Source organism: Musca domestica, unplaced genomic scaffold, assembly GCF_030504385.1.
Source record: "Musca domestica strain aabys unplaced genomic scaffold, Musca_domestica.polishedcontigs.V.1.1 19, whole genome shotgun sequence".
NCBI classification, from domain to species: Eukaryota; Metazoa; Arthropoda; class Insecta; order Diptera; family Muscidae; genus Musca; species Musca domestica.
In genome coordinates, this window is record NW_026712245.1 from 3,118,676 (window position 1) to 3,262,854 (window position 144,179).

Sequence of the window (144,179 nt, forward strand, 5' to 3'; positions counted from 1 at the left end):
ATGGTCCCATAGAAGAGCTCAAGGTCTTCTATGGTCACATAGAAGAGCTCAAGGTCTTCTATGGTCCCATAGAAGAGCTCAAGATCTTCTATGGCCCATAGAAGAGCTCAAGGTCTTCTATGGCCCATAGAAGAGCTCAAGGTCTTCTATGGCCCATAGAAGAGCTCAAGGCCTTCTATGGTCCCATAGAAGAGCTCAAGGTCTTCTATGGCCCATAGAAGAGCTCAAGGTCTTCTATGGCCCATAGAAGAGCTCAAGGTCTTCTATGGCCCATAGAAGAGCTCAAGGTCTTCTATGGCCCATAGAAGAGCTCAAGGTCTTCTATGGCCCATAGAAGAGCTCAAGGCCTTCTATGGTCCCATAGAAGAGCTCAAGGTCTTCTATGGTCCCATAGAAGAGCTCAAGGTCTTCTATGGTCCCATAGAAGAGCTCAAGGTCTTCTATGGTCCCATAGAAGAGCTCAAGGTCTTCTATGGTCCCATAGAAGAGCTCAAGGTCTTCCATGGTCCCATAGAAGATCTCAAGGTCTTCTATGGTCCCATAGAAGAGCTCAAGATCTGTTATGGGCCCATAGAATAGCTCAAGGTCTTCTATGGCCCCATAGAAGATCTCAAGGTCTTCTATGGTCCCATAGAAGAGCTCAAGGTCTTCTATGGTCCCATAGAAGAGCTCAAGGTCTTCTATGGCCCATAGAAGAGCTCAGGGTCTTCTATGGCCCATAGAAGAGCTCAAGGTCTTCTATGGCCCATAGAAGAGCTCAAGGCCTTCTATGGTCCCATAGAAGAGCTCAAGATCTTCTATGGTCCCATAGAAGAGCTCGAGGTCTTCTATGGTCCCATAGAAGAGCGCGAGGTCTTCCATGGTCCCATAGAAGAGCTCGAGGTCTTCCATGGTCCCATAGAAGATCTCAAGGTCTTCTATGGTCCCATAGAAGAGCTCAGGGTCTTCTATGGCCCATAGAAGAGCTCAGGGTCTTCTATGGCCCATAGAAGAGCTCAAGGCCTTCTATGGTCCCATAGAAGAGCTCAAGGCCTTCTATGGTCCCATAGAAGAGCTCAAGGTCTTCTATGGTCCCATAGAAGAGCTCAAGGTCTTCTATGGTCCCATAGAAGAGCTCAAGGTCTTCTATGGTCCCATAGAAGAGCTCAAGGTCTTCTATGATCCCATAGAAGGGCTCAAGGTATTCTATGGTCGCATAGAAGAGCTCAAGGTCTTCTATGGTCCCATAGAAGAGCTCAAGGTCTTCTATGGTCCCATAGAAGAGCTCAAGGTCTTCTATGGTCCCATAGAAGAGCTCAAGGTCTTCTATGGTCCCATAGAAGAGCTCAAGGTCTTCTATGGTCCCATAGAAGAGCTCAAGGTCTTCTATGGTCCCATAGAAGAGCTCAAGGTCTTCCATGGTCCCATAGAAGATCTCAAGGTCTTCTATGGTCCCATAGAAGAGCTCAAGATCTGTTATGGGCCCATAGAATAGCTCAAGGTCTTCTATGGCCCCATAGAAGATCTCAAGGTCTTCTATGGTCCCATAGAAGAGCTCAAGGTCTTCTATGGTCCCATAGAAGAGCTCAAGGTCTTCTATGGTCCCATAGAAGAGCTCAAGGTCTTCTATGGTCCCATAGAAGAGCTCAAGGTCTTCTATGGTCCCATAGAAGAGCTCAAGGTCTTCTATGGCCCATAGAAGAGCTCAGGGTCTTCTATGGCCCATAGAAGAGCTCAAGGTCTTCTATGGCCCATAGAAGAGCTCAAGGCCTTCTATGGTCCCATAGAAGAGCTCAAGGTCTTCTATGGTCCCATAGAAGAGCTCGAGGTCTTCCATGGTCCCATAGAAGAGCTCGAGGTCTTCCATGGTCCCATAGAAGATCTCAAGGTCTTCTATGGTCCCATAGAAGAGCTCAAGATCTGTTATGGGCCCATAGAATAGCTCAAGGTCTTCTATGGTCCCATAGAAGAGCTCAAGGTCTTCTATGGTCCCATAGAAGAGCTCAAGGTCTTCTATGGTCCCATAGAAGAGCTCTAGGTCTTCATCTATCATTTGGTTCCTAATACTAATCTCCTACCACTTTTACTGAACTCCCTGGCACTTTTGCCTTCACCTTTCCCATTTCACACTTTTTCCCCGTTGCCAATCCAAATATTTGACTTAAGGTTCGTTTGTATTTTTTTCGGAATAAAGGAAATACTGCCTAGACTTGTGTACGTGTTTATCGAAATTTCCCCCATACCCAAAAAAAACAGACGTTTAAAAAATAACCCATTTCCATTTTCCAGTTGTTTCACAAAAAACATTTTTTGTTTTTTGATATCCAAACGAAATACAAATACAACAACAAAACAAATCCATTGAAGAAAACATTTACAAAGGGCAAGGATTCCTGGGTTTTGTTGGTTTCCTAGTAAAACCCATTAGCATTGCGACCACAGGGTGCTCGCTCAGTCTGTGTGCACACGCATGCGCTAAGGTGGCGGTTCATAGCTGATAACGAACGGCAGACGCGGCTCAAACAGAAGTAGCAATTCCAAATAGCCGTCTATTACCTACTGGGGTTTACTCGTTCGGGTGAGAGTGTGCGTGTGTGTTGTTTGTTTATTTGTTTTTGTTATTTTTTCGTCATATATGATTTTGTTTCGAGAGACGGACAGACGGACTGACATCCAGCCAGCCAGTAACTCGTATATGCTCGCAGTACTCTTGGTGAACATAAAAAAAATAATCTACGTAGAGTTCGTCCCCTGGAATGTATGTAGGTATGTCTGTCTGTCTGTATGTCAGTGAGTTCGTCCGTTCGTTCGTCTGTTTGTCTGTCATTATGTTTTAAGCCAAAGGCTGGAGCTAAACATTTTTTCTCGGTTGACAGCAATACCAGTTGACTACACGACGATTTGGTAGCTTTTGTTTCGATGGGCAGAACGAATGAACGACCGACTGAAAAATAATCTATGACCATAGACCACATCGGAGAGTCGAACTCATTTCAGCAATTCATCGCCGTAAATATGCTACACGAGACGGGAGCACAGTGGTTATAAAGATTGTAACAAGACGGAATAAAATTTTTACAAAAACTGCTAGGCTATGGAGTCTAGAAGACCTCTAAGACCTCTTAGTCTTCTATGAAGCATGGTAGACCTATAGGTCTTCTATGGAGCATGAAAGACCCTAGGTATCCTAAGGAGAATAGAAGACCTCAAGGTCTTCTATGTAGAATAAAAGACCTCTTGGTCTTCTAAGGAGAACAAAAGACCTCGAGGTCTTCTAAACTCCATAGATGACCTCCAGGTCTTCCATGCAGTCTAGAAGACTTCTAGCTCTTCTATGGAGACCATGAGACCTCTAGGTCTTCTATGGAGACCACGAGACCTCTAGGTCTTCTATGGAGACTAGAAGACCTCTAGGTCTTCTATAATCTTGAAGACCAATAGGTCTTCTATAGTCTTAAAAACATCTAGGTCTTCTATGGAGTCTAGAAGACCTCTAAATCTTCTATAGATAATAGAAAACCTCTTGGTCTTCTATGGAGTCTAGAAGACCTCTAGGTCTTCTGTGGAGTCTCGAAGACCTCTATGTCTTCTGTGGAGTCTCAAAGACTTATAGGTTTTCTGAGGAGTCTCGAAGACCTCTTGGTCTTCTATGGAGTCCAGATGACCTCTAGGTCTTCTATGGAATACATAAGTCCTCTAGATCATATGTGGAGTCTCGAGGACGTCTTGGTCTTCTGTGGAGTCTCGAAGACCTCTAGGTTTTCCTCTTGGTCTTTTATGGAGTCCAGATGACCTCAAGGTTTTCTATGAAGTCTAGAAGACCTCTGGGTCTTCTTTGGACTCAAGAAGACCTCTACGCCTCTAGGTCTTTTATGGAGTCCATGAGACCTCCAGGTCTTATATGGAGACTAGAAGACCTCTAGGTCTTCCATTATCTTGCAGACCAATAGGTATTCTATAGTCTTGAAACCTCTAGGTCTTCTATGGAATTTAGAAGATCTCTAAGTCTTCTATGGAGAATAGAAGACCTCTTGGTCTTCTATGGAATACAGAAGTCCTCTAGGTCTTCTGTGGAGTCTCGAAGGCCTCTACGTCTTCTATGGCATACAGAAGTCCTCTAGGTCTTCTGTGGAGTCTCGAAGACCTCTAGGTCTTCTATGGAGTCCAGATGACCTCAAGGTTTTCTATGAAGTCTAGAAGACCTCTGGGTCTTCTATGAAGTCTAGAAGACCTATGGGTCTTCTATGAAGGCTAGAAGACCTAAAGGTTCTATGCAGTCAAGAAGACCTCTAGGTCTTCTATAAAGTCTAGAAGACCTCTAGATCTTCTATGGAGTCTAGAAGACCATTAAGTCTTCTATGGAATCTAGAAGACCTCTAAGTCTTCTATGGAGTTTAGATGACCTCTACGTCTTCTTTGGAGTAAAGGAAACCTCTAGGTCTTCTATTGAATATAGAAGACCTCTAGGTCTTATAGTTATGTGAAGTTCAGAAGACCGCAAGGACCTCTAGATCTTCTATGGAGTGTAAAAGACCTCTAGGTCTTCTATGGAGCATGGAAAAGAAGACCTCATGGTGTTATATAGATAACGGAAGACCCAAAGTCTTCAATGGAGTGTCCACCCCTGAGCCACTGTTCTCGACCACAGAAACACATCAGCAGCTCGACTTCAATACCCTCGCATTTATGTATGGGCCAAGCCAGCAAGCATCAGACTCTTGAGACAACACAAACCAGTTCGGCCGTTCGTTCATTTAGTCGACTAGCAGTAATAGCTTACGGGCAACAAAACAGGTATAACGAACAGACACACTCACATCACTCGGCTACCAACAAAAACATAAATTGTTGTTAGTAGAGAAACCTTATTGGAGGCTACAGACGACACATGGAACGAACGAACTGCCAACTAAAGCAGATATGACAAGATCTTTTGGCCCAAAAGAGACAGAGAGCGGGAATGGGAGAGCAAACAAAAATTGGTAACTCACAGGGAGAGAGAGAGAGGTTTTGTGGTTTATCTGAAAGATAAAAGAGCGGTGTTTACCCAGAGTATAAGCCAGCCATTATTGTTCGGCATGAGAGGCTCATTGCCCCCCAACGGAGATACTTTTCGGTTAGTCTTAAATAGTTGATCGTAGGTAACGCACCTGTAAATTTAAACGGAATATTACAGCAACGTCGGTAGTTAGTTGTTGGATCTCCTCAGGCAATTTATGTACGCTACTCATATTGTTATTGGTGTTGTTGTTTTTGTGATATTATCAATACCTTTGCTACACACATGTCAAGCCATGGTGTTGGTAAATGGAAGAAGAAAAAAATAAAAAAAATTTAACCAGGTGTATGTGTGTGTAAACGCACCAACACACATACACTCCTCGCAACGACGATAAAAGTGGATAAGATTAATGAAATCTGAAAACGAGAAGAAGAAGAAGAAAGAGGAGGAGAAGGAAGAAAAAAAGATTATATTAACAGAAAAATGTGATGAAGAAGAAGATTGAGTTTCAAAAAAAAAATTAAATAAGTTATAACAATAAGCCAAATGAAGCAAGAAGAAGAAAAAATAAGTATGTGAAGTGAATGAGAATTAGAAAGAATAGCTAGTGAAAAATAAATCTTAAAATCTTTGAAGAATCTGAGAATAAATATCTCATACAAAAAATTGAAAAAAAAGTGTTGAAACAACCCACAAAATTGGAGGGGAGTAAAGAAAGTACAAAAAACAAAATATTTATTTCAAATGTGAATTGGATTTAAACGAAAACGAGATCGTTCCAGCACTTGGCCTCCATCGTTGAAAACCCACCGTTTCTGATTTTTTTAAGAAAAAATAAAAAGAGAATTCCCCCCATACCAATGATCTCGGAAAATTGTTATCTCCAATAACGAAGACATCTTCTAAGCAACAACGGCCAGGAGAGGAATACACAAAACAAACGAAGAGAGAAAAGAAGGAAAAAAATTAACTAAAAAAAGTACGTATCTCTTTTTATCTGTGTATGTAGTGGTGTGAATCTATGAGATCTTCTATTGTATCGCTGCGAGACAGTGTTACCAAATTTTATTTTTAACGTGATTTTTCACCTGGAAATCGGTGGATAAGGAAAAAAGGAATGAAAGTCTATTATTTTTCCCCATTAAAGAAATAAGAAATCGGGCGAAAATAGTGGATAAAAATACTGCCCAATAGGGCTTTGAAAAAATTAAAAAAAAGCTCTCAACAGAATAAAGAAAATTGCTGTTGATTACCTTTGAAAGTTTTGCTACAATGCAGAGGAAAGATTTGAAAAATAAATTTGTCTACGAAATATAGAAAATATTTTAATTACATTCCAAAAGATATTGATTGATTTTGTCACATTGACGATTTTTCAGCAACAATTTCAAAACTTTTTTTCAAGAGAGAAAATTTAATATATATATATAACCTCTAATCGAAAACAAAATTTGCTTTTTGTCTTAAAATATCTCGCATATGCTCTCAGTTAATGCCAATAACAATTTTCATAAAATATTTAAAAATCTGTTTAATTCCGCTAAGAGCTCCCGAAGAGTCTTTTAGTTTTTCGTTTAGCCAATATGCTTAGATTTCTTAAAATATACCAAAAATCCAAGATCATATTTTAAATTCAGTACCTATATTGGAGTTTGTCTGAAAATAGATGTTATGTCCATTAAAATTTCAAAATCTGAAACTATTGTCACTTGTACTTGCCTAAACAAAATAGAGCAACTATATAGAAAATGATCTGCACGAAGGGTGTTATATTATAAGTTGAGAATCCAATTTGTATTTAAAAATTACTTAAATTAAGCTCCGAACACTATTCAATATTACGGATTTTTTCAAGACCGAAATTCAGTAAGATTTTGAAAACTATTATTGTTGTACCATTGGCAAGTTTGTTAAAAAGTATTTAGAATGAAATAGAAAAACCAAAAAAAAAAGTCAAAAAACAGCAAAGTCGGCCATGCCGAGCTTTTAAAATCCTCCACTATTTTGAAGGAACTTGAAAAAATTAAAAAAAAACAAGTAAAAAAGCGGTAAGTTCGACCGGCCCGAAAAAAAATTATATGGGGGCTATACGAAGACGTGGACCTGCACAGCCAATTTTCTGTTATAGGCTGTAGTATCCATTACGAACTTCAAATACCAAATTTGAAACAATTCCGGTGAATAAAATAAATCAAAATACCGAATATTATGAGGTTATTATATTTGGGGGCTATACGAAGACGTAAACCTGCACAGACAATTTTCTGTCATAGGCTGTAATATCCATTACGAGCTTCAAAAATGAAATTTGAAACAATTCTGGTGAATAATGTACTTAAATCATCAAACTACCGATTGTAGGGAATTATTGTTATATGGGGGCTATGCAAAGACCTGTAACGACACTTTTTTTCGTACATTGTAGTACCCATTACGAACTTCAACTACGAAAATTGAAATGATTCCGGTAAAAAATATCGCTAAAATCATTAAGATACAGAATATTGGGAGGTACCGCTATGTGGGGGCTATATGAAAACGTGGGCCCACATGCCTCATTTACGAACTTAACCTGCCTGCTGGTAAACTATGCAAAATGTTAGCCTTCTATCTCAATTCGTTCGAAAGATAGCGTGATTACAACAGACGGACAGACGGACTGAATATACACGTATATACTTTGTAGGGTCTATTATAAATATTTCGAGGAGTTACAAACGGGATGACAAAGTTAATATACCCACATAGAATGGTAAAGAGTATAAAAAAATACACTCCTAATGAAACTGAAATTCAACATAAAATTGGGACCTATTAAAGCTGAAATGGGGCAAATCGGTTAAAAAGGTTTAGGAATTGAAAAAATAAAATAAGAAATAGACTATCATCTTTCTCTGTACCTGTTATCTTCCTATATTCTCTAAAATAAATGTTTCTTCCTAAAATAATTAATTTTAAAACAAACAGATACTAAATATGGTGGGAAATTGGAATATCACTTTGTTGCGGAAGTTAACCAAACAAGATAACTCTGTCTTTAAAATAAAACTAGTTAAGGTGTATCAGTCGATTTTTCCGACAGATGTTCGCTTATTTAAATATATTTTGACTTGCGTTGGGGAGGTTCCGACGGTGTGGGTCAATATTGCCCATTTTCATCACTTTATATGAAATATATGATAATATGTGGAAAATAAATTCCATATTCACATCAGATCAGATAGTTAAGAAAAATATTTCTGGAAAATTAATGCAAACGATCAACACTATCTATATGTGTTTTTCAAAATTGAATAACATTTTGAAAAACTTACATAGATTTGCTTGTTTTTTTTTTACTTTGGCAAACATTTTTTTTCGACAGACACTTAAAAATTACTATTTGTGTCTAGTCTTTAAATAAGTGGCAGCAAAATTCTAATTTAAAAGTGCCAAAAAGGCCAGTTCATATGACTTTTAATAAAAGGTTTGAACTAAAGTTGCCTATTTTACATTTTTCTATAATTTACTCTGTCAAATCTAGCTGAATAGAAAGTAAGTTCCATCTCCGATGTATGTGTGATTTATGAAAACACATTTGGGTTACCGTATTTATTCTACCATGCAAAAGCTTCCTCGTAAAAGAAAAAAATGCCTCATAAAAATTCTTCTGCTCTTCCTGTTTAAATTTTAATTTTTGTATGGAAGGAAGCAAAGTTTAAAGTAACGTTTTTTTAATAAAGTTCGGTAATCTCATTTGCCAAACTGCCGCACAATCATGTCTTTTAGAAAGTGTTTATTATAATTTTGCCCTTTAAAAAAACACAAAAAAAAATCTTTGCAAGCAAAGCAATTATAACAATATTGTGTTAAGTGGCCAAAAAGTGGCAGTTATCCATTTTATTTACTCACTTTTTCTGTTAAAATATGCATTTTTGTATCAAAAATATAGACAAAGTTAAGTCCGTTAAAAATATAAGCAAAATATGTAATCAGTGCCTGTTTTAATATTTTTGTGGCTGATAAATTAAATATTAAGCAAATGCGGTAATCCTTCAAAAGTCTTAGTGGTTGTTAAATACAATTTACGTGATATGTTTTGAAACAGGAACTTGTAAGAAATTAAATTAAAGATTGACAGCTTAATCCAAAATGCTGTCCAATTATCTGTTTTCTAATAGTTTTCGAAGTAATTTAAATAACAATTTTATAATTTCGGATTTCAATTAAATATCGGAAATTTATCCTTACATATTTTATCTTCCTACGACGGATGATAACATTTTGAGATTATTTCCATCATTGCATTTCACATTTTTTTCGTTGGCCAGTTTTTACTACGCAGCATTATAAAATAATCGATTCACCATTAACTACATACAAAACCGCTTCCTGATTATACCCTCAGCCATATGGACACAGAGCGATACGGCCAAAACGTGGCTCATCGAAGTAACGGTTTAAGACCCTAGATGTCTTTGAACCAAATCCGTTTCAGGATATTTGGAGTTGATTTAGCGATATCCGTCTGTCTGTCTGCGCCCGATAACTCTTGAAAGGAGAATCCGATTTGGTCCAAACTAAGTACATCGTAAACTTAGATCGAGTTCGGAGATGTGTAATATCGGTCTACACCTTCTGGTGCCCACAAAAGATCAAGATTTTTAAAAAAATACAGGGTGATATGAAAAAATCTGAAAAAGCGGTGAACTGTCAAATTTGGTTTCCTCCGATGAAAAAATATTCGTTGTCCGGCAGTTTGTAAAAAATATTCGTTGTCCAGCAGTTTGTAAACGAACAAAATGATCGTGTTTACTTGCCAAAGAGGTCAGCTGAAAATGTGCACCTTCGGGTGGCCACCAGAACTCAAGCGCCAGCCATGGTGGTGGTGTGGGCCGCCACAACAGCCGATGGTCGCTCTCCGCTCGTATTAATCGACCGTGGCATCAGAATAAATGCCGAATATTATTGTGAAAATATTCTAGAGGGTGTATTATAGCCTTGGGCACGCAAACATTTTGGCCGCAGACATTGGACATTCCAACAGCACTCAGCACCCGCCACCCAAGAATGGCCGCCACTTTTCTGCACAGAAAGAGAAAGGATAATTCGATTTTACTCCAACTTTGCAAATCCTAATATTTGCATCAGTGCTAGGTCAGGTGCGAAAATGGACAATATCGGCCCACTCTATCAAGTAAATCCCCCACAAAGAGTCCAAAATTTTGAATAATCATAATTCTTATAAAATGTGATGTAAGATTCCGATCGTCTTCAAATTGCACTCATCACAATATTTATTTATAGGTACCTTCTGGTACCTCCCCCACAAAGGATCAAAATTTTATATATCCATGAAGCTCATAAGACCCGAAATGAAGGTCCGATTCCATACATGTTGTGTCACATCAATAATTCTATCAACACAAGATCTGTTATAAAGATGGGATCTATCGGGCCATTCCTTCTGGTACCTCCCCCACAAAGGGTGAAAGTTTTGAATACCCAAAACGATCCGAAATCCAAAAATCCGAAATAAGCATTCTATTTCCTCCATATTTCACACATACCATTATTTGCCGGACAAGCAATTTAACATTTTGAATTGTTAAAATACTCGATACTTGTTTTTTGGTCGGAAAAGCCCAAACCATGAAAACTCAATATTGAACAATTTTGTTTTGTTTTCCATTCACCTTTCGGAGAGAATTGTGTTAAAGAGCGAATATGTTGTAAATGTGCGTTCAAAGAGCGAGCAAATGTGTGTGTGTGTATGCTATTACAATACATGTAACTGGGAAAGAAAACAAGAAAAACGCTCATAATGATAATAATCATAATAATGATGATGGCTGGTTGCTTGGTTGGAAAGTCAAGTCAGCCTGCCTGCCAGGCAGCCACTCATCTAGCCCATACAGCTTTAAGTTATAACGATCGTTCGCTAGCTGCTTTGGATGGTTGGCTTGGCTTGGCTTGGCTGGTTGTCTACAATTTTTATATTGTGGCGTGTGGGAAGACATTGGGACTACTTGAGGAGCGTTTTGGTAGCTGCACTGGCTTCAGCTCCTATTTCAAAACAAAATGTAGAAAAACACATTTTAACTGCCGTAAATACTAACAACCGAACGATTGTGGGTCTATGGATTTGTCTGTCCGTTCGCCGCATTCAATTGACTGTTCAGTGTAACTGAATGAGCACCGATGGTGGTGGTGATGGTGGTGTATGTGAATGTGAGTAAATGTGGCCAAGTGTGTGTGTGTGTTGTTTTTTGGCCAGGCCTAGTGGCTGGCTGCTGTTACTGAATGCATGCAATGACGATGACGACGAAAGTACCTTTTTTCTATAACCAACAAATCAGTCTGAGGTTGAGGTAGATCTTCTGATCATCATCGTAGCTCGCTGCTGTTTGTGAGGAAAGGTTTGAGCTCAAAGGTTCGTTGTTCTCTCTGTTGGCTGTGTGCCGTCGTTCGCGGCGGCATACCATGGCTGGAGAAAAAATGTTAATAACACGTTTGTTCAATTTGGCAGAAGATTGTTGAGGGCACACAAAAAAGTGAGGAAGAAAGGAGAAAAAAATCATTTTGGTTAGGCGGTTGGGTCTGATGATCAGTCGGTCTGTCGTTCAGTCGTTTGGATGGTTGTTTCGTCGTTTTGTCAACACATTGGGCAATGCGACAATGTTGTTCAAACGTTTAGGTTTGTCTATTGCATGCAATGTTTGAACATCGACTTTGCTCTCCACACCAATACATCGAAACAAATGCTGATAATCTGAAGTTCGTATTTTTTTTAAGTTTGAATCTTAGGCCTTATGTTGTTGTTGGCTTTCTAAGATTTTGTCAGGGTGTTGGTGGGTAGTTTTTCTTCTTCTTTCTATGAAGCTGAAAATGAACTGCAGACATCTGAACTAGGAAAAGAACACCATCCCAACTAAGAATGCCTTGCATCTTGAAAATTCCTCAACGCGTGTAAATAAAAATGAACAGGTTTTTGATACTCTTTGGTTGATGGTGTTGTTGTTGTTTTTGTCACAAAGTCTGTGTTTTTTATCATCATTTTAGAGAGACGACTGGAGGCCAGGCGAAAGATAAAAATTGAAATAAAAACAAATCATTAATGTGGAATACAGATTCAATGTGAAAAGTAAATATAAATAAAAAATCATTAATGAAATAGGAAAATATTGACCGGCCAAATGGGGTGGAAATTTTTTTCAAAAGTGTGAATTTTTCAGAACACCAAATGGTGCAAACACCTGAAGAATTATAATTTTTTGTGTAGATATAAAATAGTCAGAAGAAGTATAAATAAAATATATTCCCCGGGTCAAAGTCTCACAATGGCGTTTAAATTGTGTGCGAGAGCTTGAAATATAATATTTTCTGTATGAATGGTTTGAGAATTATTTTAAAAGAGGGTATTCGTTTGAGTAAGAACCTGCACAAAAAATTGTCAAAAGGAGGCCTTGGAAAAATACTCTTAAAGGCTAATTCCTTTTGACCCAGGGGGGCCTGAAGAGAAGACAATATTTTTATACCCTCCACCTTGGAAAGGAGGATATATTAACTTTGTCATTCCGTTTGTAACATGTCTAAATATTCGTCGTAGACCCCATAATGTATATATATTCATAATCATCATAAAATTATAAGTCGATTAAAAAATGTCCGTCTGTCTGTCTGTTGAAATCACGATACAGCCCACATTATTTGACGTAGAGCGTCAAAATTTAGCAGAATAATTTGTATTGTATCTAGGATGGTTGGTATTGAAAATGACATATATTGGTCCACGTTTTGGTATAGCCCCATATAACGGTATCTCCCGATATTCGGTAGTTTGATGGTTTTTGTCACATTTTTTTACGGATTTGTCTGAAAATTGGTATTTGTAGGTCATAACGGGTCCCAGTGAGTGTGGCAAAACATTGCATGTATAGGTCCACGTTTTGGTATAGCCCCCATATAGCGGTACCTCCCGATATTCGGTATTTTAATGGTTTTTGCCACATTTCTTCTAATGTTTCCTTTACCATATGGTGGAGAATATTAAAAGTTTGGCCCGGCCAAACTTAATGTTTTTTTTACTTGTTTCATAAAATATTTGTTGTTGTCATCTGATAATGTTTAAAAGGTGAAATGGATGATAACCTTTGCATAAAACATGTTAAAAAGTATCAATTGGTTTTGCCGACAGATGTATATTCTCTGCCAATGTTCGATATTTTAAATATATTTTTACTTCTGTTATGATTATTCAATTTGTTTACCCTCTTCTGGAGTAGGCTCCGAATGAATGAGTCAATATATAGTATATAAATATGACATAAATATTGCGCGTGTCAGGTCTGGACTTCCTTCACTTTATATGAGATATGGATATTTTTTGTTGAAATATGCAGAAGGATAACAGATATAATTGACCGAAGTATTCCATTTTCATACTTCATCTGATATAGATAAAAATATTGGTATGGACAAAATTGTTACAAAAAACCTAAAATTTATATCAAATTTTATTCAAAATCATAAATTCCGATAAATTCCATATTCATCTCATGTGTCTGGCTGAGAGAAATACTTAGATATAGCAAGTTGTAAAGAATCACTGACTTATTTTGCAGACTATGACAGATAAAAGTATTGGAAATTGTGAACCTTTGTATAGGTTCGCAGATACACAGGGTAAGATGAAAAAACTGGCCCAACTTCAGACTGCTGTCATTTCTAAGCCACTTGTCCGACAGCTGCTAAAATTATTCCAGTGACAGCTCATTATATTGTTTACAAGCGTACAAAAGCGTTGCGGTGAGAATTTTCCAGAAAAAAAGTTATTCGTGATGGATTTCAAGCGTGATAGTGTGATTTCTTTATATTCTGGACGGAAGAAAACAGCAACATCAGCAGAAGTGGTTCGAAAAGTAAAGAAGCGACTTGATCGAAACCCGCGTCGCAGTGGCCGACAAATGGCTCGTGAGCTGAACATATCGCCATATTACATTCGACAAATATTGAAAAATGAGCTCGGCCATTGAAATTTCAAAAAGTGCAAGAACTTACACCGCAACAGAAAGAAAATAGACTCAAAAGAGCTAAAGAGTTGTTTCGCTTGGCCGAAAGTGGTGAACTGCCGAATTTGGTTTTATCTGATGAGAAAACATTCGTTGTCCAGCAGTTTGTAAACAATCGAAATGATCGTGTTTACTTGCCAAAGAGGTCAACTGAAAATGTGCAATGGCCACCAGAACTCAAGCGCCGGCCATGGTGCTGGTGTGGGCCGCCGTAACAGCCGATGGTCGCTCTCCGCTCGCATAAATCGACCGTAACATCACAATAAATGCCGAATATTATCGCGAAAATATTCGGGAGGGTGAATTAAAGCCTTGGGCACGCAAACATTTTGACCGCAGATCTTGAACATTCCAATGGGACTCAGCACCATCGCACTCACCACGCGCGACCCAAGAATGGTGACAAAATTAGATTTCGCGCTCCATTTCCCGCGTACAATGGGCACCAAAATCTCCGGATACCAATTCCTTGGACTATTGTGTCTGGAGTGTTTTGGAAAACAAGGTTGGCACTAAAAATGCCAAAGTGTCGATCACCTCAAGCAAGCGCTTCGCCGGGAATTGGCCAAAATACAGCAGAGTAACATTCGGGCTGCTTATGACGGTTTCATTGGCCGTTTGGAGGTCATAATTCGTGCCAAACGTGACCAAACGTGAAATTATTCTAAAATTTGTTGCTATTTCCGACATGTTTTGCTTTCATTCAATAAAATTTAAAAAAAAGGTAAAAATTATGGTGTTTGACTTTGTTGCAGTGTTTTTTTATCTCACCCTGTGTATGCTTATTTCCAGTTTTGTGGAATTAATTGGTAACCTAGCGGACATCGCTAGATCGACTCCAAATGTGCTGAAACAGATTTGGTCCAAAGACACCTAGGGTCAAAAACCGTTATTTCGATGAGACGCGTCTTGGTTGATATTATTTCTCTTCGAAATTCCAGATAGCACTATTGCTACAAATGGTATCAAAAATCGTGAAATTTTAGAAAAAGATTTAAATATTTTTTTTTATAGTACGCTTTTAAAATAATTAATAAAATTATTTATACAATAAAGCCCTTGCGGGAAATCCTTCTTTTTGCTGAAAAAAATACACACAAAAGTTTCAACTTAATTTCTTTTGATAACAAAAAACAAGGATAGACAGAAATACAATTTGGACGAATCTTGGTTTTTGGTGATTTATGATTTTTTTCAAAATTTAATTATCATTTATTGGGGAGGCGTCGGAAGAGATGCTGCTGTATTCAAAGCCGGTACTTAACCTAAATTATAGAGAAAATATTTCGATAAAATCGAGTTACCCCTTTCTAGACAGATAACCGGCAGTCGGGACTAGATCGATTTCAAATGCCATAGAACACATCCATACATATCCGGTATCCATGATTATTGTTTGGAGGTGCCTCATTTGTCACCGAAATAATTATGTATTTTCTCTTTATAGTCCGAAAGCTCAGACCAGAAAAGTTAATGGTCAGGTTCCCTGTATTTTGTTAAAACTGGGTATACTAGTATGATTTTGCAGGTGTATGGTCTCAAACCAACAATTTTTGAGTTCAGTAACTTACCCCAACAGGGTCCCAGATTTTTATATAATGTACCTTTTCAGGCAATTTCTTCACTCACACCAACATACCTACATACACACACACAAATGTACTTAGGTACACACGTATGCACCAATGTATGTAAATTATTTAAGCCATCACTGTGTCACAATTATGCGTATCTACGATATGTATTTATGTGCACATTAAGCTGCTGTTTTATTTCGTTTCGTTTTTGTTCAGCAGCATAAATACATGTGAGTGTGTGTGTATGTGTGCATGTCGTCGTCGTCCACAGCTATTCTCAACGTTGGCGGCTTATAGAGCAGCCGGGCGGGCATATACAACACAACAACAGAAAACAGAAACACATAGCTCAGTGCACACGTTTACCATACAACTGTAGCTGCCACTGTCATTGCCACCGAACACAGTGTGGTGCCGTAACCAGTAAACAGTACAACAACAGCGACAACAAAAGAAGAAAAAACGATAACAGCAGCATCACATCTAGAGACCATCTAAGCCCAGCTCAATGAAAGGAGAACAACAACAACAACAACAAAACAAGTATCTCAACCACAATGCTCTAAGCCAAAAAAAGAAACAGATGAAGACGAAGAAAAAAAAACGAAACGATCTAACGAGTTTTAATGGCTCTCAAGACCCAGTCGCACACACACACAACCACGACTAACGACGAGACGACAAAAATTAATGGAATCAGAAATAAACCTTTCGAAAATGAAAAGATGCTGAAGAGATCACAGGGGTTTCGCTCTCCCTCATTCTCTCTTAACTCTTTTTTTTCGTATGGCCCGAAGATACTTTCATCTGCTGTAGAGTATTTTTTATCTGGAGAGTGTCCATCGTCGTTGTTGTTGTCCACTTTTGGTATCTCTGTTGTCCGAGCCTAATTAAATCCGGTTTTTGGGTTAAATAAATACAAAGCAGAAGAAGAAAAAAAAAAGTAACTCAAACCCCCCAAAGCAACAGGCAAAGCACCAGTCCCAAACATATGAGCCCCAACTAAAAGGCGACTCTACGTCACCAATGAAACCTCTGTGCCACCTCCTACCGCCCCACCCCCAAAACATCATACCGACAAAAAATTTATATACAAAACTTTAAAGAAATGAAATGTGAAAAAAATGCTTGGCTCAGCATAAAACCAACCATCCAGAAGAGTATGGATGAATGCCTTTTGCAGGTCTCCTGCCTTATCAGATTCTCGTCTCTTCTCATTTCATTTGGAAGAAATGTTTATCTTTCAGTGTCCAGTTGTTTTTTTTTTTTTTTTCTCCTTTTGTTTTCCTTAAATGTTTTGGTAGTTTCTGGGATAGTATTGCGGTACTATAAGGGGATGGTGGGTATGGAGTGTTTGGTCCTTCGATTGGTTACATTTAGAAATATTTTTAAAATATCTAAAGAACAAAATTGTCTTTATGCGGCAGAATTTGTTTCTACAGAAGAAGCATTTGAAGGTTTTATTTCTATGGAAATAACCTTTCGAAAGTCGGCTATTAAAGGCTTTCCATAATAGTTCTTTTCTCTATAGATGACTTCACAACATCTAACTTTTCAGAACAATTTCTTTATATTCCCATTTACTCAAAGAGTGACACTTCTCCGTTGGTCTGTCTGTCTGGCTGGTGCTCTATATAACTCTCGAAGTGAGTATCCGATTTGGTCCAAACTTGATACATCGTAATATTGTTGTCAAACTTAGATCGAGTTCGGAGAAATAATTTAAGTCATAAAAGGAGAAAAGATCATTCGATTTTGTTCAAACTTTGGAAATCCCAATATTTTTGACAGTGCTAGTTCAGGCGGGAAAAGTGAAAAATGGACCCTCCCACAAGGGGTCAAAATGCGAAATAAGAAATTTCACACACCGGTCCACTAGTTCCAGTAGCTTCCCCACAAGGTCGTATGGTCGCAGAAGACCTTTGGAGTATCTGATATCAGATAAAGATTTTCTTGAAGGTCCTTTTTTAAGTACTTCAAATGCCTTCTTACATAAAAGTCCTCCCATAGTATGACTGTTTGAAAACCTTATAAAAAAGCCGTCAGCCTCTTTTATCTACCGAATTCATTTTGAAATCCCTTTCCCTATAGAAGGCCTTTCGAAGAATTTTTCCTCCTCAGACTAGTCAACTTATCTTATAGACGACGTTTGAAATGTCTCCTTTTTTTCTATACTCGTAGAAGTCCTGTTAAAGCATTGTCTCTAAAGCAAACCATTTGAAGGACTTTTTCCTTAAAAACGACTACAATGTCCTTTGCTAGATTTTTAATCGGATTTTAAAGAAAATGGAGGGGAGGACTAGAAGGTTAGTCTCTCTAAAAGTATAGCAGGTTTGAAGGCAAACCATTTGAAGGCCTTTTTCCTTAGCAAAAGTTTAGGCTGTATCTTTTAATAGAAGACTTTTCAGACGTATTCTATGCATAAAATAACTTTAGAAGCTCTTCTCCCTATAGAAGACTTTTCGAAGACCTGCTCGCCAAAGAAGACTTTAATGGTTTTCCTTATATAAAATACGAACTTGACTGTCTTCTGTCTACTTACCCTCTTTCGAACTTCTTCTACCTAGATAGCAAAGACAATGTCTATAAATTTTAGGGGCTTCTCTCTATATAGGATGTCTTAAATGTTGTATAGAATGTCTTCTACTCATATAAAAAAATCAGAAAGTATTCTCCTTCTCCTATACTTTTAAGTCTTCTCTTTGTGAGAAACAGGTCTTCTTCTTTTTATTATTTTTTTTATTTATTTATTTATTCATTTTTTTTATGTAAAAAGTATATTTTCTAGAAGATCTTCTCACTATGGAAGTACTTAAAACCCTTTTCTTTGGAGAAGGCCCTAAAAAAGCGTTCTCCACAATAGTATGGAGGGTATATTAAGTTTGTCATTATGTTTGTAACACCTCTAAATATACATTTTACACTCTAAAAACTATATACATTCTTGATCAGCATAAAATTCTATGTCGATTTAGCGATGTCCGTCCGTCTATCTGAGTGTCGGTCTCAGATAGACTTTGATGATTTTTCGGTATTTTGATGATTTTAGCGACATTATTCACCGGAATTGTTTCAAATTTCGTAATTGAAGTTCCTAATAGGTACTACAGTCTATAACAGGTCTATGCAGGTCCAGGTCTTCGTATAGCCTCCATATAACGGTACCTCCCAATATTCATTACTTTAATGTAATTGGGAGGAGGTTCACCGGAATCGTTTCAAATGTCGTATTTAAGGTAATGTGTACTACAGCCGATGACAAAAAAAAAAATATATATTTATACAGAACCACGTCTTCGTATAGCCTCCATATAACGGTTTTCCTATGAGCGGTATTTTTCAAGGGATTTTTTTGGAAAATTTTCAAGTTTCTTTCAAAATGGTGGAAGGTATTAAAAGTTCAGCCTGGCAGAACTTAGCTGCTTTTTTATTTGTTTTTTTTTTTAGTATAAAAGAGACCTTTTCCCTAAAGAACACAGAAAACCTTTTGTAGAACTTTTTTTTAAGACCTTCTGCTCATTGAAGTCCATTTGAAGGCAATTTGATTATACCCTCTACCAAAATATGGAGGGTATATTAAATTTGACATTCCGTTTGCAACACCTTGAAATATTCATCGGGGACCCCAAAAAGTATATATATTCCGGAGCAGAAAAAATTATGCCTCGATTTAGCTATGTCCGTCGGTCTGTCTGTTTAAATCAAATTTGGCACAGAGCTTTTATCATATGTCGGCTGATTGGTATTTAAAATTGACTATATTCATCAACATTTAGGAATAACGCCCATATAACGGTACTTCCCGATTTTCAGTATTTTTAAGTTTTCTGGCACAATTTCCAACCAAATTAGCTGAAACTTGGAAATTGAGGTTCTTGAAAGGTCTGTTCTCTCATTGCGAAAGGTGTTCGATGAAGGCAATTTTATTGTAATTTGTTAACGTTTAATGTATTCTCCAGCCGATTTCAGATACATTTATATAAAACGTTTTTTTACAAAAGTGATGGAGAATATTGAAAGTTTGGCCCGGCCGAACTTATTTTTTTACTTGTTATTCTTTTTTTCGGAATTAATTTTTTTTCGGTATTAATCAAATTGACAAAGTCCTCTATGTATCTAGTGTTTGGAAAGAGCCTCTAAAAATGGTATCCCCATTTTTGTATTTTTAGTTTGTGGCTGATAGAAAATCTTTAGTTTTTACAATTATTGATACATAAACTTAATACCAAAATTTTAGGAATTTTGAGAACCTCTGATTTGGCCATAATTTTTTATGTTCATGTGATGGAGGGTCAAAATTAACCTCTCTTATTTAAAACTTGTTTAAAAATACTTTCCGAGAAGAAGAATATTTCACATGTTACCCATGGGTCCCTTCACAAAAAGAACCCTGCAGAATGTTTAATGCCAATGTGGCAGTATAATCATAAGTTCAAGTAAATCCGGACTACCATTTATTGAGGAAAAGAAGTAATGATTTTGCTAGGTTAAATCAAAACATCAAGCTCTTTCGTCGTAGAATACGTTCCATACTTTTAACGGTTTTTTTTTTTTTTTTTTTTTTTGTTTTCAACATTTTTTCGAAATGTAGAGCATTTTCATACCGCCTTGACATGGTCACCATAGATTCTGAAAATTTCCTTACTTTCCACACATTTCGATCTTTATCGCCGTGGACGTTAATATGCTGGTTGGTGGTTCTTCGCTTAAGATTGTATTTCGCATCATCAGCATCGCCAGCAACAACATCATTGCATTTGTCGCTATCCAGCCCCTCATCATATGTTGCCAGTCATGTTGGTGGTTAAGAAACCAAAGAAAGAAAAAAACGTTAACATATCAGCAGCCTAACATGTGAAGAGAGCATACCACTTTGCCATACTCCAAACTCCGTCCACATCTTTCCCAAAAAAAGAACCAACAACATACAAATACACCTTGAGGGAATTCTTTTCTTGACTTTCCAGTTTCTAGTGGCCATATCCACGGTGCGGTTAATGTGTGTTTGAGTACTTATATGTATGTGTGTCTGTATTTTTTGTCATTATAATGGCCAATAATTATGAAGGAAGCAAAGAGAAAAAAATAACATGAGACCCGATTTGTAATTAGTGAAATTATGTTGCCATTTTGCTGCCGCTGCTGCCACAGCCGCCATCGCCATTACCTGCCAAACGTTTATTGACTTTTTAAAGTCAAATCTACACCAAAACCTTTTTTATGCTTCCGTTAAAGAATTTATGGAATTTTTTTCTTTAGCTGATGCCTTGGTAGGTTCCTTTTTTCTTGGTTTTTTAGTGGTGGCCAGAATTGCGACAGGTTGATAAATTGAATATAGCTTGGCTGCTGCTGATCGACAACGTTGTGAAAAATGATCATTAATATTCAAATTGTTGTTGGTGTTGTTGGCTGTCTGTTTTTTTTTTTCAAGTTTGGCCAAAAAAGTATCGACTGACAAATATTTTAATGGAAAATATTCTTGAAACTTCGGAAATGACACATACATAGCCATAAGTGTGAGGACAGAGCTAAGAATCGGATTTTTCTTACCAAAGCTATAGAAGACTAGAAGAACTAGGTAAGGCTATTAGCATAGGAGTCTCCAAAGAAGGCCAGGCATTTTTTTATTTTTATTTTTTATTTATTTATTTATTTTTTTTTTTTTTTTTTGATTTTTGGAGAGGTCTTTTAGCGAAAATTGTTCAAAGAACTTAATTTCCTTAAAAACTACTACTATGTCCTTTGCTAGATGTTTGATCGGATTTAAAAAAAATGGAGGGGAGGGCTAGTATTTTTTTTTGTCATAGGAAGCCAGAAGGTTAGTCTCTTTAAAAGTCTAGCAGCTTTCCTCGCGGCTATCCTGATGAAGTAGTTTTTTTTAAGACCTATAACCATTTACCAAAACCTGAACTAAAAATCGCATTTTTTTCACAACGGCTACTGTGTATAACTAGCTTTACGGCTGACTTCAAATTGCAGCTTCCGAAAACCAACACTCACACACCAACATACCCGTGCACACATGTATGTGACAACGCCCTGTCACAGCGTTGCTGCAACAAAACACAACCATGAGCATAACACACCTTTTGTGTTTCTTCAAACCGACCAAAAGTGATTGACACCCGGCGACTTTGTAATTCGAATAATGACTGCCAACTGGCCTTACCTAGAAATAATAAAAAACAGCAGCAGCAGCCTTGTTCCCCGGTGTCGGTTGACTACCATCGTAAGAGGATTACCGTTGACGACAATCGAATTCAATTTAAGAAATAAGATTCCAGCGTTCAGCACAAGGTACAACGAATTTAAAAATGACATGAAATTTGTTTTTATTTCCCAAAATCGGCTTAAAATTTAGTGAACAGAAATGGAAAGGAATGTGCTTGAATAAAAATATATAAAATTTGAACTTAAATTTGATGGCCAAATTTTGGGGGACATTTAACACAGGCTGAAGGGAAATATAAAGGATTTCATTCAATGGACCTCACGAAGAGGTCTTCTCTCCATAGAAGACCTCGAGAAGAGGTCTTGTCTTCATAGAAGACCTCGAGAAGAGGTCTTGTCTTCATAGAAGACCTCAAGAAGAGGTATTCTCTCCATAGAAGGCATCAAAAAAAGGTCTTCTATCTATAAAAGACCTCACGAACAGGTCTTCTCTCTATAAAAGGCCTCAAAAAAAGGTCTTCTCTCCAAAGAAGACCTCAGGAAGAGGTTTTCTCTCCATAAAAGACCTCAAGAAGAGGTCTTCTCTCCACAGAAGACCTAAAGAAGAGGTCTTCTCTCTACAGAAGGCCTCAAGAAGAGGTCTTCTCTCCATATAAGATCTCAAGAAGAGGTCTTCTCTCCAAAGAAGACCTCACGAAGAGGTCCTCTCTCCATAGAAGATCTCAAGAAGTGGTCTTCTCTCCATAGAAGACCTCAAGAAGTGGTCTTCTCTTCATAGAAGACCTCAAGAAGCGGTCTTATCTCCATAGAAGACCTCAAGAAAGGTCTTCTCTCCATAGAAGACCACAAGAAAGGTCTTCTCTCCATAGAAGACCTCAAGAAGAGGTCTTCTCTCTATAGAAGAACTCAAGAGGTCTTCTGTCTCTATAGAAGACCTCAAGAGGTCTTCTGTCTCTATAGAAGACCTCAAGAGGTCTTCTGTCTCTATAGAAGACCTCAATATTGTCTTCTGTCTCTATAGAAGACCTCAATATTGTCTTCTGTCTCTATAGAAGACCTCAGTATTGTATTCTGTCTCTATAGAGGACCTGAAGAGGTCTTATGTCTCTATAGAAGACCTCAAGAGGTCTTCTGTCTCTGTAGAAGACCTCAAGAGGTCTTCTGTCTCTATAGAAAACCTCATTGGGACTTCTGTCGCTATAGAAGACCTCAAGAGGTCTTCTGTCTCTATAGAAGACCTCAAGAGGTCTTCTGTCTCTATAGAAGACCTCAAGAGGTCTTCTGTCTCTATAGAAGACCTCAGGAGGTCTTCTGTCTCTATAGAAGACCTCAAGAGGTCTTCTGTCTCTATAGAAGACCTCAAGAGATCTTCTGTCTCTGTCTCCATAGAAGATCTCAAATGGTATTCTGTCTCTATAGAAGACCTCAAGAGGTATTCTGTCTCTAAACAAGACTTCTAGATATTTTCTGTCTATATAGAAGACCTCAAGAGGTCTTCTCTCTCTATAGAAGACCTCAATAGGTCTTCTGTCTCTATAGAAGACCTCAATAGGTCTTCTGTCTCTATAGAAGACCTCAAGAGGTCTTCTGTCTCTAAACAAGACTTCAAGAAATTTTCTGTCTATATAGAAGACCTCAAGAGGTCTTCTCTCTCTATAGAAGACCTCAAGAGGTCTTTTGTCTCTATAGAAGACCTCAAGAGGTCTTCTGTCTTTATAGAAGACCTCAAGAGGTCTTCTGCCCCTATAGAAGAACTCAAGAGGTCTTCTGTCTCTATAGAAGGCCTCAAGAGGTCTTCTGTCTATAGAAGACCTTTTGGGGTCTTCTATAGGAAACCCTTGTGGTCTTCTATAGGAGGACTTTTTGGTCTTCTATAAGAATATCTTGTAGTCTTTCATAAGAAGAATTTCTGGTCTTTTGTAAGAAGACCCTCTGGTCTTTTATGAAGAGATCTTGTGGTCCTTTTATAAGAAAGCCTTGTGGTCTTTATAAGAAGAACTTGCGTGAAAAGCAATTTCTTTCTCCTGAAAGGAGACCTTGTTATCTTCTATAGAAGATCTCAAGAAGTCTTTTTTTATATAGAAGACCTCTGTCCTTTTTATAGTAGTTTTCTATGAGGTCTTCTAATTATGGAATAGCTCAATAGGTTTTCTTACTATAGAATACCTCTATAGGTCTTCTTTTCACAGCAGACTTTAAGAGGATTTATTTTCATAAAATACCTTAAGATCTCCCTTTCAATAAAAATTCTCAAGAGGTTTTTCTTCTAAAGAAGAGGGTTTCTTTCTATAGAATCGTTCCAAGAGCTCTTTTTTCTATGGAAGACTTCGAAAGACATTTTATAGGTCTTTTTGCTCGTTTAGGTTGGGGAGTATGGTCGCCTGCCTTCTCGGAAGTTTGGTGAGAGTTTCGTATGTTAAGATGAACATCCTTTATTTTCCCTGGCGATTGTTTGTGCAGGATAAGAAAACCTGCTTGGCAACCCTCTTTCCACAACATGATCTTCAGCTATCATTAGATTTTCTTAATTGCACGATAATTACAAGGCAATATCATAGCATACTAGCCACAAGTAAAACAACGACAACAAAAACAAACCACACAGAAAGCAAGAACCACAAGAAAACATGTTGCAGAACCCTTTACTTATGGCTCAAAAAGAAAAAACACTTAGTTATATATATTAAAGAAGTAATATGTATGTGTGTGTAAGTATGGGTGGATTTAAGTATTTTTTGTAATATTACAACATGTTACCTGAACTGAAACTGCCTGAAAATCGTTAATTTGATTTTTTCCATTAGCGCTCTTATCTTCCAAAAACAGTCAGTTTTTTTCTCCTGCACTTCAGCTAACGTGTTGTGGTTTTCTTGGATGTTGGCCATAACCATTTTCATTCGTTAGTAATTGTTGTTGTTGCATGGCCATACATCTCCTTGGTGTTCCTTGTACGTTCGTGTTTGACCATAGAAATCTAGAAAGAAACCAAAAAAAAAGAGCACAAGGAAATAGTTGTAGTCTTATCTGCGGTACCATCAACATTTAGTTGTCTTAGACCTGCATTAATTTTGAGTTTTTTTCTTTTTTGGTTTTGATTTTTTTTTTTTTTTTTTGTAACCAAGCATTTTATTTTAATCCAGATTGTAGTGATGTTGTTGTTGGCCATATTGCATATGTACGCAGCGGCAGCAGCATAAACACTTAAATCTAGCTGAGATAGTGTGGTTGGCAGTCATACAGGTAGACCTGCAGGGACTTGGTGGTGGCGCCTGCGCAATACATTGTACGAAGGGGTTTTCATTTATAGATTATGAATTTTACTCTTATGATTGAAATACCCTGAAAATGTAATCTTAGGAATACCCCTATCCACCCTAAACAAATATGTCTTCAAGAGGAAACGACAGGTGTCTTATAGATTTAGAAGATCTGGAAAAGTGCATTTTTTGCTAAATTTCTCTTAAGAATGGTTTGTGTGGATTATTTTTCACGGTCCTAATTAAAAACAAAAATCTCGAAAGAAGTTTCCCTACAGAGGGGTCGACGCAATCTAAATAAGGCGCCCACTACATAAAGAGAAAGTCGCTTAAAGTTTTTTTATGTTAATAACACCTTCACAAGTTTACCATTGGCAGAGACTCTATGAAGAAAAACAAGTTAAAAAGTAGTAACTTCGGCCGGCCGAACTTCTAATACGCCCCACCATTTGAAACGAATTTCAAAATTTTCAAAAAATAAAATCCTTAAAAAATTCTCTTAATATTTTAAAAATACCGAATATAGCCGTTATATTGGAGTCTACACGACGTGGACCTACATAGGCATTATTTGTCATATTCAAATTCGCAACTTGAAATAAACAGTGAATAATGTAGCTAAAATCATCAAAACATCGTATAAAGGGAGGTACCGTTATATCGGAGCCTTGCCAGCATAGACCTGTACCAGCATAGACAATTTTCTGTCACAGGTTGTAGCATTCATTACGAACTTCAAATAGGACATCTAAAACAATTTAGATGGATATTGAACCTAAAATCGTCAAAATACCGAATATAGGGAGGTACTGATATATGGGGCCTATACGAAGACCTGGACCTGCATAGACAATTTTTTGTCACAGACTGTAGTTCTCATTACGAACTTTAAATACGTAATTTGAAACAATTCCGTTGAATAATGACGCTGAAATCTTCAAAATACCGAATATTGGGAGGTACCGTTATATCGGAGCCTTGCGAAGACCTGTACCAGCATAGACAATTTTCTGTCACAGGTTGTAGCATTCATTACGAACTTCAAATACGACATCTAAAACAATTTAGATGGATATTGAACCTAAAATCGTCAAAATACCGAATATAGGGAGGTACTAATAAATGGAGCATATACGAAGACCTGGACCTGCATAGACAATTTTCTGTCACAGACTGTAGTTCCCATAACGAACTCTAAATACGTAATTTGAAACAATACCGGTGAATAATGACGCTAAAATCATCATAATACCGAATACTGGGAGGTATCGTTATATGGGGGATATACGAAGATGTGGACCTGCGCAGACAATTTTCTGTCACAGACTGTAGTGATACCGAATATCGGGCGGTACCATTATTAGGGGGCGTGGACCTACATGGCCCATTTACGAACTTAACCTGCCTACTGAAAAATAACATGTGTGCAAAATTTTAGACTTCTACCTCAATTCGTTCAAAAGATAGCGTGATTACAACAGATGGACAGACAGACGTACAGACAAACAGACAGACGGACACCGCTAAATCGACATAGAATTTTATGCTGATCAAGTCTGGGTCTGTGGGGTCTGACATGATATACCCTCCATAGTATGGGGGAGGGTATAAAAAACGGTTTTTATCGGTACGAGAGGATTTGGTGGAGGATCTCAAAGAGGATATTTTATTCAATGAAACCCTGCTCTTTTAATTAGTTTCTTAAATTTGCTGCCTAAGTTAGATGTACTCTTAACGAAAGGTGGAGGAGCAGAGGGATGATACCGATTTCATTACTCATAACCATATTCTAAAAAATATTTATATATCATCTGTGAAGACAGGACACAGAGGGGAAAGCAGGAGAGGTTATTTAAAAAAGTAGCCCTTTACGATATTTTTGTGGCAATAAGACTTTTTAGGTTTCATTTTAGACAGAACAACTCTTAGAAGTCTTATGTGGACTGAGGTCTCCAGAGACTGAGGTATTTTATAGAAGGAAGATCATATAGAGATCTATTATAGATAAAATATCTCATACAGGATTATTTTTAGACAGAAGAAATCTGAATGGGGTCATAGAGCCGGAAAGCTACTTAGAAGTCTTCTATGGACTGAAGTTTTCTTAGGGGTATAGACGGAAATCCTACAAAATGTCTTTCATAGACCAGGAGACTTGCTCAGACGTTTCCTAGAGGTAGAGGTCCTACCAGAGAATTTCCAAGAAAATAGGGTTTACTATTAAGATTAATTATTCATTTAATTTCCCTTAGAGGTAGAGAAGAACTCTTCAATAGACGGAAAGACACTTTGAAGTCTTCAATGGGCAGTAGTTCTCTAAGTGGTATAGACGGAAAACCTTCAAAAAGTGTTTTATAGAGCAGAGGGGTTTTAAATAATTGTATAATCTCAAAAGATAATTCTATAATCGGAAGACTTGCTTAGACCTTGCCCAAAGGTAGAGGTCCTAATAAAGAAATTACTATACATGGAATTGCCTTTAGAGGTGGAAAAGAACCCCCAACGGCCTTTAATGGACGGAAAGGCACTTTGAAGTCTTCGGTCGACCAAAGTTATATTTGTGGTATAGACGGAAAAACTTCAAAATGTGTTTCATAGACCAGAGGGGTTTCAAACATATTCTATAATGAGAAGACTTGCTCAGAGGTTTTCTAAAGGTAGAGCTCCCCTTACAGGTTTTTTTTTGCAGAAGAACCGTAAAGGGTCCTCTGTAGCCGGAAAACCATTTAGAAGTCCTTTAGGGAAAGAAGTTTTCTTAGAGATGTGGACGGAAAACCTTTACAATGTCTTGCATAGACCAGAGGGGTTTAGGACATATTCTATAATCAGAAGACTTGCTCAGACGTCTTCTAGAGATAGAAGACCTCATATATGAATTTCAAAAATTCGAAAAAAGAGATGTTCCATAAATAGAAGAGCTTTCAGAGGTCCTCAATATACAGGCCAAATCTTCTATTGACAAAGGACCTCAAAGAGTATTCCTATTGACAAAAGACTTCTCAGAGTGCTTCCTTAGGCGCCATAGATGTTTTCTATAGATAGAAGACGACTCAGTGTTCGTTCAAAAGCAGGAGAATGTCCAGAGGTCTCCTGCAATATTAGAACCCTTTAGGGGCCTTCTGAATGCAGTGAACTTTTAAAAAATTGTAATATATTGAAGACCTGTAAAAGCTCTTTAATTATGAAATTTCCTAACAAGGAATTTCATCCGTAAAATGAGGACGGATTCCATCGAAAAGTCATTTCTAAGTCATTCTAGTTAACCTTTTAATACCCTCAGCAAAATGGCTACAGATCCTCATCGAAAAATCGATTTTAGCCCTAGGTCTCTTTGTACAATATTTGGAATGGACAGAGTTCTAAGTCTATTCAGCAACTACCAATTAGAAGATGCGCTACATGGCATTCACTTCCGCGTAGATAAGGGGACGAGGACTATCTTACAGCTCTTCTGCTGTATTGGTCACAACACCCGGTTGAGAATGTAACTCCAAATCGAGCCGAAGCTTTATCCGCGAATTGCATATAAAACATACTGCACCCAAACCGGGGCCTCTCCTTAGTCAGGCTAGATCAACATATCTAGAGACTCCTGACAATCACGGCACCAGAATAGTCGGCATTATCGCGGTCAGACTTCGCGGTCGAAATTACTACAAGCTTTTGCCGAGGACTAGTGCAACTCAACTTTGGACAAGTGCGACTCAAGCGCTACACTGATAGGGCAGTCACCTCCAATGATCTGACGCTGATGCACGGCCAATTAGGTTTGAAAGTGCCCCCGACTTTGGCTTCTCTTCAGTTGTCGAATAAATCTCGAAAGGAGTTTCCGGTTTCGTACAAACTTGGTACAATGTAATATTCGTATTAAACATAGATCAAATTTGGGGATGGGCAATATCGGTCCACTCCTTCCCCAAAAAAAAAAAAAAAAAACTCGATTTTTTTAAGAAAAACATTTACCTCAAAGAAAGAAAGAATTTATAATTATTACCAAGACAGGAGCTGATACAGATTGGATAGAACGGACCACTTCCAATAAGGGCGAGCAAGGTGCCACCTCTAAATCCTATTCTACCTTCCAATGCCCTCTAAGGTATTTTTATAATTTTTCTATAGATGTCATATTTCGAAAACTTCTGAAAAAGCAGTCCTTCTATAAAAGATCTTCGAGGTGATATTTTATTTTCCAACAAGAAACCTTACGATCTCTGAAGATCGTCTATAAATCACCTGAAAAAACATCTGTAAGATTATCTTCTTAAATTACATTTATCTATAGAATATCTCTGGAAGGCATTCTATCTTAACGAGACCTCGAAAAGGTTTTATGCCTTAAAAAAATTGAAACACTCTCCTATCTGTAAGGCTATTTTCTCTACTGAAGACCGCCAAAAAATACCTTCCATCTAAAAAATATCTCTCCTATCTGCTAGAAACTCTCCAAACTCTTCGTTTTCTAAAATTAAATTTTCCATCACCGTTTCTGTGAGTATTTGCAAAAGAGAACTTCAATCCATGTTATTCTTCTCTTCTTTCAATATTTGAACCGGACTCAGAGGCTTATAAGGAGTACATATACATATACGCATATGAATGTATGTATGTTTGTCCATATTCACAGAATAACAAACAACGGACCGCGCTAATGAAACCTTCCAAAAGGAGTAAAACAAAAACAAACAAACAACAACAACAAATATTCAAAGAAAAATAAATAAATGAAGCTATGGAGGTACAAGTATTTCTTAGATACAAACAGCCAAGCCAAAGTGTAGGTCCAACAAAAACACGAAACAAAAATAAACCGCCAAGTGTATCGAACAAGCTTAGGAACTAAGCAGACACGGTGGCTCAAAGTGGAAAGCCTATTATTATTTTTATTTATATTTACCGAAACTGATTTTGGACACATCGGTGAAAATAACCTGATCTGTGACCTCTATATATTACCTTTGAATTACAAAGTTTTTTTTTTTTTTTTGGTATTCGATTTTTTATGAATAACTTGATATTTTGGAACTTCTTCCTCCTTTAGCAAGATTCAAAGAGTGAAACTTAGAAGGCCTGGTTAACAGAAATATTTCAAATTAATACTTCATTCTGAAAAAAGAAAAAAATAACTCGTTTCCGCCAAAAACTTAGGAGCAATCAATTGCAGGAAATCATCTGCAAGATCTCAGGATTCACAAGTCCTTCCAATTCCATCGAATAGGAAAAAAATAATAATAATTTTTTTTTTAAAAATCTACGCTTTTTTGGACTTTGAAAAAATAATTTAAAAAATCCATCATTTCATGGACCTTAAAAAATAGTTTTTTAAAAAATCCACGTTTTTGTTGGACTTTAAAAAAATAATATAAAAAATCCACCCCTTTATGGAATTAAAAAAAAAATTAAAAAATCCACGATTCTGTTGGACCTTAACAAAATTATTTAAGAAAATCCAACCTTTTTTTGGACCTTAAAAACATTTTTTTAAAAAAAACCAGGTTTCTGTTGGACCTTAACAAAATAATTTAAAAAAAAATCAACCTTTTTTGGACCTTAAAAAACATTTTTTAAAAAATCCACGTTTCAGCTGGATCTTCAAAAAATATTTTTTTAAAAAATCCACGATTCTGTGGACCTTAAAAAATATTTTTTAAAAACCCATTTTGTGTTGTATGTTAAAAAATATTTTTAAAAAATCCGCGTTTCTGTTAGTCCTTAAAAAATTATTTTTAAAAAATCCACGTTTCTGTTGGTCCTTAAAAAAATATTTTTTTAAAAAATCCACTTTTCTGTGGACCTTAAAAATTATTTTTTAAAAAATCCACGTTTCTGTTGGAGTTTGAAAAAATATTTTTTAAAAAATCCACGTTTCTGTTGGAGTTTGAAAAAATATTTTTTAAAAAATCCACGTTTCTGTTGGAGTTTGAAAAAATATTTTTTTAAAAAATCCACGTTTCTGTTGGAGTTTGAAAAAATATTTTTTAAAAAATCCACGTTTCTGTTGGAGTTTGAAAAAATATTTTTTAAAAAATTCACGTTTCTGTTGGAGTTTGAAAAAATATTTTTTAAAAAATCCACGTTTCTGTTGGAGTTTGAAAAAATATTTCTTTAAAAAATCCACGTTTCTGTTGGAGTTTGAAAAAATATTTTTTAAAAAATCCACGTTTCTGTTGGAGTTTGAAAAAATATTTTTTAAAAAATCCATGTTTCTGTTGGAGTTTGAAAAAATATTTTTTAAAAAATCCACGTTTCTGTTGGAGTTTGAAAAAATATTTTTTTAAAAAATCCACGTTTCTGTTGGAGTTTGAAAAAATATTTTTTAAAAAATCCACGTTTCTGTTGGAGTTTGAAAAAATATTTTTTAAAAAATCCACGTTTCTGTTGGAGTTTGAAAAAATATTTTTTAAAAAATCCACGTTTCTGTTGGAGTTTGAAAAAATATTTTTTAAAAAATCCACGTTTCTGTTGGAGTTTGAAAAAATATTTTTTAAAAAATCCACGTTTCTGTTGGAGTTTGAAAAAATATTTTTTAAAAAATCCACGTTTCTGTTGGAGTTTGAAAAAATATTTTTTAAAAAATCCACGTTTCTGTTGGAGTTTGAAAAAATATTTTTTAAAAAATCCACGTTTCGGTTACAACTAAAAAAAATATTTGTTAAAAAAATCCACGTTTCTGCTACAACTAAAAAAAATATTTTTTAAAAAATCCACGTTTCTGTTGAACCATGAAAAAATATTTTTTAAAAAATCCACGTTTCTGTTGAACCATGAAAAAATATTTTTTAAAAAATCAACGTTTCAGTTGGACTATGAAAAAATATTTTTTAAAAAAAATCCACGCTTCTGTTAGACCATGAAAAAATATTTTTTTAAAAAATCCACGTTTCTGTTGAACCTTAAAAAGATAATTTAAATAAAATCCATGTTTCTGTTGGACCTTGAAAAAATATTTTTTTAAAAAAATCCAAGGATCTTTTGGACCTCACTTTGTTAGAGCTTTAAAAAAATAATTTTGAAAAAATCTTCGCTTCGCTTGGGACTTGAAAAAATAATTGTTAAAAAATCCATGCTTCTGCTAGACCTTGAAAAACTAATTTTTAGAAAATCAATGTTTCTGTTGGACTATGAAAAAAAAATTTTAAAAAAATCCACGTTCCTGTTTGACCTTGGAAAAATAATATTTAACAATTCAACAACAATATATTTGAAAATGTGCTGGTTTTGTACACAATTGAGGGTCTTCAATACGTTTGTTTTATATATATTTAAATTTACATTCCTTTGGGCCACTGTAAAAAATCCTAAAACCCATTGAAATAAACCAATGAAAAAAGTCAAAGCCAAGAAAAAATAGTCAAACCAAACTGACACACAACCACCGACCATCATCATTTGGTACCGTAATGATGATCATTATTTATTTAAGCCGTTCACGGTGTACAGAGATGCGCATGCGCAACGAAACAGTCATTGTTGTTGTTGCAGCTGATTTTTTTTTTTTTTTGTTTCTTCTGAGGGCAATGTGATTGTTGTTTGTGGCTTTCGTTCCAATGGCGGCTATTGTGGCCCTGATGTTGGGGCGTTTGTTATTTTTGCTGGCTGAGACGGCTGCTGCTGCTGATGCGATGCCCCAGCTTCCGAAGATGACGATGCTCACTCACAATTTTTGTGTGGAACATCATTAATATGGACGTGTTGTTGGGACTCCTTTTCATGTGTTGTTGCCTTTGGTTCGATTTCGTTCGTTCATAAAAAGTGGCGAATGTACAACATCTTTTTAGTGCCTCGTCTTCATCTTCTCCTCCTTCTTCATCTTTTGACTTTTTGATGAATAATGAGCAGACATTTTTAGTTGGATACTTGGCCGTACAACTGACTGGCAGATGAATTTAGACATTGACTTGGTCTATGGCCAAAGTAACAGCAGAAGGCCCAACTGATGATGATGATGGCGGCCAAGTCGATCACTAACTGTGAGACCCAGAGAGTAGCCCTTTTTCCCTCATTTTGCTGCTGTCAATTGTTGCTATTGTACTTCGGCGTTTTTTGTTGTGTTTTGTAATTCTGTCCCCTCATACGGTAATGTAGCGTTTTTTGTTCATTTCAATATCTCCTCTAATGATGTAAAGCATTAATGGTACCCCTCTCTCAACGTTTCCCTTTACATCTCTCCTTCAGTAGAGAGAAAAAAAGAAGTCAACAATAAATAAAATACGCATAGACCACAATTGTTTAGCCCAGGGGGAAACTACAAGTATCTCCTCCCTGGCAGTTGTGTGGCGATGGCTTGGGAAACAAATATCTCTGGCCTTAATCCCATATACCGTGATGTCGATCTTTGATTGTTGTTGTTGCTGGTTTTTTCCTCTTGGCCATTATATTTGTTGTTTTTGTCATTCTTATTATGGCTTTCTGTTTTTTTTTTTTTTTGCTTTGAAGAAGAAAGGCATAAAAAACAACATTGCCCCCCCTGATGATGGCCCTCTGGGTGTGGACTTTAAGTGGTAATGATGTGACAAAATTACCTGAGAAATTTTTGTTTCAAAAGGAATTGATCACAATTGATGTTAACAGTTGTGGGCAAATGTGGAGCACATAATAGAAAGTTAAACAGAGAAATGTGGGAATGATTTTGGAAACGTATGAGAGTGACTTAAGGCTATTTTTTGACAAGAATTTACGACTTTTAACTTCTTATAATCTATTCGTTTGTAATACTCCCTGAAAAAATAATTTTTAAAAAATCCACGTTTCTGTTGGGCCATGAAAAAATAATTTTTAAAAAATCCACGTTTCTGTTGGGCCATGAAAAAATAATTTTTAAAAAATCCACGTTTCTGTTGGGCCATGAAAAAGTAATTTTTAAAAAATCCACGTTCCTGTTGAACCTTGGAAAATTTTTTTTTTTAAATCCACGTTTTTTTTGGGCCATGAAAAAATAATTTTTAAAAGTCCAAGTTTCTGTTGGGCCATGAAAACGAAAATTAAAAATCCACGTTTCTGTTGGGCCATGAAAAAACAAATTTTAAAAAATCTACGTTTCTGTTGGGCCATGAAAAAATAATTTAAAAAAAAATCCACGTTTCTGTTGGGCCATGAAAAAATAATTTTTTAAAAATCTACGTTTCTGTTGGGCCATGAAAAAATAATTTTTAAAAAATCCACGTTTCTGTTGGGCCATGAAAAAATAATTTTTAAAAAATCCACGTTTCTGTTGGGCCATGAAAAAATAATTTTTAAAAAATCCACGTTTCTGTTGGGCCATGAAAAAATAATTTTTAAAAAATCCACGTTTCTGTTGGGCCATGAAAAAATAATTTTTAAAAATTCCACGTTTCTGTTGGGCCATGAAAAAGTAATTTTTAAAAAATCCTCGTTTCTGTTGGGCCATGAAAAAGTAATTTTTAAAAAATCCTCGTTTCTGTTGGGCCATGAAAAAATAATTTTTAAAAAATCCACGTTACTGTTGGGCCATGAAAAAATAATTTTTAAAAAATCCACGTTTCTGTTGGGCCATGAAAAAGTAATTTTTAAAAAATCCACGTTTCTGTTGGGCCATGAAAAAATAATTTTTAAAAAATCCACGTTTCTGTTGGGCCATGAAAAAGTAATTTTTTAAAAATCCACTTTTCTGTTGGGCCATGAAAAATGCATTTTTAAAAAATCCACATCTCTGTTGGGCCATGAAAAATGAATTTTTAAAAAATCCACATTTCTGTTGGGACATGAAAAATTATTTTTTAAAAAATCCACGTTTCTGTTGCGCCATGAAAAAATAATTTTTAAAAAATCCACGTTTCTGTTGGGCCATGAAAAAATAATTTTTAAAAATATCCACGTTTCTGTTGGGCCATAAAAAAATAATTTTTAAAAAATCCACGTTTCTGTTGGACCATGAAAACATAATTTCTAAAAAACCCACATTCCTGTTGGTCGTTTGAAAAATATTCTTTAAAAAATTCACGTTTCTGTTCGACATTGAAAAAATATTTTTTACATTAGCCTTTAAAAAAATATTCTTTAAAAAATCGGCATTTGATGGTTGGGTCTTTAAATAAAATATGTTCCTCCGTTCTGTAAATTCTCCAATTTCTTAAATTTTTATCATTTTTGTACGTGCCTCTTTTGTTACCATAGCCTCTCAGATCCAAGTAAACAAACAAAAAACAGAATTTACTGCTTCCAAATTTCAACTACCAATATTTAACCATAGAACAATAAAAATAAACTTTTTCCTTTGAATTCCATTTGTCTGGGCAACGGCAAGCAAACATTTATTTAAGCCAACCCCTACCCCTACACCTCCTCCACCATCACCACCTCCTAGTCGGCTGTTCATATCGCTTATGTTTATGGCACTTTTTATCTACTTTTTACCTTTATTACCTTCTATTTCCACAATAGTCCCAATATTTACCAACATTCTGCTGATAACTGTATCGCCGCGTACTACCAATAATAATAATATTACTATTATTTTGTTCTGTTCTCTTGGAAGAGCCGAAGAACAGCCAGCTACACAGCACACGTCGGAGGAGTCAGGTTGGTTGGGTTGCTGCCGTTGCCTAGAACCACTACTGTTTACCAACGAACAGAACAGCAGTTCTGGAAAACAGGGGGCCACCAACAATGCCAGCTCAGCATTTAGCTTCATCATCATCACCATCCACATCATCATCAGCAGCACTGTTGCCATCAACACCACCAGGTCTTGTTGACACATTACTTGCCCATACGTGTAGCTGTGTGAGTTTTTCTCCTCCAATGTATTGTTTGGAGCTAGAACTATTGTTTGTTTGTCGTTATCAGACATTGAGTCGCTTGGGCCATAAACTAGTAACAAAATGGTACCTTATCTCATCGTTCGAGTTACACACAGCACAGCTCGATATCATTGCAAAGAATAATTTCTGTTTTCATGATCGCACATACAGCACGAAAAAGAACAACAATAACAAACAATCCGTTTAATTATTGCACAGAACCACAAAGCAAATGTTTCTTATTCTCTTCTTCTTCGAAAGTACCTTTTGGCCTTTTCCGGTCTTCTATGAGAAGGCCTCTACTGGTCTTCTATGAGAAGGCCTCTACTGGTCTTCTATGAGAAGGCCTCTACTGATCTTCAATGAGAAGGCCTCTACTGATCTTCAATGAGAAGGCCTCTACTGGTCTTCAATGAGAAGGCTTCTACTGGTCTTCTATGAGAAGGCCTCTACTGGTCTTCTATGAGAAGGCCTCTACTGGTCTACTACGAGAAGACCTCTACTGGTCTACTACGAGAAGACCTCTACTGGCCTTCTATGAAAAGACCTCTATTGGTCTTCTATGAAAAGACCTCTATTGGTCTTCTATGAGAAGAACTCTTTTGGTCTTCTATAAAAGAACTCTATTGGTCTTCTATGCGAAGACCTCTATTGGAATTCTAAAAGAAGGCCTATTGGTCTCCTATAAGAAGACTTATTGGTCTCCTATAAGAAGACCTATTGGTCTCCCATAAGAAGACCTATTGGTCTACTAAAAGAAGACCTATTGGTCTCCTATAGGAAGACCTATTGGTCTACTAAAAGAAGACCTATTGGTCTCTATAAGAAGACCTATTGGTCTCCTTATAGAGACCAATTGGTCTCCTATAGGAAGACTATAAGAAGACCTATTGGTCTCCTATAAGAAGACCTATTGGTCTCCTATGAGAAGACCTATTGGTCTCCTATAAGAAGACCTATTGGTCTCCTATAAGAAGACCTATTGGTCTCCTATAAGAAGACCTATTGGTCTCCTATAAGAAGACCTATTGGTCTCCTATAAGAAGACCTATTGGTCTCCTATAAGAAGACCTATTGGTCTCCTATAAGAAGACCTATTGGTCTTCTTTGAGAAGACCTTCGGATATTCTATGAAAAGAAGATCTCCTGGTGCTCTATGAGAAGAAGACCTTCTGGTCTTCTATGGGAAGAAGACCTTCTGGTCTTCTATGGGAAGAAGACCTTCTGGTCTTCTATGGGAAGAAGACCTTCTGGTCTTCTATGGGAAGAAGACCTTCTGGTCTTCTATGGGAAGAAGACCTTCTGGTCTTCTATGGGAAGAAGACCTTCTGGTCTTCTATGGGAAGAAGACCTTCTGGTCTTCTATGGGAAGAAGACCTTCTGGTCTTCTATGGGAAGAAGACCTTCTGGTCTTCTATGGGAAGAAGACCTTCTGGTTTTCCGTTAGAAGAAGACCTTCTGGTCTTCCGTGAGAAGAAGACCTTCTGGTCTTCCGTGAGAAGAAGACCTTCAGCTTTTCTATGAGAAGAAGACCTTCAGCTTTTCTATGAGAAGAAGACCTTCAGCTCTTCTATGAGAAGAAGACCTTCAGCTCTTCCGTGAGAAGAAGACCTTCTGGTCTTCCGTGAGAAGAAGACCTTCTGGTCTTCCGTGAGAAGAAGACCTTCTGGTCTTCCGTGAGAAGAAGACCTTCTGGTCTTCCGTGAGAAGAAGACCTTCTGGTCTTCTGTGAGAAGAAGACCTTCTGGTCTTCTATGAGAAGAAGACCTTCTGGTCTTCTATGAGAAGAAGACCTTCTGGTCTTCTATGAGAAGAAGACCTTCTGGTCTTCTATGAGAAGAAGACCTTCTGGTCTTCTATGAGAAGAAGACCTTCTGGTCTTCTATGAGAAGAAGACCTTCTGGTCTTCTATGAGAAGAAGACCTTCTGGTCTTCTATGAGAAGAAGACCTTCTGGTCTTCTATGAGAAGAAGACCTTCTGGTCTTCTATGAGAAGAAGACCTTCTGGTCTTCTATGAGAAGAAGACCTTCTGGTCTTCTATGAGAAGAAGACCTTCTGGTCTTCTATGAGAAGAAGACCTTCTGGTCTTCTATGAGAAGAAGACCTTCTGGTCTTCTATGAGAAGAAGACCTTCTGGTCTTCTATGAGAAGAAGACCTTCTGGTCTTCTATGAGAAGAAGACCTTCTGGTCTTCTATGAGAAGAAGACCTTCTGGTCTTCTATGAGAAGAAGACCTTCTGGTCTTCTATGAGAAGAAGACCTTCTGGTCTTCTATGAGAAGAAGACCTTCTGGTCTTCTATGAGAAGAAGACCTTCTGGTCTTCTATGAGAAGAAGACCTTCTGGTCTTCTATGAGAAGAAGACCTTCTGGTCTTCTATGAGAAGAAGACCTTCTGGTCTTCTATGAGAAGAAGACCTTCTGGTCTTCTATGAGAAGAAGACCTTCTGGTCTTCTATGAGAAGAAGACCTTCTGGTCTTCTATGAGAAGACCTTCTGCTCTTCTATGAGAAGACCTTCTGCTCTTCTATGAGGAGACCTTCTGCTCTTCTATGAGAAGACCTTCTGCTCTTCTATAAGAAGACCGTCTAATCTTCTATGGAAACACCTTTCGGCCTATGTTCTTCCCTGATAAGGCCTTCTGGTCTTCTCCGAAAAGACCTTCTTGTCTTCTATGAGAAGACCTTCTCGTCTTCTTCTGATTTTTTTTTCTTGAAGTTTGGTCTTTGCCAATTACAGATTTTATAGGCCGGTGGCATTTATGATCTCGACTGTTTGGAAATTATGCTTTATAAGATTCCTTATTAGCAGCATAACTAAATAGAAACCTTATTCCTCTCAAAGTTACTTAAATAAATATTGGATCATATTTCCTAAGATAATTTTGGAAATTTGCTCAACAGTCTAGACTAAATCTTGTCCCCACCCCCAAAACTTAAAACCCACAATGTCAACCTGCCTTTTTTGCTCTAGAAAACTACATAGCTGAACTATTTCTGAGATAAAAAAACTATGAATATTCGCAATAACTTTGTTATTATGAAATAATGACAACAACAAGAACAACAAAGACATTAACAACATTATTTATCTACCAACAACACATGACACCAATACCAACAACCTCATAAAGACCCGGTGACATTTAGGCCATATGACTGGCAAAGTTAGATAAAATGAAATACTCACTTTATTCTATTTTTACCATGGGGATATTAAATCCCAAATATATCATGTTCGCAGTTTATCTTAATACCCCTGGCAAGCTAGTCATTTGCTTCTGTTCTTTCTGTTTGGAGGAGAAAATTGCTAACAAAATATTTTTTATTGCTTCTATTTACAGATCCACAGGCTAGAGACGGCGGCAGCAGTTTCAGAGTTGGATAATCAGCCAACCACCCACCCACCAAGGTTGTCAGCAATGTGACACAAAATTATGTCAAGAATAGAAGACAAATTTCCTCTCAACAATTCGACAATATACTCAAAATACTATCAAGCAATTACTGAATCACGGAACTCCCCGGATCTCTAAAGAAAATAACCTCAAATAAAACAACAAAGAAGTTCCTGTGCCCACATAACAACATGTCCAACACGAATCCCTCCAATTCGGCCTTTGTGCCGGTTCTGCCCTCACATCGTAACCCCTTGAGGGCCCCTGGATCCCTCTATGGCAGCATGATGGATGGCGATCCCAGTAAAGATCCCAAACGTGGATCAAATTTTGAAATTATGGCCATGATGGCCGATAAACGTAAGGAGTTAGCTTTAAGAGAGGCTGCTGTGGCGGCGGCCATGCTGATGCCACGCCCAGGGCAGGGGCCACCACCGGGGGTACCGGGCTCTGTGATGTATCCTCCACCATATCTGGCTGGTCCAGGACCATCTCCAACGGGAGCGGGTAGTTTTACATTTCCCTCGGGCGCGGCTGCCCTTTTTCCACCCGGTCTACCACCCTCCATGCATGCGGGACTGGATCGACGTCTGCTAAGGGCCCCTGGTAGGGCTTCACGGCCCAAAAAACAATTCATTTGTAAATTTTGTAATCGTCAATTTACCAAGTCCTATAATCTGCTGATACACGAACGCACCCACACCGATGAGCGACCCTATTCGTGTGATATTTGCGGCAAGGCTTTCCGGAGACAGGATCACTTGAGGGATCATAGGTGAGTTTCCTAATTTCCCTTAAAATTATTTTTTTATTAAATATTACCTCCCTCTCCCCCTCCCCTTTCAGATACATACACTCCAAGGAGAAACCCTTCAAATGCACCGAATGCGGCAAGGGCTTCTGCCAGTCCCGTACCCTGGCCGTACACAAGATACTGCACATGGAAGAATCACCACACAAGTGCCCCGTGTGTAGCCGCAGCTTTAATCAACGTTCCAATCTGAAGACCCATTTGCTAACCCACACCGACCACAAGCCCTATGAATGTAATTCCTGTGGCAAAGTGTTCCGGCGCAACTGTGATTTGCGTCGCCATACCCTGACCCATGCTGTGGGTGATGTGCCGGGAGAATATGTCGATGTCGTGGAAGAAGAAGATGACAATGGCCGTAATTTAAGTGGAGACGAAGAAGATTCTCTGCTGGAGGTGGACTCACCACGTAACTCCCCCATCCAACGCCATGGTTCTCCAACTCATGATTTGGATCAGGAACACGATGACGAAGATGAACTGGAGGGTGATCAACGTATCTCCATGGCGGAACGTCTGTCCCTGAAGCGTAAGGCCCAATTTGATCGTGAGGCCTTGGAGGATGATTCCGAAGATGAATTGGGCGAGGAGAATGAAGATGAAGACGAGGAAATCGCTGAAAAGGATCCCAAGGCCAATGTCAAACAGGAAATCATGGAAAAGGCCCAACGTAAGCCGGAAGACACTGTCGATGGCCACACTCAATATCAGGGTGTTACCCACTGCCATCATGAGGGTGGCACCCAATACACCATGCGACCCAGTCATGAGCTGCAACGTAATGGCGAAGAACCGGGTGGTCTCAGTAATCCCCATGGCCTTAATCCACCACCTGATTATCTAATGGCCAGCACTTCGGCAGGTATTTCCAGTTATATGGCCGGCCCAGGGCTGCCAGGACATGAGGGTAATGACCCATATATGCCATTACTGCATGTGCGACGAGATCTCCATAGCACTAAGCCAAACATGATGGCTGGACCCACCGATTTGAAAGTGCAAATACAACCCAATGGCATACCACCGGGAGTTCTGATGGACAATAACGGCAAAAATCAAGGACCGCCACCAACACAGCAACAGCCACCACAAACCCAAGTCCCACCGTCGTCAGCCCAACCACCCAGCGCCCCTCTACATTCGCCCCACGAGGCAGTGCCATCATTTTTGGGTTCCATACCCATACGCAAACGGGCCCTGGGTATGGAGTTTGAACACATGCATGCCCATGCCGCCTTAGGGCAAAGACCACCACCGCCCCCACCATTTGCCACGGCGGGTAATATGTATGCTCTCAACATGTCACGACCCCATTTGCATGCCCTGCAAAGTGCAGCTTTAAAACTAACCACCAACAATATACCGCCCACCCATTTGGGACCACCACCGCCCGGTTTGACGGCAAACAAACCCGGTCCCTATTTGCCCACCAATTATCACATACAACAAGTTGTCTCCGGGCCCGAAAAAGCCATGGGACCCAGTTTAGCAGAACCCTATATGCAACATGTCAATCGTAGCCACCTGTCCATGGAGAATAATTCTCCCACGCCAAGCAGTAATAATTCCTCCTCTTCAGCAGTAGCATCAACATCCTCGGTGTCCGTGAATACTTCCTCGTCCTCGATATCCTCCCCAGCGGCAGCAGCAGCAGCCACCGCATCACCATCCACGTCGTCGGCACACCGAAGTCACCACCACCAGTCAACATCGGCGGGTCCCTCAAACCAATCAGCCCCACCGCCGCCGCCACCACCAGCTCCTGTGGTGAAACGTTCAACTGGTTTCAGCATTGAAGACATAATGAGACGATAAACAACAAAACATCACTACTTATATTTTATGATTTATTTTGAAATATTTTTTTAGAATAAGCGGAAGTAGAAATCAATGGAGAAGTTATAGTTAAGAAAAGTTAGGTTAGGTTTGCTGGTAAGGAATAAAAATAAGGTTTAGATTTTAACAGTTGAACTCCTATAAACAGCAGAGTCGAGGCAATTACATTGAGGGAAAATCATTGGGAAATTAAAACAACATTGAAATCAGAAACTTAAAATTATTTCAAAATAGGCTTCGGAACTCAAAAAATATTTATCATAGGATCAGAAATTATTTCAGGGGACCAAGATATTCAAATACTATCTGTTTATCCATTCTTTGCTAGATATATTTCGATGTGATGATCGGTACAGTTACATTATTCTGGAATGAATTAGTTCAAAGGACATATTCTGTGAGAGGATCAACTGGAACTATGGTCAGCTTTCTGTTCCCTTTATTCATCAAGTTCCTTTGGTTCACCTAGTTTTTTGGCCTCATTCCATCCTGCTTGGCCATAAATATTTCTCTTTGCGACATAAACTTTTCTTAGTGCTCAACGGGCAACCCGGGTTTCAATTCGAACCTCCCGACATTAGTAGCTAAAATCGCCATATACTGCCGGAAATTACAGTCAATTATTTCACAGACCTTAGCAAAGGCAATTACCATTGTGAATCGTTATCTAAATCTAGATGGCACCTCACACGAACGTCTAGATGTGATTTAATTATAGATAGGAGAAATTCATTCCCATCTTTAACAAAATGGACCATTATTTCCAATAGGTATATAGTGTGTCCTTGGAGTTCCGAATTTAATACTTTTCAGGAATTGAAGTCTTTATAAAATCCTATTCCACCCCTTTTAATCATCCATACAGGAAAAAATTATATTGCGGACGATAGCAAAGACACTCCTAATAAGTGTTTTTTAATTCAAGAATAGATGGCGCCCAACGTTACTAGTATAAAAAACATTTCTCAACAAGTCTTTGATTTGGTTCCGTTCTATAATTTTCGCATTTATGTTCCATAACGATACATTTTTATATCAAGATTCCGGTTATCTATGAACCATAGCGGAGGCACTTACCACTGTAAATCCTCAGTTGTGATTTTTCTTAATTATTTCCTAGGAAGATTTCCGTCTCATCTCTAAAGATATTTTCCTTTTGATTTGAGTTTCGTTATTAATTCTTCAGGAGCTTAAGCGTGTATGAACCATATTTTTCCTATTTATTATAATCCGTGCGGCGGAAAATTGCAACACAGGTAACAACAAAGACACTCACTTCCTTAAGTCTTGATTAATTCTATAATAGATGGCGCCCAACGTTGCTTGTACCAAAATTGACACAAAACTATTAATTTTAACTTTTCGTTTCGATATGATTTGCATAATGATACATTTTAGTTTCAAGACTCCTGCTATCTATAGATCATAATAAAAACACTGTAAATCCTCACTGAAATATAGATGGCAACTCAGTTACCTTTACAAAAATTTACCTTTATTTCCTTTTAGATATTTTCCTTTTGATTTGAGTTTCGATATTAATTGTTGTCAAGATTTGAAATCTATATCAAGCTCTGTTTCCCACTTCAAAATCGTCCGTGCAGCAAAAAATTGCAACGCAGATGACAGCAAAGACACTCACTTCTTTTAAGTCTGGATTAGTTCGACAGTAGATGGCGCCCAACGTTGCTACTACAAAAATGAGAATATTCGTTAAAAAATCTTTCAATTTACTTTTGTCTACTTGCTCTCTATTCTAAGTATAGTTCCAATTTTTACTTCAGGACCCTTCCTATTAAAAAAACTTTAGCAAAGTCGCATACCACTAGCCTCCCTTGAACTCGTCCCTAGATGGCATCGTACATATTTCCTAGGAAAATTTGCATCAATAACTAAATTTAGCTTTTCCTACTTTTAGATAATTCCCTTGTCTTGATTTCCTATATTAATTCTCCTCCAAAGCTGGAACATATAGGTTTAAACCTTCAGGAATCCCTATTTCCTGTCATTATTATCGTCCATACGAAAGGAAATTGAAAGCAGGGCCACTCATCTTTTGTACCTCTTGTTACTGTTACTCAGAATGTTCCTCTTTTGGCTTTTTTGTTCTGGTTCTAGAAGGATCTATGAAATAGACATGGAGTACTGGTTAATTAAGAATTTCCATGAAAGCTAATTCCGCTGTAAATCCTTCAGCACAAAAAAAAAATTGACATCTATATGTGAAATTTGCTTTATTTGCAATTGAGAAAGTAGCCAAGGCATTCTTCTATAAAACGGATTGGGTTTTTTGCGTTCGAAGTGTTTTTTATTTTGGAGAAGGATCGATGTTCCTATCCCGAACTTGATTGTTGGGGACATATTTCTTATAATTGCCGTCGGGCCAAATTCCCCTATATGTGACTTGGGACAAAGTGTAAAGTGTCTATAGATGGCACTCCACATGGCTGCTTTCAAAAATGTCCATATGCCCCTATAAGTCCATGATTTGACAATTTTGAAGTATTTTTTTTTTTCAAAACTATTTTGTCCATACCAAAAATAGTCTTCCATTTTTATCCTCAATGCAAAAACCAGCAGAATTTGGATACTACGCAACGCCACCTTCATGCGAATGCAGCAACGCAAACGTTAGCAAAGACCTTCACCAACCCCATAATATTCGTCCATCTCAATAGATGGCAACCCATTCGGGTAATATTCCTAAAAAGGAGCTGATTATCACTACAGCCTAACTTTTTAAGGTCAGAAATCTTTTTCAACAAAAATATTTTGAGGATAAATTGTGATACCCTATAAAATAAAAAAAAAATACCATCAGAGCATGTATAATATAAAAATCCACCATCATGTTGTCGCACAAGCATTAGCAAAGATCTACAGTTCAATCGATGTCCCTGAAAAAGTTGAGCACCATATTTCACTTAAAATGTGACCTAACTTCAACTGTAGAAAACCTATAAAATTCTTAATCAATACGTCCGTGGAAAATTTTGAGAAACCTCAAAACCAGCAGAATATGGGTAAAACGAAACGCCATCCTGTAGTGAAGTTTGCAACACAAGCGTTAGCAAAGACACTCATTAATGTGGTCCCCACCTCTATAGATGGTACCACAATCAACTTGGTAATCCAATTGGAAGATATCCCTAAGAAAGTTGAGCATGATATTTCAATAAAAAGGTGACCTAACTTCAACTGTAGAAAACCTATAAAATTCTTAATCAATACATCCGTGGGAAATTTTAAACCTAAATGACAATACCAGCAGAATATGGGTAAAACGAAACGCCATCCTGTAGTGAAGTTTGCAAGACAAGCGTTAGCAAAGACACTCATTAGAGTTATGTCTCCCCACCTTAATAGATGGTAACATAATAAACTTGGTATTCCAAAGAAAATTGCCTCAGATTGTCTCTGAAAAATAAATTAATTTTTCATTTGGCTAACCATTAAATAAATACAGAATATTTCAAAGCAATAAATATCTCACACTCCTTAACATTAACGATCCTAAATTTAATTTACTGAAGCTCCATAAGGAAACAATATGGCATGTAGATGGAGGTATTTTAAAGAATTTTGTGCAACTGGTTATCAAATACATACATTTGTGATGTAGGCTCCATCTACATGTCATACTACAATATAACAATTATATTATCTGCTATTATAAGAAGTTTTTACACATTTCAAGCTTTTTCCCGGCGAGATTTCAAAAAACCGACTGATGGTAAATATAATCAATTCCTGATTAACTTTGATATCATAGTTCTTAATGATTTTATTCCATCATGTAATTGTGCGACTGCCAACCAATTAAAATGTTGTTCAATAAAAACAAAATAATATTCCAAAACATTCCCCAATTTCCATCCATAGCTTAAGATATTTGTAGTTTTAAGTAAAAAAAAATAGAAGAAGCAAAAACTAATTCTTCCACCATTACTGCCTTATTTCCTGCTCTTCCATGGTACAATTAAAATTGTAGCTCCCTAATTAATTGTATATTATTTTATTTGATTTCCTGTGTTTTAATTGAAGAAAAACGCAATCCTGTTAAGTTTACTTGCCTGAACACTTAGTGTTCAACCACACCCTCTTTCCTTTGGCAAATTCTTGTTCAAAATTTATTTTGAAACAAAAAAAAAAGAGTTTTTATTTTTAAGAATTAAATTAATTTTATCTACAATTTAGTTTATAATTAAAGTATTACTTTAAACATATAGTTTTTAAGTTACAAAATAAATTGCTTAATTTCCATTTCAATATATTGACAAAAGTAAAGAAGAATTTTAAATATTATGTTTTAGAGTTTATTTTAAGTTAAACTATCCATATTGAGTCTAGTTTGGATTTAATTTTGTAGTAAATAGTTGTAGGTGTAGTAGTAGTAGTAATTCGGTCTTAAACACATATTCATAATGAGCGTAACTATTACGAGTTGATTTATCAATCCTATAAAGTCTTCCTCTGTTTCAACAAATTTTATCTATTAAATAAAGTATACAAAATAAATATATTATTTGCAAAAACCAAATGATTTTCATTTAATAAAATTGACGGGTGTTCGATTTTTTATATGTTCGGCGGGGTGATTTTTTATAAAATCAAATTCAGAGTTTGGGCTGCAATAAAAATGGATATTTTAAGAATGTACAGTAATTTTTTTCCATATATATATCTTTTTCATTACATGTATTTTCCACGAAATCCTGAATTTCATTATTAGGTATTCTTAGGATCAGAAACCTTCATTATGCCCTATATCCTCTCTTAACTTTGCTCCATTCAGGAGAAAATTGCAATCCAGGCTATAGCAAAGACACACAATTCTATTAAGTGTTTACTTATAGGTGGCGCCCAACGTTGCTAGACAAAAATTGTCAATATTCTTCCGCAAATCCATGGGTTGAATTGCCGTTCTATTTTTTTTTTTTTTTTTTGTATTTGTGTTACATGAAGATTTAGGTTTGGACCAAAACTCTCGCACTATATTAAAACAAAAAAAAAACAAAAGCACTTTCCTCATTTAAATCTAGATGATAACCCACACAATCGTCTCAATATTTTTTTGTTATTTTCCAGGAAGATTTGTGTCCCAACCTCAACAGATATTTACCTTTTGTCTTCACTTTCGATATTAACTGTTTTCAGTAGCCAAAGTTTGGATCAAGCCCCAATATCCCCCTCTATACACTCGGCAAAAGACTTCAACGCTAATGATAGCAAAGACATCCACTTCTTGCTTGTTTCTTCTTTCGGAAATAGATGGCGCCATGTGACAAATATTCTTCACCAAATCTATTATATGGAATTTTACACTCGATATGTTTGACATTTATGTCCCATGTAAAAAAGCAGTAAGTTCGACCGGGCCGAACTTTGAATAGCCTCCACTATTTGGTGCGAATTTGGTAATTTTCAAAAAGATAACATCCACTAAAACTTCTGTTAAAATCTTAAAAATACTGAATATAGCCGTTATACTGGGGTCTATACGATGAAGTGGACCTGCATAGGCAAGTTTTGTTATAAGTCATTACGAAAATTAAAAAAAAAAATCCGAATATAGGGGGCGTACTGATATACAGGATGAGATGAAAAAACTGCAACCAACTTCAGACTGCTGTCATTTCTAAGCCACTCGTCCGACAGTTGTTAAAAATATTCCAGTGACAGCTCATTATATTGTTTGCAAGCGCACCAAAGCATTTTTGGTGAGAATTTTCTAGAAAAAAAGTTATTCGTGATGGAATTCAAGCGTGATAGTGTGATTTCTTTATATTTGGCTGGGAAAGCACAAGAGGCTATCGTAAGAGCACTCCAGCATTGAAATGTGAATAAATCTTTTGTGTCTCGTACCATCGCTCGTTACCGTGATACTGGTAGCATAGCCCGACGTCAAAGAAGTGGACGGAAGAAAACAGCAACATCAGCAGATATGGTTCAAAAAGTAAAGAAGCGATTTGATCGAAACGCGCGTCGCAGTGGCCGAAAAATGCCTCTGAGCATCAGCAAATATTGAAAAATGAGCTCGGGGTAATGCCATTGCAATTCCAAAAAGTGCAAGAACCTACACCGCAACAGAAAGAAAAAAGACCCAAAAGAGCTATAGAGTTACTTCGCTTGGCCGAAAGTGGTGAACTGCCGAATTTGGTTTTCTCCGATGAGAAAACATTCGTTGTACTTGCCAAAGAGGTCAGCTGAAAATGTGCACCTTCGGTTGGCCACCAGAACTCAAGCGCCGGCCATGGTAATGGTGTGGGCCACCATACCAGTCGATGGTCGCTCTCCGCTCGTATTAATCGACCGTGACATCAGAATAAATGCCAAATATTATCGCGAAAACATTCTGGAGGGTGTATTAAAGCCTTGGCACGCAAACATTTTGGCCGCAAACCTTGGACATTCCAACAGGACTTAGCACCATCGCATTCCGCACGCCCCACCCAAGAATGGTTACAAAATGAGGATCCTCGCTTCATTTCCAGCGCACAATGGCCATCAAAATCTCCGGGTACCAATCCGTTCGACTATTGTGTCTGGAGTATTTTGGAAAGCAAGGTTGGCACTAAAAAATACCAAAGTGTCGATCACCTCAAGCAAGCGCTTCACCTGGATTGGACCAAAATACCACAGAACAACATTCGGGCAGCGTTTGACGGTTTTATTGGCCGTCTGAAGGCCATAATTCATTCCGAAGGTGACCAATTCGAACAAATCTAAACTTATTCTAATATTTGATGCTATTTCCGACATTTTTTGTTTTCTTTCAATAAAATTAAAACAAATAATTAAAAATTATAGCGTTTGACTTTGTTGCAGTTTTTTTATCCCACCCTGTATGGGGCCTATACGAAGACTTGGACCCTATACAGGTCCAATTTTTAGTCATAGATTGCAGTTCACATTACGATCTCTAGGTACGAAATTTGAAACAACTCAGGTGAATAATGTCCGTAAAATCGCCAAAATATCGAATATCGGGGGGTACCGTTGTATGTGGGCTATATAGACAATTTACTTTCAGATGGTAAAGTACTCATTAAGAACTCCTTGTGTAGATTTTAAGACAATTCCGTTGGAAAATGTGGCTAAAATCACTAAAATAACGAATATAGGAAGGTAACGTTGTATAGGGGCTATACCAAAACGTGGACCTACATGGCTCATTTTCAATGCCAAGTCCTGCAGGCATAACCTACATTTGAGTAAACTGTTAACAAATTTACTACAATTCGTTCGGAAGCTAGAGTGATTTCCACAGACGGACAGACGGACGGACATCGTAATGACATATATATAGTTTGTGGGGTCTAAAATGTATATCTCGAGGTGTTATAATCGGAATGACAAACTTAATATATCCTCCATACTATACGGAGGGTATAAAAAACACAATCTGTATGTGAGATTTGTTTTCTGTTGATAACAAGGACGAATTTAATTTTTTTTAGATTTTTAAGCAAATGAATATGGATCGAATATTGCAAAAATAGCTGCTTAAAAATAGTAAAGGTCTAAAAACATTTTGCTTGAGTTCAAATAAAATATTTCACGCCCCTTCCGGTCAATTACACACATGACAATATCGAAACATTGATTGATATCAGTCTTGAATTCCATCAAATATTACAAATAACCAGTAACATTTCCATTATAGGCGTCTTTATCAATAAAAAAGTACATACTTCTCAATAATTTTATTAGTCATGGATTGCGGACATGTGGGATTTTTTTTTGATTATTGTCAACTCCTTGGAATCATTTATAGCTAATGTTTTTTTTTTTTTTTTGCCATAGCACGTCCACAATGTGGTTGCACGTACATTGACTTCATCAACGACATTTTTCGTTTTATTTCACTGGAATAGTAGTTGGAATGTTTTCACTAGATTGGTCCGGCCCGTTTGGCCATAACTCGAAGTGAGAAACAATTTAAGCGCTGTTTTTTTTCTTAATCGCTAACCTCCAAACGGACTTGCACGTCTAACCACACAACAAATTAACCCACAGCCAGATGACTATCATCCCAGACCACTCCTCCAGTCAGCCAGCAAGCCAGGTTATGAGCACTTCACTCCACTGCGTTCACATATTGCTCGCTGGCAAATGCGTGCAATGCATATTTAATGAGATTAATTTTTGAGATGCCCTTCTCCCCCTTTCTCAGGGAATTGGATTTATGTCTCCGCTTTAAAATTTAAATAACAGAAAATAAAAACTCGGCGTAATTTTGAATTTGTAGGAAAAAAAAACAAAAGAAAAAATTCACAACTTAAAAATGAAGTCATAAAATATGATTAATATCGGCAGTGGGAGAATTGCTTTTTTTATTCAATAGGAAATATTTATTGTTTTTATTATAAAATATATAATTTTTGTATTCATAACATGCAATTATACATGGCAGACAATGTGTGATCATCAGAAGAGCTAGGTACTGGAATCCGCGGGTTTTATGAGGATTTGAATGAACTGTTTGGTGTAATTGTAAATAAAGGTGCTGTAGTGTAGAACTCGGCAAGGTTTGCAAAAAAAAATCGGCTGAATACTCTCAGTTTTTGACCGAATTTTGCAAAAAATTTGAAATCTAAGGATGTCTGTCTATAAGAGGACGGCATTTTTTCAACAACGATTCCCACTCGCAATCGTTCCGAAGAATTTATCATTTGTATACCCTACACCATAGTATGGAGGGTATATTAAGTTTGTCATTCCGTTTGTAACACCTCGAAATACACATTTTAGACCCCAGTAAGTATATATATTTTTGATCAGCATAAAATTTTATGTTGATTTAGCGATGTCCGTCCGTCTGTGGAAATCACTCTAGCTTCCGAATGAATTGAAGTAGATTGATAAAATTTTGTTCAAATGTATGATATGTCTGCAGGACTTTTGGAATTGAAAATGTAGGCCATGTAGGTCCACGTTTTGGCATAGCCCCCATATAATGGTACCTCCCGATATTCGGTATTTTGTGATTTTAGCGAATTTATTCAACGGAATTGTTTCAAATTTGGTATTTGAAGTTCGAAATAGATACTACAGCCTAAGGCAGAAAATTGTCTGTGCAGGTCCACGTCTTCGTATAGCCCCCATATAACGGTACCTTCCGATATTCGGTATTTTGATGATTTTAGCGAATTTATTCAACGGAATTGTTTCAAATTTGGTATTTAAAGTTCGTAATGGATACTACAGCCTATGACAGAAAATTGTCTGTGCAGGTCCACCCCTTCGTAAAGCTCCCATATAACGGTACCTCCCGATATTCGGTATTTTAATGATTTTAGGGACATTTTTTACCAGAATTGTTTAAAATTTGATATTTGAACATCGTAATGGATACTACAGCCTACAACAGAAAATTGTCTGTTCAGGTCCACGTCTTCGTATAGCCCCCATATAACGGTACCTTTCAATATTCGGTATTTTGATTTTATCGACATTATAACCAATTTTTTTTAATATTGTAATGGCTTATGACAAATGTTACCTACGCAGGTTTATATGGTCGTATAAACCCTAATATAATAGCTACATTCGGTATTTTTAAGATTTTAACAGAATTTTTGACGGATTTGATTGTTTTTGACAATTGCCAAATTCGTTCCAAATGGTGGAGGCTATTCAAAGTTCGACCCGGCAGAACTTACAGCTTTTTTACTTGTTTACTTTCTAACAAACCATTTTTCCAACAACTTTTTCCACCCGCACTCGTTCCGAAGAATTGTTCATTTTTACTTTCTAACAACCCGAAATACCAATATGGCCGATTGTAAAACGTTTTAAAATCAAACACTTTGTCAAACATGATATTAAATATCAATTAAAAATTGAAATAAAATCAGGTGAAGCCTTTCTAAATACCTTAAGTCGAGCGGTACTGACACAAAAGCGAAAATCGATATCGATTTTTGTAAATATGGGTCGATTTCGAGATGACGTACATAATGGAAAATTCCAGTAAGAAATTAAAAAATCCAATTGAATAAATTGAATAAGCGAAGACACAAACCAGTCATTTTGAATTGTAGTTCAAAGGGTCATAAACAGATCTGAAAAAATGGTTTTAACTCCAAATTATTCAATTTGAAGAAAAATATACTGGAGGGTATTTATGAATATAAATTATTGACCCTTCCGTGCTCGAAAGAAAAAATCAAAGGGTTTGTGTGTGCACCACAATAATTCTGCCGGATGAGGTGGATAACCGTTTGAAAGCTCATGAAAAGTACTTCCTGCCCAAATGGTAAAGTCGGCGACTTTTATGGTAATTCTATGTGTAAGGATAACTCCCTAACTATTATGCCAGGATATGTCTGCCAGGACAATATTAGAATCAGCGGTAAACTAATTAAGAATGCTGCCTAGCCAAATATTAGAAAGTTTTAAAATTGATCTCAGAGTCAAAAATACGCTAATTCTTGTTGGAATTTTATTGTTAAGGCTGATACTAATATTGTCCTAGCAGAATGCTCTGGCCGGCACAGTGGGGATCTAAGTTATCCGAATACAATATAATTCCATTCGAAAACATGGTCAAAATAATCGGAAACATCAGCAACATCAGCAGAAATGGTTCGAAAAGTAAAGAAGCGACTTGATCAAAACCCGTGTCGCATTGGTCATTTAAATTCCAAAAATTGCAGAAACTTACACCGCAAGAGTTGCTTCGCTTGGCCGAAAGTGGTGTATTAATGCAGTGGGCATGCAAACATTTTGGCCGCAGACCTAGGATATTCCAACAGGACACAGCACCATCGTACTCAGCACGCGAAGGCCATAATTCGTGTCAAAGGTGACCACTTCGAACAAATCTAAACTTATTCTAAAATTTGATGCTATTTCCGAAAAAAATTTCTTTCATTTAATTAAATTTAAAAAAATGAAAAATTATGACGTTTGACCTTGGTTGCAGTTTTTTTATTTCACCCTGTAGTTCCAAGTTTTGGTATAACACCTCATATAACTGCACGGACAGATTTTAGGTTTTTTGTCTACTTTAGTCACAGTCTAACCCAAATTTGTGTAAATATGTACCCATTATTTAAGCAAAATCCTTGCATAGAACTGTCAATGTAGGTCTACGTTTAATACAGTCCCCATATAATTTTACCTCCAAATATTCGGAATTTTGATGATTATTGTCACACTTTCCACCGGAAATATTTCAAATTGAAAATTTGATGTTCATAATGTGTACTACATCCTATGACAGAAAATTGTTCAAACAGGTATACGTCTTCGTCTAGCCCCCATATATGTTTATCCCCTATATTCGGTATTTTGATGATTTTAGCGATATTATCCTTTGGAACTGTTTTAATTTTCATATTTTAAGTTCGTAATGAGTGCTACAGCCTAAATTGCCAAAATACCCTAGGTGACCTATAACGGTCCCATATAACGATACCTCCTTATATTCGACGTTATTAACCGGAATAATTTAAGTTTCGTATTATAATATCATTATGACCTATGACAAAACTTGCATATACAGGTCTACATCTACCTTTAGGCTCCAATATAACGGTAACTCCCTATATTCGGTATTTTTATGATTTTCCAGTTCCTTCCAAATGGAGAAGGAATTCAAATTTCGACGGAGTTAATTATTTTTCATTTTTTTGATGAGTTACAAATACGGCCAAAACGTGCCCCATCGAAATAACGGTTTTAGGCCCTAGGTCTCTTTGCGAAATCCGTTTCAGCACATTCCTAGTGGATCTTGTGATGTCCGTCTATCCATCTCTCTGTCATATTTATTTAAGTCCGATACGAAAATGACAATATTGAGCCATTCCTTCAGAACCTACTCTATAGAGGGTCAACAATTTGAATAATCATAACATAAGTCAAAATATTTATAAATAATCGAACATTGACTGAGGGTATACATCTGTCGACGTAACCGATTGTTACTTTTTAAGTTCTTTTGTATTAATTCTATGTCATTTGTAAACCCTCCACCATTCATAATATAGAGGGTATATTAAGTTCTTCATTCCGTTGGTAACTCATCGAAAATATAATAATAATAGACCCAACAAAATACATATATTCTTGATCAGCCTAAAATGTATTTAGCCCAGATGTTCGGTATTTTGATGATTTTAGTCACATTTTCCAACAGCATTGTCTGAAATTCTACACAAGAAGTTCTCTGTGAGTATTTTACCCTCTGAAAGAGAATTGTCTATATAGGTCCACGATACCGTATATCCCTTATATAACGATTCCTTCCGATATTCGGTATATTGATAATTGTAGCCAAATTTTCCAATGGAATTATCTAAAAATCCACACAAGGAGTTCCCTGTGAGTACTTTAGCCCCTGGAAAAGAATTGTCTACTTTTTTTGTATAGCACCCATATAACGCTATCCCGGTATTTCCAAGGTTTTCTCTACATTATTCACCGGAATTGCGTCAAATATCGTATTCGTAATGGGTACTACAACCTACAACCCTTTGCAGGTTAACGTCTTAGTATAGCCCACCATACAACGGCATCTCCCTTAATTCGGTATATTGATGATATTAGCGACATTATTTACCGGAATAGTTTCGAATTTCGTATTTGAAGTTTGGAATCGGTACTACCGCCTATGACAAAAAATTAGTTATGAAGGACCACGTCTTCGGAGGCTAATGATTTCATTTGATTTTTTATGGATCTTTTTTTTAAATTTTTTAACTCCCTTCAAAATAGTGAAGGGTATTAGGCCGAACTTAAAATATTTTTACATGTATTGTATTCTTTTTAATCATATTTAAATATTAACTGATTTAATTTTGTAAAATTGCCAACCAATCTAAAAACAAAATGAACAAATCCAGCCAAAAGAATGCCAACCAAACACAGCTCAGCTTAACTTAACCTCAAACTGTCAAACATAACACAAACTGTCAAAAAAGCCAAGTTAAAAAGAAAATGGGGAACAAAACAAAGTGGAGAAAAAACGGTTAAACATATTTCGTATCAAGTTAAGCACATGCCTGCGGATGGTGGGAATACACATACGCACAATGGGACCAACACAGGCACACACTCTCACTAAAAGCTCTCTCTTTTGGGGAGAACATGAGAGTTTAAATGCTAGGTGGTTGGTTGTTTGGTTGGCTAACTGACTGCTATGTCGCTTAGCTTTTCTCAGAAATCAAACGACGGTGAGCTTGAGCGGTTGGCCATTTCGGATTGTGAACGTGCCTTATCGGAATTTGTGTGTTTTTTTTGTTAATACCGTGTCGGGTCTCTTCTTAACTTAACTTGTTGAATACCAATACCCTCACATTGACGGCGATTTACACCGACAGACGTTACTTTATACGTCTTCTTCTTGGTCGGCCAAATGGTGCTACGTTAAAAAGATCAACGATTTGTAAGTGTGAGCGTTAAGCGAGCGAGTGTGTGTGTGTCTGTGTGTATAAAATAATAATGCAATGGTGACAAGTAATCAAGCTGACCGCGCCTAAGTTTATGGAAAAATGCTTAAAAATCATAGAAAAGTAGAATTTTCGGAAAAAAATTTATGAAAAATTGAAAATCTATGGAAAAATGTCAATGAAAATTATGAAAATCTCTGAAGAATTTGAAGTTTTAAAAGAAAAATCAACGATTTTTTGTGTTAAAGAATTTTTAAATCATGTGCCTGTGTAGTGGTGAATAAAGTGTTAAATGTTGTTTTTATTACCAACAACACAATACAACAAAAAATTAATTGTGGTAACTAAAAAACCAATAATTGTTGATAACAGAAAAAAAGAAAAAAGAAAGATATAAAGAAAGAAAACAACAACAAAAACAAAAGCAACAAGTTTATGTTTTTTTTATAACAAAAAATTAATGGTTGTAATTTTACGATAAATACTGGTTTACACAACTTGGCCCAGAAGTGGCCTAAAGTTCACAAAGAAAATACAAACAAGAAAAAAAGATGTAAGTTCGGCTGGGGCGACCTTTTGAATACCCTCCACTATTTGAAACGAATTTGGCAATTTCCAAGAAAATAAAATCCGTTAAAAATGCTGCTAAAATCTTAAAAATACCGTATGTAGCCGTTTTATTAGGGTCTATACGACGACTTGAACCTGCATACGCAACAATTGTCATAAACCCTTACAATATTCAAATGCGAAACTTGAAAAAAAAATCAATGATTAATGTCGCTAAAATCATCAAAATACCGAATATCGGGAGGTACCTTTATATGGGGGCTTTACGAAGACGTGGACCTACACCGAAAATTTTCTGTCATGGGCGGCAGTATCCATTACAAACTTCAATTGCGGAATTTGAAGCAATTCCGGTAAATAATGTCGCTAAAACCATCAAAATACCGAATATCGGGGGCTACCGTTATGTGGGGGCTATACGAAGACGTGGACCTACACTGACAATTTTTTGTCATAGGCGGCAGTATCCAACTTCAAGTGCGGAATTTGAAACAATTCCGGTAAATAATTTCGCTAAATTCAACAAAATACCGAATATCGGGGGGTACCGTTATGTGGGGCTATACGAAGACGTGGACCTGCACAGACAATTTTCTGTTATAGGCTGTAGTATCCATTACGAACTTCACATATCAAATTTGAAACAATTCCGGTAAATAATGTAGCTAAAATCATCAAAATACCGAATATCGGGAGATATCGCTATATCGGGGCTATATGAAGACGTGGAGATACATCGACAATTTTCTGTCATAGGCGGCAGTATCTATTACGAACTTTAAGTGCGGAATTTGAAACAATTCCGGTGAATAAATTCGCTAAAATCATCAGAATACCGAATATCGGGGGCTACCGTTATGTGGGGGCTATACGAAGACGTGGACCTACATGGCTCATTTTCTGTCTTAGGCTGTAGTATCCATTACGAATTTCATATATCAAATTTGAAACAATTCCGGTAAATAATGTCGCTAAAATCATCAAAATATCGAATATCGGGGGGTACCGTTATATGGGGGCTATACGAAGACGTGGACCTATATGGGTCATTTTCTTTCTTAAGCTGTAGCATCCATTACGAACTTCAAATATCAAATTTGAAACAATTCCGATAAATAATGTCGCTAAAATCATCAAAATACCAAATATCGGGATGTACCATTATATGGGGGCTATATGAGGACGTGGATCTACATGGCTCATTTTCTGCCATAGGCGGCAGTATCCATTACGAACTTCAAATACCAAATTTGAAATAATTCCGGTGAATAATCTCGCTAAAATCATGAAAATACCGAATATCGGGAAGTACCGTCATATCGGGGCTATACGAAGACGTGGACCTGCACCGACAATTTTTTGTCATAGGCTGTAGTATCCATTACGAACTTCAAATACCAAATTTGAAATAGTTCTGGTAAATAATGTCGCTATAATCATCAAAATACCGAATATCGGGGGCTACCGTTATGTGGGGGCTATATGAAGACGTGGACCTACACCGACAATTTTCAGTTATAGACTGTAGTATCCATTACGAACTTCAAATACCAAGTTTGAAATAGTTCCGGTAAATAATGTCGCTAAAACCATCAAAATACCGAATATCGGGGAGTACCGTTATATGGGGGTTATACCAAAACGTGGACCTACATGGCTCATTTTCTGTCTTAGGCTGTAGTATCTATTACGAACTTCAAATACCAAATTTAAAACAATTCCGGTAAATAATTTCGCTAAAATCATCAAAATACCGAATACCGGGGGCTACCGTTTTATGGGGGCTATACGAAGACGTGGACCTGCACAGACAATTTTCTGTCTTAGGATGTAGTATCCATTACGAACTTCAAGTGCGGAATTTGAAACAATTCCGGTAAATAATGTGGCTAAAATCATCAAAATACCGAATATTGGGAGGTACCGTTATATGGGGGCTATACGAAGACGTGTACCTACATGGTCCATTTTCATTACCAAAAGTCCTGCAGACATAATACACATTTGAGCAAAATTTTATCAACCTACTTCATTTCGTTCGGAAGCTAGAGTGATTTCCACAGACGGACAGTCGGATAGACGGACGGACATCGCTAAATCGACATTTAATTTTATGCTGATCAAAAATATATATACTTTGAGGGGTCTAAAATTTATATTTCGAAGTGTTACAAACGGAATGATAAACTTAATATAGCCTCCATACTATGGTGGAAGGTATAATAAACAAATAAAAACGATTCATCCACGAAATGGCTTCCAAAGGCCACTTTAAGAAAATGTCAACAAATGTGTTACCCAAAATGTGTGAAAATTCGATTTTCCCGGACCAAGAGCCCTTAACAATTTCCCATCACCACATAATTGAAAAACCAAACATTTCTAATTTAACATGGGAAAAATGCTCCACTCATTACAAGACCAGACCAGCAGCTCAAAATTTTTCTAATTGAAAATCCCCCCAAAGAAAATAACAAATTTATTGTCATCGCCTCTCAAATGTTTTTTTTTTTTGGAAAATAGGCCACGACATTCTAAACGACAAGACAAATAATCAAACAAAAAAAAACTTACAACCGAAAACCTGTTGTTAACCCGTTATTTTACACTTGAATATCACAAATACAAAAACAACAACAAATACAAAACAAACATAACTCCAGATACTAGCAACCACAAGAGCAACAACAAGAAAAAAATACAACAAACCAACATAACCCACCCTCCTCCTTCCTTTACCAATCATTCCAAAAAGCCCGCAATCTAAGCAAAACGGCCGTAGAGACCAACAGCCAAAAACTACAACAACAACGACAACACCAAGCAAACGCCTACAACTGTGTTTCGAAATGACGTTAATCACAGCGTAAAAATCAGCCATAAAAATACGCTATCACTGTTGCAACAACAACAACAACCACCACCACCACGGCGGCGGCAACGAACACCATTACACATTAATTAATAATTTTTTTACCTCGTTTTTTTTTTTGATCAGCACATAATTATTGTTGCTGTTATGATTTATTGTACTTGTTGTTGTAGTTGCGTTTTACACTCACTTTGTATTTGTTTAATGTTTTTCGAAACGCAAAATCTGTTACTGGTTTGATGAAGTCAATAATTTTGGCATCGTTGTGGAACGAACGCCACTCCATTGAGGAGCATTTAGAACGGAGTTATGTTGCACGCTTTGCACAAATGTTTGCTAATTGCACTTCTTTCGCTGCAGAGCACAGTGGCGTGAAACAATTACGAAATAAATTCTAATGGGCGGTAAGAGGTTCACAGCTCAGAACTACGAGTTTTACTCAACTCTACTCGAATTCGACCGGGAACACTCCTTCAAGGGAACAAGTAAAAAAACATTAAGTTCGGTCGGGTCGAACTTTTAATACCCTCCAACTTATGGTAAAGAAAACATTAGAAGCCATTGTGACCCACAAATACCAATTTTAGACACATTTGTGGGAAAATGCCGCAAAAATCATCAAAATATCGGGAGGTACCGCTATATGGGACTATACAATAACGAGAACCCATACATACAACGTTTCGGCAACGGGGCTAGAACCCATTAGGACACACAAATACCAATTTTTAGACAAATCCGCGAAGAAATGTGGCAAAAATCATTAAAATACCGAATATCTGGAGGTACCGCTATATAGGAGCTATACCTAAACGTGGACCTATGCATATAATATTTCGCCACCGCAGCCAGAACCCATTATGACCAACAAATACCAATTTTTAGATAAATCCGTGAGAAAATGTGACAAAAACCATCAAAATACCAAATATCGGGAGGTACCGTTATATAGGGGCTACACCAAAACGTGGACGGATATATCTCATTTTCCAATATCAACCATCCTAGACACAATACAAACTGTTCTGCTAATTTTTGACTTTCAACGTCAAATAATGTAGACGGGCTGTGATTTCAACAGACAGACGGACAGACAGACGGACAGACAGACGGACGTCGTTAAATCGACTTAGAATTTTATGCTGATTATGAATAAATATACTTTATGGGGTCTACGACGAATATTTATGGATGTTAAAAACGGAATGACAAAGTTAATATACCCTCCTTTCCAAGGTGGAGGGTATAAAAATAGAAATCTAGCATACTCTACTATTCTATGCCACGCGAGCGACAATTTTTTTTAAAAATTAAGTATGGTTTGACAGATTCCCCCTATAACTGAACCTTCGATATTTTCATAATTTTTGTTACACTTTTTACCCGAATTATTTCAAATTTGGCGTTTAGAGCTCCTAGTGGAGACCTCCTCCGCAAATTTGAATTTTGATGTTGCGAATTCCTAATAAGAGATCCTGTAAATAAAGGCCAAAAGTCGGTCCCAACAACCCTTTGCATAACAATAAACGTTTTAATGAGCAATTTGTGAGAATTAATTCATACCAACCATGATTATAGTTATAATTTAAAATCGGAAAGAACTAATATATTGCAGGATAAACTCCTCTGAATTGATTTCTACTAAATTTGCGGAGGAATTTGGGTCTGAGCCGATTTTCATAAAAATCCATCCATATTTGAGCTGATAGTACACTTTTTAGACACAGTAAACGTGAAATAAATTTAAAATTTAGCAGAGGTATATTTATATGCTGTATCTGATAGCTGGTACCAAATATCGTTGTTGTGGAGACCATTTTACGGGTGTGAGAGACTTAAATACAAATTTGGATGAAACATAAATATGGGACCTATTTTCACCAAATTTGATACATATATATGGGAGCTACATCCAAATCTGAATCGATTTGGATAAAATTTGGCAAAGGAAATTTCTGAGATGTATTTGTTGTGTATCTCCCCGAATATCATTGTTACGGTATACATATTGCGGATGTGAAGGACACAATTAACAAATCAGATGAACAATATATATAGGAGCTATAGCTATATCTGAACCGATTTCTGTCACACTTGACGTACTTCATTTAAGACCCAACATGACCGCATACGCCAATTTCCATCCTACTGGGACTAATATTACGCATTTGATGCACAGTTAAATGTAAATCTGACGAAGATATACAGGTTGAGATAAAATACTGCAACGAAGTCAAACGCCATATTTATTACATATTTTTTTAAATTTAATTGAATGAAAGCAAAAAATGTTGGAAATAGCATCAAATTTTAGAATAAGTTTAGATTTGTTCGAATTGGTCACCTTTAGCACGATTTAGAAAACCAAGTGCAGGAGTTCACCACTTTCGGCCAAGCGAAGCAACTCTTTACCTCTTTTGGGTGTATTTTCTTTCTGCTGCAGTGTAAGTTCTTGCACTTTTTGGAATTTGAAATTTCAATGACTTTACCCCGAGCACATTTTTCAATATTTGTCGAATGGAATGTTGCGATATGTTCAGCTGACGATCCATTTTTCGGCCACGGCGACGCGGGTTTCGTTTAAGTCGCTTCTTTATTTTTTGAACTATTTCTGCTGATGTTGCTGTTTTCTTCTGTCCACTTCCTTGACGTCGGACTACGCTACCAGTATCACGGTAACGATCGCTGGTACGAGACACAATAGACTTATTCACATTTAAATGCTGGAGTGCTCTAACGATAGCCACTTGTGGTTTCCATCCAAATATAAAGAAATCACACTATGCCGCTTGAATTCCATTACGAACAACTTTTTTCTGGAAAATTCTCACCAAATGCTTTTGTCCGCTTAAATACAATATAAAGAGCTGTCAGTGGAATAGTTTTAACAGCTATCGGACGAGTGGCTTAGAAATGACAGCAGTGTGAAGTTGGTTGCAGTTTTTGCATCTCACCCTGTATATGGGAGCTACATCCAAATCTGAACTGGTTTCGATAAAATTTGGCAAAGGAAATTTGCATCTGTTCTAGGTCAGGAGAGAAAATTCACAATATCGGTCTAATCCATCAAGTAACTCCCCCACAAACGGTCAAAATTTAGAATAAGTATAACTCTTATAAAATGTGATGTAAGGGTCCAATTGTCTTCAAATCACGCACATCACGATATTTTAATTAAACCAAGGTCTGGTGTGAAGATGGAATATATCGGATGTCTCCTTCTGGCACCCCCCCCCCCCCTACTCATATAACGCCAAATTAACATCAGATACCATTTAGACTTGGCACATCTCAATATTTCTATCAATACAAGATATGTTATAAAGATTGTAGAGATCTGGTAACTCCCCCACAAAAGGTTAAAATTTCCAAAAAAATATTTGAATCAGTGCTAGGTCAGGTGAGAAAATGGGCAATAGTGGTCCACTCTTTCTGGTACCCCTCTCAGAAAGTGTCAAAATGTTGAATATCTATGAAGCTCATAAATCGCTGAATTAACATACGATTTTATTCAGACTTGGTACACCCAGTCAAAACAAGATCTGCTATAAAGATAGTAGAGATCGAACCATATCATCTGGTAACTCCCCCAGAGAGGGTTTACGGTTTTGAAAGCGAAATAATCATCACTTTCTTCAAATTTCACACACACAAACATTTTTGCTAACACAAGATCTGTTGTGAAGATGATATATAACTGCGAACCCCTTCTGGTACCTCACCCACAAAGGATAAATATTTTTATCTGTAATAATTTGCGAAATCGATCGCTGACTTCGATTCTTTACAGCTTGCTATATCTAAATATTTCTTTCAAACTAAAACCTGGGATGTTTGAATAAAAGTTCGATTTTCTTGTAATTTTTCCCATACCAACGTTTTTAGCTGTATTGGATGATGTGTGAAAATGGAATACTGCTGTCGACTATATCTGGTACCTCAAGCACATTTTAACATTTTCTAAAAAATTTTCTAAAGTAGTCAATATAATCCAAACCGGCACATCGCAAAATTTATATCATATATATTTAGGTCCGATACGAGAAGGTCAAATTTGGTCCATTCTTTCGGAACCTACTCCATAGAGGACCAACAATTTGAATATATTTAAAAAAAATATAAAATTGGCTGAGGGTATACATCTGTCGGCAAAAACCGATTGATAAATTTTAACATGTTTTTTTTTTTTTTTTTTTTTTTTTTTTTGGAAAATTGTGAAACTTTGTGGCAAAAGCGACAAAAATTGTGGATTTTTTTTCAAACTTCATAAAAATTTGATTAAAAATACTGCGATGTGGCAAGTTTGAAACAGAGAGGATACTCTCTTCTAGAGTTATGGGTCCCGGGTAGAAATCTCAGATCAGATGATTGCTGAATATAAAATTCGAAATATGTAGTGTTTATGTATTTTTTTGCGGAGTGAAAAATACGATTACTTCAAACCACTGTGCTTGCAAACAGGGGTTGATTGCTTTTTGCCACTTCGCATCTGCTAAACACCGTAGACAGTTTATGCCGCATTGCATTTGTGGCCAATAACCCAGCTCACAGCTCGGTTAGCTAGAAGAGAGTTAGTTACTTACACGCAATCCAGTCTGTCAAAGTCAGTCACCGTGCTCGCAAAAGCCGCATGCCATCACATAGCCCAATGAATGTGGAAGAGACGCAAAACAAAAGAAGAAACAACCAGACGTCAGTCATATGAATGGCATTTTTTCAATATTCATTTCCAATTTTGGTTTTCCTCAATCTGATGCCAGAATGAAAAAAAAACGAAACAAAAACTGCGGGTTCAATCGGCGCACACGGTTCAACAGAATACAGAGATTGTTTTTTTCATAGTCGCATAAATTAATGATTTCGAATGACTCAAAGTCCCAGCTGTTGATCGCAACTCACACGAACACACGCTGGGTCTTTGTTAGAATTTTTTTTCCTGTTGTTGTTGTTGTTGCTTAGAACACAATTCTCACCGTGTTGTTGTGACTCTGTTAGCCATTGTCACTTTAAGACTTTGGCGTTTAGTGCCGGTGACTAATGCCCCGCACCAACTTAGACAACGATCGTTAAAAAATTAGTAACAATAACGATCAGCAACCCGTTGAAAGTGTTCTGTTGTTGTTCTGGCTGGTTATTGTTTTTCGTTTTTTCATTTCACATCTCACAAACACGTAATGGAGAATCATTCATAACAAAAAAAATGAAAAAAAAAACAATTTGAAAATTATTTTAAATGGCCTCAATCGCTTAGAGACATGGTGGCATTCTCTGAAAGTCACACCAAATAAAGCTTGACGAGTGCAATTTTTTAATTAACCTTGACATTATTAGTGGCGAATTAATTTTGTTCTTTTGCCATATATTGAGAATGAATTTTCGAAGAAAACGGTTTTTTGCGAAATGTAGGTGTGTTCTTGATTGGGATGGAAGAAGAGCATCAAAATTGATGAAAGTGCAAATTAATGCTAACCTGTTTTCCAGAAGCCCCAACTCATTATCCATTAATGTAATGTTGTCAAGGTTAAAATTCAAACGCATAGTAGACTTTCCCAAATAAGAAACCAGTAAAGAAAGTCTCAAAGTCGGGCGGGGCCGACTTTATGATACCCTACACCACTTTGATAATTTAGTAGAGCTCCGCATAACAATTAAAAGTTTTTATGGGAGAATTCAATCATACACACTATGATTATAAATATAATTTAAAGTTCAAAGGACTGAATATGCCGAAGCATTTGTATCTTTTGAATTCGGACTTGTATTACCCATTTGGTGCACAACTAACTTGAAATCGGATAAAAATATATATGGGAGCTATATCCAAATTGGAAACTATTGGACATTTTTTCTCTGAATATCGTTGTTACGGAGTGCATATTACGGCTATGGGTAACAAATACAACAAATCGGACAATATATATGGGAGCTATAGCTATATCTGAACCGATCTTCACCAAATTTTGCATACTACCTTCTAGACTCAATTCGGTCGTATGTGCCAAATTCCATCCCATTTGGGCGTTTTAGACGTTTGGTGCACAATAAAAGGTAAATCGGACGAAGTTATATATGGGAGCTATATCCAAATCTGAACCGATCTCGATAAAATTTAGCAAATGTATTTCTGAGCTGTATTTGATATATTTCCCTGAATATCGTTGTTGCGGAGCGCATATTACGGCTGTGGGTAACAAATATAACAAATCGGATGAACAATATACATGGGAGCTATAGCTATATCTGCACCGATTTCGATCAAATTTGGCATACTTATTTCCAAGCCTAATTTGGTTGTATGTGCAAAATTCCATACTATTCGGGCTGATATTACAAGTTTGGTGCCCAATAAAAGGCAAATCGGACGAAGATATATATGGGAGCTATATCTAATTTTTCACCGCCTATCTCCATTTTCAATAAGGTACGTCCTTGGGCCAAACAAATATTGTTTGGAAAATTTCATCTCAATCGGATAATAAAAGCGACCTGAATTTTGTTCACAAGAATACACGGACAGACGGACTGACATGCACTTTTATTTTTTATACCCTTTTTTTATACCCTACCACTATGTGGTGTAGGGTATAAAAATAGAATATTAATATGTGAAAAGATATCAGTCGGTTTTGCCGACAGATGTTCGATTATTTGCCAATGTTCGATTATTTAAATATATTTTCACTTCTGTTATGATTATTCAAGTTGTTGGCCTTATATGGCGTTGGTTCCGAAAAAATGGCCAATATTGACCATTTCGTACTGGAGCTAAGTAAAAATGATGTAAATATTGCGAGGTGCCACGTCTGGACTATATCGACTTCTTCCTTCACTTTATATGAGATATGTGAAATTTTTTTAGAAAATATTAAAATGTGCGTGAGGTACCACATATAGTCAAAGGAAGAATTCCATTTCCATACTTCATCTAATACAGATAAAAACATTGGTATGAGCAAAATTATAAGAACTTCGAACATTTATATCCAATTTTATGCGAAATCATAAATTCCACATTCATCTCAGGGTTCTCGTTGAGAGACAAATATTTTGATGTAGTAACTTGTAAAAATTCGTCGATTTATTTCGCAAGTAATGACAGATAAGAGAATTGAAAATTGTGACCCTTTGTGAGTGAGGTACCAAAAGGGGTTCGCAGATATATATATCATCTTCACAACAGATAAAATTGATCAAAAAGATCAAATGTTAACAAAAATATTTGTATGTGTGAAATTCGGAGAGAATTGGATGCTTCTGGCTTTAGTAAAAATAATGAGATGTGTGAAATATGAAGGGATTTTATAATCGTTTTTTTTTTGTTGTTTTATTCAAAACTTTGACCCTTTGTGGGGGAGGTACTAGAAGGAATGGTCGGATCTCTACCACCTTTATAACAGATCTTGTGTTGGTGGAAATTTTGAGATGTAACAAGTCTGAAATGGAATCGGATGTTAATTTCGCTTTTTATGAGCTTCATGGATATTCAAAATTTTTGATCCTTTGTGGGGAGGTACCAGATGGAGTGGACTGATATATCCCATCTTCACAGCAGATCTGGTTTTAGTAAAAATATTAAGATGTATGAAATATGAAGAGAGTCGAGAGCTTATTTCGGAGTTTATAATCGTTTTGGTTATTCAAAACAATGACCCTTTGTGGGGGAGGTACCAGAAGAAATGGTCCGATCTCTACCCTATTTATAACAGATATTTTGTTGATGAAAATATTGAGATGTGCCAAATCTGAATGGAATAGGTTGTTAATTTAGCGTTTGATGAGCCTACCAGAAGGAGTGAACCGATATATTCCACTTTCACACCAGACATTGGGTTAATAAAAATATTGTGGTGTGTGTAATTTGAAGACTATGGGACTCCTATATCACATTTTAAGAGTTATAATTATTTAAAATTTTTACCGTTTGTGGGGAGGTTCTTGATGGAGTAGACCGATATTGTCCATTTTCGCACCTGACCTAGCTCTGATGAAAATATTATGATTTACAAAGTTGGAGCAAAATCGGAGTATCATTTCTCTGTCTGTGCAGTAAACTACTTATTTTGAAAATGTGGACCCTTTGCGGGGGAGGTACCTGAAGGAGTGGACCGGTATTGTCCATCTTCGAACTCGATCTAAGTTTGACAATAATAATATTACGATGTATCAAGTTTGAATCAAATCGGATACTCACTTCGAGAGTTATCGTGCGCACCAGCCAGCTCGACAGCCGGTCGGACGGACGGAGAGACATCGCTAGATAGACTCCAAATGTCCTGAAACGGATTTGGTTCAAAGAGACCTAGGGCCTAAAACCGTTATTTCTTCTAGGTACTTTTTGGCCGTATAAAATGATATCCAGGGTGAGATGAAAAAACTGCAACCAACTTCAGACTGCTGTAATTTCTAAGTCACTTGTCCGACAGCTGTTAAAATTCAAGTGATAGTGAAATTTCTTTATATTTGGCTTGAAAACCACAAGTGGTTATCGTTAGAGCACTTCAGCATTTAAATGTGAATAAAACTTTTGTGTCTCGTACCATCGCTCGTTACCGATTACATGAAACTGGTAGTGTAGCCCGACGTCAAGGAAATGGATGGAAGAAAACAGAAACATCAGCAGAAATGTTTCGAAAAGTAAAGAAGCTACTTAATCGAAACCCGCGTCGCAGTGGCCGAAAAATGGCTCGTGAGCTGAACATATCGCAATATTCCATTCGGCAAATATTGAAAAATGAGCTCGAGGTAAAGCCATTGAAATTCCAACAGGACTCAGCACCATCGCACTTAACATGCGCCACTCAAGAATGGATACAAAATGAGGTTCCTCGCTTCATTTCCAGTGCACAATGGCCACCAAAATCTCCGGATACCAATCCGTTGGATTATTGTGTCTGGAGTATTTTGGAAAGTAAGGTTGGTACTAAAAAATACCAAAGTGTAGATCACCTGAAGCAAGCGCTTCGCCAGGAGTGGGCCAAAATACCGCAAAGCAACATTCTGGCAGGTCTAACGGTTTTATGGTCGTTTGAAGGCCATAATTAGTGTCAAAGGTTACCAATTCCAAAAAATCTAAACTTATTCTAAAATTTGATGCTATTTCCGACATTTTTTGCTTTAATTTAATTAAATTAAAAAAAATGTAAAAATGATGGCGCTTGACTTTTATCTCACCCTGTATATCCTCTCTATCCATATGGCTGAGGGTATAAAAGTTACGAAAATTTACATTAAACTACGAGTATTTATAATCTCAGCGAATACAAATACACGAAAAGGTCAGTTCATGTCGTCCGATTTGTATGGATCAGAAAAAAACAATTGTTTTGGAAGAGGTTCGCAAAATATTTGAGGTCTAACAATTTGCAGTTGCCCTACAGTTCTCAACAAAGGACCAATAGACATGATACTTTTTATGACCTAGCATTCTTAATGGTATTCGGATAATATTTGACTAAAAAAGTACCAAAATTAACGAAATCTGAAATACATGAAAACCAAGTATCGGAGATAAAGCAAATCATATGGAGGAATCCATGTTTCTAAATATTGATTTGAATATCCATTAACACAACATAGGTCGTAAAAATAGGGCAAATACTGCGAAGATTTGCATTTCCCCGTGGTTTCGGTCAAAAGCCAAGATACAACTTTTGCAGGACTATGTGACACTATTTCAAGAATGAAATGAAAATTTCCAGGAGGCATGGAAAAAAATTTTTGAGAGTGAAATTTTTGTTCCTTCCTAAGATTCGTCTACCACGGAGCATCAATCCAATTTCGAAATATATAAATCATTAAAGCCATTTCTATTTTATATCCATGAATCTCATTTCTGAACATATTTGTCTTTCCAAAAGGCTGGGAATTTTAAATATAAAACTACGGTCAAGATTTAAATAAATACGAATTTTCTTCTTATTGGTAGATACATAAAGTTCGTAAAAAAATTATTGCCGTTTTATGTTTATTCTTCTCCCAAAATTATGTCAGAGGTGCCACAAAGCGGCACACAAAAAAATTCATATTTTACATAAATGCCAACAGGAACACACATGACATACAAACATATCACAATTTATGGACCCCACTGACAAAAGAACTGTTATGGCCAATACATTTTATTTGTTTTGATGAACAAAATGCATATGGGCACCTTTCAAACAACAACAACAAAACATAAGCTCATTAATATTCAACAAAAAATACAGTTATTTTTGTAAAACTCCCCAGTTCTCCCACTATACCCACACTTTAGAGAAAAAAACTCCAACTATTTTTGTGATAAACAAACCCGTAATGTAATGCCATGATAAACAGAGAGCATTGGGAGACCTTTTTAGTGAAGAGCTGGCGTTGGGAGTAAAACTTTTACTAGCTTTCTTTTAATGGGGAAAGAATTTCGTTTTTTCGATGTCGTCATCATCACCCAGTGCGGCGAGGTTTGTTTTTGTTATTGTTTACTACGATGACGACCCGACTGTGTGCCTTCGTACTCCGGTGTGTGGAGCAGTTGTTATTATTGCTGCTGTTGCTGTTGCTTTTGTTATGTTTTGTGTGCATATGGAAGTGTGTGAATGTGTGTGTTGGGGACTTTTTGTGGAGAACAACAGAGAGTGAACTGAGGCAAAAATAACGGTTGGAGCTCTGGTTATGTCGTGAAAATTGAAGAGACGTCGCCAATCGAACAGCGACTTAAGTTCATTTCATTTGAAAAGTTCTTTTGATGCAACTTTTTGGGGAGTGACTGACTGAGTGGCGGGCTGTCTGTTGGCTTGGCCCAAGTTAGTAGTTAATAACGGTTGTTTGCGTACAGACGTGTTGCAGACAAAACGAAGAAAACGAAACGATTCGAACCCTAATGAAAAGTGTAAACATCATAAAAAAGAGGCAATTAAAAATACAAACGTGGAAAAACTTTTTTAGGAAATTTCTCTTTTATTTGCATTTCGATTTCGGGCGAGTTGCGTGCGTGTGTGAGCTTTTTTGTGGGCCTTATTTTTGGGGTAAAAAAGGTGAAGATAGAGATCAAAACAAAAATGAAGTGAATTACAAGTTTTTCTCAATAGAAAAATATACCCAAGTGGCGACATAAAAATTAGTAAAAGTGGAAAAATATTTAAATGAAACGGAATAGTGTATTGGCCCTGGATTACTATTTTTAATAAACAAATAACCGCATTGGATACATTCATTATTACTCAATTATAAAAAAATCAAAGAAGTGCAAGAAGCGATAGGTTTTAAAATACTAAAATGAAATGAATATTTATTCCTCCCCCACATAAAATGCCGTTCCGTATGCTAATTCACGATATAGTTCGTTGCATAAAAGATAGAACATTTTAATTTCTTCACAGGCATTGATATTCTTTCTACGATGTTTGGTATAAAATTGGAATATATCGGTTCATATAAAAGTACCTCTTAATATTTTCGCGGTTTCTGTTCCAATTTTCAACAAAAATCAGCCGCAATTTAACATTTCGGTTTTTTGTGGGTTGTAAAGTAACACAACATTAAGTTCGGCCGGGCCGAACTTTTAATACCCTCTTCCTTAGGAAAGCCTGGAACTAAATATTCAATGTTCTGTCACTGGGCCATAGAACCCATTGTGAACCAAAAATACCAATTTTTATCAAAACATCGAATATCGGGAGGTATTGTAATAGGGGAGTTATACCAAAACGTGGACCTATATATACAATGTTTCGCCACCGGAGCTAGAACCCATTATAACCAACAAATAACAATTTTTAGACAAATCCGTGAAAAAAAATGATACAAAACCTATCAAAATACCGAATATCGGGAGGTACCGTTATATGGGGGCCTATACGTGGACCTATACATATAATGTTTCCCCACCGGATATAGAACCCATTATGACCAACAAATACCAATTTTTAGACAAATCCATAAAAAACATGTGACAAAAATCATGAAAATACCGAATATCGGGAGGTACAGTTATATGGGGGCTATACCAACTCGTAGACCTATACACGCAATGTTTCGCCACCGGAGCTAGAACCTATTATGACCAACAAATACCAATTTTTAGGCAAATCCGTGGAAAATATGTGGCAAAAATCATCAAAATTACGAATATTGGGAGATACAGTTATATTGCGACTGTACCAAAACGTGGACCGATATATCTCGTTTTCAGTACCAACCAACCTAGATACAATACAAATTATTCTGCTAATTTTTGACGCTCTATGGAGATTTTGGTGACCATTGTGCGCTGGAAGTGAAGCGAGGAACCTCATTTTGTAACCATTCTTGGGTGGCGCATGCTGAGTGCGATGGTGCTGAGTTCAGTTGGAATGTCCAAGGTCTGCGGCCAAAATGTTTGCGTGCCGAAGGCATTAATATACCCTTCAGGATATATTCGCGATAATATTCGCCATTTATTCTGATGGAACGGTCGATTAATACGAGTGGAGAGCGACCATCGGCTGTTATGGACCGCCACCATCAACATGGTGTGGACCGCCATAACAGCCGGAGCTTGAGTTCTGCTGGCCAACCGACGAAGGTGCACATTTTCAGCTGACCACTTTGCTGGACAATGAATGTCTTCTCATCGGAAAAAACCAAATTCGGCAATTCACCACTTTCGGCCAAGCGAAGCAACTCTTTAGCTCTTTTGATTTTATTTTCTTTCTGTTGCGGTGTAAGTTCTTGCACTTTTTGGAATTTCAATGGCTTTACCCCGAGCTCATTTTTCAATATTTGCCGAATGAAATATTGCGATATGTTCAGCTCACGAGCCATTTTTCGGCCACTGCCACGCGGTTTTCGATCGCTTCTTTACTTTTCGAACCATTTGTGCTTCTTCCGTCCACTTCCTTGACGTCGGGCTACACTTTCAGTATCAGTTCAGTTTAAATGCTGGAGTGCTATAGCGATAGCCACTTGTGGTTTTTCAGCCAAATATAAAGAAATCATACTGCCACTCTTGAATTCCAAAGCGAATAACTTTTTTTTCTGGAAAATTCTCACCAAAATGTTTTTGTACACTCGTAAACAAGATAATGTGCTGTCACTGGAAAAATTTTTATAGCTGGCGGACGAGTGGCTTAGAAATGACAGCAGTCTGAACTTCTTACTTTTGAAATACAGGTTTCTGTGTTTTTTTTTTTCGTATGAATTTGATTGAAATGAAAGTTAATTTTCGGACGTGGATTTGTACGGATAATTTTCTTTCATGGAAAATAGTACTCATTGCGAACTTCAAATTCCGTATTTGATACAATTCTTTGAAAAAAATCTAGCTAAACTCATAAAAATACCGAATATAGGGACGTACCGTTGTTTGGGGTCTATACGACAACGTGGACCCCTATATCTAGTTATGTACTTGGGAATGGGACACCTGATACGAATTCTAAACCTAATTTGAGATAATACCGTTGAAAAGTATAACAAACATCATCAACGATATTCGGTATTTTAAAAATTGTAGCCACATTTTTCAATTGAATTGTCTGAAAATCCACACAGGGGGCTCCTTCTGAGTACTTTACTCCCTGGAATAGAATTGCCTATATAGGTTCCCGATATCGCATACTCCATATATAATACTACCCCCGACATTATTATTCGGCATTTTTACAAATTTTTTATTTAAGATTCGTAATGGGTACTGCAACGGAAAATTGTCTATGCAGGTCCACGTCTTTGTATATGGCACATATAAAGGGTTTCTTTTGCATTTTTCGACGGATTCTTATTTTAAGTTGTTAAAGTTTTTTTTTTCAAATGATGGCGATTTCGGCCTTGTCGAACCTAGCTGTTTTTTACTCCTTCTTGTTGTGTTGGTGAAAATTAAATATATATTTTTCTATACCCTCCACCATACTATGGAGGGTATATTAACTTCGTCATTCGATTTGTAACTCCTCGAAATACTCATGTCTGCCTGTCTGTCCGTCTGTCTGTTGTAATTACGCTCTCTTCCGAACGAATTGAGATAGAAGGCTAAAATTTTGCACACATGTTTATTTTCCCAGTAGGCAGGTTAAGTTCGTAAATGGTAGGTCCACGTCTTCATATAGCCCCCATATAACGGTACCTCCCGATATTCGGTATTTTGATGATTTTAGCGACATTATTCACCGGAATTGTTTCAAATTTGGTATTTGAGGTTCGAAATGGATACTACAGCCTAAGACAGAAAATTATCTGTGCAGGTCCACGTCTTCGTATAGCTCCCATATAACGGTACCTCCCGATATTCGGTATTTTTATGATTTTAGCGTCATTATTCACCGGAATTGTTTCAAATTTGGTATTTGAAGTTCGAAATGGATACTACAGCCTAAGACAGAAAATTGTCTATGCAGGTCCAGGTCTTCGTATAGGCCCCATATATCAGTAACGCCCGATATTCGGTACTTTGATTATTTTAGCGACATTATTAACCGGAATTGTTTCAAATTTGGTATTTGAAGTTCGTAATGGATACTACAACCTATGACAGAATATTGCCTATGCAGGCCCAAGTCTTCGTATAGGCCCCATATATGAGTACATCTCTATATGCGGTATTTTGACGAGTCTAGGTACAATACCAACCGAAATTGTTTTAGATGTCGTATTTGAAGTTCGTAATGGATGCAACAGCCTGTGACAGAAAATTGTCTATGCTGGTCCAGGCCTTCGCACAGCTCCGATATAACGGTACCTCCCTATACGCGATATTTTGACGATTTTAGCTACATTATTCACCGTTTATTTGAAGTTTCGAATTTGAATATGGTAATGACTTATGACAAACAATGCCTATGTACGTTCACGTCGTATCGAGCCCGATATAACGGCTATATTCGGTAAAAATTGGTTCCAAATGGTGGACCCTCAATGGTGGACCCTCAATGCAAATCAATATACTTAAGTTTCCTTTAAGGGATATATAACTATATCCCCTTAGGCCAGAATTTTAGAAATCCATCCAAAAACAATTTGCATTAAATATACTTCCACAGCTCCCCCTCCCTTCCAACTGGTGTGGGGGTGGCACAAAATAAATTTACCGTTAAAAAACATCAACCCAAACAATAACTGTAACATGAACATGGATATTAAAGCTAAACGCCCCAGAAAATCTAACATCAAACCAACAAAAAATAATTAAATGCCATTAAATTTATTTTATTTAACGTTCTTTTGTGTGTGTGATTTCAGTTTCAGTTACCTGAAGAAGAAAACAACGAAAATATAAGAAGAAGAAAATATTGAAATTAATAAAAAAAAATTAAAATTCCTCAATTATGTGGCCTTTAAAGGAAAATAATCCAGTTTTAAACAATGAAACTCAAATTTTAGCCAAATAAAAAGTTTTCCAATTTTATTCTAAGAAGAAGAAAAAAAAAATAAAAATTCGCAACGAAAAGAAAAAGTGAAAACGAAACGAAAAAAAGTAGAAAAAACAACAACGAAGCATTGGAGTGCCTTCTTTTCGAGAAAATCAATATGACGTCGAGGCGTCGTCATCATACCATCATAAACAGTAAAACCAACAACAACAACAACAAGTACCTAGAAACCATCCAACTGATAGCTTTCAACTTCCTGCTACTCTTTCTACTGGCCACGTCCGTACCCACCTCCTCAGGCTATGCACAAAATAGTGAATTATACGAATCATCCGAGTTCCTGAGTGCCAATAGTCAATATGACGCCGATGACCCAGATTTTAGGGCCGACAATCAGTTGCACTTCGTGCCGCCACCCTTGCCCACAACTTCAACGCCCAGGCGGCAGCAGGAGGCCGTGGAGGAAAATGTATTGTCTTTCTCCTATGATGACAGTGTGCCACCGTTGATGTCATCAAACCCAGCCACTGATGTTGGAACCTCATCATCATCATCGACGACAACAACAACCACATACACCGAGTTGAGTGGTGGCAGCATAACAAGTGACCGCGTTCTACGTTCCAGTGAAAGTCCTTATGCGGCACGCGAACACATCATCGTCGAGAAGGGTGCCAAACTAATCATCGAACCGGGAGTCCGCATCGAATTTGCCCCCACTGTGGGTATTACAGTGCGTGGCATTCTTCATGCTGTGGTAAGTAGCCGGAATGAATAGAATAGACAGATGTTGTTCTTTTTTGTTGTTGTTGTTGCTATTCTTATTGTTGTGTGTTATAATTCAATCAAAGCCTTGCATTCATACAACATTGTGAGCGCACTACAAAAGCGTAAAGTCTGATTGAGCTGAGCTGTAATCACTTATGATAATTGATGATCAGATGAGATATTCAATGGGGAGATTTGATGGCTACTGTGTCTACTTAGGGAGTTCCAACAAATAACTCAGATTGTTCAGAAAGTGGCCAGAGAAGAGCTGAAGGTTTTCTCAGAGAGAAGCTGGAGGTCTTTTCACAGAAGAGCTGAAGATTCTCTGAAGCTAAATGTCTTCTCCTAAAAGAGCTGAAGGTCTTCTCGTAAAAAAACTGAAGGTATTCTCCCAGAAAAGCTGAAGGTATTCTCCCAGAAGAGCTGAAGGTCTTCTCCCAGAAAAGCTGAAGGTCTTCTCCCGGTAGAGTTGAAGGTCTTCTCCAAGAAGAGCTGAACGTCTTCTCCTAAAAGAGCTGAACGTCTTCTCCCAGAAGAGCTAAAGGTCTTCTCCCAGAAGAGCTGAAGTTCTTCTCAGAGAAGAGCTGAAGGTCTTCTCCTAAAAGAGCTGAAGGTCTTCTCAGAGAAGAGCTGAAGGTCTTCTCCTAAAAGAGCTGAAGGTCTTCTCAGAGAAGAGCTGAAGGTCTTCTCCTAGAAGAGTTGAAGGTCTTCGCCTGGAAGAGCTGAAGGTCTTCGCCTAGAAGAGCTGAAGGTCTTCGCCTAGAAGAGCTGAAGGTCTTCGCCTAGAAGAGCTGAAGGTCTTCGCCTAGAAGAGCTGAAGGTCTTCGCCTAGAAGAGGTGAAGGTCTTCGCCTAGAAGAGCTGAAGGTCTTCTCCCAGAAGAGCTAAAGGTCTTCTCCCAGAAGAACTGAAGGTCTTCTCCCAGAAGAACTGAAGGTCTTCTCCCAGAAGAGCTAAAGGTCTTCTCCTAGAAGAGCTGAAGGTTTTCTCCTAGAAGAGCTGAAGTTCTTGTCCCAGAAGAGCTGAACGTCTTCTGCGGGAAGAGCTGAAGGTCTTCTGCGAGAAGAACTGAAGGTCTTCTGCGAGAAAAAATGAAGATCTTCTGCGAGAGAAGCTGAAGGTCTTCTCCTAGAAGAAGACGCTCGTAGAAGAGAAGACGAAGAGTTCTTCTCATAGAAGTCGAAGAGTTCTTCTCAGAGAAGACGACGAGGTCTTCTCAGAGAAGACGAAGAGGTCTTTTCAGAGGAGACGAAGAGGTTGTCTCAAAGAAGACAAATAGGTATTCTAATGGAAGACGAAGAGGTCTTCTCATGGAAGATGATGAGGTCCTCTCGTAGAAGATGAAGAAGTCTTTCCGGAGAAGACAAAGTGGTCTCCTCAGAGAAGAGACGAAAGAAGAGAAGACGAAGATATATTTCCATAAAAGACGAAGCGATCTTCCCTTAGAAGAAGAGGTTGTCTTCTGGAAGATGCAGAGGTCAAGACGAAGAGGTCTCTGGGAAGTCGAAGAGGTCTTCCCAGAGAAGAGCTTCCCGAAGAGACCTTCTCGTAAAAGATGAAGAGGTCTTCTCGTAGAAGAAGAAGAGGTCTTCTCATTGAGGGTCTAAAGACTATTTAAAAGCTCCATTCCCATTCTATCCCCCTTTTTATATATATCCAAGTAGAATGCATATTTGTAAAATCGGGTAAGAACCCAACCTTGACCCACTGCACCTGTACATGGCTACATAATTTCAACCTGTTATATTTGGATATGATTCGAACATTGCACAAACATGTGCAGATCCCCAAAGCATTATGTGGTTTCTTATCAGCATTAATGCCTCTGACATTATCTCGTCATCGATATAAACAAAGATTGCCAAAGTGGCAAATCGCTTCAACTGATAAGCGTCCGCCGGGTTGGGTACTCAACGTTCTGATAACGTAGGAATCCCTTGTGTCGTACAGGTGAATTATTTTTTTCAGTGCAAAGTGAAATGAAATACAGCCAAATGTGATTCGTTGGCTTATCGCGATCGAGGGAATATAAACAAATATTGCTTTGTTTAAGTTGTTGTTGTTGAAACAAATTACGACAACAAATGAAATGAAATGAAAAATAAAACCTAAAATGATTCATTCATTCATTCATTCGCTTTAATCGCATGCAACGTAAATGGAGGCCCCAAATGTCCAAATGAGTAATTATGTCAATCTGTTATTAGGGTCGTTAGCAGCAGTTAAAGAGAGTTTGTAATGTAAATCATACGGGAATTCATCAAAAGAGACAACGTTTTGGAGGTATACATTCGGTACAAAAAATATCGAAGGTTCCAAATAACTTTCCATCTATTTAGGATTTCAAAATTTATAAAATTGTAAATTTTAATTCGATCGAAGAGAATTTATGGGCTAATTTAATGAATATTCCCAATGTCTGAATGTCTGGCTATACCAGACATATATCAATCGATACGACAGCTTTTAAAGGGAGTACCAAATTTGATCCACCCGTAAATACTGAACTACATTTACTGCAATTTGAGAAAAATCAAATACAAACCAGTAAAGAAAGTCCTAAAGTCGGGCGGGGCCGACTTTATGATACCCTACACCACTTTGCTAATTTAGTAGAGCTCGGCATAACAATTAAAAGTTTTTATGGGAGAATTCAATCATACACGCTATGATTATAATTATAATTTAAAGTTCAATGGACTAAATATGCCGAAGCATTTGTATCTCTTAAATTCGGACTTGTATTGCCCATTTGGTACACAATTAATTTGAAATCGGATAAACATATATATGGGAGCTATATCCAAATCTGTACCGATCCTGATAAAATTTGCCAAGGATATTTCTAAGCTGTATTTCATATATTTCCCTGAATATCGTTGTTACGGAGTGCATATTACGGCTGTGGGTAACAAATATAACAAATCGGATGAACAATATATATGAGGACTATAGCTATATCTGAACCGATCTCCACCAAATTTGACATACTATCTTCAAGACTCAATTCGGTCGTAAGTGACAAATTTCATCCCATTTGGGCAAATATTAGACGTTTGGTGCAGAATAAAAGGTAAATCAGACGAAGGTATATATGGTAGATATATCCAAATCCGAACCGATCTCGATAAAATTTAGCAAAGGTATTTCTGAGCTGTATTTGATATATTTCCCCAAATATTGTTGTTACAGAGTGTATATTACGGCTGCGGAGGACAAAAATAACAAATCGGATGAACAATATATATGGGAGCTATAGCTATATCTGAACCGATTTCGATCAAATTTGGCATACGTATTTTCAGGCCTAATTTGGTTGTATGTGCAAAATTCCATGCATTTCGGGCTAATATTAAACGCTTGGTGCACAATAAAAGGCAAATCGGACGAAGATATATATGGGAGCTATATCTAAATTTTTACCGATTATCTCCAATTTCAATAGGGTTCGTTCTTGGGCCAAACAAATGTTGTTTGGAAAATTTCATCTCAATCAGATAAGAAATGCGACCTGTATTTTGTTCACAAGAATACACGGACAGACGGACTGACATGCATAAATCAACTCAGAAAGTGATTCTATGGAGATCCTCAAAAGTAACTATGGGTCTATCTCGCTTCCTTCTCCATGTTAAAACGCTGATAGCTTCAAAGAGATGCACTTACAGTAGTAGGAATTTTTATACCCTACACCACCTTAAGTTTTTGTGCTTTTTTTTGTAATAGGGAGAAATAAGCGAGATAGACCTATAGTTGCTTTAGAAGATCTTCATAGAATCACAAATTTTATGAAGATCGGTTCAGATTTGGATATAGCTCCCATATTTATATATTTTCATATAAATTGTGCACCAAATGCCCAATATCTGCCTAAAAGTCCTGAATCTTAGTACGTCCGACCGAATTCAGTCTACAAATTTGGAAAATCGGTCCAAATTGGCGTTTCGTCCGATTTGGCGTTTAAGTCCCTCACATTCGTAATATCCATTCAACAACAGTGATATTTGGTACCAGATATCTCATAGAGCTCGGAAATACCTCTGCCAAATAATGGCACGTACGTTTCCTTTTTGTGGAACTCGGCTGCGATATATATTTTTGAATATAATCCTTCTCGAAGTGATTACTCTATAGCAATGTTATTTAGTATAAAACATTAAAATGTCTCCGTCAAATTTAATGACAATCGATTAAGAATTGGATGTGCTTCCCATATATTAGTTCCCTTTGAAAACAAACTATAACTGCTCTAAAACCAAATGTTGATAGGTGGTAGGATCTACTTCAAATAAATTCTTTTGTTACGGGAGCTGCACTAAATACAGGGTGAAAGAACTGATGAAAAAACTGCAACCAACTTCAGACTGTTGTCATTTCTAAGCCACTCGTCCGACAGCTGTTAAAATGTGACAGCTCAAAGCGTACAAAAGCATTTTGGTGAGAATTTTCCAGTTATTCGTGATGGAAATCAAGCGTTATAGTGTGATTTCTTCAGATTTGGTTGGAAACCCACAAGAGCCTATCGTTAGAGCACTCCAGCATTTAAATGTGAATAAATCTTTTGTGTCTCGCACCATCTCTCATTACCGTGATACTGGTAGCATAGCCCGACGTCAAGGAAGTGGACGGAAGAAAACAGCAACATCAGCAGAAATGGTGCGAAACGTAAAGAAGCCACTTCATCGAAACCCGCGTGGCCGTGCCAGTGACCGAAAAATTGTTCGTGAGCTGAACATATCGCAATATTCCATTCGGCAATTATTGAAAAGTGAGCTCGGAGTAAAGCCATTGAAATTCCAAAAAGTACAAAAACTTATACCGCAACAGAGAGAAAATAGACTCAAGAGAGCTAAAGAGATGCTTCCCATGGCCGAAAGTGGTGAACTGCCGAATTTGGTTTCCTCCGATGAGAAAACATTCTTTGCAACAGCAATTTGTAAGCAAACAAAACAATCTTGGTTACTTGCCAAAGAGGTCAGCTGACAATGTGCACCTTCGATTGGCCACCAGAACTCAAGCACCGGCCATGGTGATGGTGTGGGCCGTAGCGCCATAACAGCCTATGGTCATTCTCCTCTCGTTTAATCGACCGTGGCATCTGAATAAATGCCGAATATTATCGCGAAAATATTCTGGAGAGGGTATTGAAGCCTTGGGCACGCAAACATTTTGGCCGCAGATTTTGGACATTACAACAGGACTCAGCACCATCGCACTCAGTACGCGCCACCCCAAAATGTTTAGAAAATGAGGTTTCTCGCTTCATTTCTAGCGCACAATGGCCACCAAAATCTCCGGATACCAATCCGTTGGACTATTGTGTCTGGAGTATTTTAGAAAGCAAGGTTGGCACTAAAAAATACCAAAATGTCGATCACCTCAAGCAAACGCTTCGCCGGGAGTGGGCCAAAATACCGCAAAGCAAAAATGATGGCGTTTGACATTGTTGCAGTTTTTTATCTCACCCTGTATTGTTCATTTTCGCAGCTGACTTTACATTGATACAAATATTAGGAGTGGACTGATATTTCCCATCTCCGAACTTGATCAACGTTTTATAATAATATTAGATGTGATAAGTTTGGACCAAATCGGATACTCTCTTCGAGAGTGGGCACTATCCACCAACCAGACGGACGGATATCCACGAATGGACTCCAAATGTCAAAAAAAGGTATTTCAGTCAGATCTACAGTCCAAAACCAATTCCAATCATTTTTGTCGGACACGCTACGAATGTAAAAGCATTTTCCAAAATATTCGGCTGTTTTAAAATGTTAGTATATTTGTATACCCTCCACCATACATAGTATGGAAGGTACATTATGTTCGTCATTTCGTTTGTAACTCATTGAAATAATAATTTTAGACCTAGCAAAGTATATATTCTTGATCAGCGTAAAATTCTAAGACGGTTTAGCCCTGTCCGTCCGTCCGTCTGTCTGCCTGTCTGTTGTAATCAGGTTAGGGTCAAAACCGATTAAGATAGGAACCTAAAACTTTGAACAGATCAGTCTTTTGTTTACAGGCAGGTCAAGTTCGAAGATGGGCTATATCGGTCCACGTTATCGTATGTCCCCCATATAACGGCGCCTTCCGATATTCGGTATTTTGATGATTTTAGCCACATTTTCCAATGGAATTGTCTGAAAATCCACACAAGTAGTTCCATGTAAGTATTTTATCACCTGGAAGAGAATTATCTATATAGGTCCACGATATCGTATAGCTTCCATACAACTGTACCCCCGATATTCGCTTTTTGGATAATGTTAGCGACATTTTTTACCGGAATTTTTTAAATTTTCGTATTTAAAGTTCGTAATGAGTACTACAGCCTATGACAAGAAATTGTAATGCAGGACGTCATCTTCGTACAGCATAAAATTCTAAGCCGATTTAGCGATGTCCGTCAATCTGTCCGACGGTGGAAATCACTCTAGCTTCCGAACGAATTGAAGTAGATTGATAAAATTTTACAGAAATGTATGTTCTGTCTGCAGGGCTTTTGGAATTGAAAATGGGCCATGTAGGTCCACATTTTGGTATAGCCTGCATATAACAGTACCTCCGATATTCGATATTTTAATGACTTTAGCGACATTTTTCACCGGAATTGTTTCAAATTTGATATTTGAAGTTCGTAATGGATACTACAGTCTAAGACAGAAAATTGTCTATGCCGGTCCACGTCTTCGTATAGCCCCCATATAACGGTACCCCCCGATATTCGGTATTTTGATGATTTTAGCGACATTATTTACCGGAACTATTTCAAATTTGATATTTGAAGTTCGTAATGCATACTACAGCCTAAGACAGAAAATGAGCCATGTAGGTCCACGCCCCCGTATAACGTTACCTCCCGATATTAGGTATTTTGATGATTTTAGCGACATTATTACCCGGAATTGTTTCAAATTTGGTATTTGAAGTTCGTAATGGATACTACAGACTAAGACAGAAAATTGTCCGTGTAGGTCCACATCTTCGTATAGCCCCCATATAACGATACCTCCCGACATTCGGAATTTTGGCGATTTTAGCGAATTCATTCACCGGAATTGTTTCAAATTTGTTATTTGAAGTTCGAAAGGAATACTACGGCCTAAGACAGAAAATTTACAGTGCAGGTCCACGTCTTCGTATAGCCCCCCATATAACGGTACCTGCCCATATTCGGTATTTTTATGATTTTAGCGTCATTATTCACCGGAATTGTTTCAAATTTGGTATTTGAGATTCGAAATGGATACTAAAGCCTAAGACAGAAAATTGTCTGTGCAGGTTCACGTCTTCGTATAGCCCTAATATAACGGTACATCCCAATATTCGGTATTTTGATGATTTTAGCTATTTTTTGAAATTTCGCATTTGAATATTGTAATAGCTTATGACAAAAGTTGCCTATGCAGGTCCACGTCATCGTATAGACCCTAATATAATGAGAATGTTTAATGGAAAGAATAAAATGCTGCTGAAATGGTTCGAATTACCTATGAAACCAAATTCATAAACATTTCTGAGATACATTTTATGTGCCCCCAATGTTATCAAAATTATGACTTTGGATATTAACTCTGTAGATATTTCTAAGTTTATATTATCACGATTATAATGCTCAAACAGTTTTCCATGGGAAACAGACCCATTTCCCACCTACTTTTCATTATATGGTCATTCTATGTAATAGTTTCCGGAATAAAATATCTCTTTTTAATTAAGTCCAATAAACATAGCTCCAACTTTAATAGGAGACACTACTTGCGGAAGTTGAAGTGTTCTGGCAACGACTCAAGTTAGAACTGTAATGACAGGTAATAAACCTGAACTGTTACAAATGTTGGTAGCAACAAAAACAACAACAAAGCTTTTTTAAGTTGTTGCTTGATTAGCTGGCAGGTTGCTGGGGTCTGGTTGGGTAAAATGAGAATAAGGTAACCTTACAAATTCTGAGCCACCCCACTCTTCTCCTCCTTCCGTTTGTTAGGTTACAGAGAGGAAATAAAAAAAAAAAAAACAACAGTAGACCCCATACAAATTCCAAAGAGTAACTGGTCGGTCTTCCTGTCATCAGAAGTGTGGTTCAACATACGCACACACACACACCACTTATATGGTCACTTGGAAAGCCAAACAATTCTCACTTGAGTACTAAAAAACATATGCTAGCTGGCTGACAAGCGTTTGTGTATCTTTTATGACCTTATCTGCCTTTTCTGCAAGTCCAGGGTTCTCGTTTTTCATACGAATCATGACTAATTTGAAGTGTTTTTTCAGTTTTATGTGTTATGTTCAAAGGCAGCATGTGACGATGCTTAAACGTTTTTTGCACCAGAATCGCCATCCAGTCATCCCGTCAATAAAAAGAAAATGGAAATAAGATTGCGCGGAAACAGAGGTCAATGAATCAATGAACACCGAGTCAGAGCCACACTTCTTCAACGACATTTGTTTGTGGAAAAAAAAAGCCAATAAGAATTTCATAGCTACTGGCCAGTGGCTGAGCTAGACACTTGTCGTCTTATCAGACAAAGTTCGCATGTGTCATCATCTTTGTTGTTGTCCGCTGGAAATTTAGTTCCGTCGAATTAATAACTTTATTTTATCTGGCATTCGTTGGCTATTCACATGCAAATCATAGATAAGCCCATAAATGAATGGGGGGGGGGGGGGGGGGGAGAAGAATAAAAGCTTATGGAATGTGGGTTTATTGTGGTGCAGTGTTTATTAGGGTGGATAGACCTAAAGCTGAAATGTTACAGAGGTTAATTTAAAGGGTTTGATGGTGGCCTTTGAAGAAAAATTAATTCAAGTTTCACTATTATTACAAATATTAAAAAAAAAAACGTAAAGACTGGCAGATCACTAACCTTAAAATTGTATAGATTTTTTCTGCATGGACCACAAGAACCACTATCGTCGATTTTTTAAAAATAATTATATCAAAAGCAATCAGTCCTCCAAATGTTGAATTTTTTAGAATTTTCTTCATTGACCAAACTTTTTAAAATGACGATTTTTTTTTAAGAAAAATGACAATTCGACCATTTTTTTGCTCGGACCACCGGACCCGCAATTGTCGTTTTTATACCCTACACAAAACGTAATGGTAATTTGTTTGTAACGTGGAGAAGAAAGCAAGATAGACCCATAGTTCATTTTTATGATCAGCATAGAATCACGTTCTGAGTGGATGTATGCATGTCCGTCCCTCCATCTGTCCATGTATTTTTGTAAAGAAAACACAGGTCTCATTTATTGCCCGAACGAGATGAAAATTTGCACAAATCATTTGTTTGGCCCAAAGACGAACCCTATTGAAATTGATGAGAATCGGTTCTAATATACATATAGCTCTCATATACATATATCTTCAACTGATTCCATTTTAATTGTGCACCAAATGGCTATTATCAGTCCAAATGACCTGAATTTTGGCATATTCAACTGAATTCAGTCTAGAAGCAAGTATTTCAAATTTTATGAAAATCGGTTCATCGGCTATAGCTCCCATATATAAGTTTCATCCGATTTGGGGTTTTAAGTCCCTTACATGCGTAATCTGCACTCTACAAGAATGATATTTTGTACCAGATAACTTATAACTATAAGCGTGGATTTTCAGAGGTATTTCAATGGTATATGCGTGGATATTTCAGGAATTCTTCAAAGGGAGAATTTTACAGGATATTTTCAAAGCTATAAGCGTGGATTTTTGAAACGAACCTTTTCAAAGCTATAAGCGTGGATTTTTCAGGATTTTTTCAAAGCTTTAAGCGTGCATTTTTCAAGATTTTTTCAAGGCTGTAAGAGTGAATTTTTTAGGAATTTTTCAAAGTTGGATTTTTGTGGATTATTTAAACGATTTTTTTCAAAACCATAAGCCTGGATTTTTTAGCTATTTTTCAAAGCCATGAGCGAGGAAAGACGAATTTTTTAAAACTATAATGGATTGGATTGGATTTTTGAAAAGTTTTAAGCGTAGATTTAAAATATTTTTTTTCAAAGCTATAAGCGTGGATTTTTCTTCAAAGCTATAAGTGTGGATTTTTGAAACGAATTTTTTCAAAGCTATATGTGTGGATTTTTCAGAAATTTTCCAAAGCAATAAACGTGGATTTTTCAGGATTTTTTCAAAATCATGACCATTTTAGTTTTTGAAAAAATCCTTAAAAATCCACGTTTATTGCTTTGGAAAAGGAATTTTTAAAACGATTTTTTCATGGACTATCGGGGCCCTGAAGTTGGATTTTAAACGAAGGTTTTAAGGACTATCAGAACTAATATAATGCATTTTTTAAACGAATTTTTCAAGGACTATCAGAACAAAAAGTATGGATTTTATTAAGTATTTTTTGAAGGACTATTAGAGTCATGATGGTAGATTTTTTTAAATATTATTTTTTCAAAGACTAGATTTTTTGCAATATTTTCAAGTACTGTCAAGACCATTAGAATGGATTTTTCATATTTTTTTCGTAAAATCGTAAAATGATAACAAACATATACGAAACCAACCCCATATCACAATTCCAGATACCAACAGAGACCTCAATATCAAATTTGAGGATTCCAGCCCTACCCCATCACAATACTAAATTTTGTACCATTTAGTACTTTTCGTACAAATATAGGACGCATTTTCAAAACACCGTTAAATCTTAAACACATATACCATCAGTAATCTGAATATCAAATTTCAGAATTTTGTCTCTATCCCTTCACCGATTACTAAATATAATACCATTCATCTCGTCCGTCCATCTGTCTGTCTGCTGCTCACGATAACTCACAAAGGGAGTATCCGATTTGATCCAACCTTGGTACATCGTAATTTTTTTGTCAAACTTAGAGCGAGTTTGGTGATGGGCAATATCGGACCGCTCCTTTTGGTACCTCCCCCACAAAATATCAACATTTTCAAAGAAAATAATTTACTGTACAGAAAGAGAAAAAAATAATCCGATTCTGCTCCAACTTTACAAATCCTAATATTTGCATCAGTACTAAGGCATGTGCAAAAATGAACAATATCAAGTACCTCCACCACAAAGGGTCAAAATTTGGAATAATGTTATCTCTTATAAAATTTAATGTAAAAGTCCGACTGTCTTTATTATTCCAAGGTGTGGTATCTCCTCCACAAAAGCTCAAAATTTTGAAGAACCATGCAGCTCCTAAAACGCGAAATTAACATTCAATTCCATTCAAAGTGGACACATCTCAATATTTTCATCAACACAATATGTGTTATAAAGATGGTAGAGATCGGACCATTTCTTCTGGTACCTACCCCACAAAGGGTCAACATTTTCAATAACCAAAACAATCATAAAATCCAAAATAATCGCATTATTTTTACTAACCCAAGATCTGGCGTGAAGATGTAATATATCGGTTCACTCCTTCTGGTGCCTCCCCCACAAAGTGTCAAAATTTTGAATATTCATGAAGCTTATAAAAAACGGAATTAACATCCGATTTCATTCAGACTTGGCACATCTCACCATTTCCATAAACGCAAGATCTATTATAAAGATGGTAGAGATTGGACCATACTTCTGGTACCTTCCCCACATAGGGTTCAAGATTTTTGAAAAACAAAACGCTCAAATAAAGCGAGATAAGATAAGATATAAATATGGAATTTATCGGATTTGATGATTTCTCATATCTGTAACCTCACGCATATTTCCACATTTTCCACAAATTTGCACATATCTCATAAAGAGTACAGGAAGTAATCGATATAGTCCAAATATGTCACTTCGTAATATTTATATCAGTCTTAGCTCAGATACGAATTGAAAGAAAAATGTCGACTCCTTCCTGTACTCGTTCCACCCCACTACACCTAATATAATAGGCATTACGCTTTATGTTGGCATTTAATAAATAAGCAAATTAAATGAGAGAGAAAATAAATAAACGAAAACCGCTATAAGAAAGCGATAATTGAGGTATTTGTCATTCACTGCATGACCCAAAACATGATGAACTTCCTATTGTGGTCACTCACGCTCATGGTACATTAATGGCGGGGCTTTAAGTAGTAATTTAGCTGTAGTGGCAGTGGATGCCGCAACCGCCACAAGACAGTCATTACTTGTGCCATATGCCTTAATGTGACACCACATCTATGGGCCAAGAGGAGGTCACAAGAAATGTTAATTGCCGAGGTTATGACTTCCACTGCCTCCATTTAAACAACATCTAGGAAGTCGTGGAAGACACTCCACTCGCAAGCTAGCTGATCATCATTTTCTATGCTAATTAAATTATAATTTGTTATTGCCTAACCTTTATTATTCATCCATTTAATTCTCTCTCTCTGTCTTTCTTTTTTTTGTTGGTTTTGTAACTCAATTGTAATTTTTTTTTTGTTTTAATGTTTTCTTTTCTTTTACAGGGTACCCCTACGGCACGCATTACATTGACAGCCCAAGGTCATAATGTTGAGTTACCCGATGTTGAGGAACGTGGCATACGTTTAGTGGATGGTCCAACACCACTTGAAGGCAGATTGGAGATCTTCCACAAGGGAGCATGGCGTCCGGTGTGCACCAATTCCAGAAAGTAAGTTATTGTTGTAATTAAAAAATAAAATAGTAGAAAAACAAAACACTTAAAGCTCGGAAATGGGCTAAAGGGTTCGAAAGTGACGTAAAATTTTAGGGTGACACTCAAAGCCAAAATACTAGAATATTTTTACAAATTTTTAAATCTTTTTATTCAGAGACTATGAGAACCATAATCGCGACTATAACTCCCAATAAAAAAGAGGACCGATTAGTCTATGTCGATTTACCCAGGCTTCGAAAGTGACGTAGGGTGACACTCAAAGCCAAAATATTAGAATATTTTACTGATTTTTAAATCTTTTTATTCAGAGTCTATGACAACCATAATCGCCACTATAACTCCCCATAAAATAGAGGACCGATTAGTCCATGTCGATTTACCCAATTTTAAATTTCGATAAAGTTCCCAATATTTTACACCTAGATTATTCGATATTGAAAATAGAAGATATCGATCCATGTTTACGAATAGCTCCCAAGATATCTCCTCATTTCCGAAATTTTAAAAATTCCGGTCTAAATTCCACAGAAATCAGAAGTAATTTTGCATTTCGGCTTCTCAGTGGCCAGATTAACTCATCTTCCAATTTTTTTAGACTGTGAGGTTCACCGATTTGTCATAAGTCAAATTTTCACAAAGTGTTCAGGTTTTTCTTGTAAATTTTTTAACTTTTTGATTTGGAAAGTTTTTAAAAATATTTTTTCAACCATGGATTTTTTAAAAATATTTTTTGCAGAAGTATCAGACTAATAGTGAATTTTGATATTCAAATATCATCAAAAGTGCCTAAAATAATTTATTTATATATAATATTTCCATAATAATAATGCAAACTAATAGCAGATTACCGACCGAGTTTTACGATAACGAAATCTCGTGCAAACACATGACATACATCGAGTTTTTTGATACAAAAAATTAAGGAAAAATACGCCACTAGTCTTAGGTTAATAAGTATGGAATTATTTTTCACATTTTTTGATAGATGAGTTCCAAATATAAACAAGTAAAAAAGCTGTAAGTTTGGCCGCGCCGAACTTTGAATACCCTCCACCATTTGGAACAAATTTGGCCATTTTTCAAAAAATAAAATCCGTTAGAAATTTTAAAAATACCGAATTTAGCCGTTATATTCGGGTCTATACGACGACGTGGACTTTCATAGGCAACTTTTGTCAGACAATTTTCTGTCTTAGGCTGTAGTATCCACTGCGAACTTCAAATACCAAATTTGATACAATTTCGGTGAATAATGTCGCTAAAATCATCAAAGTACCCAACATCGGGAGGTGCCGTTATATGGGCGCTATACGAAGACATGGACCTGCACAGACAATTTTCTGTCCTGTGGTAGGCTGTGATACCCATTAAGAACTTCAAATACCAAATTTGAAACAATTCCGGTGAATAATGTCGCTAAAATCATCAAAAAACCGAATATCGGGAGATACTGTTACATGAGTGCTATACAAAGACGTAGACCTGCACAGACAGTTTTCTGTCTTAGGCTGTAGTTTCCGGTACCAAATTTGAAACAATTCCTGTGAATAATGTCGCTAAAATGATCAAAATACCCCATATTGGGAGGTGCCGTTATATGGGCGCTATACGAAGACATGGACCTGCACAGACAATTTTCTGTCCTGTGGTAGGCTGTGATACCCATTAAGAACTTCAAATACCAAATTTGAAACAATTCCGGTGAATAATGTCGCTAAAATCATCAAAAAACCGAATATCGGGAGATACTGTTACATGAGTGCTATACGAAGACTTGGACCTGCACAGACAATTTTCTGTCTTAGGCTGTACTATCCATTACGAACTTCATATACCAAGTTTGAAACAATTCCGGTAAATAATGTCTCTAAAATCATCAAAATACTGAATATCGGGAGGTGCCGTTATATGGGGGCTGTACGAAGACGTGAACCTGCACAGAAAATTTTCTGTCTTAGGCTGGAGTATCCATTACGAACTTCAAAAACAAAATTTGAAACAATTGCGGCGAATAATTTCGCTAATATCATCAAAATACCGAATATCTGGAAGTTCCCTTACATGGGGGCTATACGAAGACGAGGACTTACACAGACAATTTTTTGTCTTAGGCTGTAGTATCCTTTGCGAACTTCAAATACGAAATTTAAAACAATTCCGGTAAATAATGTCGTTTAAATAACCTAAATACCGAAAATAGTGAGGTACCCTGATATGGGGGCTATATCAAAATGGTCCATGGCCCAATTTCAATACCAAAAGTCCTGCAGATGTAATATACATTTGAGTAAAATTTAATCAACCTACTTCATTTCGTTCGGAAGCTAGAGTGATGTTCACAGACAGACGGACATCGCTAAATCGACATAGAATTGTATGCTGATCAAGAATATATGTATATAATTTGTGGGGTCTAAAATGTATATTACGAGGTGTTACAAACGGAATGACAAACTTTATATACGCTCCGTAATATGGTGGAGAGTATAAACAAGAATTGCCAGTACCGTTTTGGCAAATGCGATTACGTCTACCATGTATTTTTATACCCTGAGTCATAGGCTACAGAGGGTATATATCATTTGATACGCCCAAAACATGGCTCATCATAATAACGGTTTAGACCCTAGGTCTCTGTGGACCAAATCCGTTTCAGGACATTTGGCGTCGATCTATCGATGTCCGTGCGTCCGTCTGTCTGTCTGGCTGGGACGCACGATAACTCTCGAAGGTAGTATTCGATTTGATCCAATCATGACATATCGTAATATTTTTATCAAACTTAGATCGAGTTCGAAGATGTGACTTATAGGTCCACTCCTTCTGGTACCTCCCAAAAAAGTTCGACACTTTTCAAAAAATAATTTATTGTACAGAAAGAGAAAGGATAATAAATTTTTGCTCCAACTTTGTAAATCCTAAAATTTGCATTAGTGCTAGGTCAGGTCGAAAATGAATAATATCCGTGCACTCCTTCAAGTACCAACCCCACAAAAGGTCAAAATTTCGAATAATTTTAACTCTTATAAAATGTGATATAAGAATCCGATTGTCTTCAAATTTCATACATCCCAAAAATTTTATTAACCCAAGGTCTGGTGTTAAGATGGAATACATCGGTCCACTCCGTGTGGTAACTCTCCCACAAAAGGTCAACATTTTCAAAAAAAATATTTTCTGCACAGAAAGAGTAACGATAATTCCGATTTTGCTTTAACTTTGCAATTCCTAATATTTGCGTCAGTGCTAGGTCAGATGTAAAAATGGACAATATCGGTCTACTCCATCAAATACCTCCCCCACAAAGGGTCAACATTTTGAATAATTACAACGCTTTAAAATATGATGTAAGAGTCCGATTGTCTTCAATTTTATTAACCCAAGGTCTGGTCCACTCCGTGTGGTACTTCCCCCACAATAGTTGAAATTTTCAAAAAATATATTTTTATTTTTTCTGCACAGAAAGAGAAGCAATAATCCTATTTTGCTCCAACTAAGCAAAGCCTAATATTTGCCTCAGTTCTCGGTCAGGTACAAAAATGGATCCACTCCATCAAGTGCTTCCCTCACAAAGGGTCAAAATTTTTAATAATTATAACTCTTTTAAAATGTGATGTAAGCATCCGGTTGTCTTCAAATTACACAAACCACAATATTTTTATTAGTCCAAGGTCTGGCGTGAAGATGAAATATATCGTTCCCCCTCCTTCTGGTACCTTCCCCGACAAAAGGTCAAAATTTTGAATATTCATGAAGCTCATAAAACGCGAAATTAACATCCGATTCTATTTAGACACTGCACATCTACATTTTTCTATCAACACAAGATGTGCTATTAAGATGGTAGTGATCGGACCATTTCTTCTGGTACCTCCCCCACAAAGGATGAAAGTTTTGAATAACTAAAACTAAAAATTCGAAGAAAGCATCCGGCTCTCTTCATATTTCACACATACCATTATTTCTACTAACACAAGATATGCTGTGAAGACGGTCAACTCTTTCTGGTATTTCTCCACAGAGGGTCAAAATTTTGAATATCAATGAAACTCAAAAAACACGAAATTAACGTCCGATTCCCTTTAGATTTGGTGTATCTCAAAATATCCATCATTATATGATCTGTTATAAAGCTGGTAGAAATCGAACCATTTCTTCTGGTACCTTCCCCACAAAGGGTCAAAGTTTTGAATAACCAAAACTATCATAAAATCTGAAAAACATCCGACTCTCTTCATATTTCACACATACCATTATTTCTACTAACACAAGATCTGCTGAGAAGATGAGTTAAATCGCACCTTCTGGTATATCTCCCCCACAAGGGTCAAAACTTTGAATATCCATGAAACTCATAAACGCGAAATTAAAATCCGATTCCATTCAGACTTGGTACATATCAATATTTCCATTAAGAGAAGATCTGTTATAAATATGCTAGAGATCGGACAATTTCTTCTGGTACGTCGCCTGCATAGGGTTCAAGATTTTGAAGAACAAAACGCTCAAAGAAAGCAGCAAATAAAATAAGCAACTAACTCTCTTCAAATTTCACCCATACAAACATTTCCGCTAACATAAGATCTGTTTTGAAGAAGATATATATATCTGCGAATCCCTTCTGGCACCTCACCCACAAAGGGTCACAATTCACATATTATCGATTATTTACAACTTTCTATATCTAAATATGCCTTTCAACCAGAAATCAGAGCTTAATATGGAATTTTTGATTTTCCTTAAAAAAAGGAAGTAGTCGATACAATCCAAACCTGGCACGTCGCAATGTTTGTATCATAATTTTTAGGTCCGATACGAAATTGACAATATTGGCCCACTCCTTCGGAATTTACTATCTTAACAGAAATCAAAATATATTTAAATAATCGAACATTGGCAGGGTGTATACCCATTTCAAATTTTTAATCAAAATTTATTTAATTTCCCCCTCTTTTTATTGCAGTTGGACCATGACCGATTATGCGGTGGCCTGTCGTCAAATGGGTTTCCAGGGAGGACGTTTTTGGAATTGGGTTGATCGTAGCCCGGGCTGGAAACCACGTCTACTCTACGAACTGCCCAATTGTAAGGGAACAGAAAATTCTCTACTCGACTGTGATTGGTCGACGCGGCAGTTGGGTTCGGGAGTATGTGATTATCACAGTGATATTGGCATACAATGCAAAGCTATGCACAACCTACAGCTGAGCCACTGGGCAGGCTTGTATTTTGAAAATGCCCCGACCACAAAAACACTGGCCAAAGACAACACGGTGTACTACACCAAATCCCAGTCGACACTGAAATATGTGGACATCTTGAGAGCGGGAAATGGTTTGAAGCAGGCAACCAAGGCGGCCATAGAGTCGGTGGGAGTTCCTCCTCAAACACAACATGTGGTGATTACACATTCCGCGTATACGGGATTTAATGCCACCCGACCCTATGGCGGATTTGCATTGCAGAATGTGACAATAAGGAAAAGTAATGGCATTGGATTGTTTGTGAATTCCAGCCAGGGCTATGTCCAGCTAAGTGGTTGCAATATCCAGGATAATGCCGGGGATGGTGTGAAATATGTGGGCCATGATTTGCGGGTGGATGAGAGACCAGATCGATCTTCAATTTATGATTTCTGTACCTTGCCCACCACATCAGGGCAGACATATCCATTGACCTTGTCTTTTACCCAGAAATTTTATGCCGGCTCTGCCAAGGAATGTTCCAAGTATTTCTTTTCCAAACCCGGTTATGTCCTGACGGTGCAGTTTGAACAGTTTACTTTGAAGAATAATGATACAGCCTCGGTGGAAATATACGATGGTGCCTCGGCCAATGACCGTTTGCTGTTTGTGTGGAGCGCCAGGAATTATTCCCGTCCTCAGAGTGTAACGAGTACCCGGGAGAAGTTGTTTGTGCGCATCAAGGCAGCCATGCGGGAGGAGATTTTGGGTTTCATACGCATAACAACGGGCGAAACGAGTGCCTTTGATTTGCGGGTCCTGGATTCGGTGGTGCAGGATAATGGGGGTCGTGGTATTGCTGTGGATAGTCTGAGATCCAGGGTCCATTTACATGGCAGCTCAATTTCGGGGAATGGCCATGTGGCCGGTTTCCATGTGACAAGTGGTGCGGGAGATGTAAATATCACGGAGACCAATATCAGCTATAATCATGGTTCCGGAGTGAACATAACCTATGTTGGTGGCAATCGCAATATCTCAAGGAGTTATGTGGATTTCAATAAAGGCTATGGCATTGCAGTGTGGCTAAATGAAACCACGGACCCCAATCGAGTGGAATATCTGGCCTTTAATCAGACCACGGCGGTGGAATATAGTCACATCAATTCCAATCTGGATGTGGGAGTGTTACACGGGAATTTCTGCCAGCCTCTGTGGGTGAATCTGACGGGGAACTTTTTCAATGGCAGTGCGGGTAATGATATACGCCTGGAGAGCTGTTGGAAGTCACTGGAACCGAAGGAACCCAATATGTTTTTGCAAATTGGCCATAATTCGTTTGAGAATAGCCAGCAGAATGCAATATATCTCAGCCCTGCCCTCAACATGAGGGGGCGTATTGAGTTCAATCAATTCCGCTATGGCATGTATGGTTGTATTTATATACGAAATGATTTTATATATCAGGAATTCAATTTTATGCCGGTCCATTTGGTGATCCAGAGTAACTATTTCAGTCGCAACAAGGGGGTCCATGTTGTGTCCTTGGGTCTCTCGCCCTATAGCCGCAGGGAGGTACAACATTTGTTGTTCTCAAGGAATTTTGTGCGGGAGAATAAGATAACGGAGTTCTTTGGCCCTCTATTGGATGGCAGTGAGGGTTCAGATGGTGCGGGAAGGCTAAATCCCCGCTCCCGAGTTGCTGCCGCCGTGGTGGTGAGCTCAAGTAATGTGGATATTTTCCGGAATATTTTAAACAACTTGGATTCGGCCTATGAGATTGGTTCCCAGCTAAGTGATCAGAGCCAGATTATCAATGCCACCTACAATTGGTTGGGTTCCTCGGAGGAGGTAAAAATATTCTCGAGGCTCTTTCATCGCAATGATCGCTACAATTTGGCCAAGATCCAGTATATCCCGTATTTGCTGCATAGCTCCAATCCAGGCTCATCAACGGTGATATATACCTCAACCTTTGTGCCCAGGTTTTATGTGGAAAATTCCGAATACATTGGCGGGGAGGTGGATGGCCAGGAAATGATACCACCAGGGACCTATACGGTAAATAAGGACATAAATATACGGCCTGGCGGGAAATTGATTTTACAACCTGGAGTGACCCTGCAGTTTGAGCCCAGTGTGGGCATGATGGTGGCAGGGAAACTGGAGGCAAGAGGTCGCCGACCTGATGATATTTTCCTCACCCTAAAACGCCAACCCATTATGGATGTGGATAGCTCCACCTTGAATCATGATTTAATTGATATGATTGACATGGAAACGGAATCGATTATGAGTGGTGGCGGTGGAGGTGGTGTGGATGAGATACCCAAGGTCCCAGTAAGGCTCTTAGGTGGAGCTGGGCCCTATGAGGGTCGTTTGCAGCTGTATGTCAACGATAGATGGGGTACGGTGTGTGATTATGGCTGGACGGAGTTGAATGCAGCCTTGGTATGCCATCATCTGGGCTATACCCTTAACCCCAAGGATTGGCGTTTGCTGCGTTCCCAAATGCCTGCTGCGGGCCTCACGGAAGATGTAATTGTCTCAAATGTCCAGTGTACAGAACATGATCGCGATATCACGCGATGTAAGGCGGAATATTTGTGGCAGGGAGATTTTGAAAATTCTTGTAGCCATGAAAATGATGTGGGCATACGCTGCTATGAGGGAGCCTGGGCGGGCGTACGCTTCAGCATGCTGGCGGAGCGAGCAGATTTGCAGTATGTCACCATTGAAAAGGCGGGCTTGTTTGATTATACCACGAACAGCTTTAAGCCGGCCCTGCAAATGGATTTTGCCCGCCATAACTTGGATAATGTGCGAATTGTGGATAATCTCGATGATGGCCTGGGTGTTATCTATGCCGATTTGTATGGTGGCAAGGCCATAAATAATATAAGGAACTCAGAATTCGTGGGCAATCGTGGCAGTGGCATTAGTCTGAAACAGCTGGACTTTAGGATCCAGGGATCCATAATTAAAAATAACCTGGGCAGTGGCATTTCCCATGACCCGGTGATTGCGGCCAAGGATCAATTTGAGCTGGGAGGATGGTTTAAAATGGCAGTGGATTTCAATTCCTTTGAATCGAATTATGAGCCTTTTGTTTTGCCCCGAGATGAGGGTAACATAGAGCTCGGCACCTGGGAAAGTAAGTACGTGCGCACCGAGGAGGTGAGGGGAGGTGAAAATGTGGAGAAAAAGTTTCACATCCGCTGCCCCGCAGGTTATGTTTTGGGTATACAGCTATTGAATCCGATAAATAATCTCTCCACCGAGAGTCTAAAGATTTTGAATTCCCAATCGGAAAATCCGAGGGCCCAGCTGTGGGATGTACGCCGGGATTTGAATGTCTTTCCCACCACCAGTAGCGGTTATGGCATCATAATTTATTATGAGAGTGGAGATAATGCCTTGGGAGGGGCGGTTTTGATGTTGACCACGGTTCAGGCCCCGGTACAGAATATACGTAATCGCATTGTGGGAGGTCCAGTGCCCTCGCTGCACATCAGATCCACCAAAATACAAAAGAATCTAAGAGGCATATCGGCCCTGTACTACAATCGTTACTATGGCAGCGAGGGAGAGCTGTATATGCGCAAGGCCAATGAGTCCATAAAGATTGTCAACAGTGAGCTAAGCAACAATGACCTGGAGGCCATACTCATCAACTCCCCCTATTGGGATGTGATAAGCAGCAATCTCTCGGAGATCACGGTGCATGTTAACAATTCCAAGATTCTGCAAAATGGCTATGGCATAAGGCAGTTGTCCAAGGATCTACGGTCCTCCAACAATCTCTTCCATTATGTGGTGCAAGATACCACCGTGGAGGATAATAAAAATGGTGGCTTCCAGGTATCCCTCCCCTATGTTTGGCAATACAATGAGAATTTCACGCATAGCATACATTTTGGCAATACCACCTGGCAAAGGAACCGCAATTTCTATATCGATGTGTCGGGACATTATGCCGACTTTAACATAACCTCAAATGCCTTTTTGAATAATCAGGCACCGAGGAGTCTCATTTCGGTCATGGGTATGGAGAAACGCATGAAATTCAGCTACAATCGCATAGAACAAAATCAGGCTAAATTCATAATGGAATTCAAGGCGGATAGCTTAAGTGAGAAATTTGGAGAGGTCCATGCTTTGGTGGAATATAACACGATAAAACAAAATAACAACTATGAGGTCCTACGGCATTTGCCGGCCCTGCAACATGCCCGTAAACAGGCCAGCATAAATTCTTTGAATACAGCCGTCATACGTCTGGATGGCATACAAAATGTAAAGCTCTACAGGAATCTCATAGCCGAGAATAGTTTGAGATATAATCTGGTGGCGGGTTTGAGATCGGCCCGAGTGGATAACTATGTCTATGCCACGGAAAATTGGTGGGGCTCAACGGATATTTCCCAGATTGAGGGGAAGATTTTCGATTTTGACAACTGGAATGATCATGCGGATGTGATTTATCAACCTTTCCTGATCGAGGATACCATGGATGCCAGCATATCCCTGGTCAAGGAAAATCGTGATCTCATTGATTTGAATCGCTGGCAGGGAGGGCGAATTTACTCTGATTTGGTACTTCGAAAACGTGAATATCCCTATATAATACGCAACGATATCACGGTGATGCCCGAGGCCACTCTGACCATTCACCACGGAGTACAAATGGAGTTTGAGCCGAATGTGGGTATGTTGGTCCTAGGCACCCTCAATGCCATTGGATATGAAGAGTCACCGATAATTATGAAACCCTTCAAAAATGCCACCCATGAATCCTATTCCCTGATTAACAAACGTGCCCTGGACATGGAAATGGAACAACTGCAGGCCTACGATTCCATACGTCTGTGTACGAATTCCCAAAATTGCAGCTCTGACATGGATAAAATGTTCGAAATCAATCAGGGTTTCTTGGAATACTTCAATCACACCACGTTACAATGGGTGCCGATATGTGATAGTCGTTTCACCGAACGTAATGCCCAGGTGGTGTGTCGAGAGCTCGGCTATGACCCGCTCAATGTGTACTACAGCCACGATCGACGCATTGAATTCCACACAAATTCGTTGACACGCATTTGGACCTGGGTCCAGCCGCTGGAGTGTAGAGGTGATGAAATACGCATGTCCGATTGTGAGGAACGTCTCAACGGCCAGGTTTATGGTCATCGTCATGAATGCCATTGGGATGATGTTTTTGTATTCGTCAGCTGTGCCGGTGTACCCGAAGATGAGGTCTACTGGGGTGGCATTCGTTTCACCAACTCTGAGTTCGAACAGAATCAATATGAGCAACGTTATCATGACATCCACACCCATGGACTGCAGAAGCATCAACAAAGTCGCCTGGAATTTGTGCGGATAGAGAATGCAGGAATTCTGCACAATCAGAAATCAGCAGCCATTCAAGCGATCTACAAGACCCCGTCCATTTCGGCGGTAACCATCAAAAATTCGGCCAATCATGGCCTTAACTTTGTGGTTCCCTCAGGGGCGCTAAACCTCAATCTTTTAAACATATCCCAAGCCCTGGGTTCCGGCATTAACATACTCTCCCTAACCGGTGAGGGCCGTGAGAGTGATGAATCCAGTTTTACACCACTCAAAAAATTGGACCTACCCTACAAACTCTTTTCCATGATTGACATTTGTGATCCCCAGAAAACCATCACCGTGGAGGAACGAGTCCTGCTCTACTATAAATATGACAATAACCCAGTGAATTGTGTGAAAATGTTCACCTCAGCCTATCGTGCCAAGCCATTGGGATTCCGTCTGTTACAATCGAATCTTTTCAATCATTCCAAACTTTATGGGCGCATGGATTCGATACGTCTCTATGATGGTGATGTGTACAATGTCACATCGCTATTTATGGGTCAAATCGAATCGGATACGAATAATCAGAAATCATTTTTCAAGACTGAAGGTCCCACCCTAAGTGTTCATCTAATGGCCAGTGGTGCTCCCGAATATCATGGTTTCATAGCCGAGGTGGTGACGGTGCCCATTTCAACGATTGGTATAAGTAAGTTGAACGATTTTTTTGAGATAGGGATACCTAAGTCGAATTTCGACAAATCGACGTTTGGTATCGCAAAGTCGAAAGGTGAGAATACATAAAACGTTTTTTTTTTGACTGGCTGAAGTCATCGGTAGGATTCTTCGTAAAAGAACAAAGGAGCGATTATAAGTTATGGGCCGAAATTGAACTAAGAGAACCTCAAACTCCATTGTTCTTTTACAAGGAAGCCAGCCGATGACTTAATCCGGTCAAAAAAAAACGATTTATGTACTCTCACCTGGCCTATATAAGGTCAGAATATATATTGTGATTTAAAATTTAATGAAGGTGTAAACATTTTTTTTCAAAAGTAGTCTTCTTGACCGATCTTATATTGGCCTTGGCCAAAATGTTGAAATACATTTTTATCTGAAGTCGACTTTTCGATTGATGAATTTTAAGATCAACGATTCGATAAATTTCACGGTCAACTTTTTGTAATCGATTTTCCAATCTGAAGATCATATATAGTTGAGAACCTCAAAAGTTGACTTTGGAAAACGATTTTCAATTTTGAAATCTAGATTTGTTTAAAATCGCAAAGTCTATTTTAAGGTATCGGTTTTTGTGATCATAGTTTCCATAAAAATCTCAAAGTCGGTTTTTTTGCAATTGAATTTCGATTTCGAAATCATAAATTCATAAAATCCAGTTTTAATAATTAATTTAAGATTTTGAGATAATTGTTTTTATAAAACCTTAGCGTCAATATTTTCGGCATCGATTTTCGATTTTAAGACAATACATTCTATAAAATCGAAAAGTTGATGATTTTCGATTAAATATTCTAAAAAATCTGAATGTTGATTATTGGCAATCGATTTTCGATTTCGAAATCATTGGTTCTATAAAATCTCAAAGTCGAATATTGGCAATCGATTTTAAAGCTCAAAGGCTAGTTTTGGCAACGGCTTTTCGATCATAGATTCTATAAAATCTCCGTATTCACTTTTTATACTCGATATTCGATTTTGAGATCATTGCTTGTACAAATTCTTGGGGCCTACATTTTGTAAATATCTATTTTGAAATCATAGATTCTATAAAATCTCAAAGTCGATTTTGGCAATCAATTTTTGATTTTGAGATCAGAGATTTCATAAAACCGTAATCGATTTTCGATATTCTGTAAAATCTCAAAGTTGATTTTTGACAATCGATTTTCAATCATAGATTCTATAATATCTCCATGGTAGAAGAATATACGAAGAAGCATCGGCACACCTGCTGGGACAATGAACTGTCAAACCAAATTTGGAATTGAAAATGTTGAATGAAACATTATTTAAATTTGTAAAAATTGTTGAAAAACGAGTATTATAATATCCTCCGAATAACGTCGTATAAGAAAACATGTAAAAATCTTCTCATATTTGAAAAGAAAATTAAAAATTTTTGACATATCAAAGCTCCTAAGCGTTGATGCATCTACCAATATTTTTCTACCATGAATAATATCTCATAGTCCACATTTTGTTATCGATTTTCGATTATGAGAGCATTGATTCTTTAAAACATTAGGATTACTTTATTTAAAAATCAAAGTCAACTTTTCGGTATCGATTTTCGATTTTGAGACCATAGATTCCATAAAATCGACTTTTCCTAATCGTAATAAAATCTCAAAGTCGATTTTTGGCAATCGATATTCGCTTTCGAAATCATAGGTTCTATAAAATCTCAAAGTAGAATTTCGGCAATTAAATTGACTTTCCTAAACGACTTTTAATTTTTTTGTAATCGATTTTCAATGCAATATTCTATAAAATCTCAAGGTCGATTTTCGATTTCGAAATCATAAAATCACAAATTCAAATTTTGGAAAAATGATTTTTGATTTTTAAATCATAGATTTCACAAAATCGACTTTTCATTTTTTCGTAATCAATTTTCGATCATATATTCTATAAAATCTCAAAGTCGATTTCAAAATCATCGGTTCTATAAAATCTCAAAGTCGAATTATGAAATCGATTTTTGATTTTATGATTATAGATTCCACGAAATCGACTTTTGAGCGACTTTGATTTTTTTTGTAATCGATTTACGAGCATATATTCTATAAAATCTCAAAGTCGATTTCAAAATCATCGGTTCTCTAAAATTTCAAAGTCGAATTTTGAAATCGATTTTCGATTATAAGATTATATATTCCACAAAATCGACTTTCTCCATCGACTTTAATTTTTTTTGTAATTGATTTACGATCATATATTCTATAAAATCTCAAAATCGATTTTCGATTTCAAAATTTTAGTTTCTATAAAATCACAAAATCGAATTTTGTCAATCGATTTTTGATTTTAATAGCATAGATTGTACAAAATCGACTTTGATCGACTTTTTATTTTCATATGAGCTCACAGATACACATTGGTTTTGAAAATTTTAATTTTGGTTTTCTGTTATTTCAATAATTGCAGTTTCTGAGACAGACCTACACATCAAGAAATCTAAAATAGAAATCGACTTTTGTGTTAACATTAAAAATCGATTTTTGGCTGATTGGACAAAATCGAAAGGTTGACTGTTCTGTTAAAAACCAAAATCGAAAGTCTAAAGATAAGAATGCATAAGAGATTTATTTTATTTTCTTTCTTTTTTTTTTTTTTGTAAAAGAACATAGGTCTTTTTGATTACCAAGTTTAAATTATGAGCCGAAAATGAACTAGGTCAACCATATATTTTTTTTTTTTTTTTGGTCTTTGAAGAAAAGGCTAGCAATATCCACTAATGTGTTTTCCCCTTTAAAAGTTGACTTCTTGTGTTCGGTCTAACAATTTATTAATTTTCGAAATTTGTGTTTTTTTTTTCAGATCGCGATGCCCTGCACAATGTTACCTACTCTCACATAAGCGGTGCCATCAAGGGTGCTGTTGTATACACCTCTGCGGGTGAAGTTACTCCAACCTTGACATTGACCTCAAATCGCATAGAAAGGAATTGTTTACAGTTATATGGCAATTTTTCGACCTGTGATGCTGCCCTGAATGTTGATGTCCAGAATATGAATTCTTTCTTCTTTATGGTAAGGGAACTAAACTCGAAAGCCAAAAAATCTTAAATATATAGGGAAACCTATCGAGGTGCTGCAATATAAAAAATAACTCTGAAAGAGAAATGCCTAACGTAGAAGACTTTTTAAAAGGCTATTCCGTAGAAGACTCCTACATATAGAGCAACGTATTAGGAAACCTATATGGAGAACTTTCATACATAAAATACGTGTGAAGAGGATATTCTACGTATAGCAAGCCTTTGCAAAGTGTCTTCCGTATCAGAAGAGATGTCCCATACGTATAACCCAACCGGGGGATTCTTCTATGGTTTGAAGAGGAAGATTCTCATTAATCACTCTAATAGGATATCTGATAACAGCCTTCCTCATACGAAATCTAATCTCATTAGAATTGTTCTGTACATCATAGACACCCGATATTTTATTTTCTATTCATGATTTTGGGCCTTTCAAGGGTCTGCCCTATATAACGTACTTTTGAGAGAGTATATCCTTTTATAGAACAGGTGTACATAAAACTCCTCTGAAATCGATCTATGAACATTTTCCTCAAACTTTTCTATGAAAGATTCTTTAAACAATTCCCCCTTCCCCTTTACTTTTCAGAACAATCTCCTGCTCAACAACCAAGGTGGCCTTAAACTGCGAGCCGACTCCCGTGGCTCTGCAACATCACTGCGTGGCTTCATACATCACAATCTATTCTTGAAGAATCGTAATCGTCCCGCCCTCTTCGTTGAGGGTCGCCAGTCATCGCCCTATCAAGAAGTGGAGCTATATCGCAACTATTTCGCTCAAAATCAAGCCGGCTATGAAGATGTTATACGCCTGCGACAAGTTGTATCGAATTTCAGCTACAACTATGTTCACAGTAATGTGGGAGGTCGCATCGTTGAGGTGTCGGGCTTTGAGAAGGTACGCCTGCCAATCTATCAGAGTACGGCACATAATGGATTTTATAGGTAAGTAAAAGAAAATGTTTGAAAAGGATTCATTTTTTAAGGGATTTGTATTTTTTTTCCAGAAACATTGCCACCAATTGGATGGGACGTGCCACAATTGTTGCCGGCACCGCTGGCCAGCAATATGTTGATAATATCTTTGAGAATCCCGACAATGATTATGAGATTATCACCGTCAATAGTTCGATGTAAGTTTCTTAAAATGGATTTGCTCACTGACATCAGACATCAAGTCATTTATCATTCTCATTTGCATCCAATCAAAATAGCATTGCAAAAAATCGCATTGAATGATTCGGTATATATTAAGAGGAGATAACTTATATTTATTCCTTCCTCATGTGATATAGAACAAACCTGAATTGGTATAAAAAATGCATTTTAAATACGGAAAACTTATTTACAGAATACTATAGACAGAACTCTTATTGGAAAAGAAAGAAGAAAAGATTCGAAAGGTCTTATGAAAATTAGTGGTCGTCCTAGGGATACACCTCAATTAATAATTCCGACATAGAGCAGTTTTTTGACGGCGTGTTTTCGAAGATGGGATACGTCAGATTGTTGCAACGAGAATGTATTTTGTTGTGGGAAATTAGAGAGAGGGACTTTCACTTTTATATTTGTCATTTATTCATATTTAATTGTCAGGTTATACATATCTACTGTATAAAATAGATTTGTAGACCAACATTATGCTTTGCCGTGGGGCTTACAATGTAGGAGACTTCGATAGCAAAGAATATATTAGGGCCGCATTGTGAGCTTCGGTCCTAATTATTACTGAACTGTGCTGCAGACAGTCTTAGAACCGGCGTCAAATCTGTGATATCTACGATGGTAGTACATCAAACGAACATCATCGTAGGGCCCTCCTTCATGGCGTAATTTTAGTAGAGCCGCGAGTGGCATATGCTTCATTCTTTGTATATTGGCGATTTTCTCTTGATAGTCCAGGAAATGTTCAATTTTCCGCGTCTTGGCTTCTTTCGAATAAGTTAAGCGCAAAGGAATAGGTTATTATGGAAGGGATTACAAGCTTGTAGTCCCCCTCGCATCCGAAATAGCCTATGGTAAACGTTATTCGTATTTTTGGCCTTTGACAACGCATAGTCTACGTGACGGCAGAAGTCAAATCTGTTGTGCAGGGTGGTTCCCAATAATTTCATGCTGTCCGAAGTTCGATTTATTTGGTCACCAACCTTGATCGTGGGCCTATATCTCCGAAAGCTCTTTGCTGTGGACTGTGGTTTGCCTTTGTATTCGAGAAATTGTTCCATTTTCCACGTCTTGGCTTCTTCTGAGGAAGTTATGCGCATTCTTCATCATGAAGACGTCTACCTGGATGAATTCGATTCTTAGTCTCATTCCTAAACACGAAGCCAAGATTCTTCTTTCTCATCTCTTCTCTCTCATATTGATGAGGGCCGTATTACTTGCTTGTAGATAAGCAGTTTTACATCCGGCGACAGTCCTCCTCGCATCCGGAATAGCCTCTAGTGGGCGTAATTCACCTCGTTGGCCTTTGACAGCACTTAGTACACGTGACGGCAGAAGTCAGAACTGTCATGCAGGGTGATTCCTAGATTTTTTCTCCTGTCGGAAGTTCCAATTAGTTGGTCACCAACCGTGATCTCTCTACTCTTTTTCCGAAGCGACCTCGCAATAATCCTCCACCAGGTGGTCCAGGGATGTCTCTAACCAACATGTTGTAGAAGACCGGTCCCAGCAGTGATCTCTGAGAAACCCCCGCTTTTACTAGTCATTGTTCAGACAGTTTGTTATTAACTCTAACCCGAAAGACTCGATGCTGGAGGAAACTTGTTACCATGCGACAGCTTTCTTCATCGAATATAAACGATTACATTTTGTATAAAATGCAATGTTGCCATACCGTATCAAAGGCTTTGGTGAAGTCCAGACCAATTGAAATTGTTCCAATTTTGGAATTGAAACCATTCGTGAGATATGTTGTAAAGGCTCCTAGGGCATGTGTTGTAGAGTGTTTTGCTCTATATCTGAATTGACATTCCTTTAGTATCCTCCTCTCTTTGAAGATCCGGTTGATCAGGCGCAGTAGGAAGTGTTAAAGAAGCTTCCCAATGGGCGCCAACAGAGATATCGGTCTATAGCTCCCCCTCAGGGTTGCATCTTCTTTGGGCATAGGAATTGGCTATTAAACAGTCCAGACCAATTGCAATTGTTCCCATTTTGGACTTGACGTATGTTGTAAAGGCTCGTAGGGCATGGGTTGTAGAGTGTTTAGCTCTATATCCGAATTGGCAGTCTTTTAGTATTCTTCTCTCTTTGAAGATCCGGTTGATCAGGCGCAATAGGAAGTTTTTAAGAAGTTTCCCAATGTAGCTCCACCTCAGGGTTGCATCTGCTCTGGGCTTAGGAATTGGGTAATAAACAATATGGTAAGAAAGAGGATGATGGCTTCACCAGCCGTCCTTACAGCAATATCAAGGACTTTATCGACCATGTCTGGATTAACACAATTTGCCTACCAGCAACGTACGTTGATGGTTGACCCATCTGCTTTGAATTCGGTGCCGATTGTACCAGATCGCCTCTGATTTTCAATTCCTTCCACCGCTGTGTCGACCAGGTTGCGGAAGGAATTCCCTATTATTTCCTCGTATTGTATATCCTGTATATGATCTGCTGGGATCTCAGATTTTTGTGTGTTATCCGAGGTAATCACTCCGAAATGCCAAGCCAGCGGCTCTTTTGACAGAGAGAGACAGATCAATTTATATATTTTCACAAAAACGTTACAAACCGTTTATTTCCCTTTTTAAAACTTAAAATACATTATATAACATTTACGACTTTATCGAGGCAAGTTCAAATGTACACTATTCACAATTGACGTGGTAAGAAAACCATCTTATTATGAGTAAAATCTTCAATTCCCCTATATAAGAGTAAAAATGACTATAGCTACCAATCTAACACACAAGATAACCCAGCATTTATTCGATAGCTGATATTGAATTTTAGTAATGCCTGAATTGAATACTAATTGCCGATAAATCGTACGACTTTCTTCCTTTCCGAAGAAATTAATAAAACAATCTGAAAGGTCTTATCGCAACATTACACTTACATTTTTCATATCTTCATTTTCCACATCTCATTCTTTCATTTTCCATTCTTCATTTTCCACTCATCCTGCATTTTCGAACATCGGCACTAACTTATGGCATGTTTTGATTGTTTTCTTTGATTCTAATTTCTTATTATTTTTGTATCTTTATATTTTTTAAAATCTACTTACACCACTCACCCAAAACTTCTGCATGTCTTATATCTGTAGCTTGAGTATTGACTACCGAAACAGGTAACAACTGAGATATAAACCTTAAAACCTTAAATGAAATTGGATTGAATTTTTTAATATCTGAAACGTTTTTCTAACTCATATTTTCAATTCGCAATTTTATAGCACCATTGAATTGTGGAAATCGAAAATTGATGCCCGCCACAACTATTGGAGTTACAACAATACATTATCGGTACAGTCTCGGATTAAGGATAAATCAGGTGAGTCAAATTTAAAAACAAAGGAAAAAGCAGTAAATTCGACCGTGTCGAATATTGAACCCTCCACCGTTTGGAAAGAACTTGAAAAATTTCGTCGAAAAATACAGTTTAGATGAAAATCGTTAACGAGGACTTTCATAAGTAATTTTTTGCTGCAGTACCGATTCCTGACTGAAGTTCTCAACAAGTAATAATGAGGGAAAACATCGCCAGAAAATAAGAATAATTGACTCACCCTCATGATTTTCCTTACATAATCTCCCAGTGCGACAGGAACCTGTAATTACCCCTGGTTTTTCTGAGAGATAATGGAGAAAACGTTATTCGACCTGAATTTACAGGGAATACGTTTTTGAATATTTAGGCCATGGACGAACTCTACCAGCCCAAATATGTACAGGGTGAGATGAAAAAACTACAACCAACTTCAGATTGCTGTCATTTATAAGCCACTCGTCGGACAGCTGTTAAAATTATACCAGTGATTGCTCATTATATTTTGATGAGAATTTTCCAGAAAAAAGTTATTCATGATAGAATTTAAGCGTGATAGTGTGTGATATTTGACTGGAAACCCACAAGTGGCTATCGTTAGAGCACTCCAGCATTTATATTGAATACATTTTTTGTGTCTCGTACCATCGCTCATTAGCGTGATACTGGAAGCGTAGCCCGACGTCAAGAAAGTGGACGGAAGAAAACAGTAGCAGAAATGGTTCGAAAAGTAAAGAAGCGACTTGATCGAAACCCACGTCGCAGTGGCCGAAAAATGGCTCGTGATCTGAACATATCGCAACATTCGGCAAATATTGAAAAATGAGCTCGGGGTAAGCCATTGAAATTCCAAAAATTGCAAGAGCTTACGCCGCAACAGAAAGAAAATAGCTCAAACGAGCTAAAGTGTTGGTTCGCTTGACCGAATGTTGTCAACTGTCGAATTTGGTTCTCTCCGATGAGAAAACATTCGTTGTCCAGCAGTTTTTAAACAAACAAAATGATCGCGTTTACTTGCCAAAGAGGTTAGCTGAAAATGTGCACCTTCGGTTGGCCACCAGAACTCAAGCGCCAGCCATAGTAATGGTGTGGGTCCCCATAACAGCCGATGGTCGCTCTCCGCTCGTATTAATCGACCGTGGCATCAGAATGCCAAATATTATCGCGAAAATATTCTGGAGTGTGTATAAAAACCTTGGGCACGCAAACATTTTGGCCTCAGATCTTGGACATTCCAACAGGACTCAGCACCACCGCACTCACCACGCGCCACCCAAGAAAGTTTACAAAATAAAGGTTCCTCGTTTCATTTCCAGCGAACAATGGCCACTAAAATCTCCGGATAAAAATCCTTTGGAGTATTGTGTCTGGAGTATATTAGAAAGCAAGGTTGGCACTAAAAAATACCAAAGTGTCGGAAATTTCACCCTGTATTTATTCTTGATCAGCGTAAAATTTTAAGACGATTTAACCCTGTCCGTACGTCTGTTGTAATCACGCTAGAGTTAAAATGAATAGAGATAAGAAGCAAACACTTTGCGAAGATCAGTCTTTTGTCTGCAGGCAGGTCCAATTCGAAGGTGAGCTATATCGCTCCACAATATCGTATATCCCCCATATAACGGTAACCCGTCGGTATTTTGACGATTTTAGGGACATTATTCACCGGAGTTGTTTCAAATTTCGTATTTAGAATTCGTAATAAGTACTACAGCTTATGAAAACAAATTGCGTATGCAGGCCCACCTCTTCGTATAGCCTCCATATAACGGTACCTCCCAATATTCGATATTTTGACGATGTTAGCGACATTATACACAGGAGTTATTTCAAATTTCGTATTTAGAGCTCGTAATGGGAACTACAATCTGTACCAGAGAATTGTCTATGCAGGTTCAGGTCTTCGTATAGGCCCCATACATCAGTACCTCCCTATATTCGGTATTTTTACGATTTTGGGTACAATATTCACCGAAATTGTTTGAAATTTGCAGTTCCTAATAGGTTCTGCAGCCTGTCTATGCAGATCCAGGTGTTCGTATAGCCCACATATAACGGTACCTTCCGATATTCGGTATTTTGATGATTTTAGCGACATTATTCACCGGAATTGTTTCAAATTTGTTATTTGAAGTTCGTAATGGGAAGTACAGTATATGCCAGAGAATTGCCTATGCAGGTCCAGGTCTTTGTATAGGCCCCATATATCAGTACCTCCCTATATTCGGTATTTTAACGATTTTGGGTACAATATTCACCGAAATTGTTTGAAATTTCGTATTTGATGTTCCTAATAGGTTCTGCAGCCTGTGACAGAAAATTGCCTATACAGGTCCAGGTCTTCGTAAAGCCCCGATATAAGGGTACCTTCCTATATTCGGTATTATGATGATTTTAGCTTCATTATTCATTGATTTTTTTTTTCAAGTTTTATATTTGAATATTGTAATGACTTATGACAAAATTTGACTATGCAGGTCTACGTCTTCGTATAGACCCCAACATGAATAACGGCTATATTCGGTATTATTAAGATTTTAACCAAATTTTTTAAAAGATTTTATTTTTTTTAATTTCTAAATTCGTTGCAAATGATGGAGGGTATTTTATGTTCGGTCCGGCCTGCTGCTTACTGCTTTTTTACTTGTTGACAATAAATTCTAACATTTTAATTCCATTTCAGATGACCCCATGCTATTGGAAGTCTTAGCGGTACCCTTCCAGATGAACAATCAAACGATATTAGATGGCAAGTGTCCACCGGGATGGTCACAGGTTTCCGATACCTGTTTTATGTATGTCGGCGTGCCGATGACCTTCCATGAGGCCAAAGAATTTTGTAGATCGGAAAATTCCTCAATGCCGTTCATAAGGACGGACAGTACAACGCTGTGGATTTATTTGCAGAGTCAAATGAGGCATCTGAAGTAAGTTCAGAGAGGATAAAAAATTCTTAATTTTTCCGAACTAATTCCGGTTTCAATTTAGATACCCCGAAAAGGTGTGGGTCCAGGATTTCAATTACATTGATCGTTGCACCAGTTTTGCCTACATGGAAATTACCGTGGAAGAGTGCAACAAGGAATTGGGTTTCATATGTGAAGTGGATCCGAAGGTGAGTGTTAACCTTTTTTTCTTTAGAAAGTTAAATTAATTTCTCCTGCATTTACTCCCAGGTGGTAATTGATCCCTTGTCCTGGCGCGCCGACATCTTTGCCATTAGTATTATTTCCGCCTTTGTCTTGGCCTTGATTCTCTTGATTTTGGTCGGCATTTGCTGGTATGCCAAGTCTAAACATCGCCATGCCCAAAGACTGCAGCGCCGCAACAGTATACGCCAAAGTTTACGCAGTTTGAATAGCATTGATCCGCAGGGCTCATTGCGCCGGAGGAATTTTGTATGATTTCATTGATTTTTTGTTTCTTTGTTTTTCGATTTTATTTTAATTTTTTTCTTTTTTTTATTTTGTTTTCCTTATTTTTTTTATTTAGAACATGTCCAACTCAACGGGTACCCTGACAAAAAGTATGGCCCAGGATTATAAAATGATGGGAAACGGGTCCTTCGAGTCAATTGATAAAAGTGTTTTGAGTTCTGAGGCCAGTTTTGAACCCTATGAAAATCATCGTCCCAATGGTGGGGAGAAATCGGAATATAACACGCCACAAAAATCCCAAAATGAATATGTGACCAGTATACGAACTCCCGGTAGTGCGGGGGGTTTAATGGGTCCGCCCCGTGTTGCCACAATTGGATCGGCATCAAGGGCTAGGGGTCGTGCTACAGCTGCTGCTTTGGCAGCTGCAGCCGCTCAACAAAAAACACCTCAAAACGACTTTGAGCTGTCCTATCGCAATGAAGGTTTCCGCGATAACTCCACCTATTCGGGGACGCGTAATAATTCGATTAGTACCAGCATTGCTGAAGATACTCCAATTATACATCAAACTGATGCCGAAGAGACGGGTTCGGATTATTATGGTAATGCCAGTACATTGCCACTGAGATATGATCCCAATGAGAATTTGGCATTCCTTTCGGAACTAAAACGTAACATACCCGAGGATCAGAGATCCAGTCAAATGTCCGATAAACCACCCTCAACATTTTTGCCGCCCACCGTGGCAGCCGTACATCAGCACCGGCAACGACCTCCCAAAACTCCCTCACCACCAACGAATCAGACTGTTTCGAGCAACAACTCAACGACGGGCAGTCTGACATACGAACAAAAAATCGACAACATGAATTTCAGTTCTTTAGCCGAATTACGTAGCAATAATACTAGCCAAGTAAGTGCAACAGCAGCGCCAGCAGATATTAGAAGGCCCGACTCATATATGGTGGCCGTGGGTGCCAATAGATTCTCAAGGCCAGCCTCATCTATTGGAGGTGGAGGCATTGGTGGTGGTAGCTCCCCAAAATATGATACACCCACACTATCGATGGCCTCTCAGCTGGCCAGTAGGAGACCCAAAACGGTCTATGAGAATAGTGATAGCACAGCGGCCAGTTCAACGCTGCCGCACGGCCATCATCAAGATGCCGTACCCGCGTATCATCGTTCGCGTTCAGAAGCTTTGCTAGAGACTGATTTAGATATGGATAATAGTCCGCCAATGGATGCTAATGGCCGTTGCCATAGCCAGCCATTGGAAACCTCAATGTAAGAGAGGGTCCCCTGCCCAGTTTCTTCATCCAATAGCCAAAATATTTCATAGATTAGATCCAATGGAATTCAAGGCGACTATGGCAATGAATGAGATATTGACATTAAAACTTCGTGGTGATCTCTTACATTTTGGAATAAATATTTTTTTAATTGCAAATACTTTTAATCATATTTAATAATTTTTTTGTTTTTAAATAATAAATAATTTTATAATTTAGCATCACATTAAAAAAAAATTTAAAACAATTTTTTGTTACCTTTAAAATGTTGTTAATTTTTTTAATTAGTTTCTTTTTGTTTTAATTTATGAGATTTTTTTTTTAAATTTTAAAAATATAAACAAAAAATGTAAAACTTGCAAACATTCCCTCCATTATTTGTTAAGAATAAATAATATATATATTTTTAAATATACAAATACAAAAAGCATTAATTAAATGTCTACAAATACAATATTTAGAAAAAAGCAATGCATTCTGCCTTTAATATAAATATATACATCCAATAATTTAGTATTATTAATTTTTTAATTATTTTATATATTTTTTTGTATAAATGCCTTCATATATATACATACACATATACATTTAATGTAAATATATACAAAACGTATTTAAGAGAAATAAAAAAAGATTTTGAAAAATATGTATTTGTTTGATTTTCCAACAGATTAGGATTTAACCAGTAAAGAAAGTCCTAAAGTCGGGCGGGGCCGACTTTATGATACCCTACACCACTTTGCTAATTTAGTAGAGCTCCACATAACAATTAAAAGTTTTTATGGGAAAATTCAATCATACTCGCTATGATTATAATTTAAAGTTGAAAGAACTAAATATGCCGAAGCATTTGTATCTTTTAAATTCGGACTTGTATTGCCCATTTGGTGCAAAATTAATTTTGAAATCAGATAAAGATATATATGGGAGCTGTATCCAAATCTGAACCGATCTCGATAAAATTTGGCAAAGATATTTCTGAGCTGTATTTGATATATTTCCCTGAATATCGTTGCCACGGAGTGCATATTACGGCTGTGGGTAACAAATATGACAAATCGGATGAACAGTATACATGGGAGCTTTAGCTATATCTGAACAGATCTTCACCAAATTTGACATACTAGCTTCTAGACTCAATTTGGTCGTAAATGCCAAATTTCATCCAATTTGGGTAAATATTAGACGTTTGGTGCACAATCAAAGGTAAATCGGATGAAGTTATATATGGGAGCTATATTCAAATCTGAACCAATCTCGAAAAAATTTAGCAAATGTATTTCTCAGCTGTATTTGATATATTTCCCCAAATATTGTTGTTACAGAGTGCATATTACGGCTGCGGAGGACAAAAATAACAAATCGGATGAACAATATATATGGGAGCTATAGCTATATCTGAGCCGATTTCTATCAAATGTGGCACTCTTATTTTCAAACCCAATTTGGTTGTATGTGCAAAATTCCATACTATTCGGACTGATATTACACGTTTGGTGCACAATAAAAGGCAAATCGGACGAAGATATATATGGGAGCTATATCTAAATTTTGACCGATTATCTCCAATTTCAATAGGGTTCAAATTTGACATACTAGCTTCTAGACTCAATTTGGTCGGAAATGCCAAATTTCATCCAATTTGGGTAAATATTAGACGTTTGGTGCACAATCAAAGGTAAATCGGATGAAGTTATATATGGGAGCTATATTCAAATCTGAACCAATCTCGACAAAATTTAGCAAATGTATTTCTGAGCTGTATTTGATATATTTCCCCAAATATTGTTGTTACAGAGTGCATATTACGGCTGCGGAGGACAAAAATAACAAATCGGATGAACAATATATATGGGAGCTAAAGCTATATCTGAGCCGATTTCTATCAAATTTGGCACTCTTATTTTCAAACCTAATTTGGTTGTATGTGCAAAATTCCATACTATTCGGACTGATATTACACGTTTGGTGCACAATAAAAGGCAAATCGGACGAAGATATATATGGGAGCTATATCTAAATTCTGACCGATTATCTCCAATTTCAATAGGGCTCGTCCTTGGGCCAAACAAATGATTTGTGCAAAACTCTGGATGGGGCAATAAATGCGAAATGTACTTTGTTTACAAAAATACATGGACAGACGGGCGGACGGACATGCATAAATCGACTCAGAATGTGATTCTATGCAAATCATCAAAAGGAACTATGGGTCTATCTCGTTTCCTTTTGCCTGTTACAAACAAATGCACAAAGACATAATACCCTGACCACCTTGTGGTATAGGGTATAAAAACAAAATATTTTCAAAATCAATGATTGGAAGAAACCTAAATTGCGGGCGCGCATTAATAATATTAACGAGATTTACCATGGAATTGAAATATTGAACACTTAGGATCATATTTTTGAGAGAACATCGAGGCATTTCAGTCATCTTTCGCGTTATTTGACTCACTTTAGAAATGAACAAAAAATATCAAATAAATGAAAACAACTTGTTGCCTATAACTTTGAATAATTCTGACAGGAAGTGGGCATAGCCTCAGGGCTGTATTTCTGCAGTTTTACGAAGCTGTTCTACCTCCTTATTGTACCATGGACTATTCCTTCAGAATTTTGCGATTTAATTTTACCGATATTTGTTGGTAACTTAAAAATAGTAAGAGAATCGCACTATAGGTGGGGCAATACCGGTCTACTCCCTCTGGTACCTGAAATAAGAGTCTCATTGTCTTTAAATTTCGCATATAGAATGGAACAGATAGAATGGACCACTCCGTCTAGTACCTCCCGAGCTTGTACCCCCTTCCAACCGAAAGTCAAAGAATTTCCGATTTCGAATGCCTAGTCGGTCCGACATCTGACCGAAAGTTACATGGAGTGGTTGGAGCTTTACCGGATCTGAACCTTGCTCAGATGAAAGACTGAAGTTTAGCCGAATTCGAAAAAAGCCGAAAAATCTCTAAAAACAATAGGCTTCTATTTTGAACCTCACTCTTACTAATGACATCTGTAACAAGTTTAAAAGCAGCTAAGTTCGGCCGATAATACCCTCCATCACTTGGAAGAAGGTTGATAAATTTATAAAAAAAAAAACCGTTCAAATTAGAACTGTTACATGTTGCTATACGAAGACGAGGACATACATAGGTAATTAAAACAAAAGTATTGAATTATTTTTACCTTACAAAAAATGTTGGACACAAAGCACTTAATTCGAAAATTTCACCAATTTAAAAAATAAAACTTTGTTTATTTTATCTAGAAATGTAAAGGATTTGAAATTAGATTGACTAACATTCAATGAAAATATAAATTTGCATTCGAAACTGTGGAATTTTGAAGATGAGCAAAACCATCAAATGCTTACTATTGGAAAATCATTTGAATACAATAAAAAAAAAAAAAGTTGGGATTTTGTTTTTTTCTAATCAGAATCCACCAAAATCGTTATATTCCTCAGCCAACTTTTTAATTTATCACAACAATGTTTGTCATACGAATATGCTAGCATCATTTAATTCTCTTAATATTTCAAAAAGTTTCGATTACTCTCATTTTCTTAAAATTTCTAATTATTTACGATTAAGTCTATGATTTTATCAAAATTACCTCTTTAATTAATCCATTGGCGTCCATCTCCCGTAGCGGCCATTTCCAAAAAGAATAATTAAATGAGAACAAAAAGAGTGCAAAACATAAATTCTCTCAATGACACAAACGCGTTAACACTCACGAATCAAATTTACTAAATCATTCGACACAGACAATTGCAACAACTTCACAACACATTCATATATTCTCTCATCTATCTCCCATGGTGTTGATTTCCAATAAGAATAATTAGATTAGCACAATATAAAATATAAACACTCTCCATGCCATAATCTCGTTGACACTTTTCTCACTTTTCTCATTGAAAACGACATTTAGCGAATTAAATTTACATCAAAATTAAAAACATCAAATCATTCGACACCAAAAAATTTGCAACAAATTCATCTTTTTAATATGCTCCGATTGAGAGATCAATGCTAAAACAAATAACCATAAACAACAACAACACATTCATATCTCTTATCTGACGAGCGCACACACGAACTCACAAGCAAAGGAATAACACACAATTGAAGCTGGGGCATCGAAGGAAACGAAATTTTGTTTTTATATTTTTTTTTTTGCATAAATTATAAACGAAAACTATTTTATATGACAAATATTTTCTTTTATATGAATTCATTTAATATTATTTTCACTTTTTCATTGATTTGTAAGTAATAATTTCCTTTAATTTTATTAATGAAGTTTAACGAGTAAAATTCGCGACCGGCCGCCATTAAAATCTTTTGACAACTAAAGGAAGAAGGAACTGATAATAATGGCGTTGTCAATGTTGCCACATTACAAAATGATCTAATTGAGAGATCATTGCAAAACCAATGGCCGTAAACAACAACAACTATGTTCTCCCATCTAACGAGCGCACACACGAACTCACAAACAAAGAAATGTAACACAATTGAAGCTTTTGCATCGAAGGAAACGAAATTACACAATTTTTTTATGAATTATAAATGAAATCTCTTTTTATTGACAAATATTTTGTTCTTTATACTTTTTTTACTATTATTTAAACTTTTTCATTGATTTTAAAGTAATAATTTGGTTTAATTTCAGTAATAACGTTTAACGAGTAAAATTTGCGACCGGTCGCCGTTAAAAATGCTTGACAACTAAAGGAAGAAGGAAATGGCAATAACAGTGCTGCCAATTTAGTCACATTTCAAAATGATCCAATTGAGAGATCATTGCAAAACCAAATGGCGTAAACAACAACAACTATGCTCTCTCATCTAACGAGCGCACACACGAACTCACAAACAAAAAAACACACAACTGAAGCTTTTGCATCAAAGGAAACAAAATGACACGATTTTTTGCATAAATTACAAACGAAAACACTTTTATATGACAAATATTTTGTTGTTTATAATTTATTTTACTATTATTCACACTTTTTCGTTAATTTTTAAATAATAATTTGCTTTAATTTCAGTAATAACGTTTAACGAGTAAAATTCGCGACCGACCGCCGTTAAAATTGCTTGACAACTAAAGGAAGAAGGAAATGGCAATAACAGTGCTGCCAATTTAGTCACATTTCAAAATGATCCAATTGAGAGATCATTGCAAAACCAAATGGCCGTAAATAACAACAACAATGCTGTCTCGTCTAACGAGCGCACACACGAACTCACAAACAAAAAAACACACAACTGAAGCTTTTGCATCAAAGGAAACAAAATGACACGATTTTTTGCATAAATTACAAACGAAAACACTTTTATATGACAATTATTTTGTTGTTTATAATTTATTTTACTATTATTCACACTTTTTCATCGATTTTTAAGTAATAATTTGCTTTAATTTCAGTAATAACGTTTAACGAGTAAAATTCGCGACCGACCGCCGTTCTAATCGTTTGACGACTGAAGGAAGACGGAAATGGCAATAAACAGTGTTGTCAATGCTATAAATGCAATATATTATTATTATTTGTGGTTGTGGAAAGCAAAAAACGCTAAATTGGCAAAATAAAATTTTTATTTTTTTAAATAAAAATTTGCTTAATTTGTAGTATATCGCTCATCGAGTAACGTTTGTCGTCGGCTGTGGTAGGCATGTGAAAAAAGTAGATGTCAAAAACAGTGTTGTCACTACTGCGAATACATAATTGCTTTTGATAGTAAAAATAAAAAAGCTAAATTGTAGGACTAATAGAAAATTATCAATATCATGGGTTATTTCTATGAAGTTGACTTTGACTTTGATGGGCATAAAATTATTTATTATTTTCGGCGTAGAAACAGGTCTACCTGTTTGGTTTGTAATGTCCGAATTATTATCAAAACATTCAAAAACCAAACAACCTGTTGCATTGATTTTTGAATAATTAATTGAAAACCGCCAAAAATGAATGAAAGGTCAAAATTTATTTTCAAAATCATTTTCTATATATCTCTAGAGGTTTATTTTGCTACAAAAACTGTAGATTTTGTCGATGCATACATTGCAATAAGCATTTTGAAGACACCCGAATTCGAAACACCTTCGTAAAACTAGAGAAATGCAGCCAACTTCCGTTCAGTATTATTCAAAATTATATGCAACAAGTTGCTTTTCATTTATTTGATGTTGTTCGTCATTTTTAAAGTGAGCTAAATATTGTGGAAAAATAATAATAAATATTGTGAAAAAATAATGAAATGCCAGGATATTCTTCCAAAAATATGATTGAAACTCTTCAATCTTTCAATTTCATGTCAAAACTGGTTAATATTTTTAATATGCGCCCCACATTTTCCTTTATGATATCAGAGAAAATTGCAAAACTATTAGATTCTTGCAGGTTCTGGAACATACCAAATGTACGTTTCTTCCAATCATTGATTTTAGAAATATTTTAATATTTTGATTTCATTTCTCAAAACAATAAATACAAACAAAAAATTGGCAAAGGTCGGACACTCTAAAAAAATTGTAAACAGCTGGAAGCTCTACCCCTTTATTATACCATTGCTCTACCCAAACACGCAAAGGCTAAAAAAACAAAAGCAAAGAATATTTAAAAAAAGATCAAACTATTCGCTATAATTTAATTTGAAAATCCACCAAATATCAATAATCTTAAAATCAAAAATCGATTACGAATAGTCGACTTTGCGATTTTCACCACCGGCAAAAAGACGACATCGACTTTTATGCTTTTCAACACCAAAAGTCGATTAATCCAAAGTCGACCTACGTACCCCTAGTTGTTGGATGTCAACTGAAATGGTTGCATTTGTCGAGGGGGATACGAGACGACACTCTACTCGAACAGCACAGCGCGATACTAGAAAAGTAGTGAACGAAAAAGAATTGTATTCGGAGTGAAGCAGTGCGTTTTTACTATTCTTTTATTTGTTGTTTTGTGCGCTGCATTATTAACAACAAAAAGAAAGAAACGAAAAGCAGCAGCAAAACAATAAAAATTAATAGCTTTGATTTTTTGTGAAAGAAATGTGTATTGGTGTATAGTAGAGCAAATGCTGTGGTTCGAACGTTTGTAAACGCATTAAGCAAAAATCATAAAAAAAAAATACAAGATTGTCGTCGTCGTTGCCGTCAACGTTATCGTTTAACACAATACTCTCGTTGTACATACGCTAGACACTATCTACTACAGCAGTAGTACTACAAAATTATACTACCAGCAGCAAGGGCAGTTGTACTAGCGGTCAGACAAGGAGTTCGACAGGCAATCAGACGGGCAGACAGTCAATTTGATTGGTTTCTGCCAACACCAAAAAAAAAATTAAACAAATTGATTGATTCGAAACAAAAATTTACAAAAAAACATAAAAGTCTACAACACATCGTTCGTCGTGTCTTCAATTACAGCAAACAAGAAGAAAAAAAATAACACGAAGAAGTAGAAACTGCGATAGCAGCCAGCAATACTCGTCCCCTTTGCATGGATAATAACAGCAGCAGCAACAACAACAACACCACCACCAACATCACTGACGACAAATAACACAACAAAAAGTAAGTGCAAAAAATCATAATCTGCATACAACCCCCACATGCAAACGATTGAATAGACGGACTGAGACCGGACCGACAGACTTTGAGGTGCTGTGGCAGCGCTGGAGGCTGCGATGTTGGCAACAGCAGCGAATGTATTAGTAGTGTTGCCAGACATAATAGCTATGAAAACGACCACACATTTAAAAATAGTATAAAACAAATTATAATAAATTAGCAAGATATTGAAAAAGGATAAAAACAGGTAGCGTGCCTAAAACTTGAGAGCAAGTGTAGTTTAGTAAAACTCTCCGATTATTTTGAATTTGACTACAATTTTTTTCTTGGAGACCGACTCAAATACCCTTATATTTGGCCCAAAACTCCGGGTCCAATACCCAAGTTAGACCAGTATCTACAAATTTAGATATCTTTTGAAAGCTAATGAAACTACAACCAGTGATTACATGATGTGTTCGGGGTCTCTTTGGACCAAATCCGTTTCAGAACATTTGGATTCGATCTAGTGATGTCCGTCCGTCCGTCTGTCTGGCTTGTGGACACGATAACTCTCGAAAGGAGTATCCGATTTGGTCCAAACTTGGTACATCGAAATAATATTGTCAAACTTAGATCGAGTTCGGAGATCTGGTACCTCCCCCACAAAAGGTCAAAATTTTCCAAATTTTTTTTTTTGCGCAGAAAGAGTAACGATAATCCGATTTTGCTCCAACTTTGTAAATAATAATATTTGCGTCCGTGCTAGCTCAGGTATAAAAATGGACAATATCGGTCGATCGATCGATCAAGTACCTCCGCCACAAATGGTCAAAATTTTGAATAATTACAACACTTATAGAATTCGATGTACGAGCCCGATTGTCTTCAAATTTAACACATCCCAATATTTTTAGTATCTCGAGGTCTGGTGTTAAGATGGAATATATGGGTCCACTCCTTCTGGTACCTCCCCCACAAAAAGGCGAAAATTTTTAAAAATATATTTTCTGCACAGAAATAGAAACGATATTCCGACTTTGCTCCAACTTTGCAAATCCTAATATTTGCGTCAATCCTAGGTCTGGTGCGAAAATTGACAATATCGGTCCACTTCTTCTGGTACCTCCCCCCACAAAGGGTCAAAATTTTAAATAATTTCAACTCTCATAAAATGTGATGTAAGAGTCCGACTGTCTTCAAATTTCACAAATCCCAATATTTTTATCAACCCAATTTCTGGTGTTTAGATGAAATATATCGGTCCCCTCCTTATGGTACCTCCCCCACAAGAGCTTGAAATTGTGAATAACCATTAAGCTCATAAAGCGCGAAATTAACATGCGATTTCATTCAGACCTGGCACATCTCAATACTTTCATCAACACAAGATCTGTTATAAAGATGGTAGAAATTGGACCATTCCTTCTGGTACTTCGCCCACAAAGGGCCAAATTTTTTAATAACAAAAAAGATCATAAAATCCGAAATAAGCCTCCGGTTCTCTTCATATCCCACACATCTCATTATTTTTACTAACACAAGATCTGCTGTGAAGTTGATATATATCGGTCCACTTTTTGATACCTCCCCCACAAAAGCTCGAAATTTTGAATATCCATTAAGCTCATAAAACGCGAAATTAACATGCGATTTCATTCAGACCTGGCACATCTCAATACTTCCATCAACTCAAGATCTGTTATAAGAAGGGTAGAGATCGGACCATTCTTTCTGGTACCTCCCCCACAAAGGGTCAAAGTTTTGAGTAACCAAAAAGATCATAAAATCCGAAATAAGCATCCGGTTCTCTTCATATCTCACACATCTCATTATTTCTACTAACACAAGATCTGCTGTGAAGTTGAGATATATCGGTCCAGTCCTTCTGGTACCTCCCACACAAAGGGTAAAATTTTTCAAATCCATGAAGCTCATAAAACGCGAAATTCCATGCAGGCTTGGTATATCTCAATATTTACGTTATAAAGATGATAGAGATCGGACCACTTCTTCTAGTACCTCCCCAACATACGGTTCAGCCATTTTATAAGTAGAAGTTCCCAAAAAATCATTTATTCTTTTAATTATTGGTCTTCTTGACACTTCTTTTAAAACCCCCTAAACTATTTTCCCTTTTCACCAAAAAAAAAAACAAAATACCTATATTTTAATGGCAACATCCTCTCAACCACAATATATGGCAACTCTTCTATATTTTCTCTATCGTTGCTGTTGTTTCTTCATTCTATTTTACCCATATTGTACATTCTCCATCGCCAATTCACGTAGGATGTTCTGTCGTTTGAAATCAGCTGAATTATGTATACATTGAAAGCCGCTGTCACTACGCGCTGGCGGCATCTCTGCATACAGAGCGCGTCGACGCTAACACTTGTCTCAGCTTTTGTTGCAACAACTTTTTGTCGCTGCCGCCGTCGTAGTAGTATTTTTTATAGTAAAACATTTTGTGAATACTCAACGAACGCATGCACTTTTGTCTCTCGTTTATTTGCTGGGAGAGTGTGGAGCATTTGAGAGAGCTACGTACATTCAAATGAGTGGTTGGATACTACTGGGAGACTAGACAAAATAAGGAAAAATGTTATTGTAAAGGGTTGCCATCGTTGGGAGAATTGATACAGACAGCAATAAGTCTAAGAAGTTTTTGGGGTTATTTATTTAATTTGAACCAATATTATATAATATTTAAATGAATCTACAAAATTTGAAAGTAGTAAATGTATAGGTATGAGCCTTTTCCAACACACAAGCACAGTCTATCAGGTTATATGTATATGTAGATCTTCGGCATTTTTTTTTATCATGGAATTGTCATCGTGTTTATTTTCTACGGCAATGAAAGTTTGATTTCTACAAACTTGGCATCTCTATATCTGCGCGCTCCATACAAATTGTGATATGGGAGAAAGAGAGAACGAAATATATTAAGAGAAGCACACATAGAAATACTGCTAAACGGTAATGCATTTTTGTTGTGTAAAAATAATGAAAAAAAAAACCTTCTCCCCATATCAACGAGTCAAATCATCTTTCATTCCATTCATGTATTCTTTTTGCGGCTATATTATATTTTTACTATTTAAAAGAAAAAATGTGTATTTGTATCAATTTTAGACGTGATTTAAACATATTATACGCTAAAAATTTTTACGCAAACAATAGTCGAATGTTTTGCATGAATGTGTATTTTTGTCATTTTTCTATTTCTTTTAAAAATTTAACATGATTATTCTTCATGTCTGCATGTTGATTTTTTTTTTGTTCATGTTCCACCTTTATTTGTTTCCCAACCGCCTACAACATCATCACCAGTCGATGTTTGATATGTATGTATGTACGTAGCCTACCGTTAAGAGACAACAAATCAGTGATGCCAACCGTAGTGTTTTATTTTTGTGTTCACTATTATTGAAGCTTATAATATGTTCACATTAGATCTTTTTGATGGGTTAACCTTCTTTATGAGGATTTATTTGACGTACATATATGCAATGAAATTGATAATTTAAATTCACTTGGTTTGCTATTATATTAAATATTGAAAATTTGTTTTTGGCAATGTAGTCCAAACACTGCCCAAAACAATATTGAAAACGAAGAAATAAAAAGGTTTGTCATCTGCAAAATATTCGAAAATAAAATATTGAATGCAAAAAAAAAAAATCAAAAGGGCTAGCGAAGCGCACCGAGCTTACCTAGTACTAGGATAAAGCAAGAAAATGTATAATGTTCTTCAAATTTTCCTCGGACCTCCTTTTCAAAACAAACATTCAACATTCCGTAAAAAACTACTTTCATAAAATATGAAATCAGAGCCCGACCTTTGAAATTGAGGAAATACTACTATTTGTTGACCAAATGGCATATTCATCCAAAAATCTCATTACCAAATAATGACTTTATTAAGTACCTTTTTTGTACCGTTATGTATCGCCATGTCATAAATTTCGTGTAGCATTTATGTGAGATTTTCATCTATTATTTTTCTCCCAATAAGAATGATGTCAGATGCATCCTCCATCTTCTTTTTTTAATTTTATTAATTTTTATGAAGCATGCAATGCTTATTTGAAGTGATACTCATATCATGAATATGAGTAAATGAAATTATACAAAACCCGTAAAACCAGTCAGTCTTATAACAAAAAAGAAATCGTGTGGCTATAGAAAACATTTGTGGTGAAATTCGAGATTCTAATTTTGTGAAGCACAAAGATTTTGTTAGGATTTTGGGTTGTCTTTCCAAGATTTTTCGATTCAAATTGAAACACTAAGAAATACTACAGACGGAAGGCTTGTCAGTTCCGGTTTCAGCAGCAGCTTATTGGGAAAAGGTGCCAAACTTAAATTATAAAGACTTTTTTATGTCTTCCACCATAGTGTAGTTCCCATATAACTATACATCCAAATATTCGGCATTCTGATGATTAGTGTCTTAATATTTTTTCAAATAATACATTTGAAGTTCGTTATGGGACTAACTCCTATGATAGAAAATTGCCTATGAAATTAAAATAAAAAAAGACTGCAGCAAAGTCAAACGCCATAATTTTTACATTTTTTTTTAATTTTATTGAATGAAAGCAAAAAAAAGTCGGAAATAGAATCAAATTTTAGACTAAGTTTAGATTTGTTCGAATTTGTCATCTTTGTCACGAATTATGACTTTAAAACGGCTGCCCGAATGTTGATCTGCGGTATTTTGGTCGATTCCCGGCGAAGCGCTTGCTTGAGTTGATCGACACTTTGGTATTTTTTAGTGCCAAACTTGCTTTCCAAAATGCTCCACAATAGCCCAAAGGATTGGTATCTGGAGATTTTAGTGGCCAACGTGCGCTGGAATTGAAGCGAGGAACCTCATTTTGAAACCATTCTTGTGAACGTTCAAGGTCTGCGGCCAAAATGTTTGCGTGCCCAAAGCTTTAATACACCCTCCAGAATATTTTCGCGATAATGTTCGGCATTTATTCTGATGCTACGGTCGATTAATACAAGCGGAAAGCGACCATTGGCTATTATGGCGGCCCACACAATCACCATGACCGGCGCTTGAGTTCTGGTAGCCAAGCGAAGGTGGACATTTTCAGCTGACCTCTTTGGCAAGTAAGCACTATAATTTTGTTTGTTTACAAACTGCTGGACAACGAATGTTTTCTCATCGGAAAAAACCAAATTCGGCAGTTCGCCACTTTCGGCCAAGCGAAGCAAGTCTTTAGCTCTTTTGAGTCTATTTTCTTTCTGTTGCGGTGTAAGTTCTTGCACTTATTGGAATTTCAATGGCTTTACCCGGAGCTCATTTTTCAATATTTGCCGAATAGAATATTACGATATGTTCAGCTTACGAGCCATTATTCGGCCACTGCGACGCGGGTTTGGATCAAGTCGCTTCTTTACTTTTCGAACCATTTCTACGCTTATGTTGCTGTTTTCTTCCATCCACTTTCTTGACGTCCGGCTACGCTACCAGTATCACGGTATCGAGCGATGGTACGAGACACAAAAGATTTATGCACATTTAAATGCTGGAGTGCTCTAACGATAGCCACTTGTGGTATCCAGCTAAATATAAAGAAAACACACTATCACGCTTGAATTCCATCACGAATAATTTTTTTTTTTTTTCTGGAAAGTTTTCACCATAATGCTTTTGTTCGCTTGTAAACAATATAATGAGCTGTCACTGGAATAATTTTGACAGCTCTCGGACGAGTGGCTTAGAAAAAGACTGCAGTCTGAAGTTGGTGGCAGTTTTTTCATCTCAATCTGGGGTCAACATTTAAATAGTCATAACTTAAGACAACATTTATTTTGATAAACGGACATTTGCGAAGGGTATACATCTGTCTTCAAAACCGACTAAAATTTTTTAACTTTTTTTTTTGTAATTTTCAAAATAATAAATACTAAAACAAAATTGGCAGAAGTCCGACACACTCCGAAGAAAAGTTGTAACCAGCTGCTGGTTTTGGTTTATTTTTTTATTGGACTTTAGATGTGACAACCCTTTTCTGAAGTACTCGACCTTATCATTTTTCAAATAAAATTTATATTCATATCTGAAATATTCGTAAAATATCGGGCCGAAATTTTGAAAAGTGTATGCTAAAAATTCAACCAAGCGGAATATTTATATGAATTAAAGATTTCATTCATTTTTCTGACTTATATGTTTATTTATTATTATTATTTTTGTTTTTGAAAAAATTTACAATGGCTCCCAAAAATCACCACAGATCTAACGATAATTGTCGAAAACAGAAATTTTCCAATTTTACACAATTTTAGTAACTAACAACACTTGTCGGTAAGTTAGGGACCAAAAATAGTAGTCCCTAAGGCCTACAGTGGTCTGGCTTAGCACCCTCTGGTTAGTACCACGATTATTTCTAAATAACTGATAAATAGCGGTTTCCCTGGTTTTAGTTATTCCTTCACTTAATACTGAGGATAGACTTTTAGCGTTTTTTTTTTGCTTTCCAAAAAACCGCCAAACTTGGCAACCCTTTAAAAATGTTTGTGAGAGATGCAAGAGTTGAGTGAATGTGTGTTTTTTTTAGTTTGAAGTGCTCCCTTTGCTCCCAACAAACATCCCCAAAGCAGGAGAGCAGACTGTGTGTGTGTGTGTATTTCAGGCAACGGTGTTTTATATTTTGTTTTTTTTTTCTTTCTACATCAGGGGTGCTCAAGAAGAAATATCTCTTTTCAGTCAAATTTCTCTTTGCTTATTTAAATCAAGAAAAAAACAGTGTTTAGTCATTATTTATACAAATATTTTTTATCCATTTGCTTTATAAATTATTTTGGCAAACATTCGTGTTTAAAAACAATTAAAAAGAACCGTAAAATATAAAGAAAAACAGAATTTTAATTTCCTCTTAAATTATCTCTTTCTTCTCTTCATGTTCTAGAACACGGTTTTGAGCACCGCTGTTCTACATTCACTTCTCACGTTCTCTCTGCATTTAATCGCTAAGAACGAACCAGCGCGAACGAACATACGACTGAATGTGTGTGTGTGTGTCTGTGCATGCAAGCGCATACAACGACCAACAGCGGGCAAACAACACTCTTTGCCATCCGACCAGCTAGCCAGTCAGTCGACAGCCATCATCACTACACTTTGGGAGCATCTTTGACGTAGTGCTTCAGTTTTAATCTCGAGTCCCCGTCAGTTCTGCCGAGCAGCAGAGTTGCAATTTTCAGAATAAGGTGAAGCGAAAAAAGAAATAAATTAATAAAATTTCGGAACGAAGAACGGTTTTGCGGGCGACGGATGTCGACAACGAGAAAGACCTCGGCGGACCGGCAGTTTAGTTAAACGACGTTTGTTTTTTTTTTCTTTTTTGGTTTTCCTCCATTCACGGCGTGAAAGTGTTGTGAAATTTGATTTTCTTGGACCAAGTTTTAATGCAATTTTCGTGAGACGTGTGTTGTGAGCGCGGTGAGCCAAAATCAGCGAGGGGGTGGTGTTACTTTCGGTCTCGTCTCGTTGAGATGGCTTCCGCATTTGTGTGCGTGTGAATTTTTCGGTATATGCAAGTGTGTGTGTTGGTGTGTTTTTGTGGAAAAAAAGTATCTATGATGACGATGATGCACCAGCCAGTCTGTCAGTCAGCCAGTGAGTGTGTGAGCCAGTCATCCAGCCATCCATCCAGCCATCCATCCATCCACCAGTCGAAGAAGAAGTGAAAAAAGTGCTCAGATTCAAACGACACGTGAATGACAAAAGAAAATTTTTTTTTTGTTTCTTGTAGTTGTTTTTGTACAACAAAAAGTAGGAGAAAAAAGTAAAGCTTTGTCGTGATGTTGCAACACCTCTTCTTGGCTTGTTTTTCTAGTGTGGGCCCACACTTAGTTGAGTGAATGTGCGATTGTTCCGAAACGGGGTAGTAAAAGCTAAACCAAAAATAGTAAAAAAAAAGTTGTAGTGCCGTCGTGTGTGAGTGACGCAAACATCATCGGCTGCAGCATCAATTTTACTATAACTGCACGACGTCCGAACGAGCATACACACATCGTTACCTACCCACAAACAATCACTCATACGCTGTTACGGGTATAGGTTGCTGACGTCGACTGCAACGAAAAATATAACTGCAGCTAAAGCTGCTGCTTCTGCCATCGCTGGCGCACAAACGCTCAGCAGAAGTAATAGAAGAAACGTAAGTAATGCAAAATAAAATGTAACAAAAATAAAAGTAAATTAGTTGAATAGACAACAAGCAAACAAATGTTCTTCTTCCGTTTGCCTTTTTTTGTGACTTTTTGGATCTAATCATTTCAAATGCTGAATATAGCCGCTAAGATTGGCCGGTCGCCGTTCGTTTTAAAGATGCCGTTATACATATAATATGTAGCGATTCCAGTAGGTGGGAGGGTGGCTGGAATGCACAACCGAAAAGAGGAGACAGAGCAGACAGTTGAAGAGTAAATACCTACTCAAAAGAATTGATAGTCAGACAGACAAGCAAACAACAAGGAAGTAATCAAATATAGTCGGAAATTTCTTTCAATTTAACATCTAAAACTATAGATGTTCTCCTTAGAGAGGGATAAATAGACTTTGCATAGAAAACTTTTTTAAGATAATAGCAAACAGCTCCCAAAGGATCAAAAAAGTTTAAATCCCTTAGGGCAATGGGGGAAGAATAAAGTGGCGCCCAACGTGATTATTTTGAGACTCAAGAAATTGCTTTGAATTTACATAAATTTCCTTTTTTTGGGAACCACGTTTTTTATTGAAGGGTCAGAAATTTATATAGAAGCCCAGGAGGTCTTTACATAGATCACCGGGTGGCGCCCAATGTGATTTTCTGAAATAAAAAATCCCAAAGAGCTCCCAAAAGACCAAAATAATTAAAATCAATTAGGGCAATGGACGAACAAAGTGGAGCCCAACGTGATTATTTTGAAACTCAAGAAATTGCTTCGAATTTACATAAATGTTTCTTCTTTTGGGAATCACTGTTTCTATTGAAGGGTCAGACAATCAATATTGAAGCCCAGGAGGTATTTATGTAGAAAACGGGGTGGCGCCCAACGTGATTTTCTAGAATAAAATATCCCGAAAAGCTCCCAAAAAATCAAAATAATTAAAATCCCTTAGGACAATGAAGGGACAATAAAGTGGCACAAAACGTGATTATTTTTCTATCGAAGGATCAGGATGTCACCAGGTGGCGCCCAACGTGATTCTCTGAAATAAAAATAATTGTTTTAAATTTAATTTTTTTGCAACTAAATAGCCCTTGAATATAAAAATGCAAATCAAAACAATTTCACAAAGGAAAAATAACTTTAAATCGTTTAGGGCAATGGACGAATAATAAAGTGGCGCCCAACGTGCTTTTAATTTAAAACACAAGAAATTGCTCTGAATTTATATAATTTTCCTTCTTCATTGAAACAAGAACTTCTATGGCCAGAAAGTAAGTATAGAAGCCCAGAAGGTCTTCACATAGAACACCAGGTGGCGCCCAAAGTGACTTTTAATACCCTCAGCCACATGGCTACAGAGGGTATATATAATTTGATACGGCCAAAACGTGCCTTGCGTTTTAGACCCTAGGTCTCTTTGGACCAAATCCGATGCAGGTCGTCCTTCCCTCTGTCTGGCTGGCTGTTGCGCACGATAACTTTCGAAGGGAGTTTTCGATTTGGTCCAAACTTATTACATCTTTTCAAAAAAAGAAAAAAATGTTTTACTGCTCAGAGTGAGAGAGAAAGGATAATACGATGTTGCTCCAACTTTACAAATCCTAATATTTGTCAGCTGCGAAAATGAAAAATATCAATCCATTCCATAAAGTACCTCCCCCACAAAGGGTCAACGTTTTGAATAATTATATAAAATTATTATAAAATGTGATGTAAGCGTCCGATTGTCTCCAAATCACGATGTTTTTATTAACCCAAGGTCTGGTGTGAATATGGAATATACCAGTCCACTCCTGCTGGTACCTCCCCCACAAAGGGTTAACAATTTTGAATATCTATGAAGCTGATAAAACTCGAAATTAACATCTGATTCTATTCAGTCTTGGCACATCTCAATATTTCAGTCAACACAAGATCTGCCATAAAGATGGTAGAGATCGGACCATTCCTTCTTTGAATAACCAAAAAGATCATAAAATCCGAAATAAGCAACCAGTTCTCTTCATATTTCACACATCGCATTAATTCTACTAACAGAGGATCTGCTGTGAAGATGGAATATATCGGTCCAATCCAAATTTTGAATATCCATGAAACTCATAAAACGAGAAATAAATATTCGATTCCATTCAGACTTGGTACATTTCAATATTTCCCTCAACACAAGGTCTGTTATAAAGATGGTAGAGATCGACCACAAAAAAGACGAAAAATTCTTCGTATAAAAGACGAAAATATCTTTTTATAAAAGACAGGAAGGTTTTCCAATAAAATACTGGAAGTTCTTCCAATAGAAGACGGGAAGGCCTTCCAATAAAAGACGGGAAGGTCTTCCCATAAAAGACGTGAAGGTCTTGTCTTAGAAGACGTGAAAGTCTTCTCATAGAAGACGGAAAAGCCTTCTTCTAGAACGACGAGAAAGTCTTCTTTTGGAAGACGGTGAGGTCTTTTCCTGGAAGACCTATGCAACAGATATTCTTCAGTTGGTCTTCTCACAGAAGGCCAGGAAATCTTTTCCCAGCAGATCAGATGTTGTTCTGGAAATAAAAGTGTTTTTAAAGGCTTAAACATCGTCTTTCAGAAGACCGGATGCTTTTCTCAAAACAAACCACCTTAACTTGTGTGTTTGCTACTCCTAACAAAATGGCGCCCAACGTGACTCCTACATATAAAAGTTAGAAGACGTGAAAGTCTTCTTTTGGAAGACGGTGAGATCTTCTCCTGGAAGACCTATGCCAGAGATATTCTTCAGAGGTATTCTCACAGAAGGCCAGGATATCTTTTCCCAGAAGATGAGAAGTTGTTCTGAAAATAAGAGTGTTTTTAAAGGCTTAAACATCATTTTTCAGAAGACCGGAAGCTTTTCTTAAAAGAGATCTACTTAACTTTTGTATTTTGCAACTCCTAACAAAATGGCGCCCAACGTGACTCCTTCATATAAAAATTAGTTGTTGCTCGAAAATTGGAAAATATTCCTATAAAATATTTTTTCTTTATACATCTTTACATAGATTAAATTGTCCTGGAAGCTCACAATCTTTAAATAAATTTTGCATAAAAAATTCTCCTCCGCCATTGTAGGACAGCTTCCTGGTTTCGTTACCAACAAAATCACAAAGAACTAGCTCAGCTTATTTTTAGAAGAAAATAAAATTGGGATATTTATATGTACGAGTGTGTATGTATATATGTACATGCACATGTATCTCTTCCGTTGTCATCCTTCTTCCATACTTATCCATCCATCCATCCGTTCATCATTTATCCATGGCAGCAAACAACCTCTGCGCCAGGCCAAAAACCAATCGTTAGTTATCTGTCCCACATATGTACCTACTATGAAAATACTACGAAATACGAGTGTGTCGTATTTATTGTACACCGAACGACCAACAGACCGACACACACGTTCGTTCATACTTGTGTTCAATGTCCGTCCATTGTCGTCGTAGTTGTCGTTGTCGTTGCCGTCGTGCCTCAAAGTAGTAAATTGCAAAAGCGCGTAGAGTGGCCAATTTTGTCTAGTTGGAGAGGGTGCTGTATTTTATTCTTGTACCTCCTCCAGTCAGGCGGCAGGTTACGACAATACCCCCAACTATTACAACAACTTGTCCAAGTTGTATGGCTGTGCGGATGTGTTGGTGAGCATGGCTGCTGAATTGACTAAAATGCATTCACATGCACACACACACAGATACACACACTCTCACTCACGGAACACAATCGAATTCAGCGTCGTCAATAAAGTGAACTGCTGCAACTGAACTGAAAACTAAACTTGTTAGAAAACGATGACGTCGACAAAAGGGGGGCTTAACAATGACAAACCGTCGGGCAGACAGACAAGTCGTCGTGAGATTGTGCAAAACGTGCATGGCACACGCTTACAACTTGGCTAATAAAAAATACATAGTAACTGTCAATTTAAACAGTGAATTATTTTAACTTGGCCTGAAATTTTGTTGCAAAAGCTGACTGTTTTTGGCCGAAAGACGGGTTATTTTTTTCTTGGAAAATTTATTTTGTTAGAGAACCTGAAAATGTCTTCCACGTATAGGAAACCTGCAGAAGGATTCTTGTGACCAGACGATCTGTCGAAGGTCTTCAATGAGCATAAGACCTGCAGAAGGTCTTCTAGGACCAGAAGACCTGAAAAAGGTCTTTTATGGCTAGAATGACTGTAGAAGGGATTCTATGGCTAGAAGACCTTCACAAGGTCTTCTATGGCTAGATGATCTCCAGAAGGTCTTCTATGAACACAAGATCGGCAGAAGGTATTTTATGACCGGAAGACATTGAGAAGGTCTTCTATGGGCAGAAGACCTTTAGAAGTTCTTCTATGGGCAGAATACCTTTAGAAGGTCTTCTATGAGCAGAAGTCCTTCAGAAGGTCTTTTATGACCAGAAACCTGCAGGAGCTCTTCTATGACCAGATGATCTCCAAAAGGTATTTTATGACCGGAAGACCTTTAGAAGGTTCTTCTATGGGCAGAAGACCTTTAGAAGGTTTTTCTATGGGCAGAAGACCTTTAGAAGGTCTTCTATGGGCAGAAGACCTTTAGAAGGTCTTCTATGGGCAGAGGACCTTTAGAAGGTCTTCTATGGGCAGAAGACCTGTAGAAGGTCTTCTATGGGCAGAAGATATTTCGAAGGTCTTCTATGGGCAGAAGACCTTTAGAAGGTCTTCTGTGGGCAGAAGACCTTTAGAAGGTCTTCTATGGGCAGAAGACCTTTAGAAGGTTTTCTATGGGCAGAAGTCCTTCAGAAGGTCTTTTATGACCAGAAACCTGCAGGAGCTCTTCTATGACCAGATGATCTCTAAAAGGTATTTTATGACCGGAAGACCTTGAGAAGGTCTTCTATGGGCAGAAGACCTTTAGAAAGTTTTTCTATGGGCAGAAGACCTTTAGAAGGTCTTTTAAGGGCAGGTCTTCCACGGAAAAAACAACCTACAAGGTATTTTATAGCCAGAATAATTTTATAACCAGAATGACTAGAAGATCCGCAGAAAGTTCTCTATAACCAGAGGTCCTGCAGAAGGTCTTCTGTGGCTAGAAGATCTGCTGAAGGTCTTCTATGGCTAAGAGAAGTGGAATATGGCTAGAAGGCCCGGAATAGATCTTCCCTGGCTAGAAGACCTTCAAAAAGGTTTATGACCAGAAGACCGGCAGAAGGTCTTCTAGGACCAGAAGACCGGCAGAAGGTCTTCTAGGACCAAAAGAAATGCTGAAGGTGCTTTATAGCTTAAATACGTGGAATATGACTAGAGAGCCCGGAATAGGTTTTCTATGGTTAGAAGACCTTCAAAATGTCTTCTCATAGAAGACGTGAAGATCTTCTGATAAAATACTTGAAGGTCTTTTCATAGAAGACGTGAAGGTCCTCTCTTAGGTCTCGTAAAAGGTCTCTACGACATTGAAGTTCTGCAAAAGGTCTTCTATGGCTAGAACACTTACGGAAGGTGTCTTATGACCAAAGGGCATGCAGAAGGTCTTCTATGGCCAGAAGACCTATAGGTCTCCTATGATTTGGAGGAAGGTCTTCTATGGTTAGAGGACTTGGAGGAAATCTTTTATGGTTAGAATACCTGCAGAAGCAGGTTTTCTATGGCAAGTAGATCGCCAAAAGTTATTCTATAACCAGAACACTTGCCGAAAGTCTCCTAAGCACAGATAGGTAGGTTTATAATCTCCCATATAGAATAATCAAAGACATAGAAGTGTAAAGATAGGACAAGACAGAGTCAAGATATGGTAACCCTGTGAAAATACCTCTGTTGTTACGATATCATAACAACATAATTACAAATGTTAACTGATTTAAACCGCCAAAGCAATGTGCAAATTTTCGGAAAGGTCCATGGAATAGAATTTTGAAACCAAAATTTTGGATTTTTCAAATTTTTATTTGATATCCGTTTCTGTAATAGTGGTTTTTATATTAACATGTCTCTGTCATGAGCTGTTACTCTATGTATTGTAGACACAAACCATTTGCTCAAAATGCATTTTGTCTAGTCTTTACCATTTTAGGTCTTTGGAATAATGTTCCTAAGAGATCTAAAAATCCATTTGCTGGATTCTGTTATTTTTTTCCAAAATGGACTTGGCAACCCCAAAACACACTATGTAGCTTTGTATTCACACAACCAATGCAGAAAATCTTCTGCACGAAATCTCGCCTTAATAAAAGTAAAAAAGTTTTGTTGTAAGTACGTCACACGTCATCGTTGTTGTTGTTGTTGTCGCCGTCGCATAAAGGAACCGAAAACTCAAGAAGTTACGTTTTGACACCCTCACATAATAAAACTCACCGCTCTTTACAAATGGCGGTTTGACTAACTCCTCACTGACTGTTTGACTGGGCGGTTATTTTAAATTCCCATCCTTTTAATGTGATCGTCGGATTTTCGTTCCGTTGTGTGTTTGTATGGGTGACAGTTATTATTTGAAGAAAAGTAACAAATTCATAAGTTTGCAATTTTGTTACGAAGAGGCAAAAATGATGGGGAGATTATAACGCAATTTCTTCAAATAGGTATGTGAGTCTTTCTAATTCTGAGTTTGGAAATTTGTTAGAATGTTTAATATAATCCTGATTAATCCGTTGCAAACCTATTTTTTTCATTTTTTTCTGAAATAGTGTAGAGGCGCTCAAGCTTATATTTTGGAAAATAGACACGTGTATTTTTTAGGTAGTGACATCCCTACACATCCGGTTATGTATTTGTAGGTAGGTGTAAATGTCATTCGATTGCATGAATGCATACACAAGTGGTGCATATGAGCTCACATGGCGCATGCATTAATGCCTAGGGTTGCCAGGGTTATGAAAAAAATGAATAAGCCTGGAGATGCTATCGGACTTCTGATTATTTTAATATGGACTTTCAGAGCTATATATACGGACTATAAGGACTAGTATGGACCATCAGCAAACAATAAAAGCTCCCACATTTTTTTTCAAGGACCGTCAGACCAATAAACGTGAATATTTAAAAAATAGTTTTTCAAGGACCCTAAGACCAATAAACGTTGGTTTTTTAAAGAATATTTTTTTAAGGACCCTAAGACCAATAAACGTGGATTTTTTAAAGAATTTTTTTTTCAAGGACCATCTGATAAATAATCGTGGATTTTTAAAGAATATTTTTTCAAACGATCAGATAAATAAACGTGAATTTTTTTAAAGAATATTTTTTTCAAGGACCATCAGAGAAATAAACGTGGATTTTTTAAAGAACATTTTTTCAAGGACCTTCAGACCAAAAAAATGGATTTTTAAAGAATATTTTTTCAAGGACCATCAGATAAATAAACGTGGATTTCTTAAAGAATATTTTCTCAAGGATCTTCAGACCAAAAAAATGTATTTTTCAAGAATATTTTTTCAATGACCTTCAGACCAAAGAACGTGGATTTTTTAAAGAAGATTTTTTCAAGGACCCTAAGACCAATAAACGTGGATTTTTTAAAGAATATTTTTCAATGACCTTCAGACCAATGAAAGTAGATTTTTAAAAAAAATATTTTTTTAATAACCATCAGGCCAACAAACGTGAATTTTTAGGACATTTGGAGTCAATCCAGGGGTCCGTCCATCTGTCTGTGCATAAAATGCAAAATTAGCATCTGATTATTTTCAAACGTGGTACATCCAAAGACGAGGTGTGAAGACGGAATATGTCGGACCACTCCTTCTGGCACCATGGGGGAGGTGCCAACATTTTTAATAACTATACCTCTTATAAAATGTGAAAATAGCATCAGATTCTATTCAACTTTCACACATCTCAACATTTTTGATAACACAAGATCTGGTGTGACGATGGGATATATCGGTCTACTCCTTTTGGTACCTCCCCTAGAAAGAGGTCAAGTTTTGAATAACAAAGTGCGCATAAAATGTGAAATAAGCAGCCGATTCTCTTTTCACATATTTTAATATTTCTTTCAACATAATATCTGGTCTGAATATGGGATATATCGGGCCATCCCTTCTGATACCAGCCCAACAAAGGGGGGTAAAGATTTTGAATAATCATGAAGCTCGGCACATCCAATAATTTTTATTAACACAAGATTTGGTGCGAAGACGGGTTATAGCGGTCCACTTTTCCAATTTCACCTTGGGGTGGCCATAAGAAATATAAGTCTGGTCACTATGGGGTTTCCAGATGGGTTTAGTTTATCAATGTCAGTGGTACCAACCCCACAAAGGGGTAAAGATTTTGAATTTTTTTGCTCGGCACATCCAATAATTTTCACTAACACAAGATATGGTGCGAAGACGGGTTATATCGGTCCACTTTTCAAATTTCACCTTGGGGTGGCCATAAGAAATATAAGTCTGATCACTATGGAATTTCTAGATAGGTTTGGTTTATCAATGTCAGTGGTCTAGTAGCATTTTCGATGCTCTTTCCAAAAATGGACACCACAAAGGCGCATCCTTGACCATTTTCCAATAGTACGCCCAAACCAATTTCTCCTTGGAGTAACCATGAGAAATGTCAGTGAGGTTACTTGAAGGATTCCTCGAAGGGTCATTTTTATATTCAGAGATATATATTATTTCTTAAAAACTCACATTTTAATGTCTGCCAGTTTGAAGGTATGTCCCGTCCGATCTCTATCTTCTTTATATCAGATCTTGTGTTGATGGAAATAATGAGATGTGCCAAGTCGGAATGGAATCGGATGTTAATTCCGCTTTTTCTCTGTGCTTCATGGATTTTCAAAATTTTGACTCTTTGTGTGGCAGGTACCAGAAGGAGTGGACCGATATATCTCAACTTCACAGCAGATCTTGTGTTAGTAGAAATAATGGGATGTGTGAGATGGCTTATTTCGGACTTTATGATCGTTGTGGTTATTCAAAAATTGTCCAATTTCAGGAATGATCCAATTTCTACTATCTTGTGTTGATGGGAGTATTAAGATGTGCCAGGTCTGAATGAAATCGGAAATTAATTTCGATTTTGTGAGGGTTCTTGATGGAGTGAACCAATATTGTCCGTTTTCGCACCTGACCTAGCACTGATGCAAATATTAGGATTTGCAAAGTTTGAGAAAAATCGGAGTATCCTTTCATTGTCTGTGCAGTAAACTTTTTTTTTTTTGAAAATTTCGACCTTTTGTGTTGGAGGTACCAGAAGAAGTGAACCGATTGTGTCCATCTCCGAACTCTATCTAAGTTTGATAATAATATTACAATGTACCGAGTTTGGACCAAATCGAATACATTTTTCGAGAGTTATTGTGTGTACCAGCCAGACAGACGGACGGACATCGCCAGGTCGACTCCAAATGTTCTGAAACGGATTTGATCCAAAGAGACCTAGGGCATAAAACCGTTATTTCGACTAGGCACGTTTTGACCGTATCAAATGATATATACCCTCTGTAGCCATATGGCTGAGGGTATAAAAATTGGACCAGTGCAGTTTCGTCCTTTTGTCTGAGGCTCAGTTAGTATCAAGGATGTTTCCGATTTTATCCACAATAAATAATTCCATGTTTCGGTCAAGACGTAAATGTTTTTTATTTAAACTCATAGCCTCACATAAATTGCAATGTGACGTGCAAAAATCGTACGCTGTCCTGTCCGCAGTTTATGGAAAACCTATAGCTGTTCCTTATATTTTTAAAAGTCTAAGAGAAAATATTCGTACTTTAAGAATATGTTTTCTATACACTTTATTTCCATATCTAAACCTCTAATACTCCCACAGTGCAGCACCCAAACTGCCCACCAAAGATTAATGCAAAGATGAGATGATGACGTTGAACGTTGTAGTACGACGTAGGTACATCCCTGGCTCAAGTTGGATGTAAACCCTTTCGGCTTGTCCTTATTAATGTTGCTGTGGTTATTGTTGCCGTTGTTGTTCACCTTTTTCTTCGTCTTCCTTTAAGCTTACTCGTTTTAAATCTATAGCTTAGCAAAGGAATAGGGAAAAAATACTACAACAATAAAAACAACAACGACTCCTTTTACTACAAACACTTAAGTTGCCACATTCGTCGTCTATCGTAAACGCCATACTCACTCACTCACCATCCGTCTGTCCTTCCGTCGTCAGTGTACTAGAGAAAACAAAATCAAAATACCTACTCGTAACCCAGCACACACAACAAAATGCACCAATATATGTATACACTTGCACACACACACATGCACGCAGACACTTCAAATAAGAATGGAAAAAGGCATTTGAATATAACAAACAACAAGAAATACAATAAAAGAAAGCTGCATTCATGTGAAATGGTTGGGAAAAACCTGAGTGGTGGAGCAGCAGCAGCAGGGGGCTCCTTGCTTGGACAGCAAACAAACGCAATTCACCCAACCAAGCGTTAAATGCTGCCAAGGGTCGAAGACGGCAGGCAGACAAGTGAGGCGGCAAATCTGACTTGTCTGTCAGGCCAGGATAAAGATGTCGTCTATTTTTATATTCCAGCCTGTGCCTGTTCGGCTGTAGTTTTCCTCTTTTTTTTCTGTATATTTTTTATTCTTTCCTGGTTGTCGTTTGTTTTTTTTCTCCCTTTTCCCTACTTTTTTTTTTGGGGGGAAAACAACTCACGAACAACGGACGACGACGACAGCGATAACCCAAAATAACAACAAAGCCAAAATGCTGGTAATAAAAATCATAAACACTGAAGCTTAACTTGGGTTATACTCATGCTGAGCTACACCCCTTGCTGCCGTCTTGGAAGTCCTGCACAAATAGCCATCCAGCCAGCCAGCCAGTCAACCCGTCTCTCACTCACTTCAAATAGTTATATGTATGTGTGTGTGTATATATAGAGGATGTAAGGTCCCAAGTATTTGTCCAATCCAACATGGTCGCACAATTTTCCTACTGAAATTGAGATTTTGGTGTTGTTGTTGCTGTTGTTGTGTTTGTTTATTTTTTCCGAGTTCGTGCATCATCATCGTTTAACTTTATTTACTATACAACAACACGCGACATAATACCTTTAAATATTTACTATAAGCTAACATACACCAGCACTTGAACACGCACGTACACCACCTATAATACACACGCATACTTCTCCGCACACACACTCACTCACACACACAAACACACATCGTGCCAGGATACAGAATCAAACACTACAACACACAGTGGCTGGCAATATGCATAGCAGCAGACTAGTAAAGCCCAAACTGACACACACACGCACACGGAGAAGGACTCCAGCACACCCCCACACACAGGACAAACAACAACGACGACGACAACGACAATAAAATCTTGCCAAAGGGAAATCTATCCAACCAATTTATACTTCGTCTCTATGCTGTGGTCCGGTGTGTGTGTGTTTTTTTTGTCATCCTCGTTGTCGTTCTCACCAATGTTGCCTTGCTGCATTCTTCGTTTTTAACGCCTCCACATGCAAAGTGTTCGTTCGTTCGTTTCGGCCACCTATCTATCCATACCCTCCACAACAAAAACTAACGACGTCTGTCTGTGTCCTTTGAACGAATTTTTGCTGCACACCCACGCTTGTTTGGCTGGCTGGCTTGCACCATGTCTTGTTTGTTGTTGTTGCTGTTGTGTATTTTGCAAGCGTCCTATGTTTGTATCCTTGTTTTCGTAAATTAACGTAAATCGTAAAGCGCAGGATCTCTTTTTATATGACTCCTACTCTCTCTCTCTCTCTCTCTCTCTCTCTCTCTCTCTTGTTGCATCTTACTACTTATTGAGTATTTGAGATGAGGGAGAGAAAACGTTGCAATTTGAGATTGTTGGTATTGGTCAAGAGAGTAAACACTGCAGACAGAGATGGGGAAGTTTGGTAACAACGTACTTTTACAAAAGAAGAAGGGTACAAAAAAAATATGATTGTATCCACAGACACGGAGAGTGTATACTTTTATCCGCAGAGATGAAAAGTGTTATCCTCTGATGTGGATATTTTTTTCACAGTTGTTAATAATTTTTTAAACAGAGGTGGAAAATTATACCCTACACTATACTGTGGTCAGGGTATTATGTCTTTGTGCATTTGTTTGTAACATAGAGAAGGAAGGGAGATAGACCCATAGTTCCTTTTGACGATATGTATAGGATAATATTATGAGTAGATTTATGCATGTCCGTCTGCCTGTCCTTCCGTCTGCCAATTTTTTTTATAAACAAAGTACAGGGTTGCCCATATTCGACGGACCTTTGGGCCCATTCCAATCGACGAAGCTTGTCCGCAGGCAACATTCTTTGCGTCAATTGAATTTTGTACGGGAACAAATGCAAATCAATGCGAATAATCCGTTGTAAAGTGGACCGAGCCATGCCCAACTGCTGAGAACGGCGTTTTTGGGATGTTCTTGGGGACCTCTCAACACTGGCTCGTACGGCAGCGATATTCTCGGCCGATCGTCTTGGTCGACTTTTATATGGCCTCTTCGGATTAGAAAGAGCCTTACCAGTCGAAAATTTTTCGTATAAACCCTTAATGGTGTTCTTAGAAGGCGCACTTCTCACATTTTTTAATGTTTTAAAAGCACGTTGAGTTTTCACAATTGACTTCTTCTGTTGAATGTAAATTTCAGAGCGCTCGCGTGGCGTGTATTGGTTCATGGTAAAAATCTGCTTGAATTGACGCTTCAAACGCGGTATGTCATTAAGCGATGTGACATCTCTGTCAGAAGTTATGGCGTTGCCAGATGGGTCCGTCGAATATGGGCAACCCTGTACAGGTCGCATTTATGAAGTTTTGTACAAATCATTTGTTTGGCCCTAGGGTGAACCCTAGTAAAATTGGAGATAATCGGTCAACATTTCGATATAGCTCCCATACATATCTTCGTCCGATTTGCATTTTACTGTGCACCAAATGTGTGAATTTGGCACCTACGACCAAATTGGGTCTAGAATGTACATCCCATATATAATGTACATCCGATTTGTTATTTTTGTCCTCCACAGCCATGATATGCACCCGGCAACAACGAAATTCGGGGAAATATATAACAAATACAGCTCAGAAATGCCTTCTGCCAAATTTTATCCAGATCGTGTCAGATTTGGATGTAGCTTCCATATTTATTTTTACTATCTTTTAAAATTATTGTACACCAATTGAATGGATTTTGGCACATAGCGATACTTGGTGCCAGCTTTTAGATACAGCACAGAAATACCTCTGCTAAACTTTATAGAGATCGGTTCAGATTTGGATGTGGCTCTCATATAATCTCTTGAGTTCACGTTTATTGTACCTAAAAATGGAATATCACCTCAATGAATATCGGTTCAGACACAAATGGCTCCGTCAAATTTAGAAGAAATCGGTTCAAGGGAGGATATACTTCCCATATACCGTGTGAAACAAAAAAATTGCAACAAAGTCAAACGCCATAATTTTTACATTTTTTTTTAAATTTTATTGAATGGAAGCAAAAAATATCGGAAATAGCATCAAATTTTAAAATAAGTGTAGATTTGTTCGAATTGGTTACCTTTGGAGCGAATTATGGCCTTCTAACGGCCAATGAAACCGTCACACGTTGCCTGAATGTTGCTCTGCGGTATTTTGACCCACTCCCGGCGAAGCGCTTGCTTGAGGTGATCGACACTTTGGTATTTTTTTAGTGTCAACCTTGCTTTCCTAAATACTCCAGACACAATAGTCCAACGGATTGGTATCCGGAGATTTTGGTGGCCATTGTGCGCTGGAAATGAAGCGAGGAACTTCATTATGTATCCATGTATCTTGGCTGGCGCGTGCTGAGTCCTGTTGGAATGTCCAAGGCCTACGACCGAAATGTTTGCGTGCCCAAGGCTTTAATACACCCTCTAGAATATTTTCGCTATAATATTCTGCATTTATTCTGATGCCACGGTCGATTAATACAAGCGAAGAGCGATCATCGACTGTTATGACGGCCCACACCATCACCATGACCGGGGCTTGAGTTCTGTTGGCCAACTGAAGGTGCACATTTTCAGCTGACCTCTTTGGCAAGTAAAAACGATCATTTTGTTTGTTTACAAACTGCTGGAGATCGAATGTTTCCGCATCGGAGAAAACCTAATTCGGCAGTTCACCACTTTCGGCCAAGCGAAGCAGCTCTTTAGCCCTTTTGTGAGTATATTTTCTTTCCGTTGCAGTGAAAGTTTTAGCATTTTTTTTTTTTTTGAATTTCAATGGCTTTACACCGAGCTCATTTTTCAATACTTGCGAATGGAATATTGCGATATGTTCGGCTCATGAGCCATTTTTCGGCCACTGCGACGCGGTTTGCGATCAAGTCGCTTCTTTAATTTTCGAACCATTTCTGCTGATGTTGCTGTTTTCTTCCGTCCACTTCCTTGACGTCGGGCTACGCTACCAGTATCACGGTAACGAGCGATGGTACGAGACACACAAGATTTATTCACATTTAAATGCTGGAGTGCTCCAATGATAGCCACTTGTGGTTTTCCAGCCAAATATAAGGAAATCACACTATCACGGTTGAATTTCTTCACGAATAACTTTTGTTCTGGAAAATTCTCACCAAAATTCTTTTGGGCGCTTGTAAACAATATAATGAGCTGTCACTGGAATAATTTTAACAGTTGTTGGCTGAGTGGCTTAGAAATGACAGCAGTCTGAAATTGGTTGCAGTTTTTTCATCTCACTCACTGTACTTCTATCGACAATGAGGAAATGTATCTTCCTACTGTCTTATATTAAATAACTTCTCCCAGAAGCTATACTATCTCCGTAGAAACCGAAATTCAAATTTTCAGACAAATCGATCGAAAAATATGGCTAAACCCTTCGCAATAATTAAAAAAATCAGTGGGGCCTATATTGATACTTTTTTGTTGATTGCGTTTCGAGACTACAAGAATTCAAAAAACCAATTTTTGAAAAAAAAAAAAATAAATAAATAAATAAATAAAATAAAATCTTATATGGGGCCGAAAAAAATATTCGTACCAAAATGTACATTTTTTGTACTATTACGAACAAAAATCAATCCTTATGAGAACCAACTAATATGATGAGAACCAAGAGAGATTCATAGGGAGAGAGCAAGATGCATTTGCAGCCAGTCAGTGTGACGTATGTTATATTCGATTTACCGTAATATTTTTGTTTCTTCTGTTTTCCGTTTTCAAGGTATATACCGCAATTGAGCGTAGCTGTAGTAAGTTTTTACGTGCTACAACTTTTGTGTGATTTAGTTAGTTTTTCTTTTTTGTTTTTGTTATTGTTGTGTTGAATTTTCGATAATGTTATCGGTTTATGAGGGATGATATCGCTGTTTAATTTATACCATTGAATGAAAGTTTTGTTATCGTATTTCCAGACAATTTACTGCACTTTGTTTAAATAAAGAAGTCTAAGGACAGTATATTGTCATTTTGGTTAAAGGCAATCCCATCAATTCCTTTGGGAATGAACATAAACTGAAATACAGGACAATAGATTTTTTATACCCTCCTCCACACGTAGAATGGAGGGTATATTACGTTCGTCATGCCGTTTGTAACTCATCGAAATAATAACTTTAGACATAACAAAGTATATACATATATTCTTGATCAGCATAAAATTCTAAAATTCTGTCCGTCTGTTTTAATCATGCTAGAGTCAAAACGAATGAAGATAGGAAGCTAAAATTTTGCGCAGATCAGTCATTTGTCTGCAGGCAGGTCAAGTTCGAAGATAGTCTATATCGGTCCAAGATATCGTATATCCCCCATATAACGGAAAATCCACAAAAGGAGTTCATTCTGAGTAGATTACCACCTGAAAGAGCATTGTCAATACAGGGTGAAGAAACTGCAACCAACTTCAGACTGCTGTCATTTCTAAGCCACTCGTCCGATTGATGTTAAAATTATTCCAGTGACACCTCATTATATTGTTTACAAGCGCCCAAAAGAATTTTGGTGAGCATTTTCCAGAACAAAAGTTATTCGTGAAGAAATTCAACCGTGATAGTGTGATTTCCTTATATTTGGCTGGAAAACCACAAGTGGCTATCATTGGAGCACTCCAGCATTTAAATGTGAATAAATCTTGTGTGTCTCGTACCATCGCTCGTTACCGTGATACTGGTAGCGTAGCCCGACGTCAAGGAAGTGGACGGGAGAAAACAGCAACATCAGCGGAAATGGTTCGAAATGTTGAAAAATGAGCTCGGGATAAAGCCATTGAAATTCCAAAAAGTGTAAGAACTTACACCGCAACAGGAAAAAATAGACTCAAAAGAGCTAAAGAGTCGAACTGCCGAATTTGGTTTGGTGGTCTCCGATGAGATAACATTCGTTGTCCATCAGTTTGTAAACAAACAAAATGGTCGTGTTTACTTGCCAAAGAGGTCAGCTGAAAATGTGCACCTTCTGTTGGCCACCAGAACTTAAGCGTCGGACATGGTGATGGTGTGGGCCGCCATAACAGCCGAGGGTAGCTCAGCACCATCGCACTCAGCACGCGCCACCCAAGAATGGTTACAAAATGAGGTTCCTCGCTTCATTTCCAGCGCATAATGGCCACCAAAATCTCCGTATACCAATCCGTTGGACTATTGTATCTGGAGTATTTTGGAAAGCAAGATTAGCACAAAAAAAGATACCAAAGTGTCGATCACCTCAAGTAAGCGCTTCGCCGGGAATGGGCCAAAATGGACCGCAGGTTTCATTGGCCTTTTGAAGGTCATAATTCATGCCAAAGGTGACCAATTCGAAAAAATCGAAACTTATTCTAAAATTTGATGCTATTTCCGACATTTTTTTTTTTTTTTGCTTTCATTCAATAAAATTATAAAAAATGTAAAAATTATAGCCTTTGATTATGTTGCAGTTTTTTATCTCACCCTAAGATTACTTTGCGATGTAAGATTTGAAAACACCGATACACGGTTCTTCCCTTAATTATAAAAAATATTGAATTTAGTGGCACAGTCATACCTTTATGCAATTATTTTTTAAAACATTAGGTTCCCATTGTTTATTCATTTTTAAAAAGTTTTCATTTAACTGCGCATTTTGGACTTCTATACGGACTTTTATAATCGCCGTAACTCAAAATAGTATCTCTAAGAAAAAATCATAGGGTCCATATTTGAAGAGAATTTTAGGATCTTCTCATTTTTGTTAAAAAGCTCCAAATTAAAAAAAAAAAACAACATTAAAAGATTCTTGAAGGTTCTGGAATAGAGAAATTATTTGTTGCGGCAAGCCCTAGCTTTATTTGAATTTGTGTCATTTGACCAGTAATTTTGTCTATTTGTACAAAGGATTTTATCTCAATTTTGGAATAAAATTTTTTTGGACAAAAATTCAAAAATTCCAAATTTTATCCGGTGAGTCCCAAAAAAAAAAAAAAACATAATCCCTCTCCCCAAAAGAACTTCGAATTTCGATACATTCATAAAACCCGAAGGCTTACACAAAATCCAAAATTGAAACATTCATAAAACTCCCCGTTTCACACAACATCCTCTTCATTCAAAAAATGTTTGAAAAAAAAAGCAAAAACAAAATATTGGTGGTTAGCTGGCTGGCTAGCAGCGCTACCCAATGCCGATGATGAAGGTCGTTATCATTAAGAATAGTAATAATGATATGTTCTTAACCTTGCATTTCGATTGAAAACTCA

The 144,179-nt window shown here is 37.3% G+C and overlaps 2 protein-coding genes across 5 annotated transcripts; both read left to right on the forward strand.

The window, feature by feature from the left end:
- Positions 1-5,075: 5,075 nt before the first annotated feature.
- On the forward strand, positions 5,076-42,963 carry LOC101894673 (protein bowel). The gene is made up of 3 exons (XM_005189613.4): positions 5,076-5,960; positions 39,136-39,964; positions 40,036-42,963. The coding sequence occupies exons 2-3, from the start codon at positions 39,381-39,383 to the stop codon at positions 41,813-41,815; spliced, it is 2,364 nt and encodes a 787-aa protein (XP_005189670.2). The 5' UTR covers positions 5,076-5,960; positions 39,136-39,380; the 3' UTR covers positions 41,816-42,963.
- Positions 42,964-55,007: 12,044 nt separating this feature from the next.
- Positions 55,008-110,906, forward strand: LOC101893147 (protein bark beetle). Of its 4 annotated transcripts, none has more exons than XM_059121138.1 (13): positions 55,008-55,229; positions 73,868-74,755; positions 87,178-87,344; positions 92,314-98,582; positions 101,435-101,646; positions 102,244-102,599; positions 102,662-102,787; positions 105,922-105,945; positions 106,051-106,148; positions 108,826-109,069; positions 109,131-109,257; positions 109,319-109,540; positions 109,635-110,906. In XM_059121138.1, exons 2-13 carry the CDS (start codon positions 74,156-74,158, stop codon positions 110,811-110,813), a joined length of 9,624 nt encoding a protein of 3,207 aa, XP_058977121.1. In that variant the 5' UTR covers positions 55,008-55,229; positions 73,868-74,155; the 3' UTR covers positions 110,814-110,906. The 4 variants fall into 4 exon arrangements, with proteins under 4 accessions (XP_058977121.1, XP_058977123.1, XP_058977122.1 ...); XM_059121139.1 differs by lacking the exon at positions 55,008-55,229 and adding an exon at positions 55,435-55,573; XM_020037121.2 differs by lacking the exon at positions 55,008-55,229 and adding an exon at positions 69,447-69,678.
- The last annotated feature ends 33,273 nt before the right edge of the window (positions 110,907-144,179 follow it).

Coding starts and splice junctions, on each gene's coding strand:
- LOC101894673 (XM_005189613.4), top strand. CDS start 39,381: ATGTCCAACACGAATCCCTCCAATTCGGCCTTTGTGCCGGTTCTGCCC. Junction 39,965..40,035: donor GATCACTTGAGGGATCATAG/GTGAGTTTCCTA, acceptor CTCCCCTTTCAG/ATACATACACTCCAAGGAGA.
- LOC101893147 (XM_059121138.1), top strand. CDS start 74,156: ATGACGTCGAGGCGTCGTCATCATACCATCATAAACAGTAAAACCAAC. Junction 109,070..109,130: donor AGTCAAATGAGGCATCTGAA/GTAAGTTCAGAG, acceptor GTTTCAATTTAG/ATACCCCGAAAAGGTGTGGG. Junction 109,258..109,318: donor TATGTGAAGTGGATCCGAAG/GTGAGTGTTAAC, acceptor ATTTACTCCCAG/GTGGTAATTGATCCCTTGTC.